The sequence below is a fragment of the Girardinichthys multiradiatus genome, chromosome 7 (assembly GCF_021462225.1).
Source record: "Girardinichthys multiradiatus isolate DD_20200921_A chromosome 7, DD_fGirMul_XY1, whole genome shotgun sequence".
NCBI classification, from domain to species: Eukaryota; Metazoa; Chordata; class Actinopteri; order Cyprinodontiformes; family Goodeidae; genus Girardinichthys; species Girardinichthys multiradiatus.
The window spans coordinates 23038375-23153749 of record NC_061800.1 but is presented as its reverse complement, the minus strand read 5'-3'; the positions used below and the strand labels follow the sequence as shown (position 1 = coordinate 23153749).

Sequence of the window (115375 nt, the reverse complement as noted above, 5' to 3'; positions counted from 1 at the left end):
TGTTTTACACAAATAAGAAGAGTCAAAAAGAAAACACAATGGCGCATAATTTTGAGTCAAAAAAAAAAAAACTGCTCTGTTTGTTTATCGTTTTTTTACTGCTTAGTGAATTATATTATATTATACCAGTACGTAGAGAGTTTTGAAGCTTTAGGAAATAAAAAACAAACTCAAAATTCCCATCTTTCCCACAACTGTTGTGCTAACAACTAACTGGATCTCCACAGAGCCTCAGTCCAGTCTAATTTCATACAATATCCATCAGGTTTATTTTCCACACCAAATATATAGGGTACTGCCTTCCTATTATAGCCCCACAAACCCAATTTCGAACCGCATTTTAAAATAAGTGAATTGCTCTTTTAATTGATTGTGCCTTATCAGAATTATCCTGGAAACTCACACATGCCCTCTGCTGGACAAATACTAAAACTAATTTAAACTGAAATTTACTGACTTTAGGTTAGGTCGCTGACAGTGAAGAAAACAAATAAATATTAGACAAAATGTCAGTTAAAATCTGTATAAAATCATTAATCAGAAACAGAAATCCGCTCTGTACCTGCAGAGAGGCTGCACATTTTCAACAGCTGAATGAAGAACAGAGCAGCTTGTTTCAGCCCATATATGATGACCATCAGAGAGTGAGAGGCAAGCTGGAATATTATTGTCTGCTTTAAATGTTGTTGAGGAGGAGGTGCTGAGAAAAGGAAGCGGTTAGCTTGCTTCAAGGAGAGCATGGGGACCATCTACTTATGAGGAGTATACAGAAACTCTGTTACCTGAAAATGTTGCACTGGAGAAACCCAGAAAAGGAAGTGGTTGTTTGCGGTTCTTTAAAAAACACTTGTGAGTTAAAGTATGTTTCAAACGTTTAATGGAAACTAATTTCAGAGAAGAAAACTGAAATAAACTTTAATCTGTGATGTTGCTAAGAAATACAAAGCAGAAACGTGCAAACCTTAATTTAGCTCAAAGTAGAAAGGTCAACCATTGATTCTGTCACAGAATTTAATGACTAGGCTTTTAAAACCCTTTAAATATTACTTAACCAGAGGCAGTTAAACCCCTTGGTCACTTTATGACTTTGAAACAGACATATTGGTGCATTGTCACATAACCTTTCAGGTTTCGTGCATGTGTAGAAAGTGTGGGAGGAAACTGAAGTACCGAGAGAGTACCCACACATGCACAGGAATAAAATGCAACCTTCTGCAGCACCTGTCCAGTTCATTTGATCATTTCTGTAATTTCAGTTTTTACTCTTAGTGATAGTGAGTACTCATGCCCAATAAAAACGTATGTCCATTTTTCCTTTACTTTATTGTGCTACAGCATGACTATGCTAGAAACTCACACACACCCTCTACTGGACTGAATCTAAATAAACCTTTACTGTAGTTTGACACTCAGGTTAAGTAGTCACACTGATAGTTGTATCAGAGCAGAATAGAGGAACATTTCCCATGGATCACACATATATTAAGACACATCTATAATTGTGTAACAATATTTTACACAAATATACACCAGAGAAACATTTTGATTAGAACAATATCAAAGATTAGGTCAAACAAGGTGCAAATATTATTTAGCAGCCCTGCTTTGTAAGGTAAGGTAAGTTTATTTATATAGCACTTTTCAGTAACGAGACACTCAAAGCGCTGTACATACAATTACAATACAATCGCAAAGAACACAGAAAAACAAATCAAATGCTAAGAAATCTAAAAATCTATGAATCCTTCTGAGAAATCTAAAAATCTCTGGTCAATATTAAAATGATACAGATAACATTAATAATCCTTTGGGTTTTACTGGTAAGAGCTGGTTCTAAACCAATCTTTCTAAAGAGGTAATTATATCATTAAGTCCTCTATGTAGGGGAAAGCATCTTGTGCTAAGAAGTCTCATCATTCCACTAAATTCTAACTAGTGAAGCTGAGTCACTGGTACAAAACAGCTTTAATCCACATTTTCAGGTGCTAATAATATATTGCTTTTACTGGAGCTGAAGTTGAACTAAGTAATCTAATTAAGAAAGCTGGCTCATTGGTGTAAGAGCAGCTAAAGTCCAAGTTACTAATAATGTTTGGTTTTCGCTGGTAAAATCTATGAAAAGTAATGAAATCACACATTTAGGTAAAGTAAGATAGGAGGGGGAAAAAAATCATATTTCAGACTCTATTCTTAAACAGTACAATAAACCTCAGCAGGGTTAAGCAACACACACATAAGTAAAGATTCAGCAAGGCTACGGTGGAATCTTGAGGGTGCGAATGTAAGTCTGACAGTGTTTGCAAAAATTAGACTGTCAACACTGATAGAAGCGCCATTGTCCTTGAGAAGATAGATGGAAGTTTTATCAATCGGCCGCATAGTCCTATCAGCACACAGCTGGTAGGGGATTGCTGGGGAAGAGCGTCGTGTTTATATAACATCCAGGAGATATTTTGTTGATAGCCAGTTAGCAGAAGTTGCCAAGGCCACATTGGGGAGCCAGATTTAGAAAAACAATAAATGTTGTGGTTTAGGCAGTTGTGAATTTCCAACTACCTTAAGAGTCAATAAAACATGTATTTTTTAGACAGAATCTTCGTTTTGATGTATCCTCTCAGCTCAGAAATAAACTTGGATTCAATGCAGTCTCTCCATTTGCTCTCTCCCGTGCCTTTTGATAGTCCTCCATATTGCAGTCATTTGTAGGTGTGATGGAACTATCTACGACAATAGATAGTTGGAAACAATTAAAAGCTAACTAAAAGATAGTTAGAAGGGAAGCAAAAACATGAAGTGTACTTAAAATACTAAAAAATAAAGGCAAAGTTCATTGAACCTTTACTAAAAGGTGAGCTTTATATTTGACATCTAAAGATTCTGCTGTTACCCAGATCCTCATTTTGTGATAAGCACACTGATGATGGGAAAAACCATCAAGTCTTGAATCAACAATGCATAGATTTTTGTGAGAACAACCTGTTAAAGTAATGCTGTAAATTAATGTCTGCAAATATTAATCAAGTTATGCTTGATAAACTAATTTAAGCCTTTGAAATCAGGTCTGCATCACAATTGGAAGTAGTAAAATTAATGTGTTCACTCTCAGTTAAAAGCAGAAAGACATAACTGACATTTAGTGGCAGACAGCTTATGTGATGCCACATAAAAAGTAGTCCACAACACGTGGAAATATGAATTACAGGACCTTTGATAAACTGATTTCTGACCCACATGCAGAGAAAAATCTGCAATGAAGCAAAGAAGGTTTAAAATTAGTTTTATTTCCAAAATGAAAAATTAATGTGTATCATCTTAGAGGTTATTTGTTATCTTGCTCCAGGCAGGTCTCTATGGAGAGAAAAGGTTGGGTTGAGAGTCTTGTCGTCTGGGCTAAGTACTGAAATGAGGAAAATGAAACTGCATGTACTAAACAGATGGGAAATACAGACTCAATGAGGAACCAGTTGCGTTCATAGATGTAAAAGGTCGGTGTGGCACTGGTAGGCACCACTGGAACAAGCTGTGGGATTAGATATTGCACAGCTGTGTGTTGGAGGGCAGATAGGTAGATAAAATAAAACTGACCAAGAGTAATGGAGCTGCAGCGAGACAGTCGTGGAACCAGATGAGTGACCCAGGTTGGTTATTTGCAGCAGGAAACTGGCTTATTTTGTAAACACTTCTTACAAGAAGAAGTGTTTGCCAAAACCCCCCACATTTACAATTGCTAGATGAAGACAAGATCTGCTTGGTTTAGGTAGAACCTGATCAGCAGAGGACAAACAGATGGGGACATCAAGGTGTTCAACAATTTCAGATTTTATCAGACTACATTTTGAGTCCCTGAAAATATTTTTGTTTTAATGTTTGGTCAAGAATGTGCATGGCTAAATATGGCAGGGGATCTAAATTAAGCACAACAATATGTTCTGGATTAGCAGATTTTTACCCAATTTCTGAACAAACACATTTTAGTCCAACAACGTAGCTTATGATGAATTTATTTATCATTGTAATCTGGAATATATGAATTCAATATTCTTTCTCCAGTCTTGAAAATGGGATTTCTCATGATCAAGTCCCTGTTTTGCCATCATTTTGTCTTCTCTTCTCAGTCAGATTTGGGGCTAGAACGGTAGAAGGCCCTTCAACTCACAGCACCCAAGAGCAGCAAAGAACATTTGGACCAGGCTCCGGAAGGCTGGTCCTACACAGGGCACCACTCCAGGGAAGCCACATACCTGGCACCAAGGTAGCTCGCCAGCAAAGCACAGGAGTAGCAGCCCCCAGGCCAAAGAGGCCGGACCCCCACCGCCCAAACCAGCAACGCAGCCATCCCTGCCAGGCAGGCCAAAACCAGTCCTTAGGCCTCACCAAACCCCAGCAGAAAGACCATCCTTCATCCTGCATCCTTCCTCTGGGAGGTCAAGAGAGAGGGATGCTTACCGGAGTTCTGCGCATCCCCCTCGGCCCACCAACGACCCACAACAAACTGTACACATCCGCAGGAGCCATAGGCCACCTGATGGGAGCCCACCACTCCAGAACATGGCCAGAGAACCCACTCAAACAACACCCAATAATACTTTCGTTGTTAATGCTACGAATAGATATATTCTCCAAATTTACCACAGAAATATTAGTTGTTACCTAAGAAGTTTACTTAAATTATATGGGGTGTAGTGATAATATGGCAACACCCAGAGACGTTCCTTCTGTTCCACCTGGTTGCACTAAATCCCTAAAACTAATCCTGTTAAAGTAACATAACCCCCCTAAAAATGTCTTTATTACATATTTTAACCTCAGCGCTTCTGCATCTGTCAGTTTACATTATCACTGTTTTCTCAATGAACGAAATTCATGTTTCAGTCTTTCTTTCTGACAGTTTTTCCTCCATTTCAATGTGGCTCAAGCACATATGTTGTTATCTCCTTAAAAACATTCACATCTTTGAATTTTAAATAACTCAGCGCCGTTTTTATAATTGTTTATTGAGAATAGGACAAGATGCTATTCACAGTCGATCAGTACACAGGACCGTCACCACAGACAATAATATGTTGCAGACTGGTTTAGAAAACAGAGACAACGTAAAAATAGTGTTTGCAAATGAGATGATGTTTAAAATGACTCTATACAATGTAAACTTATTAAGGCATTATGACTTTTGGCAGGACGTCGCCTGCCCTCTACTGGGCATACGTTATACAACACTGCAGTAAACCAGTAAAATCAACCCAAATGAACCAGAGTAGATATTGCACTGATTCTCTTATACAGCAGAACTTATTGTGAAAGCATTCCACAAATTACATTAGTACAAAAACCTTTTGCAGATTAAACAGTATATAAAGAAAGTTATGTTGTTAATGTGGGACATTCTTTTATTGACATTTCATGGAATCTACTTTGATACAAAAAAAACAAATGTCCTCCAAACTGGGTCTCTCTCTTGAAGTAAATAAAAGGCACCTGAGCTTAGAGTTCACCATAAACTGAATTTAGCCTTTCGATGTACTCTTTCCTCTGCCTTTTATTCCTCCACTGGCCTGTACCAAGTTGCATTTGAGCGGGGACACTCTGCAGGAAAAAGACAGTTAAAATTAGTGGAGCCAAAGAGTGGAAACATGCAGAAAGTAGAAGAACAAGTAATCACACAATTTCTTATGCAAGGTTAACTGTACTGGTGACATAAAACAAGGCTAAGGGTCACAGATGACTGTAGAAAAAGTTGAACTTTTCCTGATATGATGTGACTGTGGCATCAGAGTTGTTTGCCTATTTCGAGAAGTGGTTAAAGATCTCTGTGCAGATCTATTATCGGTATAGGCGGACAAACATCAAAATAAGGAAGGAAATAATGTCACACGTTTAAGTTTAGATAGACACTGAAAATGAACTCTAGTGTCTTAGATAGAAAGACAAGAAGAACAACATGCAGAACACATAAAAAGCAGTCTGACCTGTCCTGATTGAGGCAGAGACTGGTTCTGGACTGGTTTCTGATTTTCTTTTATGCTACCACATTTTCTGGAGACAAAACAGGGCACAATAAACTTTCATGCAATTTCCTTGTGCTACTTTGTAAAAAAAACAAAAAAACAAAACAAACCTGATAATTTGCACGAAAAGGCTATTTTAAAATAGAAACTTTGCAAAATTGTTTTAGTACGAGAAACTGGTCCAGGTATTCCAGTGTAAGAATTTACACTGATGTAAATTAAACAGATGTACGCTGTCAAAGATTTCATGTATTATAAATCTAAAAACAGCCAATTGTGTGGTTCAATAATTCAGGTTCTACCATTATGTAATTTCTAATTCGGACCCTTTTAACTACGCAGCTGTCTGCTCTCACCCACAGGGTCTCTATTTAATGTAGCTCCTTCATACAACCACACAGAGTTGCGCGGGTGAAATTTCCTGTTAAACCTAAACTGTAGGTAATTTTAAAACTGTTTTTCTGTCACAAATATATGGCCTTCAAAAGGAGTATTGTAGTTTTTTTCTGTTAATTATATTGATTTGTCTTGTTGTTATAAACAACAGTATCAGTAACAACCTTTAAGCCGGTAATAAACATTATTTTTATTAACCCCACATTTCTGTATTGAAAATCTTTTTTTTTATTGTCTGATGTAATATTCTAATTTTAAATGCTGTGTTTTTATTGTGGTGTCAGAGATCGCCATGGAGTAACTGCAAAATGTCTAACAATAAACATGAAATCATGTTTAGTGAACTTAATGACATTTTCTGAATTTAAAAAGTAAAGTATCACAGATTATAATACCAACACGCAAAGGCTGTTCTTCAAATACATTTTGTGCTAAAGATAGTGTAGATATATTCTGTGTTTGTAGAAGTTTCAAGTCACACAATGCAAAGTTCCTGTAGTTAACCGCAGTCAAGTTTTCAAAAATAAAATGATTTCAGTGTCTTAGGCAATCTAAAGTCTTTACATCTGTGTGAATTTAATTTAATAACGAGTCAATATAAAAAAAACAAACAGAAAATACATGTGAGAACTAAGAATTATGAAAAGAGGAAAACAAATATTAATATAAGTAAGGCAATAAGACAATGAAAAACATTTATAATAATGATGATCTGTATAATAATAATTATAATAAGGCAGAATGTTCTGAATGAGAAAAGGTTTCACAAAAAGACAACAAATGCAAAATGAAATATTTTCTCACTTTTCTCTTTCCATTATGATTATTTTCTACTTTTTAGTGTTTATATGGTCACATGACTGCATCTTATGTCAACACAATTTTTAAAATCTATTACAAGTTTAAAAACCAGCAACATAATTTTCAGAGATGTGAGAGGATTTGATTCCTCAGGTAAATATCTAAAAAAGTTCATTTAATTTGACAGCACCTCAAGCTAACCCATTAAACAAATGACCATTGGTGGGGTCAACAGAAATGAGAGATATAATATCATAACACGACTGAACATTATCATGACATCAGTTCTCCCAGTTCTGGATGCAGCTCTTCAGTGAACAGATAAGGAGTGAAATTCACATGTTTATTGCAAATCTAGGATCAAATGATGTCACTCACCTCCAGAGGCAGACAGCTAATGCTGTGCAACATAAAATCAGTCCAAAGGCAGGTAGTAGTGTGAATGTAATATACAGTAATAAACTGATTTCTGAAAAAAAAAAGAAAAGATTATCAACATAGCACAAAGATTAAACTTTGAACATTCCAGTATGTGTTGCAGAAGTGTTCAGTAACTGCTCTACGTACCTTTTTGGTTCTCAAATACTTTTACTGTTACATTCCATGTCATATTGTTAAAGCCGTTACTATCAGTTATAATGCATGTATAAAGTCCTGCATCATCATGCTGAGCATTAGAAATATTAAACGTAGATGGTACTTTTAGGTCTATTCTCAGACTGTTAGAGGAGAAATTTGAAAAAGTTCGATTAGAGGAGTAGGAGTGTGAAAAATAATATCTGTCTTTGGTCCATTGGATCATTTTTGTATTGTTGTTGGATATGTTGCAAGTGAGCTGGATTAAGTCTCCTCTGGATACCGACACATCCCAGTGGTATGCTATGAAAGTCCCTGACAGTGAAGAAAACAAATAGTTATTAGAGGACATATTAATTGAAGAATCATGCAGCCCAAACAGAAATCCGCTCCATACCTGCAAAGACGCTAGACGTATTCAACAGCTGAATGAAGAACAGAGCAGCTTGCTTCAGGCTGAGCATAGTGACCATCAGACAGCGAGAGACACACTGGAACACTATGTCTGCTTTAAATGTTGTTGCGGAGGAGGTGCTGAGAAAAGGAAGTGGTTACTTGCTGTTTGGCAGAGCTTAACTCTTTGCTCCACATGTCACCTTGTCAGGTTTGGGTCAGAATCATTTTTATTGCAATTCTGCTGCTGGAGTTAGTTATTTTTGGCCCAAAAAGTTTTGTCAAAAATGAACTGCTAAGTGAGATGTTTTCCTCAAAATAAAGTCAGATGCAGAACTTCCACAGAGTTGGGATCTAGGCTCAAACAGACGTGCGAGAGTTCAGAGTTGCTTAGCTTAATTTGAGTTTTATTATACTGTGTTACAACCACTATAACCAGCTGTTGAAAGTGATTCTTTTATGCTGTTCAAGCCTGATTAAAATTATAAGTAGTGTTTGTTTCTTGTGCAACTTGACCTCTTCTTTTAGACAACTTTTAAAACCTGCACTTCATTTTGCTTTCTGGAAGTGACACTAAAATTTTTATTTTTTATAGTTCCAACAGTTTCAGAGCCTTACACCTGATTTTGAAAGGATTTTTCTTCTCTGATGCATTTCTTCCACACAACTCATGGTAGAGAGGCGACTGTGGCTCAGTAGGAAGAGTTGTCGTCTTGCAATCGGAAGGTTGTGGGTTTGATTCCAGCTTCCTCCTGCTGTATGTCAATGTGCCCCTGGGCAAGGCACTTAACCTCAAGTTGCCTACCGATCTGCGTATCGGTGTATGAATGTGTGAATGTTAGTGAGTGCGATTGGGTGAATGTGGCTCTATTGTAAAGCGCTTTGAGCGGTCTGTATGACTGGAAAGGTGCTATATAAAATTCAGTCCATTTACCATGGTTGAACTTCCTGTGAAAACCATTGATCTGTGGTAACTGCTGCAGTAACATGTCCTTTAGTTTGATGAGGTATAGTGTAAACCATGACATGTGCGGTATGTATTTCTGCTTAATTTTGCAGTTGTAGCAGGGCAGGGTGGTGTAAGAACAGTTACACCAAGTGTTCTTGGATAAAACTTTGTGTCTTGATTTTGTTCCTTACATGCTTACTGGTGTGAAAATAAAGTGTTGTGTGTTCAAACAGGGTAGTGCAGTCGGGAGTTCTTTGAGCATCAATCATCAGATATGTATGCTTAATTTCTGACACAGTTATCTTTGTGTCAAGGAATACAATTAGTGTGAAGGAAGAAAAAAAAACTTTTGATTCACTCCAAGATCAGCATGCTTTAGACATGTGAAAGCTGCACTTGATGATGATGCATTCCCTCTTTTGGTAAATTTGGCAACCAAGCTTGCAAGTATTTTTGAATAAACAGGTAAGTATGCTAGGTTTCAGAGATACAAGTCTTCATGGATCTGCCCTCTACATTCCCTGTTTTTATTTAGTGGTGCAAACATTAGGTGATTACATTTGTTTGAATTTAAATATTGTAGAGAGGTCTGCCCAGTTTTGTTTGAACCCCTTTTAGATGTTACTTGCTGGTAAAAAAAAAAAGAAATCCGTCAAATATTGAACCAGACAAGCAGTGCTCATAATGTCTGGTTGCTCACTTTTAGTTCACGATTGCTGACATTTGGTTTCATTTATCAATTGTATGGGACCCACCATACAGAGGGAGAAAGATGCATTTCAGTCCTTTTTTGTGTTCTAAAACTTTACACTAAGTAGCGAAGTTATTATTAAGTTATAATTGCACAGAGGGGAAACTGCTCTACATAATAATGTTTAATCATGCTTGACTATAGAGATGATCTTTGGACCCTGCTCAACATTTCAGCTGTCTCTAAACATGACAGGTTGAGGTGATGTCAAAGAACTTGATGTTTATCTCATCTGACCAAAAACGTTTCTTCTAAACCTTTAGATCCTCGCTGGTTAACTCAGAATAGGCACGAGGAAGAAGTGATGACCCTGGGTGCATGTATATGGAGCTTGCACTCTGCTCTGATGCAGGTGTGCATGCTCTGCTGCTCTTAAGGGAGCCTGTTATTTGCTTTTGGAGGTGACAAGTGTAACAGTTTGGTGAATTAACTGCTAAGACCACTGGCCCTGGACTAGACAACTCTATAGAATGGACAGATTACAAGTATGGCCTTGTGTACCTACATTTCAGGCACACCATATGGAAAATCTGGTTGTCTATATGTGCCAGCATAGTTTTTCTGTACAAAAAGGATATCTCAAGGTAATTGCATGATTGACTTTATTAAATTAAGACCGTATTTGGCAAAACAGTAGACAGGCTACATTGATGGAATAGGGACCTGTTTTGTCAAACCATCCACCATTTGGATTATTTCTATATGGGTGCGTGGGAGTCTGCAGAAACACGTGTAGTAATAAGTCTGTTTGTGTTAAGTGGGTGTGTGTGTGTGTGTGTGTGTGTGCAAATTTGTCACCTGGAGGTGCAAAGTTGTTTGAAAGGTGACAACAGTAAGAAACTTGCAACACTTAGCAGGCAAGCGTAGTAAAGGTCAGGAAGAGAGCTCCGGAAGGCACCAGCAGCCCCAGACAGACAGACACAATGTATCACCTCTGCAGCCATATGCCAGATGCTCCAATCAGATGGAGGGCACCAAACTGCACCAAACACAGCACCACTGCCCAATCCCTCAGAGCAGGCCAAGTATGCAACCTTCACATGCACCAGGAGGCAAAACTGCCCAGCGTCTGGTAGAAGAGATCCCCAAGAGCCCCCAACCCACCAAGCGGGCACCAGCCCCTACACCAGCTAGAACTCAGAAGGACTAAGGGAGGGAGAGCACAGCACCATCACACCTGTTGAACTGTCCCCAGTTGAAGAAAGAGGGATTCCAACCAGAGTCCAGGTTAGTCCCCGCAGCGCACAGCTCACTCACCACATCCCTGAGAGCCAAATTCCCCACAAAGGCAGTACATGGTCCAAGCCACCAAACCTAAAAAAAGCCCAAAGCCCTATATGTCTCTAGTGTATGAAATAAAAACCGAAAGCATGAAACAGAACTAAAACAATGAACACAAAGTCCTTCAACTCATGACAACAGCCTTGCTGATGGTCTTAGAGCCTAAGAAAGCTTTGTGCAGATCTGCTGACATGCCTCATCAGCTCTTTGGTTTTTTCCATCGTGGTGGAGAGGTCGGAATTAAGGATAATTAAGGAATTAAGGATTTTGCTGGAAGGGTGTGATTTATAGACATGTTCACAACAAGCTGAGCTCAAGACATTTGTGCTTCTATAGTTGTTCGCATCTGCCCATTTCTTCAGTATTAAGTTATTTCTCTTCAGCCATGTGAGAGTTTGAATCTTGCTGTTATTTGGTGTGGTTATTGTACAAATGACCACAGTTTTTGTAATAATAAAACAAGAATAATAAAAGATCCCTTAAATAGTTTGACAATGTGAAGTCGGTTAAAAGATCTCAAAAGGCAACACAACTGTCCTTGATCTTAAGAAATTCAAGAACAGATGAGAAACAAAGTTAGTAACATGCATCAGACCGAACAGAATTACAAAGCCACTTCTAAGGATCAGGACCCCAGGGAACTGGACTGAGAGACATTATCTATAAATGGAGGAAACATGGAACAGTCCCAGGAGTGGCCGGCCTCCCAGTATTATTCCAAGTTTGCATCAACGATTCATCCAGGAGGTTGCAAAAAAGTCCAGGGCAACATCTAAAGTGCTGCATGCTTTATTTGTCTCAGTCAAGGTCAGAGGTGATGATTCAATAATATCTGGGCAAAAATGGCATTCATCCACTGCTGATCAAACAGAGCACAAAGCCTATCTCACATTGCCAGAATACATGATGATGACCCCCAAGACATTTGAGAAGATATTCTGCAGACTGATGAGATGGCTGGAGAGTTATTAGAGAGCAGGGCTATTGCCTTCTGGAGAAGTGCACAGTGGCAGTCCACTGCTCCCTAAGGCATGGTGACAGCTCTAGAGGACAAAATGCATTGCAGTGTACAATTGCAATGATAAATAAAGGTGATTATTATTATTATTATTATCAAAATTGAAACATTTTGAAAGGTGTGGGTTCTGGTTCGTCTGACGTAAGTCTAACTCAGTGTTTGAGAAAACATAAAGCCTAATGGCAGTTAAACATGGTGGCTGTAACTGATGGAATCATTAATTCTGTTTTCTAGCAAACATTCCTGAAGGAAAATGTCCAGCCATCAGTTCTGCTCCATAACTCAGGTTAACATAACATAACTTGGACTAGGCAGTAGAACACTTCCTCTGAAAAGTAAAAAAAAAAAGCAAAACAAAAAAAAGGCCTTGTCAAAGTCTGGACCTAAAACCTCTGGAGATGATTTGGGATGACCTCAAACTGGCCATTCAGGCCGTGTACATACATGTAAGATGAAGGTTTGATACTGAAAGGTGAGAAATGAAATATATTGGATTATTTATCAATGTTCGTGTTGTTTTATTGATGAGCTGCATCTGGCTATGTGCTGATCCCCAGTTTTTCATCTGTTCTCTAAGTAAACTTCTTGAAAAGGTGTAACCACAAAAGATATGGTATTTTAGTCAGCTCAATGTCTTCTATCTCTTGTGTTAAAAAAGGACAGATACTAGATGCAGTATCTAGTGTTTTTTTATGCAATATATTTCTCAATTCCTTTATTCTTGCTCACAGAGACACGTTTACCACCAAAAGAGGCCCCCAGAAAATGTCAAAGAAAGAACTGGAAAGAGAAACTCATACATGTCGCAGAGAATTGAAACAAAGGTCACCTATTACCTGTGTGCTTCAGAGACTCCACAATAGCATAAAAAATATTTGACACAGAAATCAATCTATGGTTATTTACAGAGAATATTGTCATAAGTTGCAGTCCACAACAACAACTTTACCATGTGAAACATGAACTGTGAAGCAGAAGCTGTTAAACAAACTTGTCATAAAAAGTCATTCAAAAAATTACTAATTGTTTGTCTTCCTTTCCATCAGAGCTTTATTCCGGTGGGAGAAAGTTACACATCTAGAGACAATAACAAATTTGACCTAAACTATCTAATTGAACGCACAGCTTCTCACACTGGTTTTCATTCATCTACTCAACAACTCTGACCAGATTTCTTGTCTGTACACACAGCATTATGGTGCGTTTACACCGAACGCGGATTCCGCGAATATTTTGCATCATTTGTGTGCTGTTGCTCGCTTCACATTCCGCGTGAACTCCGCGTTGCCATTTGGCAACAAGCGGCAATGCTTCACCGCATCATCAAATAGGAGGAGCTTCTATCTGCTGCTTGCTGGTTTCAACTGAACATGGCGGACATGGATTTCACGGACCTAATTACGGTGTTTTACCTGTGGAGAGCCGAAAAACGCCGCCGACGTCAACGTCCCTGGGTTCATGAGATTCTTCAGGGACGGGAACAGTTCAGAGATTACCTCCACCAACTCCAGGAGCTGTGTCTGGATGATGGTCAATTTAAGCGGTACTTCCGTCGATCCAGGACCCAGTTCGAAGATCGACTGTCCCGCGTTGGGAGACGATCGGCCTCCGGGACACCAACTACCGGGGCTGTATCCCCGCTGCTGAACACCTGTCCATCTGTCTTCGGGGAGTAAATAAATCTCAGCTCAATAAAAAAACTGCCGATTAATAATGTCCACATCTCCTAAATATAAGATATTTGTGCCTAAACATAACCAGGCCAGGTCCTTTCTGTACTTGTCTCGGTAAAAGTAATTAGTTGAGTCATACAACTCTGGCTTGGCACACACCGGCACTATGATCTGGTCCTCCATCTTCAATGACAACCGCTTCTTCTCTGCTGTGGTCCTTCACCCTATGCCACAGCCACATCCAGTCCCTGATTGGTTGACGCGATGCGAATTTAGGAAAAAGTTCGGATTTTTGAACTCGTCCATCGCTCTCGCTCCACTCCCGCTTCACTCGGCGCGCCTTCCGCACCGCGTCCTTTGTCTCCTTCGCACCGCGCCGCGCCGCTCCACTCCTGAACGTGCCTCTACATAGGCATAACATGTAAATCGGCCGCTCCTATCGCAGAATCCGCGTTCGGTGTGAACGCACCATGCTTCCACCTGTTATGATTCTGGCACGTCTGCTCTACCCTGTCTCCCTGGCTGCAATCAGCAGATTAGATGCACCTGGTGGCTGCTGCTGTGCAGTGCAATCTGTGGCATGCCATACACCTGTGTCTTCCCTGATATATACTGACTCTGACAAGCAGACGTGCCTGATTTTTGAAAGCCATTGTGTGAGTAGATATCCAGCGTTCCTTCCTGTCTGATCATTGTTCTTGACCTTGCCTTGCTTTTTGGATTTATGCCTCTGCCTGCTCCCTGTCGGACTATTTGGATTTTGGTTGTCGACCTTGTTTCCTGCATCTGGTTTATGCCCCTGCTTGCCCCTTGCCTGACGCCTCTTGTTCCGACCGTTGACCCTGTTTCTGTCCTTGGATTATTGAGCCAGCCTAGCCCTCGGATTATTCAGCCTGGAGTCACTTCTTACCTGTGCTATGGAGATCACCGCCTGCCGCCCACTGAGGTTTCCCCTCTGGGTTTCAAGTTCCACTCAAGACAAAAGCAGGTTAGTGGCTTTTCTGATCCCTGCAAAATCTGGAGATACTACAATTCACTAATCCCTCTTTCTGCCTCAGTGATTCCTGGAAGCTGTGAGGAGTGTTACCTGTGTGACGTTTTCCTGTGGCTGAATAAACCTTTTAAACTTTCAGTACTGTGTCTGGCTGAATCTTGGGTCCGCCTTTTTTGATTCATAGCACCACCACTATGGTGTAACAGTGCGTTCAGCATGATGTGCGGTGTTTTCTGCAACACGTAACATTTTGCATGTAGGTCAGAAAGTTACATTTTATTTTCATCTGACCCGATCACCTGCTGCCACATGTTTGCTGTGTCTCCCACATGACTTATGGCAAACATGGCTTTCATTCAGCAATGAATATTCTTACCATTCTTTACAAACAGCCAAGTTTGTGGAGAGCTTGACTATTAGACTATTAGTCATAACCTCCATAAATCTGTCATCGAGTGACAGTTTGGGCTTGATGGTTTATTCAGCCGGATCTACAGAGCCTCAGCCGGCCGTCGCCGGGTCTACAGAGCCTCTGCCGGCCGCCGCCGGGTCTACAGAGCCTCTGCCGGCCGCCGCCGGGTCTACAGAGCCTCGTCACGACACGGAGGAGCCCGTGGGCGGGCTGCCTTCACTTCCACACCATGCTTCGGTAGAGCCCATGGATGGGCTGCCTCCACAACCTGGTCCTGAGCACCTGCTCAGTTTCCTCTGGGGGGTGTTACTGGAGATACGGACTGACTTTTTGACTTTGTCTGACTCTTTGCCTGACTCTTTGCCTGGCTCTTTGCCTTACGCACTAGAGCCTGACTCTTTGCCTGACTCTTTGCCTGACGCACCGCAGCTCGACTATGTGACGACTGACTTTTTGACTGACCGTACTCCTGACCATACACCTAACGACTCTAAGCCTGGGTCCACGCCGGACGCCAGGTTTAGGTCTCTGAGGATCTCGCCACGTCATACACTGCCTGACTCCTCGCTTCGTGGGTTTGCCTGGCACCTCCGCTGTCGGACTCCAGGCAGCCTGCATCCTCGCCGCAGACCTCCGAGGCGTCTGCATCCTCGCCGCAGACCTCCGAGGCGCCTGCATCCTCATCGCAGACCTCCGAGGCGCCTGCATCCTCGCCGCAGACCTCCGAGACATCGGCTCCTTTATCGCTGGCTTCGCTGCCGACCTCCGGATCATCAGCTACTTCGCCGTTGGCTTCGTCATCGCAGGCCCCCGGATCATCGGCCTCCTGGATTATTTTGTTATGCGCCCCTGGAGATTATGGACTTTGGTTTTGTTGTTTTGTTTATTGGGAGTTATTTTGTTTTGGACTCTGGCCCTCCTCCCAAGGCCCCCCTCCGCCCGCCCTGGTTGGGTTGTTTTGAACTTTTGTTTTAGTCTCCAAGTGGTCGTCTGGAATCCGACCTTGAGGAGGGGGTTATGTCATGGAGTGACATTTTGGACTTGATGGTTTATTTTGTAATTTAGATTCTCCTTATGGCTCTTTGTTTATTTCTTAAGTTATTGTTTCTATGTTCCCCTCTAGTTTCTCTGTTTACTTTAGTTCATAGTTATTCTAGTTCTTTATTTCCTCCTCTGATTTATTCTCTTGCTTAGTTTGTGTTTTCTGTTTGTTTAGTCCTTTCACCCATCCTCAGCCTTTGTATTTGTTTCACCTGTTCCTTGTCACACCTGTTCCCTGTTTCTTTGATTACCTGCCTTTTGTTCCCCTCTCTGTGCTCTGTGTATATTAGTTGTTCTGTTTGCTTAGTTCCTCGCTGGTTCCTTTTCTATGTCTATGCTTCGTTTATGCTACGTTTACCATGACTATGTTTTGTTTATGCTTCGCTTTGTTCATGCTTCGTTTTGCTACGTTTTGCCATAGTACCTGGAATGTGGAATAAACTATGATGCGGCTACCAAGCTCTTGTCTGCACTTTGGTCCGACCCAAAATCCTTCCACGACAAAATCTCTTGCAAATTATGAGTATATGTTCTGTTGTAATATTCTCCCACATGAACTCTTCTTCTTCTTAATGAGTGCAATGAATAACTCAATGCAAGAATTCATACCTGTGCTGGAATAGATTTTCTATAGAGTTATGAGACAGATTCGATTTCGATAACCAAGAAGGCTGTTTAGTTTATAATAAAATCTTAATTATCTAATAGTCACTACATCAGTCTTGGTGCCATAGAGCGCTACCTTTCAAGCTTCAGTTGTCTTGTTGTCTTGACAGTATCTGATTCAGTATGTTTGCAGGCGTAAGCTGCATTGAAAAGGTTATGGTAAACAGTCGGTTGAGGGTTGTTTGTCTCTGTCAAATGGAAAACTTGTTTCAAATGTTTCCCCCTGAGTTTTGTGTACCCTGGCAAAGAGGACCAGCTCTCTACAGATGACAGATGCAATGCATGTTTGTACCAAGCCCTCCTCCCATGTTTATATATGTTTCTTCTGTTTAATGCCACTGTTTACAGATGCATTCTAATGAAAGAGGAGAGAATTGGTTCTTAATTATGATACTATAAATTCTCCTATTATGGAAAAAAACAACTCATGTCTTGCAGTGTTTAGCTTATCTGATTGCATCTATTATCCCTCCTCCTCTGTCTTTGATTTTTGCGTTTATTTTATCCACCAGGCAGTGAAATATTATGCATGTTAACAAGTGAACGAGGAGCCATAATCTTATTATCTGCTTTTGCAGGGCTCTCCTACACACGCGCACCCACCAGAGGAAGCCTCAAGCCCCATTCTTTAACCTCACAGTTTCTCACACTTCAGTGCAGACAGAACAGCTATGTTTCCATCACCTAAAAGCACGCGTCGCCAACATGTCTTCTGCAGATGTGCTTCGGCTTTTCTAAACGCACACACAAGGTCTCTCTGAATTGCTTTGCAGATCTCAGAAGATAGGAAAACAAACTTGATGACAGAAATTTCAAGGAGCAAAAAAGAAAATGATTGCATAAATGTATGTGTGTGGGAGAGAGTCTCAGTGGCTACATCTAGTCTCTGACCCTCACAGGCACTGATGGATTTTTGTGAATATTTGAGATGCCAGTTAGCATGCCCCTGGCAGAACACAAAGAGACATCACAGGAGCTACTCTACCTCTTGTTTCTGTGGTGAACACCGCGCTATTTGCTCACACGTATACATTCATCCTCTGTGCATGAGTTGAAATCATCAAACGAAGCTCAAACTGTGTAATGTGCTGAAAATGTCTTAATTATGTGTTTGCATTTTCAGTCCTTCTTATTTGTCATAAACGGAACTAGGACAAAAAAAAACTGTCAGTTTAGCATGTGGTGGGCTGAGACCACAAATGCTGTTGCATTACTTATCATGTTGCTATTTTCACAACCATATCTTCCAGAAAAACATCCATCATGCAGCTAATTAGGTCTGAAAAAAACAGGGTTACAATGTCAAAGATGCTGTTCTGACTGTCCAGGAAGATCAGAACAGAAGCTAGACCGTGGTTTTCTGATACCTTTATATAAACTATTTAGTTAGTTATCCACTCTCAACAATTTTCACAAAGGTTACAGACCCAGAAGAGACCGCCACATGCTGTTGCATAGAGCGAAGACACTGATACTAAAATAAACCTAAAGAAACACAAATGAGCCACAAGGTGCTTCAAGTCCTCAGTATCTCTGTCACCGTTTCTTGACTAAGTATGTTGATTTATTTTGATCACATTTTATGTTGTTAGTTTTTCCATTTTTAATGCATATTCTGACCTTCAGGGTCAGTGTAGTGTTAACTTTGATATTAACTGCACTTGTAAGTCACTTCAGCCCTCTGCCAAATGCAAAAGCATACAACTACAATACTTTAGCGTTCTTAAACGTCTCTCTACATTAGAGTCATTTTGCCTTCCTGTTCTTCTCGCAATAATCAGCGCCACCAGAGGCAAATTGGCCTTAGAATCAACAATTTCACTTTTAGTTTGTTTATATACTGCTCAAAAAAATAAAAGGAAAACTCAAATAACACATCCTAGATCTGAATGAATGAAATATTCTCATTGAATACTTTGTTCTGTACAAAGTTAAAATTGCTGACAACAAAATCACACAAAAATCATCAATGGAAATCAAATTTATTAACCAATGGAGGCCTGGATTTGGAGTCACACACAAAATTAAAGTGGAAAAACACACTACAAGCTGATCCAACTTTGATGTAATGTCCTTGAAACAAGTCAAAATGAGGCTCAGTATTGTGTGTGGCCTCCACGTGCCTCTATGACCTCCCTACAACGCCTGGTCATGCTCCTGATGAGATGGTGGATGGTCTTCGGAGGGATCTCCTCCCAGACCTGGACTAAAGCATCCGCCAACTCCTGGACAGTCTGTGGTGCAACGTGACGTTGGTGGATGGAGCGAAACATGATGTCCCAGATGTGCTCAATCGGATTCAGGTCTGGGGAACAGGTGGACCAGTCCATAGCTTCAATGTCTTCATCTTGCAGGAACTGCTGAAACACTCCAGCCACATGAGGTCTAGTATTGTCCTGCATTAGGAGGAACCCAGGGCCAACCGCACCAGCATATGGTCTCACAAGGGGTCTGAGGATCTCATCTCGGTACCTAATGGCAGTCAGGCTACCTCTGGCGAGCACATGGAGGGCCATGCAGCCCTCCAAATAAATGCCACCCCACACCATTACTGACCCACTGCCAAACTGGTCATGCTGAAGGATGTTGCAGGCAGCAGATCGCTCTCCACGGTGTCTCCAGACTCTGTCACGTCTGTCACATGTGCTCAGTGTGAACCTGCTTTCATCTGTGAAGAGCACAGGGCGCCAGTGGCGAATTTGCCAATCCTGGTGTTCTCTGGCAAATGCCAAGAGTCCTGCACGGTGTTGGGCAGTGAGCACAACCCCCATTTGTGGATGTTGGGCGCTCATACCATCCTCGTGGAGTCGGTTTCTAACCGTTTGTTCAGACACATGCACATTTGTGGCCTGCTGGAGGTCATTTTATAGGGCTCTGTCAGTGCTCCTGTTCCTCCTTGCACAAAGTCGGAAGTAGCGGTCCTGCTGCTGGGTTGTTGCCCTCCTACGGCCTCCTCCACGTCTCCTGGTGTACTGGCCTGTCTCCTGGTAGCACCTCCAGGCTCTGGACACTACACTGACATACACAGCAAACCTTCTTGCCACAGCTCGCATTGATGTGCCATCCTGGATGAGCTGCTCTACCTGAGCCACTTGTGTGGGTTGTAGAGTCCATCTCATGCTAACACGAGTGTGAAAGCACCACCAATATTCAAAAGTGACCAAAACATCAGCCAGAAAGCATCAGTACTGAGAAGTGGTCTGTGGTCCCCACCTGCAGAACCACTCCTTTATTGAGTGTCTTGCTAATCACCAAAGATTTCCCCCTGTTGTCTTTTCCATTTGTACAACAGCTGTGAAATTAATTGTCAATCAGTGTTGCTTACTAAGAGGACAGTTTGATTTCACAGAAGTTTGATTTACTTGGAGTTATGTTATGTTGTTTAATTCAATTCAATTCAGTCCAGTTTTATTTATATAGGGCCAATTCACAACACATGTCGTCTCAAGGCACTTCACAACAGTCAGGTACATACATTCCAATTAATCCTAACCATTGAACAGTGCAGTCAAAGTTAGTTATTTATTCAAATTGGATAAAATGTTTTTCTATCTAAGGAAACCCAGCAGATTGCATCCAGTCAGTGACTTGCAGCATTCCCTCCTCCCAGATGAGCATGTAGAGACAGTGGACAGTCACTGGCGTTGACTTTGCAGCAATCCCTCATACTGAGCATGCATGTTGCGACAGTGGAGAGGAAAAACTCCCTTTTAACAGGAAGAAACCTCCAGCAGAACCAGAACCAGGCTCAGTGTGAGCGGCCATCTGCCACGACTGACTGGGGGTTTGAGAGAACAGAGCAGAGACACAAAAAGAACAAAGAAGCACTGATCCAGGAGTACTTTCTATGGGAAGGAAAAGTAAATGTTAATGGATGTAGCTCCTTTAGTTGTTTCACCTAGAAAGAAAGAACAGATAAACTCTGAGCCAGTTTTCAAGGTTAAGAGTCTGAAAGAGAGCACATATAATTAGTCACAGTAGAAGCTCAGTCAATCGCCATGTCTAGAAGAGAGAAAGGGTTAAACACTAAAAGACAGGGTCACGTGGATCATCAGTAGAGGGTGAGCATTAAGTTGTTGCCAGCAGAAGCTCGGACGATTCCCCTCTCCAGAAAGGTGTCACAGGTAGACACAGAGCCAGGCCAGGTGTAGCTTCTACGAAGATAATAGAGAGAACATGGTTAAAAGCTGAAATAACAGCAAACAATGCAAAATTGGAGAGTAGTGTGAGAATGTGGCGAAGAGGGTGAAAGTGGTCATTATGTCCTCCAGCAGCCTAAGCCTATAGCTGCATAACTACACAGATAGTTTCAGTTCAGATTATTTAGTTAAACGGCGCTTGTTTACAACAATGTCGTCTCAAGGTACCTCACAAAGGGTCCCACTGATGGTCATTGTTATACTAAAAACCACAAGGATTGGGATACCTCCCTCTGTCAGACTGATTATAACCATTGGAAAAGAGAAGGGGTCATACAGGTAGCAGAAATGGAGGGTGTGTTTGCACCTCAACCATAACTGAGGTTTAGGCTAAACCTGACTCCCCCTTACTCCATCCAACAGGGAGGGAAGAAGACGGAGGTAAAAAATAAGGAAGATATCTCAGGATAAACTAAGCCACTCTAACTATAGGCTTTATCAAAAAGGAAAGTTTTAAGCCTAGCCTTAAAAGTAGACAGGGTGTCTGCCTCACGGACTAAAGCTGGGAGCTGGTTCCACAGGAGAGGAGTCTGATAACTAAAGGATCTGCCTCCCATTCTACTTCTAGAGACTCTAGGAACCACCAGTAAACCTGCAGTCTGAGAACAAAGTGCTCTGTTAGGAACATATGGAACAATCAGATCTCTGATGTATGATGGAGCTAGATCATTAAGGGCTTTATATGTGAGGAGGAGAATTTTAAATTCTATTCTAAATTTAACAGGGAGCCAATGAAGGGAAGCTAAAGTAGGAGAAATATGATCTCTGTTTTTAATTTTCATCAGAACTCTTGCTGCAGCCTTTTTGAATCAGCTGAAGGCTTTTAACTGCATTTTGTGGACATCCTGATAGTAAAGAATTACAATAGTCCAGCCTTGAAGTAACAAATGCATGGACTAGTCTTTCAGTGTCACTCCTGGACAGGATATTTCTAATTTTAAGTGTTCCCTTTATTTTTTTGAGCAGTGTATATTGGCTTTATTAGTTTATTTACTCAAACCTCCATTTCAAATCATTATAATCATTCATCCTAGTATTGTTTTCCCACCATAATCAAGGTACTGGTTATAAAACAGATTAGTGGAAAAAACAGATCTGTGAAAGCAAAATACGTGAAAAGAATATAAAGCCACAATAACCTGGTTGTGTAAGTGTGAATGCTTTTAAGTTAATGCTCTGTTGAAACGCCATGTGATTCAATTGTTGCATTCAGTCTTGGGTTCATGTCTGCCATTAATAACTAAAGATGAACCTGAATAAAATTCAGCTGTAATATTTTCTTGACATTTGATAATTTATGTATTTTAGCTAAAGCGATGCAGACACGTTGCAAAGGATCAAAATGATCTCACTGTACAAATGTATCAGTGAGATCTGCAGTACTATATAAGCATATTTGTGTGTTTAAAAAAGAGGTAAATTTCTAACTTACAGAAGAAAGAGTCCATGGATGTTTTTAGGTCTAAGATGCTCTTTAACCCCCAATTTCTCTAGTAAAAATATTTATTTTTTCAATGCATCAAATCAGGTTCAACATGCATTTTACATTAAGAAGCAAAACTGAGCCACATATAATATAAGTGGCAAGTGTTTTATTAAGATGAATAATATAAAATCTTATCTTTCTGGTCATTTCCTGACCGTTGGAGGAGAAGAGTGTGTGGGTGTGGAAAGTGCAACTGATGGAAGCAGAGGTTGATGTTTGGAAAGTCAGCGGTAAGAACTGACTTCTGACAGAGAAGTGTGCAGATTGTACGTTGCAGCAACAAAACCTGAATGGCCAAGCTTCCTGTCCCCTGTGTACGGTTCAGGGATTTGACTGTGGAGCAGGTACTAGCTTAGACATTTAAAGGTTTTTTGCAAGATGTTCAATCGAAACTGTAACAGCAACAACTCTCATTGATGATTTACAGTTTGACTGTTAATCTCACATTTTGAAGGAATTTTACCTCCATGTTCTTTCCAGTGTTGGCTCAGTTTACAGATATTAGCAGACATTCATTTTTGCACAACTCTCTTTAAGTTTCACTACAGCATTTCAGTAAGAACGGGGTCAGTACTAAGAGTAGGCCAATGCAATGGTTTCCAGGAAATAGCTCCTGCAAAACCAGTAAACTGTAAAAACTGCTGCTTTGATGGAGGTGGTCACACTAAAGATGATCAGTTATTTAGGTGCTTTTCATTAGTAGCACCTGCCTGCTTCTTTCCTTTTTAAAATTCTTAGGAAGCAAAAAAGATCTACTCAGTTTTCCACAAACAGCTTATTCATAATAGCTCTTTGTTGAATAATAACAGTGTGGCATCTGCTGTGAGTTTTTGTTGATTGAGGTTAAATCATTTTAGAACCAGCCTACGAGCGAAACATCATTATTATGCCCTGGTGCAAAAAACATAGATTGTGCTTTCTGTTTTAACATGATTGTATTTGCTAATATATTTTTTCATGGACGCAGCCTCACCATATACATTTTACATTAAACCAAACCAATTATACTGTTTTGACTATTTACCTTTTGAAACAATTAAGGTGAACAAAGGCAGGGGGAGAAAACAGAGGAAAAACTGGACCAGATATCAGGTAAAACTCTGCAACTAATACTAAATAACTGAATGAGGCCTATTTAATATGAAAATGTTTTGATTAGCAATGCAATCCTTTTTTGTCACTCCATGGGAAAATTAAGCTGCACCAGCAGCACTGACAAATGGAGGCACACAGACAGGCATAAAAATAAGCAATAACAAAAATAATAATAATAAAATAGAGACTGTAAAGTAAGGTCAATTATACGACGTAAAAAACAACGAACGGTTATAAAAAAAATAAACGTGCAAGCGTAATAATTATGTACAGTCATGGTCTGCTTTGTGTTGGACTATCATAAAATCCTGATGATGAACATTAAAACTTGTGGTTGTAACGTGACAAAATATGAGAAATTCAAGTCATATGAATACCTTGTCTGTGTTGTAACGGGGAACAAAACTGCAGACACAAAAGCAGGCAGGAAGATGATAAAACTCTTGAACATAGCAAAAAACAACCAAACCATGGAGCAAACATAGTGACATCACTGTAAGGATGTGAAGACAAGAGGTGATGAAAAACAAGGAACTATGCAAACCAGAGAAGATAAATCCACCATAGTGCAAACAGTAATTGGAGCTATTTGGAAACTAATTAGAAACTGAAAAACTGAGTGGTGACAGAGAGACGGGAAAATTTGGATTTGTAATGGTACTCTTCTATTTAGATTTGGATTCAGGTTCTGTGCCTCAATAAATATATAGCAAAAAAATATATATTTTCTTAAACAGGGTTGGTAAGAAATAAAAAAAACTGCCTAGCTTATCTGCCTTGCCTTGCTGCTTTAGTTCACACTACAACTTAGTGTGGCAACTCCTAAAGAAAAGTATTAAGATAATAAATAAAACCTTTTCACAAAGCTCCCTGTGTGGCAACAAGGCAGAGAAGCAAACAAAGACCAGTGATTGAGTGGGACAATGTGGAGAAAAATAGAATATCCATCAACAATAATATGAGTGTGAGCATGAAACTAACTTCGGATAACAAAAGGGAAATGGTTTATCATTATTCACCCTGCAAACACATTGTGCATACAAATGCAAAAGGCCTTGGGGTGTAAACTAACAGTGTTGAATAGGTAGATTTACTAAGAGGGGATGAGGTCACACTATAATTGATAGCTTGCGGTTCGAAAAATAATTTATTCTCTTCTTTATATTCAAAATTTAGTATGCTGCTGTGTTCGGTACCTTGGACGTTCTTCCTAATTATTGTAATTACTCATTTTGGAGCATGAGCAGCAGTGGTGGTGTGTAACCCTGAAATGCTGAAATCTGGCTTTGAACCTTTGAGAATAAATCATCTAATGCATGAGGTTTAAAAAAAAGTCACTTTGCAGATGTTTTCTAAGGGTGTAGGGAATCAAACTGAAATGTGCTGGTGGAAGAGGACAGATACTGCGTCAAAGATCAGTGATGTAGAAGCCTGTTTAAAGGTGCAGCATAAAATACTCCATAAATATTTAGAAAGAGGAAGGATCTATGACACCAAAACCAGAAATATTGCTTGACACAAGTATATAAAATAGATCTTTAGCCAAAACAAAGGCCTTTTTTATTAAAGGAAATAACCTCAGATTAAAAACAAAATTACAACATACTGTTTGAAGGTTGTTCATTAGTGTGTTTTACTTTGCAAGTTCTTTAAGAAAGATAAAGTCAAGCTGACCATTTAAAAGATAAACCGTTAGGTGGTGAGGTAGACAATACATCTAAAGTTTAATAAAGGGGAACACTGTTGGTTTTCTTTTAAAAACATAAGCGTCCTCTAACCTTGGCTAAGGCTTTGTTATAATGAAGAAGTATGTGAGATTTTGTTCACTATTTCCGATATCCTATAACTGTTTAAACCGCATGATGTGTGCTTTTTAGAGGGGTTTGGACTTTAATTGTTTTGTATTTGTGGTTGTTGCAGAAAATGTCAATCTTGGCCTCATGTGGTTCCACTTAAAGTCCTGGGAGTTTTCAGCAGCTCCACACCATTGCATCTGAGACAGAAAAGGCTTTCTTTCTGGCATGCCTCCTAAATAGCAGGTTGGCAAGATAATGTCCAGTGGTTGTTATGGAGACCGTAAGGCTCCTAAGATGCTACTAATTGCTGGGATTCTCTATGAGTTTTGGATATTCCCTAACAACAACATTCTCTAGAGTTTAAATTATACGCAGATTAACTCTATGGTTTTTGAAGGTTGTTGTTTGCAGTGGATTTAAAGGGTGTCAGAGTAAAGGGGTCTGAATATATATGTATACTTTTATTTTTGTATTTGTAATGAAAACATTGAAAACTGCTTTTTAATTGTCCCGTTTCTTCAGAGTTATGCAGTGATCTGTGCAGTGGCTGTTCTGGCAAAAATAGTTCCCTAAGAAAGCTCCTCCTTCTGCCCCCCCCCCCCCCCCCGCCCCCAAATAGTTGGATTTAAATAACAGATTTTATTTTCTCAAGGCTCCTGGTGACCCAAGCCCCCCCTACCCCAGCGATAAGCCATGTTGCCCACACCAAAATCTGACCCTGGCTGGGTAAATATATTTATAATGTCATTATGAGCATGCCTTGCTCTTTGTATCAGTTTTTCTAGTTTAATTACAATCAAATTAAACTTAATTGAGTTGCCAATCAGAAACAATATGTAACCAGAGAAGTTCAACAACCGTCTGATTAATCGAAATTGTTTCTGACCACTGAGTTGCTTTTTGCTGTCCAATTAATGCTGGTTCCTGGCACTTCCACGCTGAGCTGATCTTTAACAGACAATCTATGCTTAAGTCTTCAACTAATCTTAATGCAATTAGTCATAGAAAATAATCAAGCGATCTCCAGTGGGCACCTCCGATGCCTCCCTCTACCCAGTTTTTATTGTGAGCGTCCTCTGAGGGCCCCGGGCGTTCTCATTGGCTGCGGCGGTGAGAGGGGAGGAGGAGGAGAAGGAGGAAGAGGAGGCGCACGAACTGGCAGGGATTCCTCGGCTCTCCTCAAATTTTTTTCGAACCGCGGATCTCCAGCTCGACTCCACCTGGATAAGATATATCCTGATCAGCATTACTTTTCCTCGCTGAGCGGAGCCGCTACTGATTTCAGAGACACGGTAGGTAAACAAAGGTTTTCCTCAAGTTTTCGCTGTGAAAAAACGGAGAAGACGCGTTCGTTGCGCCGTTTATCTCCTCCACCAATGCAAAGCAAACCTCACTTTCTCCTTTTGCTTCCAGATGTGGAGGAGCGTAGCTGCACTCCTTCTGCTGGCCGTAGCTCTCTGTAAAGCAGAGGTAAGCTTCAGGATTTTAACTTTTTATTTTTGTAGTCTTTAAAACGACCTCCATATTTGTATGAAATACTTTTAACGACCCTTGATGCAAGACAAACATGCTTTGTTCACAGAGTTGTACACATCTGGAAAAAGTCGGAATGTGTCCAAACAATACATTGTGTGAGGGTAAAATGACCCTGTGGCTATTTTTGATTATTTGTTTTCTTTACAATGGGGACAATAAAGCTACAACTGTGCTCAATCTGCACTCTAATGGTTGAACTAAATTACCACTAGGCGTGCCTTTCATTAGAAGCATTCTGGTAATTGTGCAACTGGAAAAAAAATGATTCTTGTTTTTGGCTGTGAGCCACGCTCCTCCTATGGTCCTGCAAACATCTCTGAAAAAGCTTCTATGAGACTAAAAAAGTGACTCAGGAGTGGCAGGCAGCTCCATGGACAGATATAGAAGGGTGGGCTGCTCTGGTAGGGGGTTCTTGGTCCACTTTATCAACATTATAGGATGTTTTGCTGTGGAACCAGCTGCCAGCTGTTCTGGTGGCACACCAGCACTGTGTTGTAATGCTATGTCACACAGCATGTATTTCATTTTAATGAGCTGTGAGAAAACTCACCCTCTGGGTATCACGCTGCAGTGCTAAGCTGTAGAACCTTTGAGTAAACATACAGAGGTAATGCACTGTTAGGGGGTCTAATGGGACAGGAGGATGAACAACAGGATGGGTAAAGATCCAGTGAGGCAAGGGTCACCATGAGAGCTTCAATAAGTGAAAATACCACAATTTCAATCTATTACTCTATTTACACACAACAAAATGCTTATATAATAATTTGTAATTACTTTTATTTGAAACAGAAAGTATTCCTGCTGCTGCTAAAGTAATATAATAAACTGATCATTACAGTTTGAATACTTTTTCAATAACATTTATTTATTTTTATTTTCATTTTAAGAACAAAACTATGGAACAAACTCTGCTAATTGAATAGCAGTTTTCAGGTGAACATGCTTTTTCTGCCGAGTGGTTCCCCTTGTCATTCTGCTCTTTAAAGTGTAACAAAAGTCTGACAATGCATTAGGGATGAGATTATGACCTACATTTTTATAACAGTTTTTGTTGTATTTTTTGAGATGATGTTAAACGTGATGATAAAAAGTAATTAAACCTTTGTTCATATTTGCAGTTATAAATCAATCATTGCATAAAGTAAGAGCCTTACAAATGTTCAAAAAGGGTACTTCATTACAACAGTAACACACAGGGGGGTAACTGTCCTTTTGAACAGTACATAGCATTTAGTCATATTTTAAAATATAAGTACAGCATTTATTGATGATCTCATTGACCAAACAGTGGAAGAATAGCTCAAACAGCAAAATAAACAATAACAATCAATACAACAGTATTTTGGGTTTGCAAACAAAATCAATTAGACTTTATTGTTAGTAGCGTTGGATTACTAATTCCTATCATGATATTTTTTTTCACAATGAAAATGAATGTTAAGATACTAGCCCGTCCTAGCCTACAGTCGGCTGCTTAACAGTCACGCTGTTTGTAGTTAGGCAACTGTAGTTTTAAAACAGTGTTATCTAATAAGAGGTATATGTGGTGCTCCTTTTGTTTCCACACCTTTGCTGTTTGTGCTTTTGCTGATCCAAAGTGCTTTCATACAGCCATGAAATTGAAATGAAGGCTTTTACGTTTCAATAGAGTCTAAAGGGCAAATACGAATTGCAGCATCAGTGGATGGAAGTCGGATTTCAACGAGAAATATTAAAACATTGTCAAAGTTCTCAATACAAAGAGCAACTAAAACATGGCTAATATTTGTTTGATGTTAAAGTGATGTATCTGGCCCAAATTATTATTTCAAAAATGTTTACAGACATTTTTTTATTAAGAATTGGAATCAAGTTCCATCCATCCATCCATCCATCCATCCATCCGTCGTGACGTTTTTTTTGATCCTGTAAAAACTTGTCTTATAATATAGTGGGACCCCGCTGGAATTGTTGAATGATGACATGAAAACTGTATGAATCCTGCTTCCAGAGTCTGTTAACACACTAGGTATCAAATAACTAAAACTTAGTGAGTTGCAGGGACACAAATGACAAACATTGTGAAGATAAATCGTCTTCCAGCAAAATGGTTCTCCAGACACTCAGGACACACCAGAGGGAGGTTCAAACAATTTACAACTGCTGTCGAAAGAGAGGTCTCTACTGAAATGATGGTGTCCCTGTGTGGAATATGGAAAATGGGCTACAGTTCCTAAATGAACTCGCTGGTGAATTTTCAGAAGGAAACTGTACAATATCTGTTGATCCAAATGTGCTATTGCCATCGGGACATTTACAAACATTACCGAATGCTACAAGTTCTCCTCATATAGTGCAGTCGTTGTTGAATCTTCTGCAATGCTCTTGCAACTGACCTTTGCCGTCGACGCAGTATCACAAGAGTGCAACTCAAAAATGAATTCCTGTCATACTTCAAAGAATCTTAACCACATATGCAACAGGATGTCAAGCTAAAAGCACACACCTTGATATTCTGTGTCCATGTTAATAGCTTACACTTACTTTATCAAAGTCATATGTTGCCAGGATGTTCTCCACAAGGCATCATTCTCTTTATGGAGAAATGTCATGGAATATAAGTGTCAACAGATCTTGAGGGCATCACATCTCACTAAGCCTCCCTAAAGCCAGAACCTATAGCTTGGTTTGTAAGTTCTTTGTAGCTTAGTTCCAGCTTCCCCTGAAAAGACATTCGCCGTCTATTAGATAATAAAGTTTTCAGATTCTTCTCACTGTAACTTTACAATATTATACTGGGATCCAAGCAGTGTGGACCTTCTTACCAAACTCTTAACAAGAAAGTGGGTTATTGTATTTACCAACACATAGGAAGTACAAATACATATCCACCAGTTGGCATTGGTGGTGATACATTCGGACTGCACGTGTTTGAGCAACTGTCTTTGTGCTGATTGTTTTGTTCACAAGCACAATTACAGGAAGAAGAAATAATCGCTGAAAATTTACCCTTTTAGAGTCTAGACATTTTAGCCTCTTGCTCCTAAACACTAGTTGTTATAGTCTATTTTTATAGATTAATGCAAATGGCCATTACTGACTACATGGTGCAACAGCATCGCATATCTCCTGGCATGGCTGTCCTTCCTCATGTCCTTCCACTGATTCTTCTGTTTATTGCTTGTTGGCTGCTGAATGCACCTCTTTGTCCATCTTCATTGAATCCAAGCTTGTGTCCTGTGAGGTATGGACGAGACGGAGCATGCAGCCGGCTGTACTGAAGTAGCAAATAGACAGGCATTGGAAAGGCATCCAATCTGCTGAGGTAATTACCTAGATAATGTATGGCCTGTTGACTGCCGTGGGAAGAGCTTGAAATGACATACCAGCGTGCTGTCCGAAGGAGGTCAGCAAGTTGGAGCAATGTCCCCTCAGAATAAAACACGTAATGTGTGCAGGTGTGTGTTCAGGTTGTAACTAGATGACAGCAATAGGTTTTATATTTCTAGAATGCAAAGTATAAAGAAAGAGTGTTGAATAATGGATGAAAACACAATTTTCTTTGCTCTGACTGATGTTTTTATTTACTGCCCTAAGCATAGGCTATTCAACGGAGGACACCGCCTCTGTTTATTATCAAGGAGAATGGCTGTTTGTTTCTGGAGGTGAGGAATTGCTGCGTTTGAAGATAAGCTGCTCAGAAATGCAGCGTGGCCGGGTGGTTAGGGTCGGACCTCATGCAAAGCTCTGTGTGGGTGTATGTGTGTTTGTCTGCAGGCTGGAAAAGAGATATGAATCTCATGGATAAAATGTTGATGTTTTACTAAAGCACACTGGGAGTCTGATATGTAAAGGAGGTCGGATGCAGGAAAAGGGAAAGTCATAAGAGTTTGCAGCCTCGGGACATGTGTGCATACTCGCACATAAATATAGGGAGAGAAATGTTTGGATTACTGTTTTTATGGCATGCAGTGTGATTGTGTTGGGTGGAAGGAAACTGGGGTGGAATGACACAGTGGTTAATTTTGTTATCGGTGCTCTGGAGTGAAAAAAATGGCAGATTTCAACAAGACGTACACCCAATAAAGAAAGCACACAGGCTCCACTCCCTTTTTCCTTCAACAAGGACAAAGAAGAACAGAAACTGGCTGTTTCACTGGTTCTAGCTCTGTAGCATTGAGTTGTGGCCTCTGGTACGGATACCCAACACTGCCCACATGTTGATGCTTGGTCTTTCTCATTCAAGGTGGACTAAAAATATCTGCCCAGGTGGACAGAATATGAGTATTAGAGGGACGCTGTGTCCTCTCTCTGTAACAGCCTGCTCTAATTACTGGAGCTCAACAGCCCGTCATGGATTGTGCAGGGCGGCCGGTGAGATAGTGTGATGTAAAACAGACAGGAGACGGAGACACTGTCAGACGATTATCACAGGGGCGGGAGAAGGGGAGTGAGGTAAGATTTGGCCGTGTGAAGAAGAAAAAAAGGTGGGTTGGTGCTTTGTGTCATGTCCCTGCAGTGTTTGTTCTCATTCTTGGCTTGACTTGAAAGGAGTCCTTATTTAGCATACCAGCTGTACTGGTGTCTTATCATTCAGCACTCTCCAATCACAGAACACTCACTACACTCAGAAATTAACTCATGCACATATACAGTATATACATATACAAACAAATGGTCGACCACTTCAGGGTCTGAATGTGTAAGGAAGGCACAATAAACATACTGGAGGGATAAAATCAAAGTTAGTCACTGAAACACATTCAATATATATTTATACAGAATGGTGTGTCCTTAATTAAATACATGTTTTCCACTTTCTGATAGTGTTCTGGACCTTTTTGTTCTTGGACCAGCTATTTTTGAGCTAGTGGGTCATTATGTATTCAGTGTCTTTACAAACTCAAACCCCTTGAATTTACATATTTTATAATGTTACAACCACAAACGTCACTATATTTTACTGGGATCTTTATGTGATATGCCAGCACAAAATAGTGCAGAACTGTGAAGTGGAGTGAAAGGATATATTGTTTTCAAATATTTTATGAAAACAAATCTGCAGTCCCCTTTACTCTGACACTTTTAAAATATAATCAGAAGTCACCTTACTAGTAGCTAAATAGTGTCCAGCAGTGTGGGATTTTAGTCTAAATGTAGATACACCTTTTCTGTTTTTACAAATTAAAATCTGAAACGTTTGGCTTGCCTTCGTATCCACCCCCTATGAGTCAATACGTTTAGAACCACCTTTCATTGTAATTGCAGCTGCCAGTCTTCTGGGGTACCTACCAGTCTCTCTACCAGCTTTGCACATCTTAAGATAGAAATGTGACCCCATCTTCCTTGTGAAATAAGTCAAGCTCATTTAGATTGGGGGAGAGCTTCTATGAACATTAATATTCTCAAATGGACTTAGCTCTGGGGCTGGATGGTGGCACCGTTGTTAGCACTGTTGTCTTGCAGCAAGAAAGTCCTCGGTTCAGATCCCAGTCTGGGATCTTTATTGCATGGAGTCTCCCTGTGCATGCATGGTTTCTCTCCTACCTCTTTTCCACCAACGCTTTCCAGTTCCGAACGTCTGTTCCGGTTCCCAAATGTAATTTTGAACCGGTGAGGTGTATTTCTAATGAAAAGAGGTTCCAGAACACAAAACTCTGGTTGAACTACTTGGTTCTTCTGTGCGAACTGTAACGTCACCTGTGATGAGTCGAAGCCGCAGACAAATAGAAGCAACAAGAAGCGTAATGCCCACTGTTGATGATTCATGCTTGGTTCCCAAAGCTTGGTGTGCACAAAACACCAAAGTTCGAAAGCACCTGATCTGAACCAGTTCAAGAACCAGAGTTCCTTCAGTGGAAAAATGCGATCCAGGTACTCCAGCTTTCTCCCACAGTCCAAAAACTTGTTAGGTTAATTGGTCTGTCTAAGTTGCCCTTCAGTATAGGTGTGTGTCTGTATGGTGGTCTGTCCTGTGTATCTATGTGTTGCCCTGGATGGACTGGCGACCTGTCCAGGGTGACCCCTGGAGATAGGCACCAGCATCAGAAACCTTTTCTGCTGCCCCTGCAAATGTCATCCACATGCAACCAGCTTTATGTCAAAAAAATGTGGATATTTATATATGGTATAGATAAATATACATTTTAAAATAAATGCACTTATAAATATATTTTTGAACATAAAATCAAATTTGTAAAAACCTTTTTGTTAACATCTGGGTAGCCATAGAAAACAGTGACACAGAGGCTTAGCTCACATAGGCCTTCAGTTGTGTTCTGCATTAAAATCCACAAGAGTACTGTACTTTCTGCCTACCTTCGTCCTTCTGACCTGATGCTGCAACTATTAAACTTTAAACATGTGCTTAAACATAACATTTAAAGGTAGTGGTACACTATGGCCACAAAAAGCACAAGCTACATTTGTTTTGGGAGGATCTGTAGCCATGCTCAAGATGTTCTTGTTTTGTATGTTAATCTAATATTAACGTTAAAGTTCCCACCACCTTCCATTGAGGTATGGGTATATCAGTGTTTTTTTGTTTGGAAATTCAGCATTTTTTCAAAATGCACAGAAAATCTGAGAAATTGTAAGTGTTTTATGTAAACTGTGTACCGCCTAATGACAGCAAATGATGTAAGTAATACTGACAGCTTTTTACCACTCTTCTGTAGTACAACACTGAGGAGCTGCAGGGAGGTGTTAATTTTTCATTTGCTTAGGCTTGCACACTGTGTTATCTGCCAACAGTGCTGACTGCAAGTATTTTGCTTTTCACATAAAAATGTCAAGCATTTTAATTACTTTAGTTTCTGTGTACACAGGAGAACGTAGACCCCTTCCCCCTGTCTTTGTTAAACAAAGGGGCAGTGATTGGTTGTGTGGCTACAGTGACATTCTGAACAGATGCTTTGGGGCATGCAGACTGTGGGATTGAGCTTGCCTCCCACAGATGGTTGAAACCCCATCAAATTGGTGTCTGGAGAGTTTGGAGGGCCAGCTGATTCCCTCAGACTCCTGGTTGTGTAATTGGAGCAACTCCTGAACAAAGTTTAAACTTGTGTCCTGCTTCAGGTGTGCTGCTTTGATTGTAGAGTGTGTGATTAATATATAGAAATGTAGAGCTAATGAATGCAAGGGTACACATTGTTCTAGCAGAACATGATGTGAATGCAAGGCCAGAGGTGTCGTGTTAGAGGTCATAATGGTATAGTATATTGGAACATAACCATATACTGTTGTTTGGGCCCAAAGTTCAGACTCATACCCAGGATAAAGACTGCTGTTTTAGTAATGCTAGCTGCACTAACTGCTAATTCAAGATGCTGTTAGGAATAACCTTTATTAATATGCTTATAGCTGTTTTTCCCATTTATACCATAGTGAAGTAAAGTATAATTCTAATGTTTCCCTTTTGTTACAATAGGATAAGAATGCTCGTAGACATACAGTACAAGCATAAATGGCTCAAGGTTTGTCATAAATGACCTGAAGCTGGGGCACTGGGGTTGATAGTGGAGCAGCCGGTATAACTGGTTTGATTAGAAAGCCCCAGCACACTTGCAGGTCCTTCTCAAAATATTAGCATATTGTGATAAAGTTCATTATTTTCCATAATGTAATTATGAAAATTTAACATTCATATATTTTAGATTCATTGCACACTAACTGAAATATTTCAGGTCTTTTATTGTCTTAATACGGATGATTGTGGCATACAGCTCATGAAAACCCAAAATTCCTATCTTACAAAATTAGCATATTTCATCCGACCAATAAAAGAAAAGTGTTTTTAATACAAAAAACGTCAACCTTCAAATAATCATGTACAGTTATGCACTCAATACTTGGTCGGAAATCCTTTTGCAGAAATGACTGCTTCAATGCGGCGTGGCATGGAGGCAATCAGCCTGTGGCACTGCTGAGGTCTTATGGAGGCCCAGGATGCTTCGATAGCGGCCTTTAGCTCATCCAGAGTGTTGGGTCTTGAGTCTATCAACGTTCTCTTCACAATATCCCACAGATTCTCTATGGGGTTCAGGTCAGGAGAGTTGGCAGGCCAATTGAGCACAGTGATACCATGGTCAGTAAACCATTTACCAGTGGTTTTGGCACTGTGAGCAGGTGCCAGGTCGTGCTGAAAAATGAAATCTTCATCTCCATAAAGCTTTTCAGCAGATGGAAGCATGAAGTGCTCCAAAATCTCCTGATAGCTAGCTGCATTGACCCTGCCCTTGATAAAACACAGTGGACCAACACCAGCAGCTGACACGGCACCCCAGACCATCACTGACTGTGGGTACTTGACACTGGACTTCTGGCATTTTGGCATTTCCTTCTCCCCAGTCTTCCTCCAGACTCTGGCACCTTGATTTCCGAATGACATGCAGAATTTGCTTTCATCCGAAAAAAGTACTTTGGACCACTGAGCAACAGTCCAGTGCTGCTTCTCTGTAGCCCAGGTCAGGCGCTTCTGCCGCTGTTTCTGGTTCAAACGTGGCTTGACCTGGGGAATGCGGCACCTGTAGCCCATTTCCTGTACACGCCTGTGCACGGTGGCTCTGGATGTTTCTACTCCAGACTCAGTCCACTGCTTCCGCAGGTCCCCCAAGGTCTGGAATCGGCCCTTCTCCACAATCTTCCTCAGGGTCCGGTCACCTCTTCTCATTGTGCAGCGTTTTCTGACACACTTTTTCCTTCCCACAGACTTCCTTTCTGTGTCTTACCCTCTTGCTTGAGGGTGTCAACAGTGGCCTTCTGGACAGCAGTCAGGTCGGCAGTCTTAACCATGATTAGGGTTTTGAGTGATGAACCAGGCTGGGAGTTTTAAAGGCCTCAGGAATCTTTTGCAGGTGTTTAGAGTTAACTCGTTGATTCAGATGATTAGGTTCATAGCTCGTTTAGAGACCCTTTTAATGATATGCTAATTTTGTGAGATAGGAATTTTGGGTTTTCATGAGCTGTATGCCAAAATCATCCGTATTAAGACAATAAAAGACCTGAAATATTTCAGTTAGTGTGCAATGAATCTAAAATATATGAATGTTAAATTTTCATCATGACATTATGGAAAATAATTAACTTTATCACAATATGCTAATTTTTTGAGAAGGACCTGTAGATTAAGTATGGACACCCGCTAATAAACAATCTAACAGATAGACACCACAATGGTGACACATAGTCTACTGATAATCACTGAGGGAGTGCACATCCATTGCATCGGAGTGCCAGATATAAAAACGATATGTGACCTTCTATCGAGGCTCTTCGTCATCCTCTAACAGACGGCGACGGTCCAAGATGGGAGCCTCAGCACTGATCTCTGTAAACATTCCTCGGCCTTAATTTAAATTAAAAGAGCTAAAAGTTAGAAACAGTTTGAGAGTCGTTCTTTTAAGAGTCAAAGTTAGATAGAGTGTGTGATCGCTTCCGGGGTTCCAAGGACCGGAGGAGCTCCGAGGCGTCTGACCGCCAACAGGGCGCGGTAGCTCGAACAAGGCTAACGCCAGTTTAAAATAGTTTTGTAATCACTTTGTCTATGTTTTAAAATACTGAAACCCTGTTTTACTGTTACTTCTCTGTTACACAGAATGTGAAGTTTCCTCTGCTACTTATAGAAATAATTAAGGATAAAGGCTAAAGACTGTAGATATTAGAGACAATGTATGTGTGGTATGGTGCATGCTCAGAGGTTAACAACCTTTAAATCCACCCTGCAGTCTGTAAACAGTGCCTTTTCCCATTACAAAAATGTTTTAGCCATCAGCCCCTCATGCTGGCCTCAAAGAGGACGGCAGACAGTCTACTCATTTCTCTGGTCGCAGTCTGAGCCTCAGCCCTCCCTCCCCATCACTCTCACTTCACCTTTCTTGTGGAAAAAAAGGCTCTGACCAGAGCAGGGGTCTGTTGAGGTTGGAGGGAGAGAAAGTAAAGACAAAGTTAGAAAGTATGAGGGGGGCTGGGAGGTCAAAGTTTTGAGAAGGCTGGTGAGAGAGAGAGAGAGAGATATGCAGGTTGGTTGGCTGAAAGACAGGAGATATGGAAGAAAGGAACAGCTGAGGAACAGGAGGTTGAACAGAGCCGGGGGTTGGGCTCTTTTTTTATGTCTGGTGACGTTTTAACTGCTTGCAGATGTAGCTTAGTGAGGACTGTGACTTATTTCCTGCTTTCTTTAGTCTCTCTTTGTGTTTTTGTTTCCACTTTTATTGTGTTATGGCTCGTTTTCTCATTTCTTGTTTCAGTTTCTGGCTCTTTCTTTCGAGGGTTAGTCGCCATGTTTTGGCTCTGAAAAAAGATCGGGACCCTGGGTGGGTCTAAAATTACAGACTGCAGACTAGGGTGACATCATCCTGTCCGTTGGTGCATTCCTTTCACACAAGAAGACTGGAGGGGTTGTAAATCTATTGTTACCCAAAGAACTTTTGTTTCTTCTGATTTTAACTCAAACCTGTTGCCCCTAAGGGTGAAATACAAGGATCACCCGCTGAGTTCATGCAATGCCCTTTTATCTTTGATCTCATTATTCTAAGGACATACCCCATCTTATGGCTATAAACTGCCAGTCAGTTGTCATTTAATCCAGAAAACACTCACCAGGAGTTTGAGCCCACGGGAAGCATAACGGAGGATTCATTTTCGGGTTTGATTAATGACCTTTAATGTACAGCAGTTCTCAAGTGGCTCCCTGGTACAGAAGATGTGAGTCGAGTGCAGATACAGTTGATTAGATTCATGTCCTGACTCTTTGGGAGGGTAGAAATGTGAATTATTGACGCACATCTTTCTGTAATGACTAAAAACTAGAGCGGATGATAGTCTTGTCATGTTTCTCCCATGTGTGATGGATTAGGCCACTAGCTCGCGTAAATTCTTTAAAGGAGAAAACTGGAACGTAGTTCAGAGGGTGTGAAGTAAGCTTTTTTTCTGCCTCTGCTCTACTTCACTTCTGGTAAATCCTGCTTAAAAAGAAGTGAGGTAGGTCTTAATGTCTCTTTTGAGTTATTCAGGTTTAGCCCTAACATGTCCTGTTCTCTGTTAGCATGAGCTCATTAAGCTTTAGGGTGTTGGGTCGTTTAGAGCTAAAGGAGGAAAAACACGGACGGGAAATAACAGAAAAATTGTGGGGGGTGGTTAGGCTCCTCAGGATCTGACCCAGATTCTGAGGAGTTTTTGGATCAAGACAACAGGGTTAGACATCAGCTGAGGCAAAAACATTGCTCAGGAATGCAACCCCCACCCAATGTTCTCATTCTCCCAGCTCCTCCTGGCTGTGTCCATCTCTGTTTAGTCACCTCTGTTTCATTTTGGCTAAAAAAAAGTAGACTCTCTTTAAATCTAATGAGTTTTATGTATTTAGTATCTGGAGTTCTTAGGATGTGTCTGGTTTTTCGTAGAATTATCATTTTGGGTTCTTCTTTGTTCAATAAATCATGACTTGGTGGAATATGTGACGTGTGGTTTTGAAAACCTGAGGAAAGATTTAGATAGTTTTAGAATCTGGGAAAGACCAGATAATTTCTATGTTACAATCCTGCAGAGAGTGTACTTTCTTGTAACCGTGACTGTACAGTTGGAAAACTCTGGGTTACATATTTGTTCCAGTCCAAATCAGAAATGTCTTTTGTTTTTCTTTGTCATAAAATTATAAATTGTAGATGTGACAAACGTTGTCCTTTATTTAGAAATATAGACATACAGTAGAAATAAAAGCTTTAATTCCACTGACTGATTTTGTACCCATGTAACCATTGTCAATACCCTTATTTTCTCTGGTAGTTCATTATTTCTTGCTTGGTGGAATAAGTATTAAATATTTAGTCATCAGTAATCATGGATCAACAATCTTTACTATATTTAGATCCCTTTAACAAGTACATTTCATTTTGTTCATCTAATATTTTATATTATATTTTATATTACATTTTTAATGATTTTGGTTCATCTGGGCCATTTGAAAAAGTACGCAACAATAATTGGACCATTTTATCTCTGAGCTAGCTCCTGCTGGTAGACAATATTTATCAGTCATATAACCATGTTTAAGTACAGCAGACTATCAGCAGAATATATATAAGTACTTTATATCAGAGGTTCGTTGAAGCAGATGCAAAACGTCCCTCAGGCAGAGTACCCCATGACCCACGGCTCCTTTTTCTGTATCCAAACAGGTCAGGTAGGAAACAACCAAAGCCACAAACTTGCAAATGTAAAAAACCCTCTGCAAGACACTGGAGTTGTGGACAGGTTAGTCAGTTGTGTGCTTGCCATTTTGCTCTTTCTCCATTTCAATATTTTGCAGCTGTGAACTTGTCATACCTGATATCCTGGGGGATGTCTCCATGTTGCTCTGTGTTACTTCGTTTCAAACCCACTTTGATGTCTGATTTAATTTGAAATTTGATTCAACCGAAAAGAATTGTCTTTAAGTCTTATAGGCCACTGCATTAAAATGTGGCCAATTAACACGAGTAAATATGTTCTTCTAGCAGGAGGATGATTAGAGCTATTTGGTTTAATAAGGGCTCGGAGTCTGTCAAATTGAATAGAATTAAAATCCAGCTGACCCAACAGGGTTCAGAACCAGATTTAAAGACACTTATTTAACTACAAAGAGATTTTTCATGCTTAATTACATGGTTATGAACTAGATAATTTATTGGCACAAAATTTGCATAAAACGTTTTTGTTTTATATGTTTTTTAGTTGTTTTTATTTTTTGATTTTGTCAATTGTGTGTATTCCACCAAAAATGGTGGGGCATCAATACCTTTTTATACTTTTTATGCTAATAAAATGGCTTATAATGTGTTAAAACAAAGGAAAAAATAAACAAGTATACGTGACAGATTAGGGAATTGAATGGGGCCGGGATAAAGTCAACCTGTTCCCAAAAGGTTTCCTATAAGTCTGTTTGGAGAGTGTGATCTCTTCTGCCATCATCTGATGGGGAAGCAGCATCAGAGCCAGGGACTTAAAAAGCTCAACAAGGTGATAAAGAAGGCTGGTTCTGTTCTAGGGACTCCTCTGGAACCTCTGGGGATCATTGTATAAAGAAAGATTCTTCGTAAAATGAAGAACATTATGGAGATCCCTGAGCATCCTCTTCATCAGACTGTCGTACAACAGCAGAGTGTCTTCAGTCAGAGGCCGAAAATCCACGCCACATTTGGCCACACATGATTTCACACATGAAAACTGTTTATCTGTTTTTCTCCTCCAAAAAGTACACACTGCTCTCTGTTGGTCTATCACTCAGAATTAATACAAAATCAAGGGTAAGTTTGTGTTTGTAATGTGGGGAAAACAAATAGTAGGGTGTGAATACTTTTTCAAAGCTGTAAGTGAAAAGAACAAGCTTAATTCCAGTTAAAATGTTTTTTTTTGTTAAATGACATTTACATGGATGAGCCAAAAGAAGGCTGTTTAAGTTGATTAAATTAGTTTTCTCTCATGAATGTAAAAGCTACACTCGGTATTTAATAAGCCTTTTTTCCACCAGTCACCAGATCAATGTTTCCTGTGCTAATGATGGGCAGGGTGCATTGTGGGACTGAATTCACGCCGTCTGTGAAGTGGCATCTTCAGGACAGAAGCATTGATCGGCTGCCTTCATACACACACAAAACATGCACAGACTGATCAATCTGCTCTATAACTCTGACGTGTATTTATGTCTACAAATATAAGAGCAGGAGAAAGGCTTTTACACCGATAGGGCAGAGCCCACATTTTCCTATTATTACATATTTTACTGTTTGCATCTTCATCACCGGTGAAGGCTTTTTTTTTTTTTTACTCAAGCCTACCTGTGCTTCATGTATGAGCAGAACAACTCAAATCCCTCCAGTCTTAATATCTCCTTACCTTTTTCTTGCTTCCCAACATTGATATTCCCATCACAGCTTCCATTTCTTTCTCTTCCAGCTCACTTATTCTCCTCCCCTGACTCATTTCTAAGCTCTTTAGGGAAGGTTCACTGGATAACAAAACAAAAACAAAAAAATTTGAATTTTTATCTTCTTAGAGCCTTTAAATAGTTTCCTTCTGCTTACATTGAAAAAGTGTCAAGAAGTTAGAAAATGAGCAATGCATTCTGTGTGTGTACAGTCAGTAATTAGCATGAGGGGTTTGTTTTATGATGGACCCTTTTTATTGTTTGTTATGCTCCACTGAGCATATGATTATGATTAACAAGAAATAGGAGGAGGACATAATTTACTGGAGACCCCCTGTGGGTGGGACTGTTTTGGTTCTGACGTTGTTTTGTTTGCAGTGTCTCGTATGCTGATGATAGGGTTAATAATAATGCTTTCAAGGATATATTTTAAAATAATGTTTGTGGAGAGTCACATTTACACTAATAGATGTTTTGCATCCATCATTTATCAAACATTTTGATCATTTTTTGCTTCTTTGAAGGGTAGGAGAAGAGTAAAGATTCTGCCCCTATGTCTGTAGCTGGAGTTGGGAGCTATCGATGATTCAACATTGAGCTACACCCCTTACCTCACTGCAAGCACACAGATGAATTTAATATTGATATTACAAAAACCTACAATTACAAAGCTTTAGGGATATCAACATAACAAACATTGAAACAGATAAAGACTAAATTATTTAACATCCAAGTTTGAGTTGCTGAAAAAAGAGGGTTTTTTTAGGTCTTAAATTCAGATTACCGTTTCCAAAAGTTTGTCTGGTGAGGTTGTGAATAGTAAAAAGAGAGCAAACACATTCTGAAGGCTATTCATTGTTAACTATGAGATTCTCATGGGATGAGTACCTTAAGGGAAAATAACCGTATCATGGTATTTACACATACATTTAGAATAAAAATTTATAAAATGAGCTAATTGCTTTTATTTCAAACTGAAAAGCCACAATTATACCTACTCCTGCTAAAATAATGTAATTAATACAGTTAGGAAAAGTCATATACATCATTTGTTATTGTTAGTTTGAAACATAGCCTTGAGGAAAAACATAAAATAAACCCCGTTAAATTCACTTGTGGTTTTCAAGTGCTTATAGTGGACCTTTTTGCCATTCTGCTCTTTATAGAGTAGCACTGGCTGAAAGTACTTGTTAAACTCCACCATCTTTCCAACTCATTACAGGTTTTACCTTTAAAAATGCTGCATAAATGGTGGAGGACAGGGTTGGTCCAAGAATAATAATAGGTTAAATTAAGGCCAGAGGTTAAAATTAAACTTTCAGATTTGGACGTGTCATTGGTACAAGGTTAGATATACTAAAGACTGAATCTTTTATTAATTTCTGGGTCATGTAGGTGGATCTGTTTGGTTTATAGGCAGCTATTGCTCCTATATGGAAAAGACACTTTAGACAACAAACACACACACACACACACACACAATTACTCAAATGGTTGAAGGTTATACAAACACAGGTTATTATAACATCAATGTGACGTGTCTATTCTGATGCTGGATCAAATCTGGAATTAAAGTTGATCTTGAGATAGCCATTTTGTACAGCAAAAGTGCCTTGGAACATGTAGGCAACCTTCTGCTCCATATGGTATGGCTGAAAGGGATACATTAAAAAAAATAATGAAGACTTAAAGACTTTTATGACTCAGAACTGTCCCTAATTTTCACTCAAGTGGAAGAAAAAAACAAAGTAGTGAATGAGTCAATCAATGCCATATTTTTATAAAGTTAGCACAAGTCACACTTCAGTCAGTGACTTTTATCTTGTTGTTTTTGTATGAAGTTTTAGTAAAAGAAAATTGAAACCTCAGCTAGTTTTAGGATTTTATAAATAATTCAATCATTTACCAGGTTGTAAAAGTTTTCTTAAGGTTACAAAACCAGAGTTTCATGTAAGAAATAAAACAAAAACAAACTAAGAACTCTGTTGTGGTATAAAAAGCACAGAATTACACATTCTGCAGGAAAGTATGGAATTTGCTCTTAGTCTGGACAAGTATGGAAAACATAATAATGTATATGGAAAGACATTTGCGTTTCCAGACTTCTCTCTGATTTACTTTTTCTAGAAAATAAAAATCTGACTTTACAAATATAAATGGGTCAAAAACGGATTAACTTGTATTCCAATTTTACATGACTGATGGAAGCTAAGAACGACTCTACTTCCTGTGATACATTTAGATGTGATGTTTCACCACACCATGAGCTGACTATGTTGTTATTTTAAGAACCAAACCTATTTTTTCAAGTAGGACTTATTATTCTGTTGCAAAAATGAGAAGTTATTGCGTTGAGGCCGGTTTCGTTATGCGGTATGCCTGTCACTTGGGGATAATCTATAACAGAAATAGATTTGTGTTTTTGGCTTAACACATTTTACAGCATAATTACCTTAATTTCTTGGTGGAATAAAAATGTTAATCTGTTATATTTGTGCATTCATATCTCGAAATAATGAGGTAATTAAACAGTTGCCAAAACAAAGTTGTAGCTTCATTATGTCAAGAGATTTTGAGATAATGGTAAGATAAAGTCGGTAACAGCGAAGTGTCATCGCTATAAAATGAGCTTGACATCTGTGAGTAATACATTGTCCCATGATGAATGTTTTCACCTTGAATCGTCTCCTAGCATTGTTGCCATAAGGTTTGGGTTAAAATTAAATTTATGATCCCATTATCTCAAGAATCATACCTAGATATGTTAGGTTAATTAAATTATTATCACAACAAAACAAGCTTGAGGTATCATTATTTCGAGGTAATTAGGCAATGAAACTCTATTCACAATAATGAGCTAGAGATCAAAAGCGAGATATTGAAATAATGAATCGTTATGAGAAAATGAGCTTAAAATTTTATAGTTGAATAAAAAACGCCAACTATTTCTACAAAAGCAAGCTTGACATCTTGTTATATCTATAAAATAAAACTGTTGTCAAGGTCAAAATGTCTATCTCAAGATAATGAAACCATTCTAATCTATAAAAATAAGAAATTGGTTTAAGATGGATGTTGTAATCTCTAATATCTCAAAATAATAAGATAATTAAACAAGAAAAAATTAGGTATTATGTCAGGATAATGAGATGAAGAATATGTATTTTCAGTATGCATCTAAATAAAATGTTATTGTGAGATGATATTTTGAAATGATTACTGTTTTTTACACCTGCTAGGGGGGTGGGTAGTTGTCAATAAGAGAGAATCCACGCAGGGAGAACATTCAAACTGTATTCAGAAAGGCCAGTCAGGATTTAAACCCAGGACCTCCTTGATATAAGGCCACTATGTTAACACAGCCCCACTGTGTAGCCTGGTCTGAAAATGGGCTGAAATATTCTGAAAGTTGTGTCTTAAAGAGTGTGTTATTTTGAAATGGAAACTGTGTAGAAACCCTGATTTCATGCACCCGAATACCATTAATATAATATAACTAATATAATTGGTCTGATCCAATTTCTGCAATCAGTGAAAAGACCATGAAGAGCACAAAAGATACTGAAACCTGGCTACACCCCCAGAACTAAGACTGTTATGAATGTAATAGTGAAATTGAAGGAAAAGCTACATCTACTTTAAACTTCATAGTCAGGCATTATTTATGACCATCGTTCCATGTTTAGCGAAGGTGGCATTTGTTCTTTGTTGCCTACAGACCTTTGTCAGTCATCAAATCTGACATTTTACTGTGATCTCACTTTGCCGTCATATAGACAGGGCTGCCTTATAGCCAGTCCTGTAAAATCTTCACAACAAGATCCTGTACATGTGCTCACTATGACAGCAACCCACTTAAATAATCTACAGCCTCCATGTTCATTAGCTAAATGTCAGGGATCTTCTGCTCAGAGAGGAACGGGCCAACAGAAAGACTTCTACGTTTGTAGCAGCTTCATCCGAGGAGCTCATCCATTAATCATGACCCTGTGAGTGTTTCCACAGGTTTCAACAGCCCTCCGGCCCAACTCAATAGTCCAATATGCTCAGGGCCACACGGATCACTTTGAAGATTTTCCATGACCTTAACTCATGAGTGCAAGTTTGTGTGTGTATGAAGTATGGAAACGAGCTCCCCAGTTTTAAGTTAGTGTATTGCTTGCATGTGACAGTCTTTCTGGCCTCTAAATCCATCCTTCTACGTTCATCATCAGAAGTTGCCACTGATTCTCAATCATGGAAACATGGGATCTGGCTCACGTGTCGTCACACACAGAGCATCGACATTTATGCTTCGCTTGTTCAGGAAACAGCAGATTAGGGAGGAGGAGCATTGGAGGTGGTGAGGGTCGTGGGGGTTGAGTTGGTAATGGAGTCTGGAGACGAACGGAGCAGAAAAGATTTCATGTGTATAGGAAAAAGAAAACACAGCTCAGACTCCAGATGTGGAAACGCCCTGCATAAACACACACACACACACACACACACAGACTAACAAGCAAACTGAAATACACCCACGAATATACAAAGAGGCACTGAGAAGGAGGTAACAGAGGTCAACAAACAGCTCTGGAGGCTCCGCTTGGCATCTCGTGATTGGTTGGTCTGCAGCAGAGGTGACCTCATTTTTTCAGCCTGTCGGCAAAGTTCTGGAACAGAGATTTTAAACAACAAATGAAAGGAATAAACATGAGGAAATGTAAATGGAAACACTTGAGCATTTGAGCAATCGTGTATCATCCAACTGACCTATATTACTACAATTCCAAAGTGAACAGATTTTCTTAAATACTTGAATACTTCAGCAAGGAATTGTATGTATAAGATTACTCTATCATGGATTTTTAAAAGGCTGTTTACCCTCCGAGACTCTGTATGTGGTAGATCAGATAGTTTATCAGCAAGACGTTGTGTTTTATGCCCCTTATGCAAAGTGTGTACGGTATGATTGTTTCAATGCCGTCAGCACCATCACGTCTTCCTACAAATGCAACAGCACCACCCTGTGTGTGAAAGCAGGAAGTATTTCTAAAGCGTCCACATTTTGTCCCCCATCCAGGAGCTGCAGAGCAAGAGCAAAGTGTGCGCCAATGTGTTCTGCGGCGCCGGCAGAGAGTGCACTGTCAACGAGAAAGGGGAGCCCAGCTGCCTCTGCATTGAGGTAAATGCTGCCTGTTTGCTTGAGTTTATAGAGCATGTGGCAGCACCATTAATAGAAACAAAGATTTATTCATTTTTTGATTAGTTTTTATTTTTATCTGTTCCTCACTTTGCAGAGTTGTAAGCCTCACAAGAGGTCAGTGTGTGGCAGCAATGGTAAGACCTACAGGAACCACTGCGAGCTCCACAGAGATGCTTGTCTCAGCGGCCTCAAGATCCAAGTGGCTCATGATGGTCATTGCCGTGGTATAGAACAGCACAAACCAGAAACTTTATTTATTTTCTTACCATGTTAACATATTTTCTTCCATTAAACCCCTGGAAGTACATCCCAGTACCTGAAAATAATACATTCTATTTAATTTGACATAATGAACTAAAGCCTTCATCACCTTAAATTGATTTGCTGTAATTGAACTTTTTTTTTATTTGTGCAGATCTATGAATTTTTCAATTTGCTGTAGCAATCTTTACTCGTCAGCTTTGTTTTTAAACAGCTAATACTCACTGATTAGAAGTAGTCAAGGACAAATTGGCCAGTTCCAAGCTATTGGATGGTGGATCTCCAGTTCAAATAGTTAAAACATCCAACAACTAATGGTTTAACACCTAGATGTGGGGATAAATATACCCCATTTCTTTGTGTAAATAAATATATAAATAAAGAAATAATAATTTATTTCTAGTTGATACATATTTTCTTGTCATGAGAACAATAACAAGCACTTTGCGCCCTTTAATATCCATGATTCAGAGTGATTAAGTGTGACAGCAGCACAGAAACACGTACAAGTACAAGTTGGCACATACGACATGTTGCAAAGAAGAAACCTAGCTCTGCACGCACCTTGCATCTCTACTACATTCATACTATGTTTATTGTCAGGATTGCAAGACACTCCAGCAGCCCTTGCATGTAATGCAGGTGCAGATTATCGTGCACATGGTTAATGAAGTGAGTAGCATGTGTGATCTCTGAACTGACACATATTCATTGTCTTGATAATGTGAGGTGAGTGGGTTCATAGAGAAACATAAAACCCTGGATCACACCCGCAGTCTTAACTCTGCTATTAATACATTAAACAGTGAAATCTTATCTTGAGTGAACCTTTCACTTCTCACACGACGCTACGCCATCGTTTTATTGCTGACCTAAACCTCGATCAAAGGCAGATTCAGAGTAGGTTCTCAATGTCATTGTGTCACTCATTGTTCATTGTTCAGCGACAGCCAAGTTTATCTCCATTAATCTGAATCAGGATGTGTTGATTTTGGTTGTTGTTTTACATTCTATGGTTTGTTTCTGTTTTTCCAATCCTCTTTAGAAAAGAAAACAGACCAATCAGCTGCCAGCCCAGGTGAGTTGGTATTTGTATGCACCTTGCATGTTTATTGTCTTCCAAGTAAAGAGTGTGTAAAAAGCTTTTATAAATTAATCTTTTTCCACAGTAGCAATTTCTATTAAGCAATCTTAATGAGGTCTAACTGTGTAGGAAGCATCTAATTAATAATCTATAAATTCAAGTTTACCTATAAACATAATAATACCCAGAGGATACGTTCTCTTAGTCAGTGGCCATTAGGGCACATGCTAACTAGGAGACACGGCAGAAAAAAAGCTATTCTGCCCTTCTATCGCAAACTCATAGTTGAAACCCGAAGTTTACACACACTGTATAAAAACACACTCAACTTCTCTTTGTCATACCTGCTTGTGTTTTGAGTTCTTGAGTTGTGTTTTGCTATTTTACCTGGTCTAGTCCTTTGTTTTCTGTCTCCCTGCACCCCAAGCCCACACCTATTCTGTGTTTTCCCCTGATTGTCTGGTCACGTGTGTCATTGGTTCCCCCTGCTGTCCAGTTTTGTATTTAAGCCCATTTGTTTCCTTTGTTCCCCGCTGGTTCCTTATGTGTTGTTTGTGTTTGTGTGCACGCCTGGTACCCTGTCCGTGTCCAGCCATGAGAAATAAAGTGTCGTCTTACCTGCAAACTTCGAGCTTCAGGAGTTCTTCCCCGCATATTGGTCCAACAGAAACTCAGATTAGGAAACTCTTTTACTGCACTTTTATTCTGATATCAAATCAGACTAAACAGGTAAAAGACCATCCGAAGATCCAGTCTGAAGCTGGTAAAAAGAATCAATATCCATAATGTAATGAGTCCTGTAACGACATGTCTGAAAGGCCGATCAGAGAGGAAGAAGCCATCACTACAAAGTAAATACTTGTATTTGAATCTGGTTTATAGGCCATGTTTGTGCTCGCAAACAAGCAATGTGCCCTCAATGTACAGACTTAAAATGAATATCTAAATTTGGTGGAAAATTAACATATTTTTTTATTTTTTATTATTATTATTATTAAATAGTGTATGTAAACTTATGGTTTCAACTGTAAGCATCTGGAGTTCGGTAGATTCTTTTGAGTTTACCTAGAAATGTGTGCTTTTGTCAGATGAGACAAAGATTGAGTTTTTCAGCAACGAACTACCCAGGTGGGTTTGACTTAAAACAAAGAATGATTATCGAGAGAATCACTTCATGCTCACTATTACTAGACTTGGTTGTCTTCCAAGGCTTGTGGCACCTTGTTAGAAGACATCATGAACTCCTTGAAATACCTGGACATTTTAAACAAAAAACTGGTGGACGCTACTGGAAGACTGAAAATGGCTCATTCTTGTGTCTTTCAGCAGCTTAGTGATCCAAATCTTACTGCTGAATTCACACCAAAGTACAGTAGTTTACAAGATGCAAATCAAATTTTTTCCCACATAAATTCATTTGAGGGCTTTTTACATACATTTAACATGGTTGCCAATAGGAGGGAAGGGCACTGCTTATAGGTTTTCTGCAGATAAAAAGAAATCACCATGTGATTTGTTCATTTACATATTTTACTGAAGGTATTTAAGTTTGACCTCTTATGTAAAATGCAATTCCTTTAGTTTAAAGTTTAATGAAAAGGGACAGAAGTCAACTGTGAAAATGCTTTCAAGATAGCATTTATCATTCACATGGCTGATTAAACCTTTTGACCTTTGGAAACGCCTCCTATGCTGCAGTGGTGTGCTACGCTGCTGACCGCAATGAGCTGAGGGGTCGTGTTATCCAGTGGCTGCAGACTGAGGTCGTCCCAGACGGCTGGTTTGCCAAGGGATCCAACCTCTCTGAAGTCCTCCTCAAATACTTCAAGGTGGGCGTTTTTGTACTCATCACTGATATTGCTTTATCGTCCGTTTGTTCCAGTGTCTTTCATATTCATCTGTAATGTTCAGCTTTCTCCACCCTCCCCGGATAGCTGGTGACTCAGACTGGATCTAATTATTTTTGTTGCAGGCCTTACAAACATGTTAGCTGGTTATAATTGAGTTTAATGCAGACGTCTGTACTGCAGAGGAGGACCCCTGCCTCTTAATGGACCCACTGAATTGCATTAAAGCTTAAGAGCAGATGGCTCTTGGAACAGTTTGTTAAATACAAAAAGGATTTATGCTTTTATCTGCATTGGCTAAATGCCCTAAAATGATGTTGTTTTCATTGCTTATTTAATAAACATAATCTCGTCACCTATTTAGCAAATAATGGGATTTTCAGTGCCGATGTCGTAAAACCTCATAGTTAAAACCTGATATTTACAACAGTAGTATAAAACATTTCTGTCGATCACTGTTTGATATTAAACTTTCTAGCATGAAACATTTTGTGTTTTACCTCAGTTCGAATTACAAAAATTACTTCTGTTTGATAACTACCAGAAAAATGAATGAGAGTTTTAAAACTGACTTTGTTTCACAACTTCATGTACATTTCCTTAGGTCTTGGTGCAATTGCCTGTAGTTCACTGTAGTTTCCTCATGATGCCTCCTAGTTTGTGAAGTTCACCAGTTCCTCCTGCAGCAAACACCCCACCCAACGGGGTGCTGCCATCCAAGTGATTAACTGTTGGGTTGATGTTCTCAGTCTTGCACACTTTTTCCTTCAAATGTAATTATGGTCTGTATTTCATCTTCATCAGACATTCCCCAAAAGAACAATTTGACCCTGAGTGCATTTGCAAACTGCACTCTGGCTTTGTATGTTGCCTTTAGAGTAATGACACTCTCCTACCAGCTACAGACAGCAGCTTCACTAGGTTTTTACCTTTTGTCCTGGGGTTGATGCTGACATTTCATAATAAAACACATTAATCTCTGGGAACTGTCTTATTCCTGAACACTATGAATGCTGGATGTTCTTATTCAATTCAATTCAAAGATACTTTATTGATCCCCGAGGGGAAATTAGAATTCCAGTACAACCCATCCAAACAGACATCATGACACAAGACAAGGGGGGGACGGGTCACCGAGGCTTTGCTGCCCACTCACAGGCGCTGCCCTTGCTAGATGAGAAAAGAGGCCACATTAGGAAAGTAGAGGAAAAAAAAATCATATTTCACACTTTATCCTTAGCAGGATACAGTTTGAGATTGCAAAAACCTCAGCACAAAGAAGCAACAAGTTTACAAAACAACATCATGCCGGGAACGGTGAAGGTGGTGTGAGGGATGCATATGTTTATCTTGAGCATATGTGTGTGTGCAAGTGAGTGTGTGCAAGTAAGTCCATGAAGCACTGTCCCAGAGGCCATTGTCCTTGATGGTACGTTGGAATGTTCATCAACCGGCCACAAAGTTCTGAGCAGGTCCACAGGTGTCCTCAGGGAAGGGAGGGAGCAGAGGGTCATGTTTACATAACTTCCAGGAGAAGTTGAAGATAACCAGCCATCAAGGCCGTGCAGGGGAGCCAGATTCAGAAAAACAATAATTATTTGGGTTAGGCTGACTCTTAATTTTCCGTCAGCCTTGAGAGTCTCACTGGTGCTTCTCAAAGGCGAATCCAAACAGCCAAATTCCTGGTCTTTCTGCCAGATCCGAGCAAACAACTTTCTCCAAGATTTATACAATTTCACCCCTGAGTCCAGAAACCGCAACCTGCCTGCGATCCTGTGTAAGGATCACATCCAGTCTGCAATTCAGCTCACGTAACATCTCAGTCTGAGTGCTGATCGCTCTGAAGATCCCATCACACATGCCAGGCAGCCTTACAATGGCCAGAACAGCTGCTGACATTCTCCGAATTTCTCGATATGCCAGGTAACCGCTGACTCCAAAAAGCAGAAATCCTGATATCAAACATCCAATTATATACACATCTTCCACATCCTCGACTGACATTATCGACAAACACACAATCCTCCACTTCTGCCAGGAGTCCATCGTGTATCCGGAGAAAAATGTCCCGTCCGGGCAAGTGGGCTCTCCCGACCCCTGTCTTCTCGTCGAAAACATTTGATCAATTGCATTGAGAGACCAGCTGACCAAATCCATATTTTGGAAGAATTTGGAAGATATGCAAAAAGAGCCTCCAAAAAAAGGACAAGACACAGAGCTGAAGCAGGGCAGATATGGGAGGGCTGCGGGAGACAGAGAAAAAGCGTCCTCCACCAAGAAGCTCCCAAAGCCATGAGATCATCATCTGCGCTTTTCTGAATCGTTTAAAGGCAAAGCCATCTTTGTGGATGTAAACTACTGACTTGTGGCATGTAATAAACAGAAATAATCTTTGTAATACTTACTAACCTAAAGCAGGAAATTGTCTGTGTTATTTAATGTGTCTTTGTTTTTTACAGTGTATGAAAGTATCTGACTTTAAATGTTTATGTTTTTGTTGTGTTCACCTACAGAAAATATTGCAAAACCTGCTCTGTTGGCTGACAATATTTTGATGCACAGATCCAATTTCATGCAAGTTCTTGGTATTATTCCGAAGGAGCCTCAACTCACTTGTCCTTAAGAAAATTAAAACAAACACATGCTTTAAATAGAACATTTGCTTTGAAGGGCTACATGTTCATTTCTAACCAAAATTACAGTGCCTACGAATGTACAGAGATGGACACATCATGGCTTATCCCAGCTTGCACAAGGCCACGCATGGGTGTTAATTTGCTGGTTTTTTTTCATACATGTTTCTGCAGTCATACGACAACGGCGATTCTCAGCTGGATTCCTCTGAGCTGCTCAAATTCATCCAGCACAATGAGTCGGTTGGAGAGCTGCAGTCCTACGCAGACCAGGAGAGCAACAAGCTGCTCAGGTCAGTGGGCGTTTGTTGATTCACACGATTACATAAGTCCGTACGGTAAGGTCGGCTGGTCAGAACAAATACATTTTTTTTCCAAGTGTTGCTAAATATTCACTCTTGTAGTAGTACTCTGACCTTGATAAAGCCTGTCTGGACCAGAAAAAACAGCACTAATGTTCTCTAATTTAAGCTCAGTATGAGCCCTGCTGTTCTGTGAAAGCCTCAGAGGTTTGTTAAAGGACATAATTGAAAATAAAATGAACTTTTCAGACCAACTAAAACCAACCAAGCACATCAAACTCTTGGGAGGGCAGCAGTTTGAAGTTGGAACAGACCTACCAGTAGGTGGTGGTATGGAAGATATTGTCAGAATGAACAGACTATATTTCTGGGGCTATGTTTCCACAATAAAATGAAAGAGATACAATTTAGGATGTGTTAAGTTTTACTCACAAGTGAATATGGTTTGTTGTTAACAACAGTATAGTATTTCACTGGACCCTGCAAATAAACATTAGGAATGTTTGATAAATGTTTGATAAATAGACTTATTCTAGGTACTGTATTTGTGTCTTTGTGCTGATCTAGCACATGCAATTCCAATAAAACACATTGAAATTTGTGGCTGTCACATGATAAAACTGGGACAAATTATTACTTTTCTTGTTTTTCCAATGCTGTGTTGTTATTATTTGTCTGGGAATACTAATATTTTGTCTACTTTTGTTTGTTCCTCCTAGGAGTCTTTGCGTCGACGCCCTCATTGAGCTCTCTGATGAGAACGCTGACTGGAAACTGAACTTTGATGAGTTCCTCAACTGTGTGAAACCGGGTTTCAACCCACCAGAAAAAAGTGAGTTTAAAAAGATTCCTTGAAGAACCATAAAGTTACACTGAAAGGCTCGCGGATTCCAAAATAACCCTACAAATTTGTCCCCAGTTAGTTTTTTTATTTTTTTCCTCAATAATCTGGAATGTTGTTTGCTCTCTGGGATAAAGTTCTCAGGAAGCGGAGGCATTACTCTTGTCAGCCAGTCAGGATGGAGCGATGAGCCCAGTGGCGACAGCAGATTCAAGGACGCAAACATGTTTTGGCTTGCCGACAAGCAGTTTAAACTCCAGCTTCAGTGCTTTTCATTTGATGAAAAGAGTTGTGTAAGCGCTAGATCTGCTTTTATTTTTTTTCTTGTGAAACTGATTTCACAAGAACTCATGGCCTGCGTGTTTTGTTGCCAAATTTGCTGACCATTCATGACTAAGCTAAAAGTGAAAGTTGCAGACCCCCAGTTGGTCGTGGCAGATGGCAGCTCACACTGAGCCTGGTTCTGCTGGAGGTTTCTTCCTGTTAAAAGGGAGTTTTTCCTCTCCATTGTTGCTACATGCATGCTCAGTATGAGGGATTGCTGCAAAGTCAACGCCAGTGACTGTCCACTGTCTCTACATGCTCATCCAGGAGGAGTGAATGCTACAAATCTGTGACTGGATGCAATCTGCTGGGTTTCCTTAGACAGAAAAACGTTTTATCCAATTTGAATAAATAACTAACTCTGACTGCACTGTTCAATGGTTAGGATTAATTGGAATGTATGTACCTGACTTTTGTAAAGTGCCTTGAGATGACATGTGTTGTGAATTGGCGCTATATAAATAATTCAATTCAATTCAAAGATACTTTATTGATCCCCGAGGGGAAATTAGAATTCCAGTAACTGGATTGAATTGAATTGTGGCATCCTAAAATGCTGACAAGGCATGTTCGTTGAAGCTGATATCTGCCATGGTGTTTTGTTATCACGCTGCAGCAGTTTACAATCTGTAGTCCTGGCTCATCACTCTGTGCATTTCTGCAGAATGTGCCCTGGAGGATGAAACATATGAAGATGGAGCAGAGACCCAGGTTGAGTGCAATCGCTGTGTCTGCGCGTGCGGCAACTGGGTCTGCACTGCGATGACCTGCGGGGGTAATGATTTAGTTTGTTGTTAAAAATCTTTGGAGTAATTTAAGGGATTTGTTTCTCAAAACACACAACTCTTGACATTTTCTTTTTTGTCTGTCCAGACAAACAAGCAGCAATGGGTGAGTCAGCAGATACAGGAGCAGAGATGACGGAGGAGGAGTGGAACCTCCGCGTGGCTGAGCTCAACAAACACCAGGTCTGGAAATCTCTCTAACTGATAACATATATGTGTCATATGAGTGACAGTATTTATCAAAATCACAAGTCGTTTCTGAAATAAAATCTCCAGTATTTAGCTTTTCACAATGTTGTTTTGACCATCCTTCTGAGAGCAGCTGCTAACAGGACCGGACTGAACGTGTGTAAACATTTCCTCTATTAACCCTGAACTCAGCATGCATTAAACAACTATTTGTCTTTTGTGTTTCTGGACAAAGAACATTTGAATCCAAATCCTCCACTAGCACACACACAATGCACTCAGGACTTCATGTAAGCTTTAATGTGACCATGAACCAACCTAACACACTGGTGAAGCAGTGAGTCTCAGTATCAGCAGCTTTATCACTACAGGCATATCAAGCGAACCAATAAATCCAGAGTTTGGAGGCAAAGAGACGTTCGCTCAGTTAGAGTTATACAACTGGACTACAGATAACAGACAGCAGATAAAAATCATCCAAAGCCCTTTTTTATTCTCTCATAGCCCTGCAGTGTTCAGTATGATTAGACTAGTATAACATAATTAATTAACTCCATGTCAGTAAGATGATTTTTAATGGTATTTACCTATGCTGTTAATGTGTATGTTAGCTTGCATGTGTAAATGGGTTCATGATTCTCTGAAGGTGACTGCAGGGATCTGGCTGGAGGCTACTTGCTGAGTCAGCAAGGTCACGTACTCTGTACCCCACAGAGGGGCGGTTTGTAAGGCCACAGCAAACAATGTCGCTCTGAGGGAACCGTTTTTACACATGCATTCTAAATACACCTTCAATGTTGGGTTCTCTAAAGCTCTGATAGAGGCAGGTTTACCTTTGGGATGTATGACCTCTTTTTTACCAAGTACCAATAAAATGTCAACTTGTTCTGTTTCATAATTTCAAGTTTTAGATTAAACTTACTGAATAGCAACTCTCATCTTTTGGTTTTAGAGACCTATTCATGAAGCTAATAGAGGTAAATGTGCATATTACAGACCCCATGTTAACAAGAAGGGACTCTAACTCTATAACAGAACTGTTAATTAATATGCTTACTCGTTATCTTTTAGCTTGGAGCAAGCAGGGACCTCATCTTCCACAACAGGCGCCAAATTCAGAATTATTAGATTATATAACTTTTTATTTATTTTACTATTTTAAATATCCAGGAAGCCGTCAATCACAGCATTCGCTCTAGGATAATAATGAAAATTGTTTCCATTGAATATATCGCATCATTGCATGCCTAATTGACAGTCATATCTGTTTTATGGTAAAAAAAATAACATTATTCAAAATTATTCATGGAAGATTTAAATATATTTTCATTATACAAAAAACATTCTTTCTGTTTGGAAAATGACACAGGTATCTACAAAAAAAAACACACGCAAGGGTTGCCTTAAAAAACAAAATGAAATAAAAAAATAATAATTACTTTTATTTTCACATAAATGTTGAAAATTATTCTGAATCTTCCCAATAATCAGACATTAGACACATTGCCGTAATGACTATCGGCCTATAATGATTTTTTAAACCGTTCTTTTTTAGTTTGATATTTCTATTTATTTATTTATTTAGTGCCGCTGGTGGCATTTATTCCCAGTGTTTAACGACAGGAAAGAAGCAGGGTGAATGTGGCTCTAGTGTAAAGTGCTTTGAGTGGTCCAAATGACTGGAAAAGCACTATATACATTCAGTTCATTTACCATTACACATACAGACTCAAATATACGCATGTGCCCCTAATAATATTTAATCTTCATTAGCAGGTTGCAATTTTTTGTAGTACCAAACATCTGTCATGGTTCTGCTATCAAAAACAGTAGAGTTCATGTAAATTGGTTGGTTTTCTGTCAGAGACCCAGTCCACAAATTTTCCACAAGGTTGAGATCTGGGTCATTCCAGAAGCTTGGTCTGTTTTATCCGTTCCAAACCCAGTTTTGTTGTGATTCTGGTTTAATTGTCTCAATAGAACATTCAATTGTGTCCCAAGTTTCTACCATCCATCTGTTGTTTTGAGGTGACGTTGAGAAATATTGAGATAGTTCCCCTTAATTAATATTCCATCCATCTTGAGTAGCACTGCTAGTAGAACAACCCCACAGCATGATGCTGCCAACACCATGCTTGACAGATGGTACAGTGGTATTTGGTTTGAAAACAGCTCATTGACTCCTCTAAACATTGTTCTGGTCATTCTGGCCTAATAGCTTTTTGCTCCATCTGACCAGAACACTTCCCCCAGATGGCATTTGATTTGACCATGTGGGGCAGCTGTACATTTTAGTTAAGTGCAGGCCTCTTGTTTGGTCAGCTTTCCATCTTTTGTTTTAGAAATGTAAAACTCATTTCACTGTGAACAAAGACAGAGATGTTCCAGGCGTTTCCAGACCATAGCAGGCCTGAGCTGGTCCCTGGACATTCTTACACATTTACATTCATCTGAGGACAGTTTGCATGATTTTTTTTAAAACCTGGACACAATTAAGTGTTCTTACAGGACAGTGATCCCAAATAATAGTGGGGCTGTAAGTGTGGATTCAAATCCTTCAAATCTTTTCAAATTATTCCAATTTATGCTTTCTACTTGACATCCATGCCCATAATAAATGGATGAAAACGTCTGACAGGAACTGCATCATGCAAAAATGAACCTTCACATATGTATTCTGCTTATTTTTTTGTTCTGAATGTATTTTTTGTCACCCTCGTTCTTTTTGCCTTTAAATGCAGGAAACCGTTGAGAAGATGAAAACAAGCAAAAAAGAGGTCTAAATGAGGACACTTAAAAAAATAAGAAGAGGATGAGTGGTGTCAACCTTCTTTAATACTTGATTTCCATCGTGGACAAGTTTTATCAAGCTGAATTTTTTTTCATGTTTCCTGATATGTTAATTATTCTACATTTTTACAGTGTTTTAAGTGTTTTCTTTGTTAGATTCAAAGGCATTCTGACTGGAAACGGATGGCCTTTTGTTCAGTGCTGTTACTTTTGACTGTATTACTGCGCCCCTACACTAGTCCCGGGGCTTTTTTTTACTACTATCTTTATATGTTTTTTACATTTACTAAAATAGAAAGAAACTGTCACTGTTTTGTGATATATACGTCAGTGCTTTTGAAGTTGGTATGGTTAGGAACCTAAACTTGTTGAAATGAGGATTTAACCTGGTTTAACTTTTTTCAACAAGGTAAAACTACTTGCAATTTGAGTTTTGTCACCATAGAAATACCACAAGAGGCCACCGTTACAACCATTGCACTTCTTTTTTCTTCTGATCTTCCGTTAGTTTTCCCCAAAGCAGAAGATTGTTTGACTTTATGCTTTAAGTCATAGTTTTGCAGCAAAAAAAAAAAAAAAAGTTTGTTTCTGTGTACAGTGTGTTATTGGCTTGTGTTGGTAACCCACCTTATTACCATGTGATGCTTGGACGAGTTTCTTTTGTTTTGGTTCTTTAAACATTTCCTTGACTGGCTTTTGTGAGACCAGCTGCACCTCGAGAAGACCGGATCTGAGTGTTACATGGTGAAAACAGAAACCAAAGCCTTGATGAAGTGTTTTAATGCATGATGTACAAAGTTATCCGGGTAAAACGTTACTCCGGACCCAGCAACAACACTATACCTGTATTTTCAAAATCACTAACCGAAGGACTAGCCTCAGCTGAAGTAGCATAGGCGTTCTAGTTATCCGGGTGCAAATAAAAAGTGTGTGTGGTTGAGTGTTTGCGTGCATGTTGTGAACCTGAAAGTTGTAGGTTTTATTGTGTGTTCATTTGTATCTAAATTGAGGTGTCGACCAATACACATCAGTGCCTTACACCTGCAAACAGTATCAGCCTCTAAAGAGAATGAGTGGGCACTGCTGATGTTTAGCAGAAAACCAGTGCTTTGTAACCCTGTGTCTGATAAATAATTGTGTGAAGGGTGCATTATTAGGTGTAAGCTACATCTTTTTATTCCACTACAAGTGCAGACTGTAAGGAATGTATACCAATAAAGCCCTTACACCACAGCACAGCTTCCATTGTTTGTTTTGAGCTCATTTCTCATATCTGCTAAAAGTTTATTCTTAGATACTGTGAAATGAAGAAAAAGAGAAAAATTGCTGAAATTAAATGAAAAGCAGCTTGAGCTAAAAACCCTGATATAATGTCTTTCTGTTGTCTGAAAACAGGCAAATAATCTACTCTTTGCTGCCTGTGTTGTTTGAAGTAAATGTAATGGCTTGCAGAAGTAATTTTTACATTAGAACCACAAATTTCACTCTAATATTAGAGAATGTTATGTGACAAACCAACACAAAATAGTGCACAGTATGAAGTAAGGAAACAATGCATGGTTTTCTGAACATTTTACACATGAAAATCTGAGGCACCCTCTTTACTTTGATACCCCCAAATAAAACCCAGTGCAACCAATTGCCTTCATAAGTCATCTACTTAATAAATGGAGCCCATGTGTGTGTGATTTGAAGTTGGTATAAATACAGCTGTACTGGGATGACCTCAGACGTTTGTTAGTGAATAAACAGCATCATGAGCTATGAAAATCACATGAAGCATTATCTGAATATAGAAAGAGTATGGCACAACTGCAACCATACCAACATATGGTCACCACCTAAACTGGGGGTTTAGGTAGCATCTCTTTAGCTAGTCCAGAGTAGCTTTTAAGAAATTTGACCAATAATGCCATAAAATGAGCAATGACTTTCTACATAGTCTGTAGGAAAGGCTGATTTTCATTTCTTTCATTTCAACTTCTTCATGAAAAAAAGGACGCTAATGGTACATAGAAAATACTTTTTGTTTAGTCAGGCTGGAAATGATGCGCTTTATTTCTAAAAGTAAACATTCCTCCATAACAACGGAAAAGATTCAAGAGATGGATCCCACCAGAATGAGTTGAAGGATATTGCTGCCTGGGGAGAGGAATGTCTGGGTTTCCCTCCTGGACCTGTAGCCCTCACAGACCCAATCCCAAATAAGAGGAAGACGATGGATGGAAAGTTGGATGGATGGATGGATGGATGGATGGATGGATGAAATGAAGGTGAGAAATCACCCCTCTTTTATCAATTTACACAGAAAGCCAAATAATACTTTTCTATCAGCTAAGACACCAAAATTATATTTAAAAAACATATAATGGTACTTACAATACAATGTCTTTTTGTTTAAATGTTTGTGACAATATTAAGGTTAAACTTGGACTAAATTATCTGATACATCTTTCTCCTCTGCAGATCCAATGTGCAGATCATTGCATAACGCAATAGAAGAGAGTTGCATAATGACCAGAGGGTATGCCCAAGGCGTGACGGATTATCGACCAGCATTGTTCCACTGTTGCAAAACCATGAAACATCATCACAGTTGTAACACATCCCGGTGTGATTTTGCGTAACTGTAATTTATCGATAAAATATGCAGTAAATCTGGTAAACGTATAGAAGTACTCCATCAGTTTTGTAAGATGACTGCCAAGAAAGTGTTAACCAATCAGCGCTCTGGTGGGCGGGGCTTATATCAGCAATCAGCCAATCTCGAAACGTGGAAGTAAAACTTCAGTGAATGGAAGCCAGTGTTGTAGGAGGGGTGCGTAGCGCTTAGTGGTTAAATGTTGGTTACAGAACCTAGTTGTGTTAAACTACTAACCCATATTTAGACAGGAATGTCTTTTCCGTTTTTTTAAGTACAAAACTTTAGGAGCTAACTTCAGTTTCGCGAGAAGACCCGAAGAAAGAGTCCGAACAGAGTGAAAATAACGACAAAAATAGCCAAAATGGAGAGTCACGAAGGAGCAGCAGCTGCAGCAGCGAGAGACTGTGTGCTTGACTTTTCTCGTTTGAGTTTGAATACTTTCAACGCTGACAACATTAGCGGGGACAGAAAGAGTGACACCAGGCAGCTCTTCCTAAACTATAACCGACTTTCCTCGCTACCCTCGTCGGTCAGCCTATTCTACAACCTGGAGATTTTGGACATTAGCAACAACGGGCTGACGGACATCTGCGAAGGCATCACCAGACTCACTAAGCTTAAAACACTTTTAGCCAAGAACAACCGCCTGGACGAGTTCTCGCTGCCCAAGGAGTTCGGCTCTCTGCAGCTGGAGGTGCTGAACTTTAGCGGGAACCGCTTCGAGGAGATCCCGCTCCAGTGTACCAAACTGATGCGTCTGCAGTCGCTTTCTATCGGCGGAAACAGGCTGAAAAGTATCCCTGCAGAGATAGAATATTTGACCAGGTAGGTAACTAGCTTGATTTTAGTTGTTTTACAAAACACTGGTTTATGTAACTTCTTATTTTAATCGATCATGGTGCTGTGTCAGTCCTCTACAGCCTGTGTTTAACCAGTTCATGCCCTCGTTTCTTCCCAGAATCCACAGGGATTGTAGTCAGTTTAATGTCGGATTTAACTGCAACAGAACCATGCTGTTGCCATGGTGACCCGTATTTTAAGTGCCTGTTAACGCTGATTGTACATTGCTAGCAAGAAATCCCAACAACAGTCTGTTGGATTCCAGGTAAGGCTGCGTTCTCAAGGTTTTCATGAACGAAAAGCCCCCAAAAAAGGTTCCTGATGTTCTTATCACATGTACGTTTATAAAGTTGGACATTAAGAATACAATCTTTAAATTAAAGTCATTAAATTGCAGTTCCACAAACGCACCTAATGGGGCAATGGCTTGGAAGTAAGATCAGATTTGTACAAAATAGTAGGTATATGCCCTATACTTGGTATACTTAGCACAGAAGTATTTATTATTATTATTATATAGAGTCCCCAATCAGAACACATTTTTACAACAGCCTGAGATAGATGTATGAAATGACAACTGCAACTTGTTTTGTACTTTTACATTGAAGTTATGGACTCTTGCAAGTCGTTTCAGCTCTAAATCTAAGCCCATCAATCCTCTCGTGGTGACATCAATGCAAATGGGGAATATGAATGAAAGTGACATCTGACCATGCAGTAAATGCACCCCAAAATCAAGTACTTGTTCGGATTTTGAGAAAGTCATTGTGAACAGAAAGTTGAAAGTTGCTTTCGATTGTTTGGCTTCTATAGGGCATTGCTTACAAAGTTTGAACATTTCAGTTTGTCCAATTTGGCTATTTATAGGCATGTGTTTCAGTATAGAGGACCTTTTTGTTTTATTTCCAAAGCAAATGACAGCATTTCCAGCAGATTCCAAATAAAGTTTGTTATTTTTAGCATGTATTTGTGGAAAATGACAAATGATCAACATTTTATAGCAAGAAATAAAAATGTTGTGTTAAATAATGCAAAGAAAACATTGAGGAACGTTGGTTGGGGGGAATGAAGAAAAGGCGAAAAAAAACAACATTTTTTTTAAATAGAATTTTATTAAGAACATAAACACAAATCACAAAACTTACTTGGGATATTATATTCAACAAAATACACAACCAATATGTCAAGTTGTTCAAGATTACTTTGTATTTGTAGTAGTTAAGGCAGCACAATATATCACGAATAAATTATCATCACAATAACTGCAATATCCATATCGGAGAGGCCTATTAGGAGTGCAATAATTGTTGGCTAAGATATTCAAACTTCTACATGCAAATGTAATATTTAGCCAGCTGAACAGACTCTCACAGCAGCAGACGTTCACTCCGCACCCAAATGACATCATCAGTAATGCTAAAGGTCACAGAATGATGGAAGCACAGATGAAGAAGAGAGGAATTAAGAAAATAGGCCAGTACTGCACGTAATATCGTCTTCGTAATATTTACCAATGGTATCACCATCACAAGATTTTCTAATTAGTAATAGTAGTTCAGCATCTAATACTAAATGTTTTTATTAAATAAAATAAAACAATTTTGAACAAATAATCATTGAGGCCATTCATTATGCAGGGCTATTGAAGTATGCTGTAATTACCTGAAGCAAAGCTAAACAGCCGATAAAGTTATACTGACCATGAACTCTGTGTGCGGGCTCTGCTTAAAAGCCATTTTATATTAAAATAGAGAATCCTGTTTTCCCAATATCCCCCTGTGCCATTGCCAGAGCTCAGATTCTCATCGACTTAATTTACCTGAGATTAACTCATCATAGATTTACTCCCCATCATCTAAGTATATTTGCATAGAAATTTGACCTTTCAGAACTATTATTTGTTTCCTGTTATAACCAAGAACAATTTTAAATTGTATTTGCTCTACACAAGCCATAAGGAGATGGTATTGATTAGCACAAAGATCTAAATAATGAGGGAAGTACAGAGGTCAGCTCACTTATTTAGCAAAACATGAAGAGCTCAGGTCAGAGTGTTTGTAAATGGAACGTTTTCAGCGTCTCAGTCTTGTAAGATTATTTGTGACATGGCAAATTTCAAACATGATGACACCGCTATAAAAACACAGTTAAGGTCGAAACTTGTTAGTGTTTTTAACGCCTGTGAGCTGCTCTGCTGTTGGGTTGGGTTCTCATTAAGGGAGAAGAGGCCCCATTCATGCATAGAATAATAGATTGTATTGGGGTCACAGGGTTCAGTCAGCTCCCCATCTGGGTTGATTCACATCAGCCCTTCGCTCTTTTGGCAGATCCTCAGTGCTTTCAGGGCAAAATATTTTCAGCAGAACTTTCTGTATGGCAGATTTTAAAGACTAACAGACATTTCAGCTCATTTGTTTGTCGCGTAACGTCCCAGTTAGCATAGAAGGAGTGAAATCCCAATAAGTCAACAAAATAAAAAGAGAAGTTAAAAATACTTGGATTAGTAGTTCTACTTAAAAACTCACTATTCAGAACCACTCAGGAAAATAGGTTAATTTAGCTCCACTTAAATCTATTGACTACACAGCAGAACATTCTGAACCGAACCGATTCTTGCTCACTTATCTGCCGTGTGATGTGTTTTGGTACAAGGCAAAAGTACATAAAGTCGTTGAATGTGTTTTGCTTAGGTTTCTGTTTTTTCCGCCCTCAGCCTTTATATATCAAAGTCGACCGTATGCTGCATCTGCTTTGATTCATCCATCACAAGCTGTGTCATTTAAAGTGTTGTAAACCCACTTTCCCCACACAGGTCCAGTTGTTTCACGAGTCAGCTTGACATACTTAATGAAACTGGCAGCATTAACTGATAACAGTCCCTTTGTTATCAGGTAATGCTGCGTCACATGCTGGAGTTTTAACCAGTGACAGGTTTTGATACGGCTTGCGTGAGCAGTTGCCCAGGGTGGTACTAGAAGGTGGGGTGTATGAGCACCATATTTAAAATAAATAAAATTTGCACCCTAAACAAGTAGCAGTAGGATAGGCTTGCCCAGGGGGCCTTTCATGCAATAACACCTCTGGATTTAACAATATATTTATGTGACTTGGCTGATATTTACTGTTTTAAACTGCACGGTCACTATGACATAAGATTGTGTGGCAATAGCTGACCATTCAGTTGACCACTGTGGATGGTTACAGATGCTTCATGGTAACAGTTGTGATGAAAACTGAAATTGGCTTCGCGGTTTTGGGAGCTCTGACGTGGCTCGATGGTGCTCCGGTTCATGGCAGCAGGAAATATCAGCTGTTTTACTTCACCTCCGGATGTAATACGGTTCCTCGTGTTAGTCACGTTTTAACATATGTTCCGTTTTAGTTTAACTCGGAGTTACTATGGCGTGGCTCTTGTCCAAGTTATGTTCTGTTTGGTTCAGACTGTGCAGGATGTGGTATAATGTGCTCACCATAAACTGTCCGGGTGCCACGGTTACGCTCTTCAGAGTTCCGTCAAAATTAAGTCATACATTAATATTAATATAAGTTTTGTAAGTAATAGTTTTGTATAAGTAATATTCCGAATCATCCGTGTCTACATCTCGATGCATCCAAAAATAGATTTTATCTCCTACCTCTAGTGAGCATTATGACTGGTTATATGTTCAGGGTAATTGTGCTGTCCCAGTAACCCTGACGGTATTCTGGGGTCATAGGATTTAATACTTTCTTGTATTAAAGGGGGAAAACAGTGTCATCAAAAATCTACATTAATTAATAACAAAAAATGTGAGAAAAGGGCAGATGTGCAGAAAATAGACCGGCACATTTGTAAGTCATATGTTCACATTGAAGACATAACATGACTCATAACAAGAAATCATCAAAACCTCTGAAGCTTGGTTGCGTTTTCGGTCTGTGTTTGAAGATGTTGATTTCAGCCAGTCACGAGATGGTTTCTATCTTATCCTGTGTTGAGTTTAACATAGGGTCAGTGATTCAACATCAGAACAAAGATCAAACCTCCAAACTATTTTATCAGTCACGTGGAGGATAAAGAGGGCAAGTTGACCTCTAATCTAAGCCGTGACATCTTTTTTGATATGCTATAGGTGTATTGGTCGGTATAAACCTTTTATACTGCTGACCCTGTGGTTTTTACCCTTTTTATATGATTACTCAGCAGTCGAGTTATATGGGGCCACTATCACATTCACAGTGATAATTTGAGTTGGCTCGCAGGATGTTTGGGCTCCAGGAAATAGAAACAGGATCTAAATACTGGACAGGTTTATTGTCTGATCTAAGTTTTCCGACCTTACGAACCTTGACAGATAAAAGTCTAATTCACAGATTTCTGACCCAAGTTTTTCACCAACCAGAGTTTTGTGGCAGATTTCTGATCTCCAGTTTAGGGCTGCATGATATTAGTAAATCTTGCGACGGTGATATCAGTTGCGATTTATGCCTATTTTTTTCTTTCCTCTCTTTCTTATCTATGTTTTCATCACTCTGTGACCTTCAGCATTTTGGGCCATTATCAGCATCCATTTTGAGCGTCTGCTGCTGTGAGACTCTCTCCAACGGGCTAAACATTACATTAGCATCTAAAGCACAAGTTCGTAATACTTGGAACATATTAGCCAATGATTATTACACTCCAACCAGTGCTTTGAGAGATTTTTACAGTAAGTTCTGTTTTGGTGAAATATCTGTCCAACACAACAACGGCACCCTTCATTATTACGTGACATTTACGTGTAGACGCAGCTTTTTGTTGTATATTTATGTATGTACAGCAAACATTTTGTATGACATTGTAAACTATTTGTAGAGCCCTCAATGAGTTCTGGATTATAAATGAAACCCCCATCTTTGTTTCTTGTATAAATGTTGCAGTAAAGGTGGTTTTAAGCTTACCTCTGAATGTTTAAGGAGTATTTATTGCCGGTTGGTTGCGCTTCTACTGCAGCAAAGCCAACTAGTGTTCAGCTTAGTGGGATAATGTGTGTCTCCGCATCTCTGCGGGCAGCAAGCAGACCCTGAATGTCTCTTTGCTGTGACAGAACGGGGGCTTGTTCGCTGCTCTGCCTCCAGGACAGCATAATGGCCTCCTCACTAGCACGTGCTGTGTCATCAGTTCCAGCAGGCAGATGGTCTGGCCGTTTACTTTTGCTGACTAGTCCATCCATAGTTCTCAACATGTTTCTCCTAATTACACACAAATGTATTCTATACCTCCAATAACCAAATAATAATAAGATTGTGTCATAGTAAGAGAAATGGGTAATTATTTACAACCGTAACTCGTCATAATTGCTTTAGATTTATTTTGTGGACCGGAGCACAAAGTCAGGATTACAAATGATAGCAGAAAGATGTCTGGAAAGCTGAAAGCAGTTTGAAAGCAGCCGCCATTAGGTTTGTCCTGATCATGATGATGCCAGTGTTGTAAATATGTGTCCTTCAGGCTAACCTAGGGAGCAATTAGAGAAAGATGCACTAAGGATCACAAAACAACGACGGTAAACCTTATCGCCAGTTCAGTCAAAGCAGTAAGTTGTTTGCTGATTGGACAGTGAGTTATCATTACTGAGTGCAATGCCAAATGTCTTCTTCATAGTAGTTTAACACTCGGATCACTGTATCTTAAGAGAAAGCACCTATTACTCATTTTCTCTTTCTGTTCCTTCACATTTTTCGTTTTTCTAAGCCTGGAGGTTGAAAGGAAACTTCATCCATGCCTGTCCTGACGCATGAATTCATGCGTCTTTGGCTCCCCCTAGTGGAATGTTAATGCAGTTCAAATTTAATGCCATTAACTTTAGTTTTTTTTTTAATGCTAAATTTCCTACCAGATGGTGAAAGTGGGAATCTTAAAAATAAACTGATTTGGGAAAACTCACATTCTACATTTTAAGTAATAAAGATCTTGGACCTCTGGGTAGGTTTACTTTGACTATTTCCTAATTTAAAAAAATGTAAAAGATAGGCTATTTTCCTTGAAGACAATGAAAAGAACTGTTGCTCCAAGTTTAACTTAAGTCAAAGGATTAATTTATCTCTTCTCAGTAATAACTGCTCTGTTACTTATGTGTTGTTTTTAGTTTGGAAATGTTGTATTTGGGTGGAAACCTCATCTCAGACATTCCTCCTGAACTGGCACACCTGCCCTACCTCACCTACCTGGTGTTATGTGACAACCGTATCCAAAGTGTGCCTCCGCAGCTCGCCAGGTATTATCAGCAGATCTAAAGCATCCTAACAGCTTCCACCTGATCTTTGGAATAATTTATCCTATATATGCCCTTTCCAGTGGTTGGACTATGTGGATGAAATCTCGTGGCTCCCTGTGTTTTTTCCAGGCTCCACTCGCTGCGGTCTTTAAGTCTCCACAACAACCTGCTCACCTACCTGCCGAGGGAGATCCTCAGCCTGGTGCACCTGGAGGAGCTCAGTCTTAGAGGCAACCCACTGGTGGTGCGCTTCGTCAAAGAGATGATTTACGACCCTCCTTCGCTGCTGGAGCTGGCAGGACGTACCGTTAAAAGCAGAAATATTCCTTACTGTCCATACGACATGCCTTACAACCTGGTGCGCTACTTGGACCTTGCCAGCAAGTGCCCCAATCCCAAATGTGCTGGTATGACTTCAGAAATAGTTTTTATTTTTAACATTTTATAACAAAATCTTCTTTTAAAAGATTAGTTGATTAGTGTTTAATTTGTGAATTATTGTAATTCCAAACATCCCATGTGAAGTAACAGTTGTTATTTTTAAGAAAATCAAACATGATACACTTACTGCCCCCTGCTGTCAATACGTTGAAAAACTCCATTTTGCTAAGACACCAGTCTTCTCCTAACATATCACAGGCTTTTGGCATGTAGAGATGGACCTTGAGTCATATCATATTTATTATTTCCTAGTATTTCAATGAAACCATGATGCCTTGCAGTTAAACAAGTTTCCCAAAGCCTTGGAAGAGAAACAGACCCACAGCATCACACGTCCTCTTCCTTACTTAACAAGGGCGCAAAGTACTTTTCAATCCTTTGTTTTGTGCCAGACATACATGGAGTGTTTTTTACAGAAAAGCATAATCTTAGTGCCATCTAGCCAAAGCACATAGTTTTAATTTTAACCCTACTAACGTTTTAAATACCTCATACGTTTAGAGACAAAAAGGGGTTTTGTTGACTTGCCTTCTAAGCATCTAGTTGGTATCTAGATAGTCGTCATGGAGACTTGCTGACCACTAGATGCCCCTCTTTGCTCCAGCTCTGAGATTTTCTTTTTCCTCCCTTAAAATCCTCCCTACTCTGGCACAGAATAAACTCGGGCCATCATCCAAAGTTGAACGCCATGTTCTTTTGTCTTTCCCATTTTGAAGGGGGGCTAGGAGTAATAAACCTCTGCTTCATTTTATATTTATAGCCTAGGAACAAAGTCAAAAATTACAAATTGAAAGTTCCTAGAAACTCTGATCAACTTAAAGTTAAGTATATATAAAATATTGTTTCAAATTGTTTTCTTTTGTTGGAAATGTCGAAGGTGCAAATAATTGTGGCATTTTTGATTTTCTTTTGAAAATGTCCTTTATTGGGATTTCTTCCCCCGGCTGAATAAAAGTACTAAAATGAAAGGTTGGATTTTTGTAAAACTGTGATGGAATGCTAGTGCAATAAAAGATATGTTTTATTTTAAGGCTTTGAACTCATTGATATCAGAGTTCAGTTTTGAAAAGTCTGGAATGTGCGTTTGGCATTTTCCAGGTCTGGAAATTTTTTATTAAGATTGGAAAAATATCAGTTTTTCCAGACTTGTTTCCCTTTGCTTTTTTCTAAAGAGTAACAATCTAATGATGCTTAATGAATGTAGTGAGTGTTACAATGATCTATATTGAACAGACTATCTTTTGTTCGCCACATCAGAATTTAACATTTTATTCCCCAGTATTTTGGTTTTTGACTCACTGAAAAAAAAAATCAAAGACAGTTTTCGGTACTTATTTGGACTTTTGACCAAAAATCCAGGTTGAACTGGACCCGTTGCTCTTTAACTGGATCTAAAATGCCAAACAAAGCATTTAAACTGCTATTTTGGAGTATTTGCTACAAACCTCATCGTACCAATGTTCACAAACAGATCCTTACAAGAGTTGTAGATCTTACTTGAAGCAAACGTATTTACAGACCTATACTGGTCCAGATCCAGTAAACAGGAAGCTGGTTTCAGCATTGTTTTTGTTGTATGATTTGTGGCACCTGCAGATAAGACACAATTACAGTTCAAGCAAATAAAGGTTAATAATTTATACTCGAATGTCCAGAAGGTTCTAAAACCTGCTTAACAATCTAAGAATTTGTGTCTAGAAGTTAAAGGCGAAGTTTGAACCTTGAACTGCAGAAAGCTTTGATGCACCGTGTACTTTAGTATCGCATATATTTGACTCTGTTGTTGTCTCTCTCCAGGCGTTTACTTTGATTCATGCGTGCGACAGATCAAATTCATCGACTTCTGTGGAAAGTACCGGCTGCCTCTCATGCACTACCTGTGCTCCCCCGAGTGCACATCCCCCTGCAGCTCCAACCCTCAGAGCGACGCTGAGTCTGAGGAAGAGAACAGCGTGCCCGCGGACCGCCTCCAAAGGGTCCTGCTGGGATAATGCCACACAGAGGACCTTAAAGGAAAAGCGGAGCTTGGCTCAGACTTTGCTGTACATACACCTTTAAACTCACTGCACACACACACACACACACACACACACGGCTGCTTATACACACAAAACATTCGTCTTTTTTTTTTTTGATCTTGGGAATGTACAAGCTTCAATTAGTGGACATATTATCTGAAAAACTGTCTGTTTCATTTCCCCAGATTAATTCATGACCAAAAGAAGGGTTTGGTGCTCCGGGTCCCAACCTCATGAACCTGCTCTTCTGTGTTTGAACACAGGAGGGCGCTAAAATGTCTCTATGGACTATAAAGACTAAAGGACTGAAGTTGCAACGTTCAAGCCTCTTTAGTAAATATGTCTCTAATTTTCATTTTAAGGATGGATCTGAATCTTTTATTGTAGTTGTTGCTGCTGTTGGCCTCTCTATTCCTGCGACCAAATGATCAAAATGTGCGGTCAGAACGTCTTTTGGAAGTTCTGGTTCTCAAGTGTGAGATGAACCTATTAAACTCACTGGTGCACCTATTATTAAGCTGGGCAGTGATGTTTGTCAGCAGTGTGATCATTTAATGCACCATGTTTGGGAAGCAGTGCTGACACAGAAGCTCGGTTGTATTATATTAACGGATTCATACAGCAGTGTGCTTGTACAGGCTTACTGACAGGAAGTGGATGCGGGGCGGACCAGGGAAAACTATGCGAGCACGGAAACAATAGCTATTGAACAGTTTCAGCCTTCATGTGTGTTCAGGGCTGCAGGCGTTCTCTTGTTGGAGGCATTCAGACAAATCTCATTGTTTTTTTGGGGTTTTTTTTTTCTTTTAAGTTAGACTCTGATGTCAAACAATGGTCTTCTGTTTACATTTATTTTAAAAGATTTGTGTGGAGAAATGTTGTCGTCCCACACTTTTATTTTCTTCTTCCGTATTTTTAAGAAAACAGAAGAACTCTGTTACAATCGCACCAACATTTGAGCACTGGGCCTTTTTGATGCTGATTTCAACGAGTAATCCAAGGTATAAAAACTGTGATGTATATATAATATACGCACCCTAAAATGTGATGGACATAATATTAAAAATTATGAGTTTTTTATATAAACTTTTAATTGAGGGGTGCAAGACAAGTAACCTTTTATAACAAAATGAGCTTTTGTACAAAGATTTTTATAATGTCAAACTATAAGTTTAAAGGTTTCTCAGAACAGACTGCACTTAAAGTGAGTTTATTGATCTATTAAGTGTATGTGGGTTTACTCCTAGGATGATGTAAGTGAACAGAGATTAATAAAACAATTTAATGTCTTCTGATTGCTAACATATTTATTAACATTTTTATTTTTTCTACTTTTGTGGCACCAGTGGCCTTTATTTTGTAAGTTGACCAACAGGAAATGGGGTGGAGAGAGAGGGGAACATTTGCAGCAAAGGTCAACAGATCGTCCCCTGATGTCTGCGTCAAGGATTTTTGTTTAAACTGAATGCGCTTCTGTTTGATCAACAGCCTGGGAAACATGGTATACATATTATATATTTATACCATATAAATATTTAATGATTTTCAGTTATAATTTTTAAACAGCAATCGTGACCAAAGATTTATCTTCTTGTCACTTTCAGTTTCTAGTTAAGCTCCATTACTGTTCTTTCAATGTGGTTTTGTTTTCCCAGGCTTTCTGAAAATCTATTTAACTTTTTTTTTTTTGACTACTTTCAGTATTTTAAGTTCCTGCACAGCATATTTTGCGTTGTATTCTTAAAAGAAATTAGGAACATGTTCGGTTAGGTGATGAAAGCTTTCAGCTTGGGACCTAGACGCGGTTACCACGCAACTGAAGCATTCATTCTTCTCGTTGGTCAATGAGAAACTAAGAGAATTAAGCTTACAGGAATAAGAAGGCTTGTAAGTTTTCAACTTTACCGATCGAAGACGTGGGTTTAACACGTAGCCAAAATAAAAACACGGGAGTTTTCAAGGAGATGCAATTTTCCCTCCTTGTTTTTTTTGTTCCAATCGACTAAGTGACGATCCGTCATATTTTTTTCACCTTTCTGCCAAGGAGGTCACAAAGGACGAAAACGGAGTGTTTCCCTGAGTTATCCTCGGACATGTGGAAACTCTCCAACCCCTCTCTCTCTCAACCCCTCTGCTCAGAGGAGGCAACCTCCAAGTAAAATTCATCTTATTAGAAATAGCCTGGGCAGGATAAAGTAGGACGTTAGGCGATTTAAAATCGCCACTTATAGTCTAATGTGTTCTAAACTGTATGTGCATGCAACGTTTTATTGAAACCTTGATTTGCTCCCCAGCTGTGTGTTTTTTTTTTCTGCAAGGTTTTAACACCTGAGAGCAAGCTCAGGTGCGCCGTAAAACTGAACTGCAATAATAACCTCATGGTGAAATTCACCATTTTCTTTGTCTTCAACTTTACTGCTTATTAGTTGCCGCCGAAAGTTTTACAACCCTTTGTGTGCGCGGTCCCCCAGCGGTGGGGGATGTTTTATGACTTACAGTATTAACTAAGCTACACTTTCTGGCGGGCCGCTCCCCAAAACTCCGTTCAAAACCATATTCCTCTTTTCATATTATCACTTTTGCCATAACTGCTGGTTTGATCTCATACACCCTCAATGCTGTTTTATTTTGTTTAGTTAGATATTTTACCCCTTTTGTGTAGAACTTTGCATGTTTGATTAGGTGAAGATTATTGAACCGGAGAGCGAATTGTATCAGGACTGTTGATTTAATAAATATTCACGTAGATAAAGAGAAAACGTTTGTGTTTATTTTGTGCAAGAGTGATTCGTCAGTCAAAATAAGGTTAAAGTGCCCCACGTTTCGGCAGAAACGGTTGATTAAACAGTGACATCTAATAATAGTTATCAACTATTACTGAGAATTTAATAATTGTAATTATCAAAGGCTTTGAGCCATAATTACAACCCCAGAAGACATCTCTGGTTTCGATTCATAAATGAGGATTTTTGGTTAAGAAATTAATTTTCTCAAATTGATTTTTAATTATAATTCTCAATAAACATTAATTAAATCATAATCATAATCCCAACAAAACGAAAAGCTTCAGGCCTAAACAACTACTAACAGATTAATGGAAGATTAAATGTTTTTCTCACCTTGTACATTTATGTGAATAAAAATCAAGTATTCTGTTCCTTATTAGGGAATGTTCACATATTGATGTCTAATCTTACTAATTTGTAAAAGAATCTGATTTAATTGCATTAAACAACAACAGTTAAACTTGTTTTAGTCACTTAACAAAATCTATCAACCAAAATGTGTTTTCAAGTTGAAGAGTTTTGGGCAACCCTACCTCATCACTAGCCCTACCCAATTTGACTGAAATAACTTGTCTCTGACATTGGTCTGGGGTAAGTTTCCTTCACTGCTCGCTTTCAGCTGGGAAGGGGTCTGTTTTGGTGGATATGTGGTGGATTCATGGTCTTCCACCTCCACGCTTCACAGATGTTCTGAGGTTCTTTATTTGGTTTAAGCCAAACATGTTCTTTGTTCTAGTGTCCAAAAAATCTACTTTAGACTCGCCTGTCTTGAGTAGATTATTCCAGAAGTCCTGATCTACATTCTCTCAGGCAAACTTTAGTCCATGGTAGCCTTCATGTTTTTCTTAGAGCAAAGGTGAGCAGCCTCTGTCTGATTGTGCAGACATGCACTTTAACATCAATACTAGCTAGAGTCTGCTCTATGACCAGAGATGAAATTTTAAGGTTTTTGGAGACATTAAACACAACAGCTGAAGTACGTCCTCAGCATACAGAAGCCTGCTTGGATGTAAAAGCCGAGGCATATGAGCAGTTGTGTTGAATTGTTTCTGCTTGTAGATTATTTTCTGTACATTGATAATTACTCATCTCGAAACTCAAAACCTTCTAGCAGACTTATGAACTGCATCAATCTTCTTCCTGAAGGCCTTGGACTGTTCTTTTTATCTTCCCTTGGTGTTTGACTCTCCAGCAGCCAGGAGCACATCACACTAATCAAGGTTTAAACCTTTTAAAATGCTGAATGATGATGTTCTAATCATGTGGACCTGATGTAATGTGTGTGTGATTTTAGCATACATTTTGTTGCATACATGTATGTATACATACAATCTGCAAAAAAAAGTTCAGTCAGCCTGAACTCAGTATCTGTAAAGATTGAATTTAAAGTCAGGTTTTTTTTTCCAGGATTGCCCAGTACCTATCCTTATCCATGTTCCCTTCAACTCTGACCGGGTATCCTGTACATCCCCACAGCATGATGCTACCATCACCATGTTTTTTTGCAGTAGGGAGTTGCTAGTGGCAATCTACAAACAGGACTTCTTATTTCTTCCTTTTAACAATGGCTTTCTCCTTGTCACTCTTCCATAAAGGCCCCAACCTCCTCCAGCGACACAACTGGCCTTCTGGTCACTAATACTCTTCTTGACTGGCTTGCAAGTTTAGGTGGACGGCTGTCTCTTGGTGACTTTCCAGGTTTTCTTTCCATTTTCAGGTGCTGGATTTAAAAGTACTTTGTAAGCTGTTCAAAGCTTGGGATGTTTTTGAACAACCTATCCCTACTTTTAACTTCTCCAAAACTTGATTCCTGACCTGTGTTCCTTGGTTCTGGTGATGTTTGTCTGGTAAAGTCCTCTAACAAACCTCTGAAACCTTCACAGATCAGCCATATTTATGCTGAGATTAATTTGCACACTGCTAGACTCAATCTAATATTGACTCCAGGAAGGACCTGGGAAGACCTGTGACACGGATCACTCTTCAGTTGTTCATCTACTATGATATCTCTGAACTGAGTAGTTTCTGACAAGAAAAATCTCACAACAAGCACCTGAAAAACTGCTTAAAGCATTCACTTATTCCCAGTAACACACCTCATCTTGCATTTGTTTTTTCAGACTAATCTCCACCCTGCATGGCAACATCACCCCGTCAACAGTAACACTTGGATATTTGAGCATGAGCATCATAGTGAACCCTTCTGCATTCACTTTGCTTAGTTTGTAGGTTAAACAAGAAGATGTTGCTACAGTGCAATCTGAGATGTGAGTCAGGATGAACTACAATGGCGCACAGATGAGATTCAAATAACCTATTTTGGTTACACAGAAAACTTTATAATTTATCATCATCAATTTGGGAACCTAGGATTACTCCCCTTACAGATTTCTTCTATTTTTATTTCTTTGAGACATTTAAATGTTGCAAATCATCAAAAAATGTGTATCAAACATAGCTTGAGTAAATAAAAAAAGTTGTTTAAAATGATGATGTCAGGGGAGAAGGTTATCCAAACCGACATGGGCCTTTTGGTGAGTAATAAATTCACTTTAACTACATTTTTACTTCAGTTTCCTCTGCCAAAATTGAAGAATCAAGAATTCACTTAGATTGAATCTATCTGACAACATGAAGTAGGCTATAAGGTCGGAAAGAGTAGCATATCATTGGCTTTATCTAAAGAAGTTCAAGAACAGATGAGAAATAAAGTCAGTGACATCTATCAGTCTAGAAAGAGTTACAGACCCATTCTACAAACCACAATGAGAGTAAACCAGAAATGGAGAAAACATAAAACTGCGGTAAACCTTCCAGGAGTGAACGCCGACCAAAGTTTCTACAAGAGCTCATTGGCATCACAAACGAACAACACTAGACAACATCTAATGCAATGCAATGCAGACCTTATGTGCCTCAGTTAAGGTCAGTGTTCATGATTCACTAACAAAAGTTCAAGGTGAAAACCACTGCTGACTACAAATAACATGGGCCTCTCGTTTCTCAAAACACATCCTTGAAATCCAGAGTACATTTGCATCCCCTTATATATGGCATAAAACTAACAAAGCATTTCAGAAAAGAACATCGTATCAAATCTTGAGGAACTGGACGGGTTGCTGTAATTGATGGGATCACAATTTCTATGTCTATCAGAAAATCCTTAAACAATATATTCTCCCTTAAGTTTGTGACCTTAAACTCAAATGCACTATGGTTATGCATGAGGAAATGATCTAAAGCACACCAGGAAGTCTACTTCTGACTGGGTCAAAAACAAAACAAAAAGTTAAAGCTTTGGATTGGCCTAGTCAAAGCCCAGACTTACAACCACAATTCCAATAAATTTGGGATGTTGTGTAAAATGTAAATGAACGTAGAATACAATGATTTGCAAAAGATGTTCAACCGAATTGCAATACACTATAAGGAGTAAATATTTAATGTTCAAACTGATAAACTGTATTTTTTGGTAAATATTCATTTTGAATTTGATGCTTGCTACACGTTCCAAAAAAAGCTAGGACACGGGCTCAAAAGACAATCAAAGGATTCAGAGAATCTGAAGAAATCTCTGCACATAAGCAGCAAGGCTGAAAACCAACGTTGAATGCTCGTGACCTTTGATCCCACAGGAGGCACTGCATTACAAACTGGCATCATTCTGTAACAGATATTACCACGTGGGCTCAGGAACACTTACAAAAAACATTTAACTTCAGTTAACACAGTTCATCACTACATCTATAAGTGCAAATTAAAACTCTACCATGCAAAGCCAATGCCATATATCAACAACACCCAGAAATCCCACGCGTCTCTGGGCCCAAGGCCCCGAGCTCACTGAGATGGACTAAAGAAAGTGGAAAAGTGTGCTGTGGTCTGATGAGTCCAAATTGTTTTTGAAAGTCATGGACATCGTCTCCTCCGGGCCATGAGAAAAATGACTAACCGAGTTATTATGAGCGCAAAGTTGATACCGGTTTCAGAGCAACATTTGCTGCCTTCCAAGCAACGTCTTTTTCAGGGACGTCTCCGCTTATTTCCGCAAGACAATGCCAAGCCACATTCTGCATCTGTTCCAACAGTGTGGCTTCACAGTGAAAGAGTGCATGTACTAGACTGGCCTGCCTGCAGTCCAGACCTGTCTCTTACTGAAAATGTGTGGGTCATTATGATGTGCAAAAAACGACAACAGAGACCCCAGACTGCTGAGCTGAAGCTGTTCATCAAGCAAGAAGGTGAAAGAATATTCTACCTACAAAGTTTCAACAATTAATGTCCTCAGTTCCCAAAAGTGTTGTTAAAATAAAAGGCAATGTAACACAGTGGTAAACATGCCCCTGTCCCAGCTTTGTTGGAACATGTTGCAAGCTTCAAATTCACAATAAGTGAATACTTTCAAAAAAACAAAAAAAAAGTTTTTTTGTTTATTAGTTTCAACAAAAATATCTTGTCTTTGTTGTGTGTTCAATTGCATATACACTCACCAGCCACTTTATTAGGTACACCTGTCCAAATGCTAATTAATGCAAATTTCTAATCAGCCAATCACATGGCAGCAACTCAATGCATTTAGGCATGTAGACATGGTCAAGACGATCTGCTGCAGTTCAAACCGAGCATCAGAATGGGGAAGAAAGGGGATTTAAATGACTTTGAACGTGGCATTGTTGATGGTTGGACTGAGTATTTCAGACACTGCTGATCTACTGGGATTTTCACACACTACCATCTCTAAGGTTTACAGAGAATGGTCCGAAAAAGAGAAAATATCTAGTGAGCGGCAATTCTGTGGGCGCAAATGCCTTGCTGATGCCAGAGGTCAGAGGAGAATGGCCAGACTGGTTCGAGCTGATAGAAAGGCAACAGTAACTCAAATAACCACTCATTACAACCAAGGCATGCAGAAGAGCATCTCTGAACACACAACACGTTGAACCTTGAGGCGGATGGGCTACAGCAGCAGAAGACCACACCGGGTGCCACTCCTGTTAGCTAAGAACAGGAAACTGAGGCTCACCAAAATTGGACAATAGAAGATTGGAAAAACGTAGCCTGGTCTGATGAGTCTCGATTTCTGCATTCAGCTAGCAGGGTCAGAATTTGGCATCAACAACATGAAAGCACGGATCCATCCTGCCTTGTATCAACGATGGTGGTGTAATGGTGTGGGGGATATTTTCTTGGCACACTTTGGGCCTCTTAGTATCAATTGAGCATCGTGTCAACGCCACAGCCTACCTGAGTATTGTTGCTGACCATGTCCATCCCTTTATGACCACAGTGTATCCATCTTCTGATGGTTACTTCCAGCAGGATAACGCGCCATGTCATAAAGCATGAATCATCTCAGACTGGTTTCTTGAACATGACAATGAGTTCACTGGACTCAAATGGCCTCCACAGTCACCAGATCTCAATCCAATAGAGCATCTCTGGGATGTGGTGGAACGGGAGATTCCCATCATGGATGTGCAGCCGACAAATCTGCAGCATCTGTGTGATGCTATCGTGTCAATATGGACCAAACTCTCTGAGGAATGTTTCCAGTACCTTGTTTAATCTATACCACGAAGGATTAAGGCAGTTCTGAAGGAAAAAGGGGGTCCAACCCGGTACTAGCAAGGTGTACCTAATAAAGTGGCCGGGGAGTGTATGTTGCAAATCGTTGTGTTCTGTTTTTATTTACGTTTTACATAATATCCCAACTTTATCGGAACTGGGGTTGTAAATCAAAATTAGAGGCTCCGACATGAATCTAAACAGGCCTTTCATTCTTGAAAACCCTCCAATGTGTCTAAATTAAAACAATTCTGAAAACAAGAGTGGGCCAGAATTCCCTCCCAGTGATGTTAAACCCTCTTTGCCACCTATCACATATGCTGTTGTTACCACCTAGGGTTCCACAACCAGCCATTAGGCTTGGGAGTGAATTACTTTTCTTACATAGTAGGTTGGTTTGGTATGTTTTTTTCAATATTTAATGAAACATTTGAAAACTGCCTTTATTTTAACCCAGATTATGTTTGTCACAGTTTTTTACTGTACCTCTAAAGAAGAAGAGTGTGGAAACTGCTTACTACTCGCTGCATGCCTCGTGGGTATGACCTGTCTTGACCTTGACGGTAACAATACGTAGAGTATTTCAGGTGATCAGAGTGTTGCAGGAAAATCCTTTGATGTACTGATACACTAATCCTCTTATCGGCCTAATTCAGAGGCATACCAGCTCTTATTAGCTCACTTACTCAGTGTGTGTTGACAGGCACGCCAGACCTCACACATGACTAGCTTCAAATTCACGCTCACTACCTACGACAGCCACACACTGCAGACACCCTGACAACAATCAAGCCTTGTCCTTAAAGTTATTCTGCTAATCCTTCAGCAAGAAACTCTACACCCAAAAATGGGAGGAGGTGGGGAAAAGCAGCAAGGAAAAAAGACACAGGGTTTAAAATGTCCATTCTTGTCTAAGCATAAACCATTTATGTTACTGGTTTTGTGTACATCTTCGCTTTGCCTGTAAAAAAGCTTTAAAGAGACAGAAAGTAACAAAAATATATTTATTGTAAAGATGGTTTACACTTAAGAAAGAAGGAGGATTTGGTAATTTTCACAATATAGCGCCCATCACAATTAATATGTGAAAAACCTACAATACATTTTTTATTTTTTTTATTTCAGCAGCATATTTAGTCGAGAAAAAAAAACACATTAGGAAATATTTTCAACAAAATCAGCAATACCACACCAAATGCTTTCTATAACAGTTCCTACAAAACAAATACAACAGAAGCTTTTTTGATTGTAATTTATCACAGATCTTTTAATTAGTAATCCAGGACCTGTGTTCCTGGGGCAGTAATATCACCTGACACAGATGCCTATCTCTTACTGGAACTCTTCAAAATGTGAAAGACAAGAAAACATGCCATTTATGTAAGAAGATAGCTGCTCACCTAATTTTGCTCATATATAAAATGAGAACAATAATGAAAAAGTTTCAAACTACTGGAATTGAGACAAGGCTGAACAAGGACACACGTTTATCTTGCCAGCAGGCATCGCGAGGAGGATGGTAATGATGGCAAGAAAAAAAAAACAACAATCTTTTCCAAAGCTCGCTGTTAGAGAACTACAGCAAATAGTGACATCTTAGAGACAGCAAGTCTATAAAGCAACAATTAAACACCATCTACTAAATACAGCTAACTGATTGCTTGGGAGGTATGTCAGAGAAATGTTTTTCTTGTCTCACCACTGAGTTTGTTAAATGATACCGGGACTTTTACTCAGATTATGTGCTTTAGTTAGAGGAGACCAAGATTGAGATTCAAGATATTACTGGTAAGTACAGAGGGGGTTCTGTGATGCTTTAGGATTTTTTTCTCTTTCAAGGGCCTGACAACACAAATCCTGTGAAATATCAGCACATTTTGAATAAACATCTGGACTCTACCAGTAAATGGAAAATATCTTCAAGGTCGAGGAGTAATCAAAGATCCCTCTAATTTACAAAATAAACAATTAGGTGCAATGCAGTGAGTGAATGGGGGATCATTCTACATACAGCCTTTGTTTGCACTGTGCAAACTTAGATGGTTATGATGACGACAATGAAGGGACTTCAAAGTGATGATACTGGTACCACTGATGCCTTGCAGTAAGAAGGTCCTGGGTTTGAATGAGGAGTTTGTATGTTCTGTGTGTGCATTTTCTCTGTGCACTCCGGCTACCACCAACAGTCCAAGCAACCTGACTGTTGGGTATGAGTGTATGTGTGCATGGTTGTATGTCTCTGTGTTGCATTGCAATGGATTGGCAACCTGTCCAGGGTGTACCCACCTCTTGCCCAATGCAACAAAATAGCAAATTAATTCAATATTACTGGTTTTATGACATTATTCTCACTTTAACTGGATACATCAACTATTGGCAATGATAGAGCAGTTTAAGTTTGGTCAACAGTTACCATCCATCCACCCATTCATTCATTTTCTACAATCAATCACACAGACAGGTCAAACAACCATGCACACACTCAATCATACCAAAGGGCAATTTATAGAGACCAATTAACCTAACAGTCATATTTTTGGACTGTGGGAGGAAGCCGTAGTACCCGGAGAGAACCCATGCATGGATGGGGAGACCATGCAAACTCCATGCAGAAAGACCCCCGGCCAGGAGTCAAACCCAGGCAACGGTGCCACCAACTGTGCCACTGTGCAGCCCCAACATTTACCAATGAAAGAGAATACTACCTGGAACAATTACAAACAAATTTTCGTACATTTGCAGTGGGACACTCATAGGTACACAGCAAATATGAAGACAACTACAGGGGTTGGACAATGAAACTGAAACACCTGTCATTTTAGTGTGGGAGGTTTCATGGCTAAATTGGACCAGCCTGGTAGCCAGTCTTCATTGATTGCACATTGCACCAGTAAGAGCAGAGTGTGAAGGTTCAATTAGCAGGGTAAGAGCACAGTTTTGCTCAAAATATTGAAATGCACACAACATTATGGGTGACATACCAGAGTTCAAAAGAGGACAAATTGTTGGTGCACGTCTTGCTGGCGCATTTGTGACCAAGACAGCAAGTCTTTGTGATGTATCAAGAGCCACGGTATCCAGGGTAATGTCAGCATACCACCAAGAAGGACGAACCGCATCCAACAGGATTAACTGTGGACGCAAGAGGAAGCTGTCTGAAAGAGATGTTTGGGTGCTAACCCGGATTGTATCCAAAAAACATAAAACCACGGCTGCCCAAATCACGGCAGAATTAAATGTGCACCTCAACTCTCCTGTTTCCACCAGAACTGTCCGTCAGGAGCTCCACAGGGTCAATATACACGGCCGGGCTGCTATAGCCAAACCTTTGGTCACTCATGCCAATGCCAAATGTTGGTTTCAATGGTGCAAGGAGCACAAATCTTGGGCTGTGGACAATGTGAAACATGTATTGTTCTTTGATGAGTCCACCTTTACTGTTTTCTACACATCCAGGAGAGTTACGGTGTGGAGAAGCCCCAAAGAAGCGTACCACCCAGACTGTTGCATGCCCAGAGTGAAGCATGGGTGTGGATCAGTGATGGTTTGGGCTGCCATATCATGGCATTCCCTTGGCCCAATACTTGTGCTAGATGGGCGTGTCACTGCCAAGGACTACCGAACCATTCTTGAGGACCATGTGCATCCAATGGTTCAAACATTGTATCCTGAAGGCGGTGCCGTGTATCAGGATGACAATGCACCAATACACACAGCAAGACTGGTGAAAGATTGGTTTGATGAACATGAAAGTGAAGTTGAACATCTCCCATGGCCTGCAGTCACCAGATCTAAATATTATTGAGCCACTTTGGGGTGTTTTGGAGGAGCGAGTCAGGAAACGTTTTCCTCCACCAGTATCACGTAGTGACCTGCCACTATCCTGCAAGAAGAATGGCTTAAAATCCCTCTGACCACTGTGCAGGACTTGTATATGTCATTCCCTAGACAAATTGACGCTGTATTAGCCGTAAAAGGAGGCCCTACACCATACTAATAAATTATTGTGGTGTAAAACCAGGTGTTTCAGTTTCATTGTACAACTCCTGTAAATTGTCAATGTAAATAGCATGATTTACATTAAAGGACCAGCAGGATCTGCACACACACAGTAAACACAAACAGGCTTTAGAGAATTACTGACAGGAAACTATTTAGAAGTCATTTCTGGGTAAATCTAGAGGATCTTATGTTTATGTTCTCTCCTCAGTGCCTCACTTTAAAGTCTATCTGCTACCCTACAGCCCCAGCACCGTATCTTTAACCCACAGCAGGAATCCTTTGAAGAAATGGCAATGATCATAATAACTTTAACACAAAGTCCTCATCAGAGAAAAAGAATCTGAAACATTTGAATCCAACAAGATGAAGATTAACCTCTGATCTGATGTTCTCAACACTGGCAAATTTTTCATTTGTGCTTTGTAATTTCATTTCAGCCTAAAACTTTTATTTCAGTTTGACAAACTATAATTAAAATAATTTAGGCTTAAGCATTTAAATTGAAAGTAAAAAAAAAAAATGCTATGAAATAATTACCCTAAGCTCCTGAGTCTGAGTATGAATCCAAATTAACCCCACTGAAAACAAAAGCATGAAAACAACAAATTTTAATCCAGCAAAAATAGATTCTGAAATTTAGCCAAGGGATTTTTGTAGTTAAAATAACATACAGTTATCTAAGTGGAAAAGTCCCATTACTTTGCAGTTTTTACAAGAAGATGTTAATGATGTGCAATAAAAAAACAACGGCTGATTGCTTGGTAGCTATAATTTAAGTGTTGATACTAAAAAGCCCCAGGAAAACTGCAGGAAGAGCTGCCTTGTTCCAGAGAAGGATTGTTTTCTCTGTAAAGGGTGGACAAACCTGGGCATGCCAGAGACACATCCAGCACTGGGCTAAAAAGGTTCAGTGATGCCTCACATACAGAACAATGCCTTATCCACCCACACAAAGCCAAACACCACAGAGAGGTGGGACTCACTGGCACTGTGGTCGGGTGTTAAACTACAACTGCAAACTCTTCCATGTCAGGAAACAGCAGTACTGCCCGTCAGGAGTGGTTCAACAGGAAACAGAATGTGATAAGCCTAAATATTTTGCTTCATATTTTTGTTAGTTTTACCTCCAGCTGCTGCATGTGCACAAACATAGTAGTCCAATGAAACAGAAAGGCTGTTATTGATACTGGTATTTGATCATTTTAAAGTCTAAATGTTTGATTGATCTCTGGTAACCTCAGTAGACCTACATGTGTCCTGTTTCATCCTCCTCAGCCAACTTCTATTTTGACTTGTGCTTTCTGAGTAGCAACTCCTTGTCCGAAGTTAAAATATTTAAGATCCCAGTAATATGAGTATAACTGCTCTCCACCTGCTGCTGTTGTAGTCTAACTGAACCTGATCACTATTGAAACCTGAGAATGATAGTCAAGCTTTGGTGTAACAGAGCTGCTAGCAGAGTATTTATCCAGCAGTAAAATAAATTAAAGCTAAATGTAACTGTAGCTAGCTAGTTAGCATTTTGCCTAAATTTAGGTTAGATGGTTAGTTATTCTAATACAATAAAAATGTATTTAAAATGTAATTAGAGCCTCAATGTTTCAGTCTAAATGTAGCAATAAAAATATAGCTTAGTTAAGCGAAGCTCTTAACTTACTGGTCGGTCTACATTTCTACCCTCACCTATGTGCATGAACTTTGAGTAATGACCAAAAGAATGAGATCCCGGATACAAGCAGCTGAAATGAGCTTCATCAGCAGGGTGGCATTCCCTTGGAGATAGGGTGAGGAGCTCAGTCATCCGAGAGGAGCTCGGAGAAGAACCACTGCTTCTCCACATCGAGAGGAGTCTGAGGTGGCTTGGGCATCTGTTTCAGTTGCCCCCTGGACGTCTCCCTTTGAGGGGAGGGGGGATTCCAGGAATGCCCCACCAGAGGAGGGCCTAGGGTATGCCCCAGGACACGCTGGAGAGACTAGGTCTCTCGGCTGGCCTGGGAATGCCTCGGGCCTCCCGCAGTGGAGCTGGAGGAGGTGCTGGGGGCGAGGGAAGCCTGGGCGTCTCTGCTTAAGACTGCTGCCCCCGTGACCCAGTCCTGGATAAGCGGAAGATGACGAGTATGTGCTTAGTTTGGTAGTTAGTTGGACTGGCCACTCGGCCAGTAACAGGGGGACACTTTTCTGGGGCACTGGACCATAATATAGCCAAATAGCCCCAGAAAGCATGGAACCAAATCCAACATAGCACTCCACCCTTGGCACCTGGTACAGCCACAGCAGCTTCTGCTAATGTTTCATTGGCACAAATGGCATCGCCAGATCTCCATTATTGAGTCCATGGGTCTGATCGCCAATGCCTCCACTCCCATTTCCAGGGGCCCAGTTGGAGACACCTCAACTATCTTCAACTGTCTATTTGGGCATGCCTCAACTATCTTTGGAGATCTGATCGGTAATGCCTCAATGTCACCTCAGCCTGCACATGGTCACAGACTTGTGCAATTCATCACAATCTGCCACAAACACACATACGACAACCACAGCCTTGTCTCTGGCCATCTCTTTTAGTTCCAGTTAATGTGTCCACTGGGGGTTGAAGATGACCCACCTCAGTGTGAAGTTCCTGTCTCTGACAAAGGGAGTTGGGGACAAACCACTTTCACTCTCATGTTCCTGTTTCCAAAGTGGGGCTATGTATGATTTGCCTCATTCTCAAGTTCCTACCTGCTTCTTCTCTGGCTACTCTCATGTTAAGCATTGTCACTGGCCTCTGTGAACTCTGGGCCAGCCTCCCGCGCTCCAGCGTGGGTGTCTACAGCCACCATGATGGCCTTCTGAACTTTGAGCACACTAGTGAGTTCCCTTCCTGAGCTTTAGGTCCTGTTGGGTCAGGAACTCCTGAACTGTCAACCACCAACATATTACCAAAATCATATCATGTTACCATTATTACAACATCAAAATATTACAATATATGTTGTAAAAAACATTACAACATAAAAAAAATTGAATTCCTGAAATACATTTTGTATGCTTGCCTGATGATGTGCGGGTTTTTAAAAAAAATCTGCTTTAGTTTTTTTATGGGTCTTCTATACTATTAAGTAGTCTAATGTCTAATACTATTGTAGTAGACATTAGACTAGTGATGAACAATGCAAAAATCTGTGATCTTTTGGAGGGAATCTTGCTGACATAGATGTCTGGACATAGTATTGAGCTTTTGCCAAAGATTTTATAGTCAGCATAATTGCTAGCAACAAGAGTGGTTCTTATACTCTCCATTTTCTGTGTTTCATTACTTGATTATCAATTAATCAAAGATGTCACAGGTCTCACAAGAGACTATCAGCCACTAAATTTCTTATATTACTTATTTACTGCTTTTAGTAGGTTGCATCGGAACGTTGCAACATTTTATGACAGAATGTGACTCTAGATTTTATTACTTTTTTTGACATTTAATATCTGAGGGAATGGACCCAGTTTAACAAAAAACATTTTGCTTGTTTTTATAGTGGAATATACCCTATCTATAATAAAATGAGAAATCATAAAAACATAAATACAGCCAGTACATTCACATTAAGAAGATAGGTTCTTAATTTAATTCTCAACTTGAAACAGTGCAGACTGATATTTTACAGACATTTTTTGATCAACTCTATAGGGCAAACGTGTAATTTTGAAAAGCAGGTTTATCGAGGTAGTTCATGCCTCCATACGTAAGCTGTGGGTTCATTTAAAACCTTTATTCTCATTGCTAAATGACACAACTGTCGAAATGATCGGGAAAGCATTTGAATGCTTGTTTAAACTGAAAAACCTTATCTCCATGGTAAACACAGCAAGAAGATTTGAGGATAAAAAGTGAGAGTGGACTGATGAGTGTTTGATTAAAAATCCACATATTGTTCCCTTTTGTGGGTCATAATCCGCGCATGTCTTCCGTTTCCCCTCTTCGCAGCTGTCAGCGGTGGCACTCCCTCATCAGGAATGACAGTGTGAATGTGAATGCTCCCACAGTAAATCTCTGTGTCGTTTTAATAACATCCTTGTGCCTCTTATAGCTGGCGGAACAAATGCGCGAAAATCCACTGCAACTCAAGAGTAAGCTCCTGTGCTGATGTTATTTGTCAGTCTGCAGAAACATTATTTTGTCAGAAGAGCCACGAAACACCAAATTAGATATAATTTGTGTTTCCAGTAAAACTGGCAGCCTGTTTGTTTGCTTTGGCGCACAGATGATGTGCCGTCTGGCCTGTTCCATATGTCAACCAGAGTCCCCAGAGGTCTTTGCAACACCCCCTCTTGCACTGAATGGTCGCTTCACACTCTGGGGGGCTGGAGTGGTTTTGGGGGGAGAGAGAGGGAGGGAAAAGTTACCTACTGACACACACCCTTGCCTTCCTCCCTCCCTTTCTCCCTCCCACCATGCTCAAATGGAAACTCCTTCAGTCTGGTGAGCGCTTTCCTGAGTGACAGGATCATTTCCGACTGACAGTTTTGACAAAGAGGTCAAAAACAAGGGTTCATACCAAGTCTGGAAACCATGTAGCAATGCTGGATAACTTGTGTTTATTTTCGTCTTTTATCATAACCTTTTGGGGACTTAAGCGATGGAATTTGAGTCAGGACGGCGCGATGGAGTCCTCCTTCACTGAAGACCGAGGTTTGGATCTTGAAACTTTTTATATTGCCTAATGTCTCCTGTTCCCTCACATTTTGATATTTTTTTTAATCTTTATTTATGTGCGAGTTCGAAATGAACAGCTTTACTACAAGTTTGTCCTGCGTGCGTAAAGCTGTGCGTAAAAGTCCTTTTCACCAAAAAGGCTCGCTTAAAGACAAGTTAATCCGAATTTAGGGATCACTCCTAAAATCTGCATCAATTTCCATTAAAAGGTATTCAACAATTTAAATTTTGCTGGGTGACTTTCGTAATGTATACAATTTTGCGTCTCTGAAACAAAGTTTCGTGCAACCTTGACTCTGCCATTTCCGTGTAATAACATTTATATTATGAAGAATATAAGATAAATGAGTAGTTGATTGAACCATAGTTTAGTATCCTCTGCGTGTGGTGTGCGCCAAAATCAAAATCCCTCTTTTTCTGACTGCCTGTAATTGCATTCTAACTCAGATTAGAGAATAAACTCATAAACGGATTATTGACTCAAAAGGAATGTTTAAATTTTGCCCCTTGGATCGGACCTAAATCCGGCAGTTGCAGCTCTAATCTTCTAAAAAAAAACAACAAAAAAACAAAAACAGAATGATGACAGGACAATAAATCTCTTCACTCCTTTTTCATTAATTATTAAATCTTATGTCCGTTTGCTTGAATGCACATCCAGGCAAAGGGACAAGCCACATCAGTTTTACTTTTCTTTTTCAGTTTGGTTTGGTTCTGTAGCTCACCACATTTACAGTTGTTCATTTCCATGTTCAAGAGCACAGCAAAAAGTTTGATGACATTTGAAAACATAAAACCTAGCATTAGTGCATACCACAATGACCACATAACAGGTAAGTAGTGACAGCAAAATCTTCAGCATGAATTTAAGCTCATAACTGGAAAATGTATGTGGAGATTTATCCTGTAAGGAAGAGCAAAGGAAAACTAGGGTCTTAGTGGGGTACCTTGGAGATCTAATAAGCCGGCATCCTACCCTGGGATTTAAAAGCACTCTATGGCGAGTCCAGTCTGCCTGTAATTCACCAGTGTGGGAAATAATTGCTTATGACAAAAACTCTACAGAGCTGCCACCATCCATCCATTAAGTGTATCTTTGCAGGGTCGTAGATGGGGTTGGTGCCCATCCCCAGCGCTTATTAAGCGAGAGGCAGGGTACACTCTGCACAAGTCACCAGTCCATCATAGGGCAACACAGAGACACACAGGACAAAACAACCGTGCACATACATGCCTAAGGGGCATGTTTTTAGACTGAGGTAGTACCTATAGAGAACCCAAACATGCAAAAGGAGAACACGCAAACTCCATGTAGCAAGATCCCAGACTAGCAATCAGAATGTTCTGAGAATGCCATCCCTTGTGCTACTCAAAGTATTAAAGTCTGCATAAACAGTAAAAACTATAATTAAAGAATGCATTTCCTTTTTCCTTCATGTTTGGATTGTTGTTTTTCTTGAAGCAAATTTCTAATTGTTTCATAATCCTGTGGATAAAATTTTTTGGTTGGTTGAGGAGAAATCTTTCCTCTTCACCTGCTTACTTCCACAAAGCTCACCTACAATTCCTGCACAGATTCTTTTTGTAGCAAATCTGCTACCTACATCCTGTTGTGTCGCCAATAAGCAGCCACACATCTATCTGATGTATTCCTATTAAAAAGCTATTGTTTTGTTTATAAAACAGTTTATGCTGTGATGACCGCAAGAGACAGTGCAGTGACTGTTAGGGTGAAAAATATTCTATCTTATCAACAAAAGAAGAATAGTATATCTGATTTTAAACGCCTGACTAGAAAGGCCCTTTCTGTGTGAAAACAAAGCATTTTAAAATTACTTATCTACTTTAAAAAACAGTTGAAACATCAATAATGATTTATTGATGTTTCATACATTCAAGACTTTTATGTTTTGTGGCTCAAAAATTTGACAATATTTGTATTTTAAACCCTTTCCTATAAGTACTTAAGTTAAAGATAAAGTGGTTGAGAGCAAACAAAATGAAAGCTAAACTGTAGACAGGATATAGGCCCATCCCACACACACACACACACACACACACACACACACACACACACACACACACACACACACACACACACACACACACACACACAGGTAGCTCAGGTATTACTTGTGGTTTAGCCTTCAGGACTCCAAAAGACACTCCTCATGACTTTAGTGAACTGTCAAAACATGTCCAGAAAATTGGAAGACAGTTTGAAGTCTCAAGCAGTTCCTGCTGCTCACACAATGACCCCTACTGCCCTCCCACACCTGAAGCTGAATGTTGACTTCGCTGACACCTGCACAGCGGTGGGCTCTTTTCCAAGCTAAAATCTACAGAGTTCCAGGTGGAGGGCTTGAAAAACGGGAGGAAATGCCTCTCTCTGCCTGGTTTTCCTGCGGGAAGAAGCTGGGCTGTGATCTAAACTTGGAATGTGACGACAGGACATGAACAGGAACTTCAGACATTTCCCAAATGAGTAGGGCTGCTTTGTTTAGTTAATAGTGCATATTTTTGAAGTTTCTACATTTTGGATCGTTTAATTCAAATTATTTTTGTCCCACCTTTTCAGTATGTCTAATCACTCAGCACATCCAAGGCCATTCTGGCAGTGTTAGGCATTCTACAGACACTGATGAGACGTGCAGCGTCTGATATAACACTGCTCACATAAACACTCACCTGTCTGCCTATATGTATCAATAAAAGCGATCTTAGCCCGCCCTGGCATCATGCAGCTGAGTCACATCTGCAATTATAATCATCAGACTTAAGTCTAGGTTCAGCTCAGAGTATCAGATGTGCCTCATAATCCAATCTTCAGCATGTTGGGGCAACCTGGGGTAGCCTCATAAAAACCAACCGCCCGTGGCAGCACTGAAAAACTTTTGTTTGTTGTAAAGTTTACTCCCTCAGTTTTAGACGCTCTTACTTAACAGCTTACTGCAAAATATGTCGACATGATTAAAAGCTGACTGTGAACCAGCTCATACATTTATCTGATGACAGAGTGAAACTCTGAGGATGAATAGAAACCCAAAGGTTTCTCTGTTGATCTGAGGTTGTTTTCTACCAACAGTGCAATGGGAAATTATCTCGTTTGCCCTCACTCCTCCTTGTTTTAGCACCACACTGTGGTGTAAATAGGTCTTACAACTGCTGATGCATGATAAACTATTGTACTTCAATGATTTTAACTCAACATATTTCAATTCAACTTTATTGGATGAAGATAAAGTTTCAGTAAAAAAAAAACACCAAACAGTATTTAGGATTTTTATCTGTGTTTACACCTTTTTTTGTACATAAGTTAAAAGACCAACATATTAATTTCCCAAATATGACCTTACCTGCTGTGTCGTTTCACTGTTCCACAGGATGTGTTTGTGATGGTGGACAGACCTGGGCCAGTCATGGAGCCTGAGCTGAACTGCAGCTCCGTGTGTGATTTCCCGATTTGCCTCATCCAGGCTGGAGTCAGCAGGCAGGATGGCCAGGATATCCTACGGAGACTATGCAGCCTAAGCTCGGTAATATTTCTCTCAAACTGTTGTGTGTGCACATTTCAGTCTTTAACATGTTGCTGAGGCTGTAGGTGACAACAGGCCCACATGTTTTTAGTTTACTGTGAGAATCCAACAGATTTCTATTTAACACTCCAGGTATTTCAAAGAGTTCATAAAGATATAGTTTGTAACAACTTTCCTTGTACCTTTAGAAGAGAAACAGGCCCAAAGCATTACAGATCCTCTACCATACTTAACAGCAGTCATGATATACTTTTTTAAGTATCTCTCCTTTGTTTTAGACCAAACCCACCTGATGTGTTTATTGCCGAAAAGCATGCCGATAGTGGTTGTTAAGGAGATGTGGACACCTTTGCTGCAGTTCTCCAACTGTAACCTTTTAAGAATAATTTTTTAATCTCCTTAACCATCCTCCTAACTGTGTGTGTTGGAGCAATACACATAATTCTCATCCAGCCTTGTTTGCAACAGTTCAAGTATTGCTCTGAGTGTAGCTATGGACCAGATGTATTCCTGTCCTGATTTCCTGATTGATGAAGATCAACACACATTTGTCTTACTTGAATTACATCTTCTGTAGTCTTTACCATTTTGAAGAGTGGCTACATGAAATGGGTCTTTGTGTCCTGCCACAATTTGTACCTCACGGAAACAAGAAATCATGGATTACTAATTAAAGGTCCTAGAGATTCACACCAACTTAACAAATAAATAAAGCCCAAAAATGCTTAAGCGACATGTTAGGATTTGTTAGTTGTACCGATAACTGTAAGGCATTTAATTTTAAAAACATCAACCACTATTTAATATGGGATGTTTTTCCCCTCTGAATAAATGTATAAAAATATTTTTTTCTAAACATTTCAGTGTAAAATTATGCTATGACAATAAAAGATTAATTTATTTTAAGTTTTTTTTAAAACATTTTAGTGCATGCCAATATCTTTGGGCGCTGTACCTTAATGCCAATAGGACACTACTTTAAAGTGAGTTAGTGATTTGAAACTGATTTATGTTTAGTGCCAGCCACATAAAGCATCTCACACACTTTATAATCCAGTTTATTGTACACATGATACTCATTTTTATTCCCACGACAGACACTCTTTGGGTTCTGTGTTTGGAACTTGACATGACTCAGGATGCCAGATTTCCAGGCTTGTGGCTGTATTGTAAAGATTTATTGTCATACATTCATTTTCAGACACTGTTTCATTGTGTTCAGACATTTAAATTATTTGGCTTGAAGGGTTCGATGATGACACAACATTATGTGGAAATCTCTTTAATTTATTTTGCTATCATGGCAACTACCCTGCATGTCAACCAACAATGATAAACAGCGGAGGTAACAAAAGCTGATGAAGAGTTTTCCACTCCAGCCATCTCACAGAACATTATTGCAAATTTGATCTTAGTAAAGGTTAACACCTATACCCAACCTCCAAAAAAACAGATCCACCTTTTGGTACTGGTCCATTTCTGAGCCTCACACAAACACGGTGGGATTTTTGTAGTCATCACCAGCATAAATACTGGGACCAGTTTGCAGTCTCCAGTAAATTGTAATCTATGTGCCTACTTTCTCTTCCCATGTGCAAAAGTAAGTCTGCCTTGTGGAAGATGTTTACAGAAAAGTTAAATTTGATATTGCTGGAAAATATCAACAAACTGGACCTTATAGATTAAGAATATGATGTAATCAAAGTTCATATACATCTAAAAGTAGACAGACAAATACTTTTGGCAATATAGTGTAATTTAAGCAATGTGTTTTGATCTTCAAAAGCCCAGAAAATGTTACCAAAAAAAAACAACATATCTACAGCCAGAGCAGTAACTAAATAGTGTAGAAAGATTAAACACTTTTGAGCTTTAAAGGATTATCTGGTCAAAACACTCAGTGAGCAACATGAGGATGGAAAGGGACATGAGAACATCTCCAAAGCTCACTGTTGGAGAACTGAAACATGGAGTGGCATACTAGGGTCACCGAGACTACATGACAACCATTAGACCCTATCTAAATGCCCCCATATTGTTTGGTAGACATAGCAGCAAAAGGATTCTTCTGTTCCACCGTTAAAAGTGTAAACAACTAGAGTTTTGATAAACTCTGCTGTGACTTTATCAGCAACATCATCTTATGGAGAGATGAGATGAAGACTGAGCTTGTCAATTTGGCATTAACAATAGGTAAATGGTAAAAAAAAAACAAAAAAAAAACGTACTGGCAGAGCACCAATCTGCTGCAGTGCCACATGTGTAAGGTAAAGTTGAGCTTCTGTGATGCTGTGGGCCTGTTTCTTTCCAGAAGATGAATACCATATCTGTTCAAGTCTACAGGCGTGTTATGAAGTTAGATTGTCCACACTTTAGTGATGTAGTCAATTTATGTTATAATAAAAGCTAATCCTACAACCCAGAAATGAAGTGAAAACTGTATTAGATTGTTCAAATTGTCACTATATATTTTTTAGATCAATGACCTTCAATAAAGAGGTCCAGCAATGCCACCTTACCAAGACCTTTTGTGCTCCCACATGAAAAATCTTTCTAGATCTGCTACTGCTGGTAACAAACTGACTCAAGAATAACACTAATCAACTTTAAACTTCATTTTGACATAGATGAGTGGGGTTACTTATTAAAACTTCCTAAGTTTTAATGTCTTAGCAATTTGTATTTGCTATGTCCTGTTTCTGTACTTTTTTCTTAGTGCTTTGCCTTTAGATTTTTCTGTCATTTGTTTACACGCCCACTTGCTTTTTCTTCTCTTAAAAATGTTTTATATAAATGCACCCATGTGTGCTCATTTGCTTGCTTGAATTGTGGTACTATTCCACTTGATGGAGACAGCGGAGATCAGGAAAGGTATTGGGGATGGACTACTGAAGCTATGTTTAGAATGCCCTCTGTCCCTGATGCCTTTTAAGAGAAGAGTCAGCACAGACCAACAGCATAAGGCTGGCAAGAGGAAGTGTAATCAGACTTCTCAAATAAAAGATAAAGGAGCGGAAACACTTTGACAAAAAACAGAATCAGGTCTTTCTTTCTTCAAAGCACCAAAAAGAAGCAAGGTGAGTTATCTCTTAGAAATCTTTTATGCTTCATAAGCTTCAGTTGTGCAATTAATTGCCTCAAAGTAAGTCAACAGTATGACCCAAGCTGTGTGTGAGCTTTGTTGTGGTAATGCACCATTGAAATTTAGTGAATTATTTGTTTTTCATTGCATTGTCCTTAAAATGCCTCGTTGCTAATGTTTGTTGATCCTAGCTAACATGAAAACGGTCCTGCTAATATGTGACACCCTGTGATGAAACGTAACACCATCCATTTGCTGCTGCTTGTGGCTAACCAGGGCACAAGTAATTTTAAGCCTTATTGAATAGTGGAAAGACAAAAATAAAGAAAGTGGAGCCAGCTATTTCCATAAAATCCCACCTGTTTTCTTCTTTCTGGATGTGTTCCCAGATATGGCTACAGCCGGCAGCGTTCTGTCTAAAGAGCAGCTTCTTTGCCCCATCTGTCTGGATGTGTTTAACCAGCCGGTCTCCACGCCGTGCGGGCACAACTTCTGCCGTGACTGCATCCAGAGATACTGGCAGAGCACCAATCTGCCGCAGTGTCCCATGTGTAAACATAAACTGTACAAGAAGCCCGAGCTCAAAGTCAACACCTTCATATCCGAGGTTGCTGCTCAATTTAAAGAGCATAGGGAAATAAAATATGAAGGTGATCTCAGCAGTAGCAATGAGGGAGAAGTTGCTTGTGATGTGTGTATTGGTAAACAGGTGAAAGCTTTGAAATCCTGTCTGGACTGTTTGGCTTCATTTTGCCATACTCATCTGGAGCCCCATTACATTTTAGGCACCCTCAAGAAACACACGCTTATTAATCCAATGATGAACATGAGGGACAGATTGTGTAAGAAGCATGAGATCCTCCTGAACCTGTTTTGCCACACGGATCAGATGTACGTGTGCCAGATCTGTGTGGAAGAAGACCACAAGGCACATCGCACGGCTCCTTTAGAGTGCGAAAGCCATGACAGGAGAGCTCAAATCGGAAGCTTAAACGTGGAAGTGCAAGAAGGCATCCACAGTCGGCTGCAGAAAATGTGTGAGATCGGACAAGCTGTTCAGCTCAGCAAAGTAAACGCAGGAACAGAGGTTGAAGAGAGTTTGCAAGTCTTCAACAAACTGCTGCAAGTTGTTCAGACAGGCCAAGCTGAGGTGGTTGAGGCTATTTCAGCAAAGCAGAGGTGTGTCAAAAGCAAGGCAAGCGGGATTATAAGGGACCTTGAGCAAGAGATTGATCAGCTGACGAACAGGAGCACTGATTTAGAGCTGCTCTCACAGACAAATGATGATCTCTACCTTCTCCAGAGCTTTCCGTCTTTCTCAAGAAAACCGACCATGAAAGACTGGTCTGAAATTTGTGTACAAAGTGCAGTTTACGTGGGGACAGTGAGGCGGGCCCTCAGGAAAACTGCATGCCAGCTTGAGGAAACCGTAAAGGCAGAGGTAAAGAGGCTTTGCGAGGTTGAATTTCAGCGGGCAAAAGCTTGTGCCGTGGATGTGACTTTGGATCCAGACACGGCTCATCCCAAACTGATGCTTTCTGAAAACAGGAAGCAGGTCCATCACAGCGATGTAGCTGTAAACCTCCCCGACAACCCAGAGAGATTTTACCCTTGTGTTAGTGTCCTGGGAAAGGAGGGTTTTTCCTTCGGGAGGTTCTACTATGAGGTTCAGGTGAAAAGGAAGACGGAGTGGGATATTGGAGTGGGACTAAAGTCAGTCAATAGAAAAGGAGGAAATCTGCTGAACCCTGAAAGAGGCTACTGGACCCTGGGAATGAGGGAGGATGGGAGCTACTGGGCGCTTAGCAGTCCTCCTGTCAGAGTGCCTCTGGTGGAAAAGCCCCTGACAGTTGGGGTGTATGTAGACATGGAAGGGGGGCAGGTTTCCTTTTACAACTCAGACTCTCATTCCCATGTCTACACGTACTCCGGATACACTTTCAGTGAGAGACTTTTCCCCTACTTCAACCCACGAAGGAATCACAGTGGGGTCAACTCTGCACCTCTTGTCATCTTGCCTTTGAATGTCTAAATTCTCACAACTTTCTACCCTGTATGTTTCAAATGTTTCAGCAAACTTTTAATATCAGTTTTAGTTTTGCAGGTAAAAGCTACACGCCTGTTTTGTGATGCTTGATGCCTTTTTCCCTTCAATAAAATTCTGCCTTTAAATATGAATCTGTGCTTGGTTTAATTTTTACATCTGGGATTGAGGAAACTTGGGCTCAGGAACACATTTATGAGTAATCAGAAATGCGTTCCATAAACATACAAGCAGGAGTTAAGTGGGATTGTGTGGGGATTACATTAACGCTCAGCTTGGACTTCTGCTTTACTTGCACTGCCATACTTGCACAATGATCACCTGCACTGTTGTACTGCTCTGGCATCCTATACTGCTTTACATTTACTCTCACTCACTTAAAACTGTACACATATAATTATATTATATTGTAGATATGTTTATACTGTTTAATTTGTATTGTATTGCACCGACTACACCAAAGCAAATTCCTTGTATGTCCAAAAACGTACTTGGCAATAAAGCTTTTCTGATTCTGATTCTGATTCTGATTAAATGCCCACGTCTGTGTGTGCAGTTGGCAGCAGAGGTCCCGAGGCATGCCCTCTCTCCTGTGCTCAGGGCGGTTGTCTGGACAATGCTGTCTTCTGGCATCCTGTTGGCGTTCTGCTTTTTGGTGTTCACCCTGCGCTTCAAAAACAACAGGTACTAGCATTTAAGTATAGATTTATTAAGAGACAATATCCTTGCATAGTAAGGGATATTTTACTTTGCTTGTGTTGTTCCATCAGGATAGTAAAGATGTCCAGTCCGAACTTGAACGTTCTGACTCTCTTTGGAAGTGTTCTCACGTATATCAGCGGCTTTCTATTTGCAATCGATGAGCAAGCTCACGAACAAACTGAAGTGTCTATTACTGTGCTTCAAGTAAGTATCTAAATCATCTAGCTGCACCTCTATACTGTTGGAGATTTTAAGGTGATCCTAGTGGTGTTTTCTCCTACAGGCTCGAATGTGGACACTTTGCGTTGGAAGCACCCTGGTTTTTGGGCCAATTTTGGGGAAGACCTGGAGACTCTACAGAGTTTTCACTCAGCGAGTTCCTGACAAGAGAGTGGTAGGCACGCTCTTCTGGTTTCCATGTGGTCATGTTCTTCAGTTTCTCTTAAAAACATACACCTTCTTGTCCTCCTCTTATCAATCACTGCAGTTTGCATTGAGAACATACTCTCATGAGACACTCAGATACAACCTTAGTATAAAAAAGGGTACGTTTTTGTAGTTACCCACAGTCCTATTAGTCGAAACGCCCCAGTTTGTGTGATGTAAAAAAGGGGCAATGATAATTAATTTTGGAACCTTTTCCACCTTTAATGTGGCATATTCTGTAAAAACCAGTTAAAAACCATCCTCTTAACCAATCATCTATTACCTTTTGGTTTTCTAAGACCAGGTTGAGGGGTACCAGGTCTAAGGAAGGATAGCCAGACAGCCCTCTCCCCAGCAACACTCTCCAGCTCATTTTGGGGGGTTCCTAGGCATTCCCATGCCTGAATGGATACGTTGTCCCTTCTGTAGTTGTTATTCTCCTTTGGGGTCTCTTCCCAGATGGATGTGCCCAGATCATTTCAAAGGAAGGAGCTGAGGATGCATCCTGATCAGATGCCCGAACCACCTCCACTGACTCCAATTGGTGCAGACAACCAGCAGCTCTACTCCAAGCTCTGCCTGAATGCTTTCTACATTGTCTCTATAGCAGAGCTCAGATACTCTATGGAAGAAGAAGCACATTTTAACTTCTTGTATCCAGGATCTTGTTCTGTCTTGATCAATGATCTCATGACCATAGGTCAGACCATTGGCTGAGCTCTTTCTTCACCACAACAGACCAGAGCAAGTCCACATTACTACAGATAAGGTCCCATTCCACCTACCCACCTCCTGAAAATGAATATCTCCTCACACTCTGATAGATTTGGAGAACTTTTATAAGACAGATTCATGCAACCAGATTATTGCCCCTTTTTTTATTTTGTTACAAGTTTCCCAATAATGGGTTCAATTTTGAGTTGAATTGTACAGGATATATGCCACAAAATAGCTGTAAGTATGAAAATCATTTGACAATTGTGTCATTGTTTTGTGTGACATAAACCTGTAATTTTAACCGAGGTGGGTGCACTCTTGAGATCCACTACAATTCTCAACAATTAGAATTAAAAAAATCGAACAACTATAAAAATGATGATGAGGTAGCATTTGAAAATATAGGCCAAGTGTTTTTTTTGTTTTTTTCTGCCCTTTGCAGCTACCTGTCAGTCAACATGTACAGTATAATGTTTTGTTTTTAGTGTTCACAAAGGAAAGCAACAGTCCACCTTTGCATATATATATGTACATATGTATATATATATATATATATATGTTTTGTATATGTTGCAAAGCAGGATGTTGCATTAGAGGAATTTTTCTTTTATTATTTAATTTATTTACTACATTGTAAATTGGCCTTGGTGTGTAATCACTTTGAGCTCTTTTTATGCTCTAGACTCATCTATATAAAAGCTGCATGGGTGAAAATAGTTAATATTTATTGCTTCTGATTCTGTTTCAGATCATTCAAGACATCCAGCTGATTGGCATAGTGGTTCTACTGATCCTTTTAGACATTCTGGTTCTCACTACCTGGAATCTCACAGACCCGGTCAGATGTTCACGATCTGTCAGAGCTGTTGCCAAGGTGAGACTTATTATGAAGCTGTGCCGTAATTTGTCTAATGGATGTCTGTACATAATGTGAAGATGGTCACCTGAACATATTATTGAGCCGTGATTGGATCTGAATGCTTTGTGCTTTTAGATGCTTTTTGATTTGTTAGAAGCTGCAAGAAAGGTGGATTTTTGCTACAACAAAATACACTTATAGAAAATGTCAACTTTCATGTAATATTTGGTTTCCATTTATGCAGGCAACTGAGAGCGACACCTCCTACTCTTTGTCACAGCTGGACTCTTGTTCCTCTGAATACTCAAATATATGGGTCATCATTATTGCTGTTGAGAAAGTAAGTTTCAGCTATTTAATTGATGTTTTGGCACAGTAACAATATTTACCACATTTACGTTTTTTAATGGTGATACATTTTATACAATATGTTTTCAAACAATTTTTTCCGGTTTAGAGAAAACAAACAGAAATGTTCTTGTAGGGTCAGATGAGTTTGTTCAGCCTGCCTTGTATCAGTGAGCTAGATAGAGACAGATAAGTAAAGTGAATATAGGCAGAACATGTCCAAGACCAAAGCTAAATTATAAAAAATGATACAGCTCCCTCCACAACTACTGGAACCCTTGGTAAAGATGTGTAAATTAATCTTGAATTGCAGTAGCATTATCTCAAACTGAAAAATGAGCTATTTTGTCCCTCCCTCAAGATCTTCCTCACTGTTCATAGTGGTAACATAAACTTTGTCATGCCTTCCAGTTGGTATACTTTGTAATTACTGCTCTGACTGTAGATATGGGCAAGTTTAAACAAGCAGCAATTTACTTGTAGTCTTTTTCTGATCTGTGAAGACCAATACCTGCTTGCCTTGCTTGAATGGCATGTTCTCTTGTCCTTCCTATTGTCAACAGGGCCTAAGAGAAATGGTCTTATTTGTCAGGTTCATATAGCAGAGAAACAGGAAGTTATACATTATTTATTAAACACTTATTTTACATTTTACAAAGATAAAGCATAGATTAGAAAATAGTTAAATGTACTTTTCTGAAATTGTACTTTTAGATAAGCAAATTTCAAGCTTATTTGCAACATTATTCCTAGAATACAAATCTCACCAACAAATAAAATCAGGTTCACAGTGACACATACCAAGGTGAAAGACTGTTAAAATCACTTTGATGGGATTTTGGACTTTCCCATTCATTAATAAGAAGGTTTTGGCTTAATTTTTAAATAAATGCTGTATATATTTAAGTTTTATATATGAGACACATATGAGCAAATTTATTAAAACACAGTATTATAGATGGAAAGTTTAGGATGCTTAGAGTATTTTAAAAGATCTAGATTTAAAAGACTGATTTTAACAGCATTCGTGGTGAAAGTCTCTATATTTATAATAAAAACTCAAAATAACCTTTGGATTATTGCTAAAACATTGCCTGTAATTTGCATTGATGTACTTATATGTATTTTTTGAAAAGCAACACATGAATATGCAAATGAGACACTATTTACTTGAAAATGATAGCTATACCTATACAACATTATCGAATTTGCTTCCAGCTAGATTAAAGCTAAATCTAAATAAATAATAAAAATAAAACTGAATAAAAAACAAAACAAAATAGTAATTTTGCTTAAACAGCAGCATAAGTGAAAATAATAACTTCCGCCCCTCTTCATCCAGGGTTGCCTTCTCCTCTATGGCACTTACCTGGCTGGACTCACCAGCAACGTCAGCCATCCTCCAGTCAACCAGTCTCCAACCATCATAATGGCCGTCACCCTGGTCACCTTCTCCGCCGCCGCAGCCGTCCCCGTGTTTGTCTTCTTGCACGCCTGGCCCAACCTGGTCTACAGCACTGTGGCTGGAGCCATCTTCATCTGCACGTTGGCCACTAACTGCATGCTGTTTGTGCCGCAGGTTAGAAGCAAAACCCAACAGATGCATGACAGTTATAATCTGGCTTTAACTCATGACTGTAAAAAATGAACTTGAAGTTTTCATGTAATTCACCTAAAAGAAAAATGCAAAAGGTGAAGATTATATTACACATTATGAAACAATAGTAACCAGTTAGAAAATGTTGTAATCTGCAAAGCATAGCTGGCCTGTTGCTATACACTGCATTCAGATATACAGTAATATAGTGCAAAAGAGATTGCATTACATGCCTTGCATGTAAAAGTAAAAATTTTTACTAATTTACATGCATGTAGAATTCACTTTCCTAGTAAAAAGTACAATATTTTCTGGTCGCTTAGCGGAAATATATACAGACGTCATTGAGACGCATATAGTTTATTTAAGATCTGTCATGAGAAACTAATTCACACATACAGAAACTGTAACAGATGGACAGATGACAGTATCTGTATGAAGTGTTTTAAGGGTAAAACCAATAAACCTGACATGTAATTGTTGTACTCACGGCTGAAGTTTCAGTGTCTGTCAGGAGAAGATGACTCACACAGAAGTCCTCCTAATGACTCAAAACTTTGTTGGCTCCTGCAAACAGGTTTATGACTCTCTGGAAGTCTAACAGCGGGCTTATGTTAACATAAAGGAATGTATCTCCAGTGAAAGAGAAGGAAATACTTGGACAATGAGCAGTGCACTAAAACAGACCTGCTTAGATGTTCCTTAGAGGATTTACAACTCATGTGAGGGGTTTATATGTTGCTAGAAATCAGAGCAACACACGTAAAAACCCTTAAATATCAAACTTGCCTCGTTGCAGCTGACCCAGTGGCGGCAGTTTGAAGAGGATCAGAACAACCCGAGTCAGATGGCCAAGTATTTCAGCAGCCCCAGTAAGAGCCAGCCATCTGTGTACAGCCAGGATGAGATCTACTTTCTGTTGGGGGAAAACAACTCAATGAAAAAGCTCCTGAGTGAGGTAATATACTGTTTTTATGCACAAAGTGGTTAATTTAAACAGGGATAGTATTGTAGCATTAGTTACACTTCAAAAACTGACCTTTTACATAAAGTATGTATTCACAGACGCACAACATTTCTCACTCTGACCAAGATATGAGCAAACAGCATTTGTCTTGACTTTACAATTAGCTGAAATAATCTTTTGTCCTGCAGCTGATCCCCCTGCAGTTGTTAAACCATGTCCTGACACTATGTTCATGCCTATAAAGCTGTTATGGTAAACTGTTCAATTAGATGCATAGTCAAAATAAGTGTGTCAAAATAATGCTCTTCAAAGTAATAATCTCTTTTCTACAACCATAAAAGTAAGTTGTCCCTGCTAGAATATTTAGAATATGTGAGAAACAATCTGCCTCCCACCAGTATTACTTATTTTCTGAAACTCTGTCTCCCTGAAAACAGCAGCTTCTTGGTTAAAATGATCATGAAAATTGTTTTGGACATTTGAATCATTTTTTTGTAAGAGTGTGTGACAGTTTATGAATGAGCAGTCAGCCAGTCTGACGATAAGCTGAAGGTTTGACGTCCATACAGTGTGTGTAGGAAGTGACTGTAACCATCATTATGTAATCTGTTGGTTTCTAAATGGCTGTCATTGTCTCTTACTTTGTGGAGCCAGAAATAACCAAATTAGGACAAGAGGGTGGCCCTTAAAATGAAACTAGAGAAATTAGGTGATGGCAATATTTGAAGACAGAATACATTGATATATATATTTTTGTAAGAATGTTGATGTTTTTTGATTGTGAGCCTAATGTGGCGGTATGTTTTTCTATTTAAGCTACAACTGAACAAGCCTCAGTATGACTCTAGCTCTGGAAATCCCTATTTTATTTCCAAAAACTGACATGGTGACTTAATAAGGAGGCAGCATTCTTTTTAGAGTAACAGTATGTAGAAATTATAGTCATCCTGGCTGGTAAAAGCACAATTTAAAGCTGTAACAACAAATATTGCATAGTTTCATCCCTCTCTAAGCTCTATATCTAGCTCACATGTGAAAACTGAACTAAACAAGTCCAACCTTCTGTACTAAAATATCCAGAGCCAGAGCTCTTCTAAAGTAACGTATTACATGTTGAGAGATCAGGTAATATTAACAGAACATTTGAATGAGGCTAGGTTTACTGTTTAATGAAACTGCTATGAAAACGTGATTTATCAGACCAGTCCACCTTCTGTTGCTTCGTAGTCCAGTTCTGATTCTCATGTGTCCATTTTTTGCACTTTCTACAGTAGACAGTGGTCAGCACGAGCACACTGACTGGTCTGCAGTCATGCATCCCCACACGCAACAAATTGAGGTCTCCTGTGTGTTTGACACCTTTCTATCAAAGTGCAGCATTGACTTCTTCAACATTTTAAGCTGTAGTAGCTCATATGTTGAATTTGACCTCACTCTCCACATGCATCAGTAAACCTTGACCATTGACTGTTGCCTGTTCCACCACCATTCTTTTCTTGGACCACTTGTGACAGATTATGATCTCTGCAGATCGGGAACACCGCACAAGGACTGCAGTTTTTAAAGATGCTCTGACCTTGTTGTCTAGCCATCACAATGTGGCTCTCAAACTTACTAAAACTTTTATGATTGCCCAATTTTTGTGCTTATAACAGATTAACTTTGAGTGAAAACTGTTCACTTGTTGCCAGATATATCCCACCTACTAACAGGTGCCATAATGAAGGCATAATCATTGTTCACTTCAGTGGTCATAATGTAATACCTGATTAGTGTATTTCCACCATTTTTTTCAGAAAGCAAGGAATTTCATTGGAAATGCGACTTTATATTTAGTTGAACTTTTTCAAAGTAACTTTTAAAGCACAATAAGCTTGAATCTCTAATTTTTAAAAATTAGATATCGAAGTGCCAATGTCAAGAAAATATATTTGCTGTTATTCTATCAATACTTACTTGTAAAGTGTTCACTAACACAAAGAAGTTGTAAAATTGGAAGAGAAGTTTGGTGTTAAGTTTAAAAAAGCTCCTATAACGTTCTGAAAAGCTGATGGCTAAAACCTGCATAGCTTTCTCTTTTGTTTCTAAACACATATTTGATATTACGCATAGAGTTGCTTCAATAAATGTATATCTTGCTCCTGCTGACAATGTTTTCATGAAGAGCAATTTGGAGAAGAGCTAGGCCAATGTTAGCATGTTTGCTCTCTGTTTTCATCTCACTTGTTGATAATTTGGTTCATTGATCAGTTAATCATCTGGGGACGAAACTCACAGAAAAAAATTCTCCTGCTTCATACTTGATTTGAACGTTGATTAATTTAATTATTCTACATAGACAGCTGTAGCAGTCAGTACAATCTCTCTTTCACTGTGAACATTACTGAAATTAGTGAAAACTAATTGTAAGGAGAAAGCCCAGATTTGTGAGACTACATGTTCTATAATATAGTTTTACAATCTGTGCCCACAAAACATGGCTTGAATTTAGGAACTTGCCCTAAAGGCTGTCCCACTGCTGGCTAGTGGGTCACTACTGACATAAAATCATAGACATGGAATCAGTGACAGGTTTTGGGAGTCTAATTTTATGAATCCCATTATGTAGAAATGCCCTGACTTGGGACCTGATCCAAACACCTGAATCAAATCAGGTTATTTATTGTCTAGGGTATCATAAAAGTGGTAATAAGTGGTAATATCTTTCATTTTTGTTTTTAAATATTTTCTCTTCTGCTTTTTCTCTTCCTTTTTCAGAAGAATGCTGCGATTGACAGTCTTCAGGAGCAGGTAAACAATGCCAAGGATAAACTCCTGAGGCTCATGACAGCAAGCCAGCCCCTTGGGGACCAGGATGTTGATTCCTCTGCCACTAACCTCAACTCCTCCTCCACCCAGACCACTGAGCTTCAGTCTGAAGGAACCTCATCTTGCTTACCTCAGAGAGACTTGAAAACCAGACTTTTACCTCCTCCTGCCTTACACAACTTCACTCTGCCTCCTGATTTTTCAAATGCTCTTATAAGGTCTTCTGAGTCTTTCTCTAGTCGAGACTCATTCGACCTTCATTCTGTATCTTCCCCCTTCACTGATGACATACCCCTGAGTGGAACCTCTAATGATGTCCCCAAATCTGCAACCAGAGATGCAGCAAAATCCAGAGTGAGAGAGGATCTCAAGCAACCTTTGTCCCTCAAATTTCCCAGAAGGACAGCAGAAGAGGCTGTTGACTTTGTTACTTCTCTTCAAAACCAAAGAAGACTGAATCCTTCGCAGGTTGAACAATTTGTTAGTCATGGTGGCCTGTCACTGCAGATGGGACCAAATCCCAAACTGACTGGTTTCGTTAGCAGCGAGAAGCTGCAGGAAATCATCCAGGAGCTGAGTATGGATGCAGTCACGGAGACAGCACTTCGATTTCCAGGTCAGGCCTCTAGGACGTATTCTCAACCAAAACTGAACACATTGTCCCCTCTGTCCCTCTGTTCCTCCCATTCAGCTTGTCTCTTCCACTACCCCAGCATCTCTCCACATGTAATGAGAAAACGTCGGCCTCCCTTCCACACCTCCAGGAGAGCTTTGTCCCCTTCCTGCTTCTACACAGGTTCCGATGTTCCCATTTGTGGATTGAAAAGGGACACCTGTAAACATCAAAATCAAGATGATACTCGTTCTCATGTTCATGGCAGCTCTCCTGATTTAGAAAAGTCAGTGGAGGAGAAAGAGGGGAATAAAGATGAAGAGGAGGCAATGAAAAAATGTCAAAGATGTGCTTTGAGGTCTCATAGATGCCCAATCTGGCGTTGTGCTGGACAGAACAATTCACCTCAGCATGGCGTGGAAGAAGGTGACAGTAGCAAGCAGCAGCACCATCGATGCATCAGAGACTCGAGTGGATACTGGGATTCAGACTCTAGCAGCTCCGAAGATTACTGCTACTACCACCGACCTTACTGTGATTCCTGCCTGCAGCGAGGCTCCTTTCTCTGCTCAGACAGCTCCTCAGACTCGTCTGACAGCGAGTATGAGGATTATACGAACCTCTACCATCCCCCACGACCTGTAGTGTTCAAAGATGACCTCAAACCTACTTTAGTATGACAAAATGTTTACTGCACTTTATGTAATATTTAATTGTTTCCTCCACTTGAATTTACAGTACTTTAAAGAATTATTTGCCTCCTTATGTATTTCTTCTGTTTTTTTTTTTTTGTCTTACTTAAATGTTTTAGATTATCAAACGAATTCTAATATCAGACAAAAGATAACCTGGGAAAACACAAAAACAGTTTTCAAATGAGTATTTTATTTATTAAGGGAAACAAACTATTCAAACCAGCTTTGCTGGGTTCCCTGGCAAATCTTGGCAGCAATTACGGTCATCACATGTTTGCAATAACTGATATTGGCTCATTTTCAATTCAGCCTCATTGGAACCTGTTTAAGGTAATTTTGCAGCATCTCAATCAGATTTAAGTCCAGACTTTGACTAGGCCACTTGAAAAACTTTAGCTTTTTTATTGTTTGTTTTGTTTTTTGTTTTGTTTTGAGTTATTCAGAGATAGACTAACTGGTGTTTTACCATCACTGCATAACCCAAGGGTACTTGATCTTAGGGTCACAAACTGATGGTTTCAGATTTTCTGCTAGAGAAAATGGTTCATGGTTTCATCAACTATGGCAAGTTGTCCGGGTCCCTAAGCAGCTAAGCACCAGACTATCACATCATTGTTTGGCTGTTGTCATGATGTACACCAGGTGTAACAGGATGCACACCTATCAAAAAGTTCTGCTTTTCTCTCGTTAGTTTACAGAATATTTTTCCAAAAGTCTTGGGAATTATCACAATGTTTTTTTGGCAAATGTGAGATGAGCCTTTGTGTTATGTTTGGTCAGCAGTGGTATTTAACTTCTCTTATGAATCCTATTTTTGCCCATCCATTTTCTATCATTGAATAATGAACACTAGCCTTAACTGAAAACTACAATCTGTAGTTATTCCGGTTATCTTTGTGTGATATATAGATGAGCTGGAACATTTAAGTGTAACAAAAACAAGAATAGAAGAAATCTACAAGGAAACAAATATTGTTTTCATAATACTATACTTGCTCCTAAAGCACCAGACTCAATGCTTATTGTATTTAAAGCCAACAGACTTTTATATTGGGAGATAATATAACTTTAAGTTGACTAAGAAATGTTTTGCTTTTCCATTTTTATATGAAGAAAACATTGATATTGCTGAATTTTGTTCTTTTGCTCATGAGAATTTTTGGTATATCTAACTTTTTAGCTCAAAAGTGCAAATGGGTTTTAATAATATTAATTTCTTAAGTTATTTTTCTAAACAGTAGTTAATACAAACAGCAAGCATTAGAAGTATAAAAAGGTGTAAAATGTATATGATTTTGCAGATGATTACAGATGTGCATTAAGTTACCAATTGTTTAAACACTGAATTTATTTTAATATTTATTTATATTGTAAAACAATAAAACAATTTTATTGTAAAATACAGAAAAAAAAACCAGAAAGACAGTGGTTTCTTTTTTGGAGGATCCTAGCACAGCTGATCGAAACACAAAGCAACTAGTTCATTTTATTCAAATTTTACAACAGAAAATTTGTGACTGTTGAGGAAAAAATTGTTAAAATGTCTTCAAAGTGCTTTACAGGAAAATAAAGGAGCCATTAAAATAATAGGAGAAATATTTAAACATTAAGCAAAAAGAAACAGTAACATCAAAGTTTTAATTGAAAAAATAGCAGAAATATGACCCAACAACAACAAAAGTGTATTTGATCATCAATTCAATTCAGTTTATTTTTATAGAGCCAATTCACAAAAATGTCATCACAAGGCACTTTTCAAAGTCAATTCAATCGAATCATACAGATTCCAATTCAAGTATATACATTCCAATTGACCCTAGCTGTCAAACAGTGCAGTCAAATGCAGTTCACTATTCAAACTGGTTAAAAAGGTTTCTAAGAAAACCCAGCAGATTGCATCGAGTCAGTAACTTGCAGCCTTCACTCTTCCTTGATGAGCATGTGGAGACAGTGGACATTCCCTTGCATTGTCTCATTGACTTTGCAGCAATCCCTCATACTAGCAAGCATGTAGCGACAGTGGAAAAGAAAACACCCTTACTGTGGGTTCGAGAGAACAGAACATACAATAAAAGAACACGGAAGCACTGATCCAGTAGTACTTTATATGTGAAAGAAAAGAAAATGTTAAAAATCAGTAGCAACTCCTTTTGTTACTAAGACATGTTTAAACACTGAATGACAGAGCCATGTGTATCATATGTAGAAGAACATTAAGTTGTTGGCAGGAGTAACTCAGCCAATGTCACCTCCAGGAAGGTGTAATAGCTAAACACAGAGCCAAGTCAGGTGTAACTTCTAGGAAAAAAAACCCAAAGAATCCCAAAAATGTATTACTGCTGAGAGCTAAGGGAATAGATAGCTCAAGAGAGCTATCACTCTGTATAAGTTTGAAAACTTTACTAAAAAGAAACCTAGGATTATTCTTATTCTCATCTTTTAATGGTAGCAAATAAGCTGTTTTAGTTTGGCAAAGTGTCTTGTTATACAACAGTAGACTTTTTGCCAGATTAAGTAGGACTCCTCCAAGTGTGTAAAGCGCCATTTTCTCACAAATTTTCTGACGTGCTTTAAAATATGCAGCTTTGAATTACACCAGAGGGCCAGCTTTCTATAAATAATTACCTTCTTTTTCAATGAGGCAACATTGTCTAATGCATCACACAATGAGGAAGTAACAGTATGAGCAAGAACATTCATTTGTGAAAGGGAAGAAATTAAATTACAGCCCTCCGCTGTGTTTTTCTTTGATCAGGAGAAAAATGGAACATATTTTTAAAGGTTGTTACAGCAGTGTCTGATAATGATTTACTGTAATGAAATTTTCTTTCAGATGTGCGGTACTCAGTTAAATTTAAAGATTATTAAAAAACTGCCAGACAGGACAGGGTAATAAGGAAATACTGTAATTTATTCACACTCAATAAGCACAAGGTCCAGAGTATTAGGACAAAAGTAAGTAGGTCTGCAGATGTTTTGAGCAAAGCCAATTGAGTCTAAGATAGCACTAAAGGCTAAATTTAGGCTATTATCTTCAGTGTCAACATGACTATTAAAATCCCCCACTATAATGGCTTTATCATCGTTTAACACTAAATCAGAAAATAAATCTGAGTACTGATCTAAAAATGTTATTTTTCTGTACTCTTACCCATTCTTCTGAAGTAGCAGTAAATACTGCCCCCTTGTTTAGTTCTGCCACCAAAAACATTAAGTAAGCAGGTCTCTGAGACCTGATGGTTCATATCTGACAAGATGTATTATGATCCAGGACCATTCAAGACCAGTAACACAATTTTAAATTCTATCCTTTTACAAACAAGGATTTATTGCAGTCATTTAAGAACTGATCCAAGAGTTGATCATGTGTCTGGCTGATGTAGGTTGGATTATTTTTTCCAGAGACCAATAAATTTAAACCATTACAATAATTTCAACAACTACCTTTTAAGAAGGTAGAAGGCTGATTTTATTTGGACGTTATTTTGGTTAAAATTTTGGTTTGAGCCCAAAACAATGCCTAGCCTTGTTGAATATTTGCGATATTAACATCATTGAGTCCTGAGTTGTGATCTCTAATCTTGCAGTTTTGGGCCACAGACTATGACTTCTTTGTTTTCTGCACTAAGCTTGAGGACAGTCTGACCCATCCACTTGAATTGACACACTCACATAGAAGTTGTTAGGGAATGTCGTTATTGAGTGACACATAAATATAAGGTTTTGTAGAAGAAGTTTTTTTTTTTGCTTGCGATTCTCTTCATTTTTTTTAGTTACTTACTTATTAGAGGTGTTATGATCAATAATAATACAAAAAAAAAAAAAACATCTCAAGATGGTGGCTCGACCTTTGACTCATGTGATAAGTGAGCTATGAATAAAAATATATTATCCAACACAAGTTAGCTCGGTGCTACAAATCCTGCCATTATTTAGAAAATAAAATATGATTATTATTTGAAAAAGATTTTGAAGTCTTTGTTTGAGACCATCAACCGATTTGTAAAATGCTTGCTCAGATCATAAATCAAATTTCCAGTAATTCTTTATAGTTTATGACTTTTTTTAGTGTTCAATGAGTTGCCCTCTGGTGACTGTGGTAAAAAATATACATTTACAGAACATGTGTACTGACAGACATCTCAATCTATATTTAATCAAATAAAATATATTGTATAAATCTGCTAACATGCCAAGAGGCACATTATTTCAGTTTCTTGTTTTTTTCATCATTTTTACCAGCATACACATGTTACCTAACTCATGTTAAAAAAGTTAATTGAGACAGATTTAGTTGTTTTCATAAAGCCCCAATGCTATGAGTATTCATACCCCTTGAACTTTTACCACATTAAAGCCACACGAGGCCATCGTAACTCTTAAGAAGTGACAGAGATCCACAGCTCAGATGGTAGAATCTGCCGACAGTATAAATATTAGTAATGCAATCCAAATATTCCGGTCTTTATGGAGATGTGGCAAGAAGAAATTAATTGCTGTAAGAAAGCCATAGGAAGTCCTCTTTGATCAGCCATTTAGGGGGACACACCAAACATGTGGAAGAAAACATGTGGAAGAGGGTGCTCTGGCCTGATTTCAATCATTTTGCATTCATGCAAAAGTGGTTCTGGTGAAAACTAACACCGCACATTTTCTTTAAACACAACATCCCCATCGTGGCGGTGCAGCATAATGGTGTCTGCTGCATTTTTGAGTCTTGACAAGGAAGCTCCTAAGAGTTAGAGTCAGATAGATGGACCTAAATACAGGTCAATCCTAGAAGAAACCCTTTTAGAGACTGAAAATGACTAGAAACTATAGCTGAGGTCTACCTTAAAGCAGTACAATGATTCTAAACATACAGCCACAACTACAATTATTATTTTTTTTTTAATCTAAGCATATTCCTATTATCTAATGACTCTGTCAAATTTCAGACCTAAATACAGTCAATAATCTGTGGCAAAACGTGGACACTGATCTTTGTAAATAGGTATGGGAAAACATGTCTTTCTGTTAGTGTGCAATGCTGCTAAGGACATTGCCCAAGAGTGTTGCATCCATGCTTCTAGAAAGTATTGACTCAGTGGCTCTGAATACAAATGCACACCACACTTTTCAGTTGTTTTTTATTTGTGAAAAAACTTTTAAACAAATATCCTTCTTATTCCACTTCAGAATCGTGCAATACTTTGCATTGGTCCATCATATCAAATCAGAATAAAGTATGTTGAAATTTGTAGTTTCATCTACAAAAATTTAAAAGACCATATAAATACTCTTGCGGGGCACTACATTTATTCCTCTCTTTCTAATTAGACTTTCATTGTTCCCTTCCCAGTTTTGGCCTTGCTGTCACTGTTGTGTACAATGATCTTTCTGTTTCTCCATGTTTATTCCTGATACTTGTGAGAAAATGTGTGCTGCCGGAGAATGAGTTGCTATGAAGAGAATACAGTGTCTTGCATTACTTCTGCCCAGCTGCCTGTATTTAAAATCTTCCTGCATGCGAATTATTGAAGGACAGCCTCAGAGAAATTCCCTTTGATATGTAACACAACAGAGTATAAATAGATCACACATAAGATAGACTGCCAACACACTAAGCGAATACAGCAAAGAATGAAAGATATACCTCTTAGGACAAGTGATTGGCATTCTCTTTGTAATGTGCAATAATTGCATTAAGCAAAACAAATATTTCTCAATCAGATACTGTGCTCTACTCACAGGATTTTACTAATTAACATAGTTATTACAAAATGGTTTCAACACTCATTTAAAAAGCATTTAAAAAAGGAAAACCTATTTAGATTTCTTGATTTTAGGTCAAGAAAATCATCTTGGCCTTTAGATGTAGTAGTTCTGGAATGAATAATTTTGAAGGCAAACCCTCTCAAATCCCTCTCTGAACTTTTTTAATGTAACTTGGCACAAACAGCAGTTTTCAATAGATAGATTTAGACATATACTAATATACATTTATAGTCAAATACATGTAAAGCCAAATGTTATGCCCTGGCAAATTTTGATATTTTCTTAGTCACACTTACTCCCAAAAGATAATAAAACAATGTCATGTACTCGTTTACTGTTACTTTGATCAAATTGCCTGTTGCATCGGCCTAACCTCCACCCAACCTCCTCAAAACATAATGTTCCCATCACCATGATGACCGTGGGATTGACTGCTGCTCCTTTTTTATGTTAAATGAAAGCTACATCACTGTGGCTAAACAACTTATTTTTTTGTTTCACCTGACCATGAAACAGACAAACAAAAGGGTTTTTCTTTGCTCGGATGAAATTTTGCAAAGGCCAATTGGACCTTCATGTGCCTTACTCTGAGAAGCGGCTTCCCTATTGGTTTGAAACCAAGAAATATCAGTAGGCAGGGTCTGGTCTACTGTCTACCTTCAGATGTTGCCACCGGCCTGGCCCACATTCTTCAGGATGGTTTTGGTGCTGCTCCTTGTCCTTTTTCACCTCTTGCACCATCAGCCTTGCTGGTACAGGTCTCACTTTTGACTGTTTAATACATAGATGTTCCACAGTGTGGAATATCTTGTATTTTTAATAGTGTCTTCTTCTGTGGTAACTGCAACTTAAAGACATTGACACATGGCCTCGTTGCCCTTCCCGTAGTTTTCAGCAGCCACAATGTGCAGTAGCAGGCTCTCATTAAGTTCCTTTGTTGTAGCCATAACTTGCCACAAACCAATTGCAGAGTTACTCTTTTTTTCAAAGCTGAGTTGATGAAATCATGGAATAGTGCAGAAACTTTAGTTTTTCCACAGGCTCTTAATTTGCAGTGGGAAGGATTAATTTTGGAGATACTATTTTACATAAAATGTAAGTAAAACAGAAATAGTTTTTTCTTTTTTGCGGAAATCCATGGAACATTGTAGGATCATATGCTGACACACATCTAAACCCTATTCAGTAAATTTCATTAAACATCTAAATTTGCCAGGGGTATTAATAATTTCAGGCTCAATTTGTATAAATGGACTTTTTATCAGTTCTATGTTGGACACATTTACAATATTATCTACAATATTAATAGAGGTACACTGATGTCCTTGTTAATTTGCACCCCAACATGTACAGTAAGATAAATTGTTAACAAATAAAAAAAGTAACATACATGGATGGATGGATGTATACAGCCAGAAGAAACAAGAAAGCCAATACTTCTTATAAATCTTAAAGCACACTCCACTTTCTATTTTTACTTTCAGTATAGTTTTTTTGAATAAATATTGACAGAGTGGAGCTCATCACATGTTGTTAATGTGTTACAGGTCATTTACGACTTTTGATTGGTACTGGCTGCATTACTTAAAAAATTTTATTGACAGATTAGGTATTATACGAATTAGCACATAATGAAACATTTAAAAATGACTTTCAATTCATACTGCCAGCCATATTATTTTTTTTTTTTTACTGAATATCCATAGCAAAAAAAAAAAAAAAAACCTTTAGGATTTTCTTCATAACATGTTAACCATGCACATATTAATACACAGAGCTGCCCAGTATGGATCCCTGCACAGCATTTGATTTGGGGCTATTTCAAATATCCTCTGTACATCAGCCATGGTCACAACATAAACTGGTCCCATGAAAAACGTCAGAGCACAGTAAGAGGAATTAGACAAACACTAAAATATGAATAGATAATAAGAAAAAGTTAATGAAAGGATAAATTATCATTATCATTTCAAGACACGTTATGGATTACGTTTTAGGTTTTTAAATGAGACAGTGCAATCATATACAGGAATACATAATAATAATGATCATCATCATCAAGGTAGTAATACAGGTCCAGTCCATGAAAGGTAGAGGACAGGATTTTGTGCCTAACATAGCAACAGTGCTGCATGGCCACCGGCGCTCTGTGACAGCTGGTGGGGGATTTTGAACTGACAGCCTGGTTTTGAAGCTCCATTGGGCGGAAAAGTCATCAATCCTGTGGAAAACTCCGCCCATTGTCCCCGTCATGGCACTGGAAGGAGCCTTTGAAGTCTTTAGGGAGGGCAGGCAGCAAATTATGCCATGTGGTGTTGAAGAGCTACCTCCCTATTGGACCACAGGCGCACGGGTGACACCCATTTATAAAGGATACTCTCTCTGATTGGCTAAAGTCACCACCCCAGGTCCAGCATATGCGCGTTCACGGTTTTCGTATTCAGCGTCGCGAGATACGTCATCAGCGTGAACTCCTTTCTTTGACATTAGTTTCTCTACGAAACTTGCGTACGTAACATGCGCGGCGACAAAGACTGCCAGCCTGAAACCTATGGGGAAGGAGTAAAAAAAGACATTCGTCGCACTCTGTATCGCAAGACCATCATTTTATGAGAGGCTCACGGCTTTAGGGCCGAGGTACAGACGCCGAAATTTCACCACGGACAAGCCGGAGCTAGCGCTAGCGTAAAGTGTGAAAATTAGCCGCAAAAAGACTAGCGGCGGAGAGGTTTTCCGTTGGAGGATCTTCAGGCTCTGGTATAGTGAGGGAGCCGCCGCCATGGCAGTCGGATCATTGAGGCTCCACATCGGGATATGAAGAGGAGCTGCATGTGTCCCTGAATTGGCAAGCAAACGACTCGTTTTGATTCTGTATCGACAACCGAGCTAACCATTGTTCATATTTGTGGAAATCACCCAGAAAGGGACTTTATAGCAAACAGAGGGGGACCACAGGGAGAGGCCAGATTCATGACTATTTCTGTCGGAGACGTGTCTTGTGAGGCCCGTTGAAAGAAAATCTGGACTATAAAGGAGGAAAACGATGCTCTGATTGCCCGTCGGCGGGAGACATAGGATAGTTTTATTTTGTGGCTATAAAACAGCGTGCTAACAGGTTCTCTTTGTGCCTGTGCCCTTCTTCTGAGACACAGATATTAATTTACTGCCACCCTTTTCTTTGGATGAGAAGGTTCGGCGAATTGATCAGCCCTGCCGTTTAGCAAGTCAAAAGAATCAAAGGGATCGGATCATGTCGGGTCGGCCCAGGACCACATCCTTCGCAGAGAGCTGCAAACCTGTGCCGCAGCCCTCTGCTTTCGGCAGCATGAAAGTCAGCCGTGAGTACACCTTTCTGTAATCCTAGAGCTGCTTTTTTCCTGCATGCACCACAGGCCCCGGTGTGGGCTACCTTCTCTCTCTCTCTCTCTCTCTCTCTCTCTCTCTGCATGTCCAAATGTCATGCTAGCGCAGAATAGCTTAGCCTGGATGTCGCTCAGCGGCACACTGCTGCTTACCGGGGGCCGGTCAGTGCAGCAGGCCGCGCCGGGGCAGAGTTGGGCTTGGCCAACGGAGAGGGGTGAGTTGGCAACGGCCCTGGTAGAAAGAAAATAAAACAAGCAACCCATTTCCTACCGCAGATCTGGTCTAATTATTGTGTCTGGATTTGGATTACAGCATACAGCGGAATTCCCTACTGCACAGCACCAATAATATGCACGACAGAGTTGGAGCAGTAGGGCCGGTCTGTATTACGCAAGTGTCTGAGCGGAGCGGAAGGTACGCCCATCGTTGACTCGAGCGAAACTGTTCTGACTTGGAGCAGCCAGGTTTGCTGGTTTGCTGGTTTCTGTGGGCCTGTGTAGAAAATAGCTGTCGCGACGATTGGACTCAGGGAAGTCCCGTTCATGAAGGAGCGCTGGCCGCAGGGATGAAACCCCACTGCTGACTTGGGCTGTCAGGAGCGAAATTGAGGGCCTGGCAGTAGATATCCAGACGCAGCTTTTTTGATCTGATTTGGTGTGTGTCAGAGGTCTCGAAATAAATCCACCTACACCACCCTCTCTATTATTAAAAAACAGGGATAATGCAGTTAAAAATGCGTAGGCTTTTTCTAAAAATGATACAGCACAGCTGAAATGATGAACAGCAGACTGGAACAAATGTGTAAAATGTTGAGCTACACACCTGTTTCACCTTTCAACCATGTAGGCATGAGAGTTGGTGAGAAATGAGGCTGTTAAGGAATGTTGATGATGCTGCAGGGCTGTTGGTAGGTATTAATACAGAAGAGCTGTATGTCAAAACAGGATTTCCTCTGAGGGAGCATCAAAAACATTTTAAATGAGTGATGACATCTTTTGAAAAACGGAAAATCTGGAGGAATTTGTCCCTCAGTTTATGGTGGACTTCACAAAAAATCTTTATAGAAAATAAATTGCCATGAAATGTTCAACAAATGATCTTTGATCAGTTATGTTCCCCATTTTAGTGATGAACATAAGCCTCAATATACTTGTAATAGTTGTTTTAAGTCAAAAGGTTATGTTTATTACTGTAGAATACATTTTCAAAATATTTGCATAATTGTATGTAATTATTTCCAATTTCTGGTTGGATCTGGACCTTGCACAGGCTAATTAAGCATGTGCTCACATATCCGTTTTTTAGTTTAGTATACAGGTACTTGAAAACATAACCTATACCTCTTTTCCATTTACGGTTCCATCACTGTACGGCTCCACTCCGCTCGCCCTCTCTCTACTCCGCACGAAAGCTGATGTGTTTCCATGGACACACTGACTGCTGGAGTT

At 39.5% G+C, this 115375-nt stretch overlaps 5 protein-coding genes across 9 annotated transcripts in view; 4 read left to right on the top strand and 1 right to left on the bottom strand.

The window, feature by feature from the left end:
* Positions 1–4978: 4978 nt before the first annotated feature.
* Positions 4979–26779, bottom strand: LOC124871427. The gene is made up of 6 exons (XM_047370697.1): positions 26586–26779; positions 8176–8312; positions 7770–8093; positions 7581–7671; positions 5967–6033; positions 4979–5583 (listed from the first exon to the last, which is right to left on the bottom strand). The coding sequence occupies exons 1-6, from the start codon at positions 26777–26779 to the stop codon at positions 5482–5484; spliced, it is 915 nt and encodes a 304-aa protein (XP_047226653.1). The 3' UTR covers positions 4979–5481.
* On the top strand, positions 26644–58421 carry LOC124871534 (follistatin-related protein 1-like). Its single transcript, XM_047370909.1, has 11 exons — positions 26644–26824; positions 26946–27002; positions 46010–46111; positions 46227–46356; positions 47439–47471; positions 49176–49306; positions 52132–52250; positions 52979–53091; positions 54089–54199; positions 54298–54392; positions 57140–58421. The coding sequence occupies exons 2-11, from the start codon at positions 26946–26948 to the stop codon at positions 57179–57181; spliced, it is 933 nt and encodes a 310-aa protein (XP_047226865.1). The 5' UTR covers positions 26644–26824; the 3' UTR covers positions 57182–58421.
* Positions 58422–59988: 1567 nt separating this feature from the next.
* On the top strand, positions 59989–70656 carry LOC124871888 (leucine-rich repeat-containing protein 58-like). The gene is made up of 4 exons (XM_047371503.1): positions 59989–60657; positions 66780–66908; positions 67038–67315; positions 69147–70656. The coding sequence occupies exons 1-4, from the start codon at positions 60194–60196 to the stop codon at positions 69338–69340; spliced, it is 1065 nt and encodes a 354-aa protein (XP_047227459.1). The 5' UTR covers positions 59989–60193; the 3' UTR covers positions 69341–70656.
* Positions 70657–86175: 15519 nt separating this feature from the next.
* gpr156 (G protein-coupled receptor 156) lies at positions 86176–106538 on the top strand. 4 transcript variants are annotated; one of them, XM_047371553.1, is made up of 11 exons: positions 86176–86389; positions 89797–89949; positions 95632–95759; positions 95846–95981; positions 96061–96171; positions 97669–97794; positions 98024–98119; positions 99470–99706; positions 100524–100682; positions 103449–103481; positions 103590–106538. In XM_047371553.1, exons 2-11 carry the CDS (start codon positions 89809–89811, stop codon positions 104790–104792), a joined length of 2370 nt encoding a protein of 789 aa, XP_047227509.1. In that variant the 5' UTR covers positions 86176–86389; positions 89797–89808; the 3' UTR covers positions 104793–106538. The 4 variants fall into 4 exon arrangements, with proteins under 4 accessions (XP_047227509.1, XP_047227510.1, XP_047227508.1 ...); XM_047371554.1 differs by having other exon boundaries at positions 99470–99571; positions 103449–106538; XM_047371552.1 differs by having other exon boundaries at positions 103449–106538.
* A 6410-nt stretch (positions 106539–112948) lies between these two features.
* The window catches only part of gsk3ba (glycogen synthase kinase 3 beta, genome duplicate a), a 47387-nt gene continuing 44960 nt past the window's right edge, over positions 112949–115375 (top strand). The window contains exon 1 of one of the 2 annotated variants that reach the window (XM_047370302.1): positions 112949–113902. In XM_047370302.1, coding sequence (XP_047226258.1) covers positions 113815–113902 — 88 coding nt within the window. In that variant the 5' untranslated portion in view covers positions 112949–113814. The remainder of the gene's footprint in view (positions 113903–115375) is intronic. The other variant, XM_047370303.1, reaches the window with a different exon arrangement.

What these genes read in the sequence shown, in the direction of transcription:
- LOC124871534 (XM_047370909.1), top strand. Translation starts at nt 26,946, where the DNA reads ATGTGGAGGAGCGTAGCTGCACTCCTTCTGCTGGCCGTAGCTCTCTGT. An exon ending in TAGCTCTCTGTAAAGCAGAG is followed by an intron (nt 27,003 to 46,009) that starts GTAAGCTTCAGG and finishes TCCCCCATCCAG; the next exon opens with GAGCTGCAGAGCAAGAGCAA. An exon ending in CTGAGCTCAACAAACACCAG is followed by an intron (nt 54,393 to 57,139) that starts GTCTGGAAATCT and finishes CTTTAAATGCAG; the next exon opens with GAAACCGTTGAGAAGATGAA.
- LOC124871888 (XM_047371503.1), top strand. Translation starts at nt 60,194, where the DNA reads ATGGAGAGTCACGAAGGAGCAGCAGCTGCAGCAGCGAGAGACTGTGTG. An exon ending in GTGCCTCCGCAGCTCGCCAG is followed by an intron (nt 66,909 to 67,037) that starts GTATTATCAGCA and finishes TGTTTTTTCCAG; the next exon opens with GCTCCACTCGCTGCGGTCTT. An exon ending in CCCCAATCCCAAATGTGCTG is followed by an intron (nt 67,316 to 69,146) that starts GTATGACTTCAG and finishes GTCTCTCTCCAG; the next exon opens with GCGTTTACTTTGATTCATGC.
- LOC124871427 (XM_047370697.1), bottom strand. Translation starts at nt 26,779, where the DNA reads ATGCTGATCAGGATATATCTTATCCAGGTGGAGTCGAGCTGGAGATCC. An exon ending in TACGTCTAGCGTCTTTGCAG is followed by an intron (nt 8,094 to 8,175) that starts GTATGGAGCGGA and finishes CTTCACTGTCAG; the next exon opens with GGACTTTCATAGCATACCAC. An exon ending in CTCTGCCTCAATCAGGACAG is followed by an intron (nt 5,584 to 5,966) that starts GTCAGACTGCTT and finishes TTTTTCCTGCAG; the next exon opens with AGTGTCCCCGCTCAAATGCA.
- gpr156 (XM_047371552.1), top strand. Translation starts at nt 89,809, where the DNA reads ATGGTGGACAGACCTGGGCCAGTCATGGAGCCTGAGCTGAACTGCAGC. An exon ending in GAGTTCCTGACAAGAGAGTG is followed by an intron (nt 96,172 to 97,668) that starts GTAGGCACGCTC and finishes ATTCTGTTTCAG; the next exon opens with ATCATTCAAGACATCCAGCT. An exon ending in GCATGCTGTTTGTGCCGCAG is followed by an intron (nt 99,707 to 100,523) that starts GTTAGAAGCAAA and finishes GCCTCGTTGCAG; the next exon opens with CTGACCCAGTGGCGGCAGTT.